The sequence below is a fragment of the Microchirus variegatus genome (assembly GCF_963457635.1).
Source record: "Microchirus variegatus genome assembly, chromosome: 8".
NCBI classification, from domain to species: Eukaryota; Metazoa; Chordata; class Actinopteri; order Pleuronectiformes; family Soleidae; genus Microchirus; species Microchirus variegatus.
The window spans coordinates 21,151,773-21,295,951 of record NC_139809.1 but is presented as its reverse complement, the minus strand read 5'-3'; the positions used below and the strand labels follow the sequence as shown (position 1 = coordinate 21,295,951).

The 144,179-nt window shown below is 40.7% G+C and overlaps 3 protein-coding genes across 3 annotated transcripts in view; 1 reads left to right on the top strand and 2 right to left on the bottom strand.

The window, feature by feature from the left end:
* fam107b (family with sequence similarity 107 member B) overlaps nt 1-7,994 on the bottom strand; it is a 26,298-nt gene extending 18,304 nt beyond the window's left edge. The window contains exon 1 of the mRNA XM_083893547.1: nt 7,879-7,994. The gene's annotated coding sequence lies outside the window, so the exon portion shown is untranslated. The remainder of the gene's footprint in view (nt 1-7,878) is intronic.
* A 26,357-nt stretch (nt 7,995-34,351) lies between these two features.
* On the top strand, nt 34,352-65,078 carry elapor2a (endosome-lysosome associated apoptosis and autophagy regulator family member 2a; the record flags this gene model as incomplete). Its single annotated transcript, XM_083893536.1, has 22 exons — nt 34,352-34,453; nt 40,345-40,465; nt 44,898-45,087; nt 45,185-45,332; nt 47,779-47,868; nt 48,357-48,462; nt 48,538-48,690; nt 50,237-50,325; nt 50,514-50,694; nt 50,787-50,915; nt 53,336-53,426; nt 53,522-53,624; nt 53,716-53,853; nt 58,911-59,174; nt 59,260-59,433; nt 61,232-61,418; nt 61,500-61,596; nt 61,685-61,786; nt 61,908-62,034; nt 62,925-63,103; nt 63,494-63,662; nt 64,988-65,078. 22 exons carry the CDS (start codon nt 34,352-34,354, stop codon nt 65,054-65,056), a joined length of 3,009 nt encoding a protein of 1,002 aa, XP_083749662.1. The 3' UTR covers nt 65,057-65,078.
* Nucleotides 65,079-74,192: 9,114 nt separating this feature from the next.
* On the bottom strand, nt 74,193-115,550 carry grm3 (glutamate receptor, metabotropic 3; the record flags this gene model as incomplete). The annotated part of the gene is made up of 11 exons (XM_083894048.1): nt 115,320-115,550; nt 107,525-107,668; nt 100,762-101,031; nt 98,644-99,271; nt 85,705-85,947; nt 85,389-85,578; nt 84,189-84,498; nt 82,426-82,619; nt 82,043-82,175; nt 77,008-77,189; nt 74,193-74,259 (listed from the first exon to the last, which is right to left on the bottom strand). Exons 1-11 carry the CDS (start codon nt 115,482-115,484, stop codon nt 74,193-74,195), a joined length of 2,526 nt encoding a protein of 841 aa, XP_083750174.1. The 5' UTR covers nt 115,485-115,550.
* Between the last annotated feature and the right edge of the window lie 28,629 nt (nt 115,551-144,179).

Below are 144,179 nucleotides of genomic sequence, written 5' to 3'. Positions count from 1 at the left end.
TCTGGGTGAGGGCCTTGGCCATTTTGCAAACTTTTATGTGTCCTCAGTACTCTGACATTTGTGAAGCTCTGGTTCATGCTATAGCACGGCTTTGAGTGACACAAACATTTGGATTACAGAGACGTCTCTTTAATAAAAGTTACAATCAAAGTGCAGAAGCAAACTATATTCTGAACACCGGTTCAGGGTGATTGGTGGTGGGGGCAGTGTGGGGTCACACCTGTTAGTCAAACACAAAAGGCTGGTGTATACGGTCTCACAGCTGACACTGACACATGGTCCTGTATGTATATGTGTAGATCTTAAGAGAACAGTTGGCACTGACTGAGAGAGTTGAACTGCACGCACACACGTACAGCATCTCTAGACAGTCCTGCAAAGCAGACATTAAGCAAGAAGACAAATTACAGACAGACCGCGAACATGCATGTTTCATGTGGCTCCTCCCCAGTGACATGTAAACACAGGAGTACAGTATATACTGTACTCTCCACACACACACCATCCTTTTAAATGCAGCAATATCAGTCTCTTTGGTGGTGTAAAATCCAGATATCGTAAAAAAAGCCACAGTCTCTTAGTCTGCAAGTGTCAAGAGCTGTTCGGTCATGGGGTGTGGGGGGGGGTCTTTGTTATGGCTCTGCTGTCTGTTCCAGTTCCAGATACAAAGCCTTGTGCTTCACTGATGTTTGTCCCTGCATGGGGCTTGAGTCCCACCCTCCTTACTGTCTACTGGCTAAGCCCAGCTGGGAGCTCAAATCTCATTGGCTATAAAGGATTAATAAAGGATTTCCGGGGAGGACTGGGGAGGTTCTCCTTTGTTTACATGGTAGCAGAGAAAACCCCCAATAACAAATGCTACCTAGGCTAAAGAGACATTCGAGAGTTAGTGAGAGAGACACACACACAGGAGTGGAAGCTGATTGCAAGCACACGCACGCACACACAGATAATGAGGTAACCAGGGGCATCATGTACAAAGACTTGCGTTGATTTCCTACAGAAACTTGGCGTACGGCAAAACACAGAAACAGTCGTACGCACAAATACATTCAGATGTATCAAAGTGTGCGCACATGCAGAGGTGCCAAACTCCTCCCTGTCCACGCCCCCATTTAAATATGCAAATCAATTTAAATAGGACCCGCAATTCACCTATTTCATCAAATAACGCAATGAACGAAGGAAAGAAAAGGAGTTTCAGTCTGAGCAAGAGATTCTAGTGAATGAATGAAAACGCGCAGGGAGATTTTGTTTGGTACCACGTCAACAGGGATAAAAAAAAAAAAGACGTGTGGGAGCGTGTGAGTCTGTAAATGCCGTAGGATCCGAGCAGCGCACACACACACACACACACACACACACACACACACACACACACACACACACACACACACACACACACACACACACACACACACACACACACACACACACACACACACACACACACACACACACACACACACACACACACACACACACACACACACACACACACACACAGAGATTAAAAAGAAATGGTCAGATCTCAAGGTGGAGGTGAAGCGGAGGGTTTCTGTCCACCGTCGAAGTGTGACCGCAACAGGTCATACAATAATCTGCTCACAACACACACTTTGACTCATGTTTAATTTTTTTTTTCTCACAATAAATGAATGCAGAAGTGCGCCACGGCTGACATTTCCAACTTTACACCTGCTTTTACTGACATGGATACTGAACACAGGGACACAAACAGGGGCTTGTTAGAAAGCTCTGTAGCTCTAATTTCACCAGCAATTTCACCGAGTCCTGTGCACCTTCTCTTTATAAATCCCATCAAACGTAAAACTGAGCGCAGGTGAATGAGTACCACACCACGCCCTCGTTCCACCCACAAATTAATATACAAATGACTCTAAAACGCCCTCTCTGACGCCTCCTTCCTGAAGAACAATGACAAATGCGGCAGCAAAGAAATAAAATACAATAAAAAGATGGAAAGTGTGCGATCAACGCATCAATTTATGATATATAACTTTGAAAAACTTTACAACTTTAAGTTGTAAAGAGCTTAATATTGCAGCGTCTCCACCTGACAAGAGTTTGCAGAGCGCTCTGCAAATTCTCACGGCAGCTCGAGAGTTTGTGCTGCGGTCCGCACGGTTCCACGCCAAATACATTTTAAAAATGCCATCGTGTGCGTGAAAGCGAGCGTACGCTGTCTTTTTGTGCGTACGCACGGTTTATACATGAGGCCCCTGAAATTGAGCGTGGAAAAGGACGTATGCCACGTTTTTTTGTGCGTACGCAACCTTTGTACATGAGGCCCCAGGTATCCAAAAACAGGCCAAATGGGGATTCTTTATCCTCAATGTTTTATGCTCGACATGACACAAAATATACACTGGGTGCATATTTTTAGTCAGGATAGTAGGCAATCATAATCATGTGGTTTCATTGCACGATGGAAGTTTCCAAAAGCAGTATGGGTACATGGTACATGTTCTGGAAGTACCATCAACTTCAGGCTGGAAGAGAGAGACCAGAAATTCTGTTCTTCTTCAGTGGACAAAGTTATGTTCCTGTTTAGTTCCACTGGTCACGTCACATGTCGTGCATGTTGGTCATGTTGCCTGTACTTCATAGAAGCCAACATCTCTCCACACGTAAACTTTTAATCCAGGTTGTCCAGCCCTACTTTCAACCTAGCAGTGTCTTAAAATGCTTAATTCGGTTTGCATAATATTTTGAGAGAATCGCGTTGAGTCGGAAAATAGATTATTTCTCCCACCTCTATTCCTGTTTGTATCATATATCTTGACAAAGATTTAAAAAGAACTTAATCCAATTCATGCATCTCAGTCTCAGACTCTCTATCTCTGAATCTAACAAGCATGGAGGAAAGCATCTAGAGTCTATGCGTGTCATCCGTCCTACACAATGTGGTCAGCGCCGTAATGGTTCTTTATTGTGATTGAAGCTCCAGCATTACAGCAGGAAAATCGATGGGCTTCATTGAGAGTCCCTTAAGGTGTGTCTGTGTTTGTTTTAGTCTTTTTTGGTAAGCATCCATATATTTATACATCTTATCTCTCTAAATCAACACTAAGCCGTTGGCCTCTGCACGTCTGACTCGATTCTTCATCCCATAAAAACCCCACCACTGCAGCTCTCTCTCTCTCTCTCTCTCTCTCTCTCTCTCTCGCTCTCTCTCTCTCTCTCTCTCTCTCTCAGAATACCTGAAATGTGACATCATAATCTGGAAACCATAGTAACAAAACCACAACAGAATAGAAACAAAATTCTGTGTGCTGTCGTTGGATCCTGTGATTGCATCACTTGTGTTTGCATTGCGTCATAAGATTAAGGTCTGTGAGAAAATGAAAAGACAGATTGTAAAAACAAAGCTATCTAACACATTTTTGTTGAATCATGTAAACAAAAGCCCAGCTTTCCTCTTAAGATGCACTTATCCGTTGTTATGTAACCGGAGGGCTGGGAAAAGATTCAACAGGACGTAATATATAATCAAATGTAAACTATAGGGGTGTCACGATTCTCCAAATCCTTGATTTGATTTTGATTGTAAGGTCATGATTCGATTCTCAATCTTTTCTCTCTCTCTTTGAGTGCTCATGGGTCTGCCATTTTTACTAGACTAGACACAAACTAGACTCGACTTGTCTAGTTTAGTGCCTGTGTTGATGGAGTCGTTTTCATAGTTACGTTCTACGTCTTTATGACGCATGTGGAGATGTCAATGCTACAAATGCATAGTTTACACACCGTTGTTTTTCTTGTCGACAAGGAGAAAGCTATCAAAATGGAACTCGAAGCTAGGAGTTAGCCATTGGTAACAATACCAGCCAAAACCAACCTCTACACACACAAACAGCGTAGCAACATGTCTACGGATAGAAAATTGCATGTATGACTGTGAAACAAATACTAAAGAACGCTATTAATGGTGAAAGAAGCAGTGTTTGTATGGAAGTAGCCATCAAGGAATCCAAAATTGAGCTACATAAGGTTGCTCTCAGTTGGAGTTGGAAAGCTATGTTCAAGAACTCCCTGTGACCTCTGAAATTCAGTTCCCTATTATGACAGGAATAAAGCCCAATTTATACCCCTGCGTAAAATGCTCTACATAGGTCACGTAGAGCTCTCTTTTTTAAGTGTCTGTCACTCCGTCAAGGGACAATGGAGACTGCAAGGGCTGCGATTGGTCCTCAGGACAGGCCGAGCTCACGCTGCTCTGTGCCGGCTCACAGTGCGCACCGAGCGTCCATAGAGGCGGAGCTGATCACCGCCGACAACGTCGCTGCCAAACTATGAATACGTCATATCTTAATACACACAGCACATGTTTAGACTCTAAATGGCCAATTTCTCGCCTCAAAATGAGAAATGGCCATTGTTTCAATGTTATTCAGCTGCAACAACAACAGTCTTTCTCTCTCGGACGCCATTGCTCACTGTAGCCAAACGCACAACAACCTTGTGTAGCAACCCCTACTGATCGGGCGGGTAATTGCAGTGCTTATCCGTCACCACGACAGAGAAGTATGAAGGCTCGAGGGGTCTCCATGCGTTGGATAAGGCATTACACAGTCGGAGAAGTATAATGTGGCCTTAAAGGTAATGCGAACAGAAATGATGTGGCCAATGAAGAAGTTGGCAGCAGAATCACGGTGGACAGCAGTGAAAAGAATGACACGACTCCAAATCTTCAGTTAGAAAGATATTGTTATGAATCATTATGATTATCTTTCAACGTGTCAATAACGACAAAATGATAAAGTAGTTATAGTGGGACAGTGATCACCAGTGATGTTATTGTGATGCTCATCCCTCCCAGAGAAACCTTACTCTTACTGGCTAATTATAGGGGAGAGACTTGAAAAACCTTTGCTGCAAAGACAGTTTTGACCAGGAATGAACAGTATGTGAGTGAAGCACTAATAACAATGACTCACACACATGCAGGCCTTAAGGTTCAGTGCATTTCTGCTGAGTAATAGCAATTGTGTGACCACAGACAGACAGAACAGCAGGGCTGTGGAAGATACTGCACTCAAAACAGTGCGGGCTGCCACTTACACCCTCCTGGACACATACCCAGACCTGACCCAGATACTTTGATTTACTTGAGGTCAGATTGAGTCCTTGAAATGATACAGGTGAAAAAAAAAAAACCAACAACAACAAAAAAAAAAACCACCAGAACCACTAATGGACATGTGCTGTTATAAAATGGAAACTCAAGACATTTCATTCACATATTTAAATTCCTTTGAGTGCGATAATAATGGAGCAGAGAGCATTTCTGTTCAAACACACACTCACGTACACACACACACACACACTTGCACACTCAGTGACAGCATCAGCCCTTACAAGAAACAGAAGACAGCATGAGACTGAGTAAGAGGAACAGAAGGGAGAAAGAGAGAGGAGGGAAGAAGGGGGTTCAAAGATCAGAAAACAGATGTAAATCATTTTGCAAACTCCGCTCCAAATGACTAACACATGTGGAAGAAACTTTCCCCTCCCACCTCACACACTCACACACACACACTCTTGAAAGCTCTGCACCGTACCATAAAACATACTCATTTGGGGCACCTGCTTTAGTCACTTCTCTCATCTGATAACCAAGACTGAGGCTCGGGACGCACAGTCCTGACAGTTGGCTGATGTCAAATGACAATAACCAACTGTGATGGAGCCTCAGACTGACGTGTCGGGGGAATAAAGTTGCACTCATACACACCTAATGGACTACAGCTGAGGAGTAGGGCTGTCGCGAGAATCGCAAGACCCAGAAATTCCCAGATATGCTAGTCAACATGCCTATGTGTCCATAGACAAGACACTTAACACCCATACGGACAAGAAACTAGCACATACATGACTTTGCTTACCAACAGATGGCAGTATTCTGTTTTGCCGCAAGACCTCTTTATTATGAACTTCGGAATTTATCATGAAAGATGGACAATTTAAACAGTGTCTGTGAAGATGATGTTGACATTAAAGTGTAGCATTTAGGAGAGAATGTTGGAAATGAACCCATGAATGTTTGTGTGAACGTATAATTGCTTTAAAAAGATGTTTGCTTTAGGTAAGGGCCCTGCAGCCATCTTGTGCCTACATGTCTCTACAGCTCAAACTGGTTTTTCCTATGTTGAAGTGGAAATGTGTTATGTGTCCTCCCACATTAAAGATCGTGCATAAACCAATGACAAAGACAGAGAAAACAGCCAAGACTGGGAGAATAGAGAGTTGTGAATGTTTACATTCTTTCTGGTATTTGAAGGCCACTGCAGTTCCCATGCACACTTGGGAGAAGTGAGTGCTAAATTTATTGCCATTTGCAGAGCCACCATTGGATGTCACCAATTCTTACACCGTGGATCTTTAACTATGGAAGACGGTTCGTAGGGCCCTTTGGTGTGCACCCTCTAGGTGACTATAGTCCTTTTTGCTTAATCATTTCTGTGTCTCTTCTCATTCTGATTGGCTGGAAATCATCAACTGTCATCGACAGATGGTGACACTGATTCAACACGCTGTCACAAGGGTTGACTAAGCTGCACACATCACCCCGACAAGGGACATGGACCGTCATGCACCACCTGATGACCCACCATTGGGGAGTGGTGCATTCCAGTGTCTACCACAGAAACCCACACACACACACACACCTGACTTCAACCTTCTATAGACACATACAGCCCAGTCTGTTTAATGTCTTGTTAAAGCTTGACAGAAAGAATAAGTCACTACGATAAATACCACAGTGAGTATGGTATCTTAGTTTTGAGAATGATAAACCAGTTGCAACATCATATGGAAAACACACACGCACACACAGTCTGGTTTACATGACTTCAGAGGTCATTACCTTGACTTACATTCATTTCCTGGAGAATTATTCTATCCTTAAACTATAACTACCGTAACCATACAGCATGCCTTCAACTTAAAATTTAATAATTTACATTATAGGTCCCCACAACATGAGTAATACCTGGAACACAGGCGTTATGACAGTTAGTGAAGTACGTGTGCCTGATGACAGCTCTGACTGGAGCCATGTGCTTGGACACAGAGGGCTTAAGTCATTGCTGTGCTATTTCTTTCACACACACACACACACACACACACACACACACACACACACACACACACACACACACACACACACACACACACACACACACACACACACACACACACACTGTAGAAACAGTTCATTCATAACGTATGGTCTTCTCTCATGCCGTTTGCCTCCTCGAGGGTAGAGATGGCATTATTGCTTGTGGACAGTTCCCAAAAACAAAGCAATATTTTGTTTAAATACACGAAAGACAAATGTGCGATTGTGTACAGCTTAAATGCGTGTGATATCACTTAGCCAAAACAACATTATTATTAATTAATTAATTAATTTTAAAGGACACAGATACACTAAAGGGTTAATAAACAGTAGTTTTCTATTATTGTTCACAGAAAAAAAAAAAGTGTAAAGTGTCAGTGAACGCACCACTGGTACAAAGTGAACGCATCCTAACTGTCCCAGCGTTGGCTGCTGCACAACAAGCACAACGTGTTGTGTTCTCTACGGCGCTGTCGCTACGGTCATGCGTACAACAACAAAAGGAGACAATGAAACAAGAGTTTGTGTCCAGCAATCTCATCACCTTTCTCTTCCCCACTCAGTCTTCCCGTCTTTCTCGGCCTTTTCTCTCCCCTGAACCCCGCTGTTTCTTCAGTGGACGGGGTCAGCCTCAGTTCAAAGAAACGTGCTGCCGCTGCTTTTGTTAGTGCGCTCATGAAACACGTACAAAAAGCAGCCCCGCACACGGACACACACGAACACACACCTACCTCAAAGTCGACTTCTCCAGCTGAACTTGCTTAATTCTTCCGTGGACGCCCGGTTTCAGGCCACATCAGCGCGTGTCCGCGTCACTTGTTTCGGTTAAGGTGTGTCTGTCTGAGCGACTCCCCGCTTTTTGGACACACTTCAATACGAGCTCCACAAACACACACGCACTCAGACGGGACCCATAGAAAATGTAAATTTAAGCTGGGTGGGAGGGATGGAGTGACGTCACCCACGGGGCTCCTCCCCCTCCTCTTTCTTCATCCGTGCCCACTGAAGTAGATGTGGGGAGTCCTCGAGCTCAGGGCGGGGCGTGGTTTACATGGGTGGATGGAGAAGCCGCAAACATATTTAAATAGATGTTTTAAAAATGTCATAGTACGAAAAAATGTTTGAATTCACACGGAGAGGGATTGTACAGTAGAGTATATACGTTAATTTACATATATATATGTATACATATATACATATATACACACACACACACATATATATGTATGTATATATATGAATGACTGGAAATAAATTTTAAATAAATAAAAGCATGAATTCTGAGATTAAAGTCAGAATTCTGAGAAAATTTCAGATTTCTGAGCTTAAAGGTGCCATTTGTAAGAATGTGGGCAAAAACTGTTACTACATTCAAATTCAAAATAACAAGGTCTTTTAGGTTTCGTTTTCTGACGTAACTGGTAACCCGCGGTTGCTCGGCAGCTGAGACTCTACTGACTGCAATGATTGGTAGACGGCGGTAGGTGGCGCCACATGACGCCAAAACATGATTTCAAAACATAATCATGATTTGCAGTCTGCAAAAGATCTTTTTTAATGCAAATATTTTGTCTGTACTGTTGTTGTTGGTGAGTTCAGTTTGTTATATGAACATTATTCCTAGTCTCTGGGACATATTAGGAGGATTTTATGGCCAGTTGATTTAGCTTTATTACATAATGCACCTTTAAAGTCAGAATTCTGAGATAAAGAAAAAGTCAAGATTAATTCTGACTTTAATCTCAGAATTTGTCCTGTTTTATTATTATATTCCTTTGTTCGTTTATATTATATATATAATACATTTTTGTTTTTAAAAAGATTTAACATGTCGCCTTACTCCTCTTTGGTAGAAAGAAAGAAAGAAAGAAAGAAAGAGACAAGCTTTTTATCTCAAAACTGGGAAAGTCTCAAGAGAATCAAACATATATCAAACGATCATAAAATAATAATTCCAATACATTTGATGTATACAGCACTTTTACATCAACAAAATCTCAAAGTGATGTTAAAGGTGCATTATGTAATACATCTAAAGCAACTGGCCATAAAATCCTCCTAATATGTCACAGAGACTCATGAATAATTTCATATAACAAACTGAACTCACCAACAACAAATAAACAAAATATTTGCATTAAAAAAACGTTTTGCAGACTGCAAATCATGTTTATGTTTTGAAATCATGTTTTGGCATGTGGCGCCACCTACTGCCGTCTACCAATCATTGCAGTCAGTAGAGTCTCAGCTGCCGAGCAACCATGGGTTGCCAGTTACGTCAGAAAACGAAACCAAAAAGACCTTGGTGTTTTGAATTTGAGTGTAGTAACAGTTTTTGGCCACATTCTTACATATGGCACCTTTAAGGTTAATATTCTAGATACATTAATGCTGTGCATTATTCTACATTAATTTCTTGGATTATGTTCATGAACGTTGAGATCTTGTGAAAGAACCATTTCTCCTCCCTGCAGAACCTACGTTTGCAGCATATTCATGCTCATATCATCTGACCAGTGGTTACCATTGACTGAAATCGACCGACTTGCAGCCCGTTGTCAATGCAGATTGAATTTCCTGAGCATTCTTCATGTTCAAGTGTAATCTGCTTACTGATGAAGTTCTGATCTACTTATCTATCATCCTCCTTCTGTTCAGTCGGCTCACCCAAACTCCTGTAGGGTCATCGCTATCTGTGGGTTCATGTCGTCTTGCTTTGTTCAGGGGTGTACATACAGTATTTTCTTTTTTTTATTATTATTTCTTCATTCTTTGTCACTGGGTTTGACCTCTGTTGCATAAACTGGCTTTACTGGAAGTGACAGCAAAGGCCAGAGAAAGTCCCTCTGGTCTGCTTTTAAATACAAACATGTGTGAACAGGGGGGAAGGAGAAGTAATAAATTCCTGTCAACCTTCTCATAATTTAGCAGAGGGGTGAGTAAGACTGTTGAGCTGAACAATAGGATGAGTCATGACAGGGGTCTCCTCTGACAGAGGAGACAATCAGGGCTCCTGCCAAGCAGGAAACAGATGTGTGCAACACCCAGTGTGTGTGCTGCATGTGATGTTGTAACACGTTTGTCACGTTCAGACCTAACAAACCTACATACCTGACATTTTCTGTCTCATACGCTGTGTTTACAAGTGCAAAATGTCTTCATTCTGAAAAGATGTGTTTGGATTCAAACCAGTAGTCCTCATGGAGACCAAAACCTAGTTCTAATGAGGCAGAACCTATTTCTGAGGAACTGATTACATTTAGGTTTAGTTAAGGTAAGGGTTAGACATTAACTTGTTATGGTTAAGTTAAGGGTTGGGATGGGATAAAAAGTCTTGCACACTCTTGCTCCACATACATATATTTGAACTAAAAGTGCTGATTATGAGTCTTCAGGAGGCCTTTCCTCAAGATCAGAAACACAAGCTCTGTTAACTTTCGGATAAGACTTTTCGGATTGGAATGTTTACATGACCCATTTTTATACCGATCACACTTTTATTCCGATTGCTTTTGTAAACATAGCTATTGTGACTTGTGACTTTCTGTCAAACTTTAACAGGAGGTTAAACAAACCGACTGTAGAGGGTGGAAGTTCAGGTGTGTGCTTTTGTGTGTTTCTTACAGAGCTCCAGGGTAAAGGGTTAGGGTTAGACCAAGGGTTAGGGGTAGGGGTAGGGTTAGGGTTAGGGTCCTATGTTCCCCGGGTCCTTTTGGGTGAAAGCGTCGAACATAGGAGCCTTTTTTAGAGAAAGGGTCCTATGTTCCACGGTCACATACACATCGGGGAACATAGGAACCGGGGAACACAGGTCCCAGGGAACATAGATACGGTCCCCACGGTACTTTTACATGAATGTTATGAAAAGACACATTATTGTTAGGCCGACTTCAGCCAGACTTTTGAGATACATTCTCGTCAGACTGAAACCGTGATCAATTGAATTTCTTAAAGTTAGACTTACTATTGCGTGTATGAGTTCAGTCAGATTCAAGCTAGCCTGCTCTGCACATTCCACAGCTCTCACCCTGAGGCTTTGACCCAGAAATAGTAGAAGATTGTTACATTTATGGACTGACTGATGACACTGAAATTATTCTCTGTCAGCTTAAAGAATAAAACTTTTTTGAAGTGATGCTCATCATGGTACCAATTAGCTACCAGCTAAAGTGTTGGTCTGTGACATGTTAGGACAACTGGAAAACACCTATATCAACAAGGTGTAAGGGGGCATATCACCACCCAGTGGACTGGAGTTGGTCATACGTCATTAAATAAAATGAGACAAGAACAGCGATCCAATAAAAATGCATAGTTTACGGGTGGTGACATGCTAATGACGAGCCACCAGCTGTAGCGGTTGTCGTTTGTGACATATTATATCAACCAGTAAACAACTAAGGCTGAAGGGGCATATAGACACCTAGTGCAGTGGAGACGGACACACTTTATTCAATAAACTAATTCACTGTTATAAGACACTTTTGGAACAGTTAAACAGGGTCGTTGAGCTTCAATCCTAGCTTGACTTAGCTGCTGATAACAAAGAGAGCATCAGCCAATGCAAGAGTTAAAAGGTGTTCTGATGTGAATCCTCCTATGATCACATTACATCAGACCTGGCTTCTCTTTCTTTTTATTCACATGCACACTGAGAGCAAAATTACATGTGTGTTGACGTGATTTTACACTTCTGCATGTGACAGAGAGAGAACAGATCAAAGTTTCACTCAGTCAAAATTATGATTAATTGTTAGGTATTGTTGGTACCTGATTTAATGTGAAACACACGAGAAAGAAGTGCTATTAATGTTTCCATTAAAAATCAGATTTCTTTACACAGGAAATTATGAGTTCCATCTACAAATAGAACACACTATAAAAGTATTGCTATACCCTCATATCTCTCTGCCAGTGGCTTAGTGGTTAGTGTAGCACGAATGCTGGAAACAAAGGGAAACTGTGCTCTTTAAAGTGTAACCAAATCCTGCTATACTTGCATATTTATAGGGCAGCAAGAATTAGGCTCATAACCAGAGGTTTGCTGGTCAAATCCTGGGACTGGCCAAGAGATGTGGTGCCACTGAGCAAGGCACTCAATCCTCTATTGCTCCCTTGGTTCAGACACGTGCTGCCTACAGCTCCTGTGCCTGGTCTGTGTGTGTGTGTGTGTGTGTGTTCATTACTGGTGTGTAATAAGGATGGGTTGAATGCAGAAAACAATTTCACTATCAATCATTTTGTGTATGCAAAAATTACTTATTCATTTTAAGTGAACAATTTAATGTATTCTACACAAAACACTACACAAACATAATGTAGAAATACAATGGAATGAAAATAGTTCGGGACATTAAACCATGTAAAAACATTGAGCTGTTGTAAAGACGAGAGATGAATCCATCACCCCAATACACTTTAGTCAAAAAAGCTAGTGCATATTACAAATAATGTGGAGCTATTTTTCAAATGAAAAATAACAAAAGAACATATACCTCTTTAACTATTCAAATTAAAGGTACATATTTTACTTCTCTAAGGGAAGAAAGTACTTCCTCTCTTGCTATGGCAACAGCCTTGTTCGAGCACACTTCCTCACATCTAACTGTAAGTTGTTTCCGTTCCAGAAGGTTTCAGGGAAGTGACAAACGTCTTCTTCTGAACCACAGCTGAGATGGCAGAGATTCAGGAGCACAGTTCCATCACACATGCCTCTTGGATGAGAGGTCCAAGTCCAGTTGCTACAGACTCAATGTGTTTTGGCTCAAGATGATCTGGATGAATGAGAATCTACATAGACATCACCAAGAAACACCAGACAAAAACACAGTGAATACGAATTCACAAATTCCACTCAAAATCCCTGGGCCCTTCACCCTATGTGTTGTCTATGTACACAAAGTGAGGCCTGTTGACTGACACGCATGTGTCAACATGTGGACACAGTCCATAGTCCAGCATTGTTGCACTGTAAATAAAGCTGACTGGGTGATGCTGGTGGGTTCTTGAACTTTTGAAACTAGTTCAATCAGTATGACATTAGAAAAACTTGAATTATATTGTTAGTTTAACTCAAACCTGTCTTTTAAAATCCATGTTTAACATGTTAGTCCGTCTGAAAATGTACAAAACTGCTGGAGGCACTCTCCAGACTTTGACCTGAAAGAAATAGAAGCTAATAGACAGATGAAGCTAATAGACAGAAGAAGCCAATAGACACAGTTGGCGTAATGGTTAGCGCTCTTGCCTTTGCAGCAAGAAGACCCGGGTTTGAGGCCTTGTTAGAACAAGGGCCTTTCTGCATGGGGTTTGCATGTTCTCCTGGTGTGTGCATGGGTTTCCTCCGGGTTCTCTAGCTTCCTCCCACAGTCCAAAAACATGCAATATGGGGATTAGGTAATTTGGCCATGTGATGGACTGGCGAACTGTCCAGGGTGTACCCCGTCTATTGCCCTATGTCAGTGATAGGCACAGCACCCCCCCGTGACCCTCCAGTGGAGGATAAAGTGGTAGAAAATGGATGGATGGATACACAGAAGAACCTGGTGGTTCATGAAGGTACTGCAGATGGGCTGACTCCAAACAAATAATATATTTATGATCATTTATTTAACTGTAAATGCATTGAAATCTTCACCAGTTCAGATCCCAGTTCGACCAAAGGCCTTTCTGTGTGGAGTTTGGCTACACATTTGGGTATTAGTTTAATTGGATACGAGCGAATGATTGTTGGTGCCTGTATGTTTGCACTGGGATGGACCGGCGACCACCTGCCCAGAATGTAGAATGTGTTGGCTCCACCCTCTTCCCCTGGTGGTGGAGGATCATATTTGACAGAATAGTTCATTATGTTCTGTGTCGACATGATGAAGTAGTGGCTTTCAGGTGGAAACGGGAAACTGTGCTAAGTAAAATTGCAAGAGAAACTTGAGAAACTAAAACGGGTCACAGCATTCTTCAATATGGGAATGACTGAATGACTGATCTTGTTACCCCTTCCTGTGAGTAAATGGGCATTTCCTCACTGGAAGTTTCCACTACTTGGAGCTGGACAGCACCACTTCTATCAGTATACGTGTAATATCTGGGACAGATGTTCTTATCGTTCCCACCATCTTGCCTTCTTGTGTGTGCATGTTTATAAGTGTGCACATATGTGTTTATGACGGTTTGCATGTGAGACTCCATGTGTTTGCATGTTTGTTTTTTTCCCCTTCTCAGGTCTCCCAGGACCTCCACTTTGAACAGGATATGGCAGTTATCTGAAAACCATGGTGACGCAGAGGCTTTCCTGTGAGTGTGTGCAGGAATTACATCTGATAATAGTACATTTCTTGTGAAAAAAAAAATAAGAATGTTTTTTTTCTCAACAAGTATTATACAAAGACACACATCAGTATCTTCTTAACTCATTTCTAAACATATTTTGCTCTTTAGGGAAGAAAAACAACACAGGATGATTTTATAAACACACAAGAAGACTGTAATTTCCTCATTGCTTTGTAGTCAGAGTGAAACCCCCTGCTTTGCTCATATAACAAAAACACAGAGAGGGCAACTAATAGCACATAATTCTAGTGTACATAAACACCGTTCAACCACGTGCATGACCTACTTCTGAATGATTCAGACTCTACACCAGCACGACTTCCACCATATGACCAATCGGTACATGTTCCAAGAGCCCTCGGCTAAATTTGAGATACTCGTTCAAATTATTTTAACATCAAGCCACCATTTTCCTCTCTCTCCCTCATCCCAAACAGACTTAATACATTCTTTCCACTTTCTGTTCTCCCTCATGTCTGACCCCATAGCACCAGTGGAGGAACCACAAGATAAAAATGTGGAGCGAAGGCAGTTTTCCACATTTACCGCATCTGTTTTGTAAGAGAAGGTGACTTTATGTTATAGTTTATGTGTATTTGCATGCATGTGGGCACATTTGCAGGTTGTTTTTGTAGCTTTTAATAAAGCTGGCCAACTTGGTACTCCAGCCTGTCTGTCTGGTATTTGGGTAACATAATACATTCAGGTTTCCCCTCTTATCCCTGTAAGTGTTCAGCTAAAGTTCAGTTAATTCAATCATTGTTGCATGACTCACATCATCGTGTCCCTCTCTGCTATCACACACAGTTTGTGCAGCTATCCTTTCAAGGACACTGCGTTGACTTCCATTCATTTGGACAGCCAAAACAAAGCCTTATCCCCGACCTTATCCACAACCAGTTAATGCCGAATACTAACCTTAACCTAACCACAATGTAAATCTTTAAGAAATGAGGTCCAGGTCCTAAAAAGGATGAGGACTCCTGGTCCTAATAAGGTAAGTTATTATTCCAGAAATTATCCTACAGAGGTAACAAATACACAGATGTGGAAAGTAATGAATTACATTTACTTGCGTTACTGTAATTGAGTAGGTTATTTGTGTACTAAAAACGTGTAATTTAACTTTTACTTAAGTATGTTTCTGTGTAAGTACTGTATTTCAATACATTTTAAATCACATCTGTTCCTGAGTAAAAACAATGTTGGTCTGAATTTAAAATAAAATAAAATAAATAATTTTAAAAAATCATGTACCGGAAACTTTGGCAATGAATGATGAGGGGCATTTTACTTTAACTTGAGTACATTTTTAGAACAGTACTTTTACTTGGGTTAGGGTTACCAAACACACACACACACACACACACACGCACACACGCACACACACACACACACACACACACACACACACACACACACACACACACACACACACACACACACACACACACACACACACACACACACACACACACACACACCAACCAACCAGGTTTTGGTCCTAATGAGAATGAGGACTACTGGTCCTGACAAGTTAAGTTATTCTGCCAGAGGTAACAAGTACATATATACACACAGGTTTGCTTTGTTGGACACTGCATTGACTTCCATTCAAATAAAGCCTTATCACTGACCTTTACACTTTCAGATTTAACTTTTAAATACTCTCCACGTTCACCATGACTTAATGTGTTTCTTATTAAGGGGATTTTTAAATGTATACAGAATGTATATTTGGTTTCAATGTTAGATAAACTGTCAAAACACCCTTGATAGATTGGGCCCTCCCAACAGGTGGAGGCTGTTGAACTGTTGAGAATGCAGGTGTCATAGGAGTGACCTACAGGACATTATAACTGAGTGCCAGTGTCACAGTGTTTCTGATCTTAAAATGTATGCATTTGGAGCAAGAGTGTGCAGTGTTTTTATCTAAACTTAACCAGGTTGTGCGTCATTAGGACCAGCCAGAAAATGTCCTAAACAGGTAACAAACACAAGAACACACACAGAGGGGAGGAGGTTTGTGACATCAGTGAATACTTGTGAAATGACCTATTTTTCTCCAGATTCATCCTAGACGCTCCTTGTAATTTACATTCCATCAGCTGACTCTCCATCATGCCTTGGCTTTCTCTCTGTTATTCAAATTTTTGTCATTGCCTGTTTATTTGCCTGATTTCCCCTTTTGCCTGACGTCTCCTTTTAATGCCAACGCACATGTTTTCCTTGTTATTGATTTAGCAGAGGCAAAAAAGTGTGGAGGACAAAAAGTCCAGTGACAAATCATTTTACAATTTTTTTCTTCTTCTGATTTCTTACTTAGTATTCAACTTCATTTATTTTCCACTTATCTGTCTGCTTCCAGCCATGCGAGGCAAATTTGACCAAAAACACACATTCCATTCAAATGAAATATCTCACTCAAGCGTGAGAAGAGCACTTCATCTTCCCTGCATTTGCATGCCTGGGTTTGCATGTGTTTGCATGTCACGCGTGTGTGAGAGCACAAGCTAAAATCTCAGGACGTAGTAATTTCACTGCACTTCCAGGATGTCGTCGCTGAGGCTGTTATTAAAGGCTGGAGCCTCGCAGATTTATTGAGCATCACTGTACAGAGCCGATCCACTTAGTCTAATGACTGCCAACAGAAAAGAGATCAGATGCCTTACTTACACTCCAGTAAAGGCTGAAGTATCTACACTGTTGGACAAACATGCGTGTTACCCATCATGTCTGTTTAATTACACAGACTTCACACGTGTATGTGGGTGTATATGTCTTTGCCAGACTCTTAAGATCTGATACTCCATCCAGAAATGTGTTCAGACTGTAAAGGGCAGATTTGGTTTTACTTGATGGCTACACATTAACACACTCAGAAACTTCTCGATGAATGGTGTAAATACAGGCCTGAAAGTCTGTTTTTGTACTTTGGTGTGTGCACACATGCAGTGCAAACAAAGGCACATATTTCTCCACAGCGCTGATATTTGCTCACAGATTCGAATCACAATAATAATAGTTAATCATAAACCAAAAAAAAAAAAAAAAAAAAAGAGGGATTCAGCTCAAATGTTGGAAGGTGAGCAAGCCTAGTTATATAATAATAGAAGTTATCATTATTAAAGTTTAAGTGCTGAACCTTTAAATACAAAGACATGTTTGTTTTTAATGTCAAGACAGACAGAGGCAAAAACAAGTTCCACTGAAAACACAAAGACTCACCTAAATTTCGCCTAAACATTTCTGAAGAGAATTGTGTCATTTCGATGATAGGTCTGGTACTACTGTTTCACAGAGCCTGTTTTCAGATAAAGGATGTGTCAGATAAATAATTTGATAGAATTTCTGTTCACAAACACCAAACAGAGAAAGGATAATCTATCAATAGATTGCAGGAATGTCTGTGTGTGTGTCTGTGTGTGTGGGTTGGTGTGTCTGTGTGTGCAGCCCGTTCTCATGAAAGATTCGTACTGAAAGCTACGAAAAGTAATGCTCGGAGTTTTCGTATACTTTCGGGCGTAATTTTCGACACGGAGCCGTGGTCACGTGACAATGCGCTATATGCCCTAACCCTGTGCCTTTCCCTAACTCTACCCATCACCATCACCATAACAGTAACCGTAATGCGAGGTAGAGACCTGAAAAATATCCGTAATAACTGATAAACTGCAATATGCAGCACATGTGCACTGTTGCTCATGTCATTGGATTTTTGTAGGATTAATGCACGAAAAACATACTTTTTTTGTACTTTTTCATACAAACCCTTAATGAGAATACGTTGGTGTGTGTCTGTCCGTTATTCGCATATCTCTCGAACCGATGGTCTGATTGATTTCAAAGTTGACAGGTGTCTTCTTACAGGCACGAGTAAGTGTAGTGCCAAGTTTGACTTTGTTTGGATAAGTAGTACAACATTTATGGTTAAATAGCGCGGTGAAAGAAGCAGACTTACTGTAGCCACTCACAGAGCACTGTGGGCTACCTGAGAGGATATGCAGGCCTTTTGGCAGAACTGAATCTGCGGGTAAGAAGTTAAGCGAGTGTGGGTGATTATGTCTGACCTCAACAATAAAGACTCCCTGAATGCGGTGTGCCTGCATTAGAATGAGTCAGCAGATTTTTGCCAAATGCAGTTTGCTTGCATTACAATGAGTCAGCGGATTTTGCAACAATACACAAACAAACACGGTCATGCAGTGGCTAAGGAATGTCTGTACACACTGCAGTTTTAAATTAAAAGTTCTTGAACTTAACGAGCGCTTAAAGGAAAACTCCCTCTTCTAAGGCTAACTCCACCTAATGCCTGATTTTGAAAAATTCCAAAGAGCTGAGTGAGGGAGATGAGGAGGGAGGGAGAGTGGGGAGCAGTGCAGGGGGTGTGGTTTGGTACTGAAATCTGCTGTGTCAGGCAGGGTCCTGCAATGGGTCAATATACATAATAAATTCACAGGTTCAGACACAGGTGAATACGAACTAAACAATTAAAGAATGGCTCATTGGTAACCAGGTCTGTCAAAAAACTTGAGCATGCTGAATTCTCTCTGCTGCTTGCTGACCTGTTGCTATTTTGTCTTGCATGTTTCTCTTATATTGTTTGTATTTTACTTTGGACCACAAATGAATATGGGTTTAACATATGCTAATAGACACATGTATCTCACTGTCTGACTGTCTCTCTCTGTGAATAAGCAGGATTTCCAACCCACACTGCAGGCACACACAAATTGTCATACTGACCTTGATTTCTGCAGGCCATGGTGTGTGTGTGTGTGTGTGTGTGTGTGTGTGTGTTAGAGACAGAGGAGGTTCTGCACTTACATTACACCCTGGTGCATCATAATCTAAACATTTTAACTCTGGTGAAGATCTTCCTGTATATTGTTAAATTTTTTTCTCATCTCATTGAAATAAAGAGACTTCTGTTGTAAAAGGTTGACACTTTTGATGATGTTTCAACTGAAGAAACCATATGTACCATGAATTTTTTGTGTGAAGACTATATTTTATCACATTATACATCAGTAACTTTAATTTACAGGAAACTGTACTTTACTGCTTCACGTTATGAACCCCAATGATGGTGGATCAGTGGTAGAGCAAAACATCTTTCAACTGGAAGGTTGTGGGTTTGATTCCCTGCTCTGCACGCTGATGTGTGACTAGCACATGTAACCCTACGTTGCTCCAGCTTGTGAATGGGTATTCAAGATAAGTGATGCATTATGGGTGTGAGTGAATGCATGAATGTCAAATCTGTAGTGTAAAAGCATTTGTTGTGGAGATTAAAGCTATACTTACCTTTCTTGCATTTTTACACTTTTCTTATGTAATCTTAAATTGCTCCTAATAAGCGTATGGCACTCTAAAATGTAAGATAAACCCACCAGGTTTTGAAACTCATCATTATTGAATTCTCATATTATTATGGTAAAAGTCTGACCAATTAAAATATTCAGATATATAAAATAATTGGCCGAGCTACCTAATCCGTGTATCATTCGTTCATTGGTTTTTCAAAATAAAACCAAAAATAAAAAAAAATGAAAAAACATCTTGTTTTCTCAATATTTGTTTTTAAAATCAAAATGCAAAAAATAAATAAATCTCATTAAGCAAGTGTGATCCTGCACTTATTTGGGGCCAGCAGCTGAAATAACATGGAAGCTATTGCGCTAAAATGCTAACATTTACATAAAAAAGTACTGAAATGGAATTAAAAGAGGTGTGTCCTGACGAGGCAGTCTAGTACTATGTTTCTGCACTGATTTGGAGTCTTTAGGTCACATTAACTGGAAGCTGTTGAGTTAAACTGCTAATTTTTTACTGTATTTTGTGTATGAAAAATTCATAACAATTAAGAAAAGTTAGAAAAAGTGTAGCTCTACTGAGGTAATGTTGACATGATCATTTATTAGAGGTAATTCATTTGTTTATTTCTAATAGTGTTTTTAGTTTACATGCCTGTATTTGTTGTTTTGTATGATTGGTTTCACAGCGTTTTGTATGACTGTTTTCATTGTTTTGAATGACTGTTTTTGTTGTTTTATGATTGTTGTGACATCTTATGTTTATTTTGTATAACGGTGTTTTATTTTGTGCAGCTGAGTTTTCATTTTCTTTTGTGATGTCTTTGCGGTTATGAACGGCTGCCTGTTGTTCGATGTGACATTTACTTGTTTCGTTTTGTGCGGCTGTTTTAGTTATTTTCATTCATTTCTCCTTTTGTGTGACTGATTGAAAGGAGTCACACAAAAAGTTCTCTTCATAAAAGCATCCCGACCCAATCACACATTTACCCGCGCAGCTATTCACACACCTTGATAGACACGACTAAGACAAAGGATTAATGTTGTTCTTGTTTTTTTTACATTTCATTTTATCTCCCAACTCCCCACCCCAAAAATCTGTCCAATATTTATGAAAGAAAATTCAAGAGCTTCACTGTAGATGGAGCAGCCTTGGTTTGTGGATGCCAAGTCTTTGTTTCTCTCTTTGCCTTGCAGGTCTACTGGCACACACCCTTTACACTACAGACACACACACACACACACACACACACACACACACACACACACACACACACACACACACACACACACACACACACACACACACACACACACACACACACACACACACACACACACACACACACACACACACACTCAGTCACATTATTAATCAGCCACTCAACTCAATCCTTTTTCCCATTTGTGGCCCTCCGCCCCTCCCAATGCTGTGCCCCCAAGACTCATCGCCAAGGAAACGACCGGCTTTCAGACATCCTGGCAAGGTGACACACAACGCACGCACGCACGCACGCACACACGCACGCACGCACGCACACACACACACACACACACACACACACACACACAGATCACTCAGTCCTCAGATGATGTGGAATCTCCCAAATCAGTCATTAGCAGATGAGTTTGAAAACAAAAAAAGTCATTCACAGTGACACATGGAGAGCACACACATGTGACCCTCATCATTTCCTTGCTTTCCACATAAAAAAAAGGAGCAGGAGATGACAGAAGAGAGAGAAGAGAAAGGGGAAGTTTGTGTTGGTCTCCATACCTGATAACCCTCCATCCTCTGTGTCTCGACTGTCCGACCTGTCAAATGCTGTTTCCTGGAATTCTGATTCCTGAAGGAAGGGAACACAAAGGGATACTGTCAGTCACCACAAGGTCATCGCTGAATAACAAACACATTAAATGAATGTGCGCGGCCAGTTACACATCAGCAAAATACATGCCTGCAAGAGGCTAAGTAAAGAATGGGGCAGTGGAACACAGATCTTAGCTCAGTGGCTTTGTTTACACTGAAAAATAAAGAAAACATTTAGCTTTTTTTCATCTCTTTTTAGTTTTACAGAATAGCCAATAGTCAGGCTTTATTTGGCACCTATCACTTTGTTCTATTCCCTGATTGGATGGGATAAGTTTTACATGGAGAGTTACTAATAGACCAGCAGTAAATATATACATAAATATTCCATCACATCCTGTTTACAAGTAATTTTCCACAGATTTTCAAGCATGGAGGCGCTTGGAGAAGCATTCACTTTTGAACTAGGCGTTCAGACAAGTCTGTAACATCCACACACCTTCCTCTCGCTTTGAATGGTATCCAAATGTTGCATTGTTGTCTGTAGCCGTGAGGCTGTATTAGTTGTCCATTGGGGGCCACCTCTCATCTAAGGGCCCTGGGTCATTGCCTAGTTTGCCTACCCCTTTGCTACGGCTCTGAGAACATGATATGATAACCAGGTCTTGATAACTCAAATTTTAGGCCCATTTGCATGCTGCCTTTTCTCTCCAAAATCTTCACAGCACACAATTAGCATTGTTATTCCACTGTTATGCTGATAACAGCAAGATCTATGTCCCCCTAAAGCGGAAGAAGGCCTCCTCTGGTGCAGCTTTTTTAATTTAAGAAAGTTAACTAAGGTAAAACCTTTCCTTTTGACACTGCACTTTGAGGCAGTAATCCATGCCTTTATTACGTCTTGCCTGGATTACTGCAACGCACTTTATTTTGAGGAGTCAGTTAGACGTCCCTCACGTCTCCAGCTCGTTCAAAACGCATAATTCCTATTTTAGCCTCACTCCACCATGCATTTTGGAGGTCATTTTAAAATTATTTCATTTGTTTTTAAAACCTTAAATGGTGTTGCCCCACCTTGCCTCTCTGAGCTGCTTCATCCTTACACTCCTGCCCTTTTTTTATTATCTCGTTATCTCTATATAACAAAGTTTGTTTTCTCGTGATAACAAATTAATTTATTTACGTTATCTCCATAACAAAGATTGTTTTCTCGTGATAACGAATTAATTAATAATGTGCTCGTCTTGATTTCTCTCAGTCATCATCCGGTATCCATGGAGACGCCCGGGACCTCGTAGCTGTTCAGCCATGTAGTTAACGACAACATCAGACTCACTTATATTGCGCCGCGATATAGCTGAAGCCTTGCTAACCGTCTTCTTAGATTACGCCCACTAATGTGTATATTGTCTGTAACAGCAAGGCATAATGCTATTTCAGCCTGTGTCAGGCCTCGATTGAAAAGATACGTGATGCTGTGATCAATATGCTCCTGCTCCTCTATCGATTTGTTTTCTCGAGTTAATGAAATAATTGATTTGTTATCTTTTTTTTTTTTTTAACCTGTCCTGTCCAGTACCTTAGGTATCCCGCCCCCGAGGAGGCAGGAGGCGACAGCACCACGGACACAGTTCAAACCACACCACGCCCAGGTCCCCACACCTGGGGCCCACCCAGGCTCCCAAGGCAGCCCAGCCCACCACCGGAGACAGCAGAGCCCCCCCAGACCGCCCCCAAGGAGCTACCACTGACGCCTACCCCGGAGCCAACCACACGACTTCACCCCCGGAGGGAAGCAGGCAGAGGCTCACGTAGGGATCCCAGCCAAGGGCTCCCAGGAAACAGGAGATGGCAGGATCCCGGACGCGCCCTGGGCAAGGCCCCAAGCATCGGCACCAAGGCGCCCAGAGTTGGCCCCCACCGAGTGACCTGCTCGCTGCCCACCACCACCCCTCCCAGGAGTCATGGCAAGCCACGACCAGGTCCCCCGGGGCTCCCTCCGACAGACCGACAGCCAAACCATCTCCCAGCCGCCTCCATCGTCCCGAGGTGCCACAGGCACCCCGGTCCAAACCGCTGACCCCTGCTCAGATGAGAAGCTGGTGGGACACAGGTACCCGGGAGGCCCCCCCATGCTATCACGAGAAAACAGTGCATAAAAAAAGAAAAATCCATGGCCGTTTAGGGTTTCCGTAAGTATTAGACGTTGGTTATTATCTTTTTTATAGTTTTATTGTATGACCTGTTTATTTGTCTTTATAGTTTCTCCAGTATTTTATTGTTTTATTGTTTGTTTTTAGGTCTATTAGGTCACACATTTGTATGTTTTATTTGTTTATCTCTGATGTAAAGCACTTTCTTTCAGCTGTTGTTATTTTTAAAGGGCTTTATAAATAAAGTTGGATTGGATTGGATATCACTGTGATTGACAGCTGGTATCGTGATTGACATGGTGATGTCACAACCGGTTGCCACTTGTTTGCAACTCACTGTTGCCTGTTAAACTATTGATTGTCATGTGTTTGATATTTTTTGAAAGGGGATCTCAAAGGTCCTCATCAATGCACAAGTCTGAGTCCAATAAGTCACCATTGCTGAAGTCCAACTTGAGTCGAGAGTCCTGGATTCAAGAACAACACTGCTTCTACAACGTAAATGAACGTCTGTGCCAATGCAATAAAACATAATAGTGACTAATGTAAATATATTCTGGAGCTGAGTCGGCAGTTTGAGGCAGGGTTGGGAGAGAAAGTGATTGTTCTTTGATTTATGTCATTCTTCACAAACCTTTCAAATCTCTCCGTTCGCCTAATAACAGTGTTGAGAAATCTGTGCGAGAGACAGTGATATAGTAGCAGTACATTGTGTTTGTACCACCACGTAATCATTGTTCCTGTGTGTGTGTGTTCCATGTGTGTATCAGTTATGTTGTGGGAACCTAAATCTCATCACATTATGGGGACGTGTCTTCCTTATGGTTATAAGTATTATTGCAAAATAATACTAAATGATTCCATTTCAAGGTTGTGTTAAGGCTGTGTTAAGGCTGTGTTAAGGCTGTGTTAAGGCTGGTGTTGTGCTCAGATGTGACAAAGGTTTTCTGCCATAAAATGTTCGCTCTCGAGGGAGCGTTCAGAGATAAATGCTGTATTATATAAACAGCTGTATTATTGTTACACTGATATGGACACACGTGCACACACGCGCACACACACACGCACACACACACACACACACACACACACACACACACACACACACACACACACACACACACACACACACACACACACACACACACACACACACACACACACACACACACACACACACACACACACACACACACACACACACAGAGCTTAGAGTGTAGAGGATCAGAGCTACATCTGTTGTCCTGGTTGACTTAATAAAGTCTCTGATGATTAAGGCCCAGTCCATGTGAAGGCTGGTAGTTTTGAAAATGTAGCTTTTTCTGTCTGTCAGTCAGTGTATGACAGAGTATTAGAAAAAATTAAGCTCATAAAACTCATAATATTACAACCGTTTCAACTTTTTTAGTGGCTTTATACCCCAAAACCATACGGCTTCAGTTTACTATAAGAATCCATTATGCTATGAAGCAGTGGACCCTCTGTTGTTGTACTGACATCGCCACAGTTCCACTCTTTCTGCATCCACAATATAAATGAACATTCAAATTCTTTCTTGAGAAACTATAAAACCTCTTTGAACAGTGCACAGTTGTAACCAGCATCAGCCCTGCAGTCGATCACTACCAGAAATGTCCTTTTCCAAGTCTGTGAGATTCTTTCTTCAGAAGAGACTTTGTTTCTTACACAATCTGTATTTTGTAACATGTGGACTTTTATCTTGTAATGGTAGGACTTTTTCTAACCCCTATGTGGATCAACGTGACCACACCTCCAGTATATGAGTCAACATGGCCTGTATATGCTATATAATATGTATATGTGAAAAAGACCCTTATATATATATACTTTGTTTTCTTTATTTTTAGAAGTGTATGTTTGTTTATCTGGCAAACAAGTCAAGTTTTGGTGTTTTTAGGTGGACGAATGCGACAATATTGTTCAGGAAAACCTCAGTTTAAAAAAAAAAAAAACCCATCTACATGTGGAGTATGTGAAGTCTGAAGAGTCACACGGTGAAATAACACAACCACAGGCAACAGTTATCACACAAGTGTCATTTTGAAATACTGTACATACTGTATTTCCACTAAGCTGTGACAGTGGTCAGCTGATATGAAGCTGGAGAGATACAAAGGTCAGTGCATGTGCTCCAGTGGGTCAATCAGTCTCTATTGTGTGTTTGTTTTAACAAGCTGACAAAGATACAGCAACATGAGTAAGCATGTGAAGTGAGCATTATGAAACCTCTTTCCTGTTTCAAAAGAAAGTGAGAAACTTACTTTTTTTATTTAAAGTTGTTTTGTAAATCACTCTCACACAGAATAATCGTAATAACAATAGCTGTGATGGTTAGATTTCTGTACGTTCTGTACGTTCTGTACGTCTGTACATCCACAGCATGATTACCCAGAGAGGAGTGTTGTGCTGTTGGCCAATGAGGAGGCTCCACTGCACTTTTATTGGAGTGGATGTTACGACGTAGTAAGTGAGAGCATGTTTACATTTGCGTCATAGCTACAAGTTACAAGCCGAAAGCTTTAGTCGTCCAGGAATTTAAAACCTTCTCTCTTCTTCCAGATTGTGTCAGAATAAATCAAGCGTGTGTTTAATAGTGTCACAGCACGTCACTTATCTCTGACAATCCCGTGGCCCAAAAGCCCTCCCAACCCAACAGATGTTCAAACATCTGCTGCTGAGAGAACCCTCTTAGGATGCAGTAATAGCAGCACAAATCCCAGGATTCCTATTAAAACTCGGTACCCCTCCTCCTCCTCCTCCTCCTCCCCCTCCCCCACAGTCTCCTGCAGTTTCCACTGCTGATCAGCAGCTTTATTGATCAGGGGACATGATGTGTCATCCTCTCCTTTGCATAAGCAGGAAAACCTTGTGCACGGTGGATTCTGGTAAATACTGACGTGACAGAATGCTCTCAGCATACAAACACACACACGCACACACACATGTTCGATTTACATGACTTCAGAGGACATAGCATTGGCTTACATTAATTTCCTGGAGGCTACTCTAAACTTAACCATAATTACTACTCGCCTAATCCAAACCCTTACCTCCAACCTAACCTTAAATCATATATTCACCTTAAAATGTAAGGTAAAATGTCATTTATGTTATTGGGAATTGCTTTTTGTCCCCATAAGGAAGACAAGTCCCCATAATGCGACTTTGTGAACAGCTATAGGTCCCCACAACATGAGTAATACCTGTACGCACACACACACACACACACACACACACACACACACACACACACACACACACACACACACACACACACACACACACACACACAGTTGTGTTTACAGAGCTCAGGAAACACAGGTCATGTTAAACAAGGAGCTCAGGACACATTTCACTGACACACTATCTGCCATCACTGAGCAGTGTGTGCGTGTGTGTGTGTGTGTGTGTGTGTGTGTGTGTGTGTGAGAGTGTCTCTACACACGTGTGTCTTACATCTTAGTGAAGAATATCAGTCAAAGTTTAAGATAAGAAATGAATTTAAATCCAGCCAGAGGGTCACAACTGTTTTACATAGAGGATTAATGTTTTTTTGTGTGTGCCGCACTCCCCCTTGTGGTTATATGATGTATCACATAGGAGCCACTCAGTCGAATGCAACATCACATGTATAAGGGAAAAGCATATTTGTCAAATTCATTCATTCATTGCCTTCTGTTTTGTCATACAGATGAGCGTTGTGGGGGAGCATGTTTAAGTGTAACACCGCAGCAAAACAGAGGGAGATCACTGCTGCTCGGGTCAATGTGTACGTTTATATGTGGTCCTTTGCACAATCACAATAATATTACAGGGGGAAACTGAAGATAATCATCTCCTGACGAATATTGAATTCTCTGCGCAGTAATGCTGCAACTTCATCCACGGGATCACTGTCAAAAGGACATGGTAGTGAAAATAGTCGCCACCTAATATAACTTCTAATGTAGACGGCAAAACTATACTACGCCAAAACTCTGCTGACTGAATGAATGAGGAAATCAAATACCGTGTGTGTCTGAAAGAGGGCGGAGACAGAGATAAACTCGAGGTTTGTTGAGAAAAGTTCATAGAGCATGTTACCATGGTAACTGACCGAGAGCTTAAGTTACCTCTCTCTGTGAAACAGGGTAGAGTTACTCCTCTTTCTCTGGTTTGACTTAACCTCCCTTTGTGAAAAGGAAAACTCAGTTTCCCTCATTTCAGGGTTAACAGACTCAGAGTTTTCACTAAACCTGCTTTGTGGGCAGGCAGACTTGTACACTGCGATCTACAAATACAGTGGTATGCAAAGGTTTGAGCACCCCTGTACATTGTCATGATTTTCCTTTATAAATCATTGGTTGTTTGAATAAGACATTTCAGTTAAATATATCATATAGGAGACAAACACAGTGATATTTGAGAAGTGAAATGAAGTTTATATGATTTACAGAAAGTGTGCAAGAATTATTTAAACAAAATTAGGCATGTGCATACATGTATGCACCCTTTTCATTTTATTGATTTCAATACCTTTAGCACTAATTATTGGAATTCAAAATTGGTTTGGTAACCTCAGTGACCCTTGACCTCCATACACAGGTGAATCCAATCATGAGAAAGAGTATTTAAGGAGGTCAATTGTAAGTGTTTCTACTCTTTGCATCTTCTCTGAAGAGTGGCAACATGGGAGCCTCAAAACAACTCTCAAATGACCTGAAAACAATGATTGTTCAACATCATGGTTTAGAGGAAGGATACAGAAAACTATCTCAGAGATTTAAGCTCTCAGTTTTAACTGTGAGGAACATTGTGAGGAATTGGAAGACCACAGGCACAGTTCTAGTTAAGGCCTGAAGTGGCAGACCAAGAAAAATCTCAGATAATCAGAGGCAAAGGATGGTGAGAACAGTCACAGTCAACCCACAGACCAGCTCCAAAGACCTACAACATCATCTTGCTGCAGATGGTGTCACTGTGCATCGTTCAACTATTCAGCGCACTTTACACAAGGAGATGCTGTATGGAAGAGTAATGCAGAAAAAGCCTTTTCTCTGCACCCACCACAAACAGAGTCGCTTGAGTTATGCTAAAGCACATTTGGACAAGCCAGCTTCATTTTGAAATAAAGTGCTGTGGACTGAAACTATAATAGAGTTATTTGGGCAAAACAAGGGGCGTTATGCATGGTGGAAAAAGAACACAGCATTCCAAGAAAAACAAATTTGGTGGTGGTTCCATCATGCTGTGGGGCTGTGTGGTCAGTGCAGGGACTGGGAATCTTGTTAAAGTTGAGGGTCACATGGATTCCACTCAATATCAGCAGATTCTGGAGAAAAATGTCCAGGAATCAGTGACAAAGTTGAAGTTGTGTCGGGGCTGGATCTTTCAACAAGACAACGACCCTAAACACTGCTCAAAATCTACTAAGGCATTCATGCAGAGGAACAAATACAACGTTCTGGAATGGCCATCTCAGTCCCCAGACCTGAATATTATTGAACATTTGTGGTGTGATTTAAAGCGGACTGTCCATGCTCAGAAACCATCAAACCTGACTGAACTGGAGATGTTTTGTAAAGAAGAATGGTCCAAAATACCTTCAGCCAGAATCCAGACTCTATAGGAAGCTACAGGTAGCGTTTAGAGCAAGGGTCTCAAACTCAAATGACCTGGGGGCCAATGCACATCTTTTGTGGTCAAGAGGGGGCCAGCCGACAAAAAGTGAAAATAAAACAACAACTGTTTATGTTTATTATGATGCAAACTGATATTTATTTCAAATTACATAAATAATAGTGTGGACAACTGTAATTAAAATACGTACCACTGCCATTCGTGGCTTTGGCCCTAACAAGCCTATTTCAATTTTTTTTTTTTTTTTTTTAATTGAATGTTGTATATGATACATTTAATAATGGGATGATTATGACCAAATATCTTATTATTAATGTAACATTGCTATCAATTGGGGGGCCACATGTGGCCCCCGAGCCGCCAGTTTGAGACCCCTGTTTTAGAGGCTGTTATTTCTGCAAAAGGAGGATGCACAAACTGTTTCTTTTGTGGTGTCTAAACTAATGCACATGCCTCATTTTGTTTAAATAATTATTGCACACTTTCTGTAAATCATATAAACTTTATTTCACTTCTCAAATATCACTGTGCTTGTCTCCTATATGATATATTCAACTGAAATTTCTTATCCGAACGAGCAATAATTTATAAAGTAAAATCGTCATTTACAGAGGTGCCCAAACTTTTGCATACCACTGTATGTGTGGGATTGATAAAACTTTCCTGCAAAATTATATTTAGTACAATATGAGAGAATTCTTCTGTGAAAAATGACTATATAGTGGCTTTAGTTATGGCTTTTTATGAAGAAAACAAGTGTCCTTTTCGTCATTAAACAGATCAACAATGGAGTCACCAAAAAGAAAAACTGAGTTATGAATTTGCAATGCTGTCATTGTATAATTTCAACTGTGTGTAATTATCTTACTATGTTTCACTTGTGCTCTATTTCATGGTTCGAATCTGAGTATTTATGTAGATCTTTCCACCTTTAAATGTACACTATATGTTACCAACACCTCTGTGACCTCTGACCTTCTGACCATTACTGTCTCATCAGGTCAGTTAGCATGTTGTCAGCATCTGTAGTTAATTTGTTACAATCCAAAAATGCAGGTGATTTGTACCTTAAAAACTAATAATCATGTGGCATTTAGCAAATCATTATGCTAAATATATATTTTTCTTACAATGAGATGGATAAATAAATAAAAATAAAATAACAATAAAAAAATCTAATCTAAGACTTGACAGTATTGTACATATTAGAAAACAGAACTATAGGTTACCAGAGTATTCTTACCTTCGATTGTAAGATAATAATGGAGGGTCTGGGGATTTGAGGATATTTCAGCTCCAGTTCTGGGCCACACTCCAGCTCCAGCTCTTCATCCTCAGAGCTAAGGGACAGACTACGGCCGGGTGTGGATGACTCAAAGCACGGCTCATCCTCCTGGTTCTGCTCAGTGCCGGTTCCATTGACTTCTCTGGGTTTGGTGGAATTTGAGGTGGAGACACAGCTGACCGTCCTGTGAGGCTGCTCGTGCTCCTGCGTGTCGTCTGCTGCCAGAGCTTTAGGCTGGGAAATAACTGCATCTGCTGTCCCTGCTCCATGGGTGTTTCTGCTTTGTCTGGAGTCGTTTGGCTCCTGAGGAGGAGCAGGATCAGGGTTGACATCAGACGGATGACCAAAACAATGACCCAGGGCTGAGCAGGGTAGTCCATGCATGCTGGTGGGTGTACAGGTTAGCAAAAGAGACACTATAACAACTCCTAACTGTGTTGACATAGGTGGATGTGAGGTTTCCTCAGTTAGGAGGCAATCTTATCATATTATACTGAAATCATGAAACAGTCCACATTTTCAGTACATGAGACAGAGCTAACACTTCCACCGAGAGATATAAATATCTGTATCCACAGAAGGGAGTCATAATAACAATAATTATGAGTAGTTGTGCCTCATTTCCGGATATCGTCTCGCAGCATTAATTGTCCACTTGTCCAGCAACAGCTATACCTTAAGACGTGCAGTCATCACATCTTTCTCTGAAAACAGAATCCCATCAGGCTGCTCCTGTAAAGCTCCATGCACTCCAGTTCAGATGAGGGCTCGTCCGTTCTCCCTTTCTTATCATCTCTTCTCTGTGTTTTGTGCTGGGTGTCTGGTTACCTGTGGAGGTAGTCCCTGGTCTGTTGTGGGTTCAGACACTGGCGTTGAGCTCCGGTTACCATCTGATGCGGGGTCAGTTACTTATATACACTTGCTGTACAACCCTATTAGCACTATTAATTAATGCAGTGGTCCTCAGCACACAGCAGCGGGGTCCGACTGTGAAAACAGTCCAGAAGCATCCTACAAAATCATCATGATATTCAACCAGGGGCCACTTTATTACGTACACCTCTTGTTTGTTTTATTTTATTTTGCAAGAAAAGGGTGCTATTCACTCGTGAAAAGACCAGAATATACCACACACAGGTACCACTCCTGCTCTATATGAGGGCTGAACCATTTTCAATTTTGCGATTATTTTCAGGATATGAGAGGATTGGTGATTTTGGATGAATTGTTCAGCCCTATTATATTTTATTGATTTGTTTTTACAAAACGCTTTCGAGTCAAAACATTTTTTTAGCATAGCATTTTGTCATCAAAAATGATTTAGATTACTTGTCAATCAGCTAATTTATTGTCAAATTTTTCATATTATAATTCATATTAATTCAATATGAATTATATATAAATCTGAGGCCTGCAGAAGTACTAAACCAAAAAGAAACAAAAACATGTCTCCCCTGTTGAAGTATGACAAAATAAACAACAGATTTGTCCCCTGAATATGTAGGATATTATTGTAGACAAAAATGAACATAAAAACTGAGAAACTGAACGACTGAATGAACTCATCTGATCACAGCACAGTGGCCACAGTGTGAAAAGGTTACTGGAGTGTTACAGCTGGCTGAACACGAGAGTTCAAGTTACAGGCAAACGCTGTAAGTGATAGGCCTCGACTGAGAAAGAGAAAGGAGGAGACAGAAAGAGAGAGGGACAGAGACGCTAACATTATTTCCTTCATTCATTTCAATTATTCTATTACTATTTTACTTTACTCAATTCCTTGTTTTTCTCCTCCTCTCAATATGATTTACCTCATTTCTATAGATCTAATAAAACATTCATACAATCACATAAAGCAGACTTGCATCTATATTAATTCAGCCTGGTAAATATGTCATTTATATACAATAGATTGTCATTGCACTGGGAAACACTACGACAAAGCCATCCAGTTAGCAGCTTAAAAACACTCACACAATCATTTTAAATCACTGAAATGCAGATTAGAAATAAGAATAAACGAGATGTCCATGATTTGAATGATTTCACACAATATGACAAACAGTTCAGTTCTTTGAGTCTGTATTTGTCTTTCTGTTGTGAAGCTTGGTTTCTCTCTGGCGGCCATCAATGTGTACTGCAGGGACTCAGATGTAATTGAATATTCCTCCCCCGGGGGGGGGGGGGGGGGGACACACACATTTAAGAACGACAAAAAAAGACAGTTACTTTTATAAATTAATTTTACAATGACACCAATAAACACGTGTTAAATAGATTATGTCAGCGATTATATTGTGACGTTTTTGCCACAAAATAATGTATTATCAATACCCGTGAGTGACGTCACAGGAGCGTCAGAGCCGCTGGTAAATTGGAACAATCCCGTCAAGTCAGCAAGAACACACCGGGACTCTTTCTGTTTCACCTGCAAAATAAAGCGTGGCTTCAATCTGATATTACATCGGATATGTTCAGGCAGACTCTACATACTTTAAATGCAGAAAATGGATTTAATCACAGACATAACCAACCCGTCTGCACGGATCTCTTTTGAAACCACACAGACGTACATCTGTGGCACAGACTTTAAACACGGATGGAGGTAAAATGGAGGTGCACACAAAACACTATTTTTGAAAACATTTTCAAAATGTCACCCTTGCCTTTTTTGACTCTGGGAAAGCAATGACGTCATTATCCCACCTCACATTTGCTGTCACATGTCTTCATCATCTTCCTCTTCCTGTCTTTGGTCTGTTTCTGTGATTGTACACATTATAATGTTTACTTTGTCCACAAACTAATGTCATGTTTTTTTTTTTTCAAGTATGTACACAGCATGCACACGTTAAAAAACACATGCTACACATCTCCTTCACTGTTTCTGGTGCTGTTACAGTGCCAGAGTACAAAAGTCTTTAAGGATGAAAAAGAGAAAAAAAAATAGTATAAAGCAGGGGTCTCAAACTCAAATGACCTGGGGGCCAATGCGCATCTATTGTGGTCAACAGGGGGCCGGCCTGGAGAACAAAAAGTTCAACTGTTCACAATATTGCATCATGATATCACACTGGTATTAATAATACTATTTATGATGCAAAAATAATGTATTAATATCAGTGTGCGAAATACCCATTAATAATCGGGGGGGGGGGGGGGGGGGGGGGTCTTATTTTTCAGTTATATTGTAACATGGTTAGACCCCCCTCAAATTTTGCATTTGAGGCTTTCAGGGGGTCTCGAATGTTAATCAGGGGGGTCAAGCCCCCCCCCCCCAGATCCCCCTGTATTTCGCACAGTGATTAATATCAAAATTAGACATGTATTTTATATTATATAAATAATAGTGTGGTCAACTGTAATTAAAATAGTCACATTTCTACTGGCAGTTTCAACGTGGGCTCGGATGCGTTGCTTTATTTTGAAAACGTCAACCGGAAGTGGTTGCAGATCGTGTCCAGTGTGAGCTTGACGGCAGCCTGGATCCGCGCACTGACAGGGAGGATAATCGCAGGTGGTCAGATTGGTTACAATCTGCAGGCTCGAGGCGGCAGAAGCAGGTGTTCGTCTGTGTGTGTTTGAGCTGAGCTTTAATCGGACGCTGTGACATCACACACTCTTCTCTCGTGGATCCACACTGTGCCGTTTTCTTTCTTCTCCTCTTCCGCGATGCGCTCCCGTGTTTGGTTCGTCGCCAGTTGCGCTCTCATCCTGTGCGCGCTGCTGCTGCTGCTGATGGACGGAGCCACAGGACAGAGAGCGTGCAGTGAGGTGAGACACAGATGACCGGTGTGAACATGGAGGATCTGCACACAGCAGGGCTTCACTTTGAAACAAACACTCATTGTGATGCTGCTGGTGCTGCTGCTGCTGATGTGGTCACACACTCGGTGTCCCTAATACATGGGATTTAAAATGATAAAATAACCGACTCATTTCCGGGTTGGGTCACGGTGTCATGATCAGGTTTAGCATCACAGCTGGAAAAGCGTGAACAACATGGAGGCGCATCAATCTCTATTATTGTCTGGTTTCAATTCTCATCTAGATAGCTAGACTGATAAATCAGTCGACTGATTTATCAGGCCGATATTCTTTTTTATCAGATAATTATTTTCTTTTGTTTGTAATGTAAGAACAATGCAGTTTCTACCTAATGGTGCAGTTCAGTATGTTACACAATGTAACCGTGTCATACTCTGTATCACTCTTGGTCAGAATATTGGATAGAAATGGATATTGTGATCAAAACACCTGAAATATCACACTGTCAGGCTAAAAGATATTATCAACATATTATGATGCCAAGGTCCACTGATGACTAATGACTGAAACAACAGGCAGAACAAGCTGCTGTCTTATATATTTTGCATCTGCTGTGACATGAGTATGAACACGTACTGTTAATTTCACCACAGAGAGACCAAATGACCTCTCCAGTTAAGTGCAGCTTAAAAAATATACACATCAGTATCGGTTATTGACCGCATCCCCAATATATCGGAATATCAGCAGAAAGTCCAATATTGGGAATCCCTAGTAAAAGTGTGAATAAAAAGCAGTAATAGCATTTAACTGAGTCATGAGTCAAAGGTGCTGTTAACAGATTAAAGGTGCATTATGTATGTTTTTTGGTTTCTGTAGCACTTTGAGATAACTTTATGAAAAGTGCTTTACAAATAAAATTTATTATTATTATTATTATTATTATAAATCTAAAGCAACTGGCCATAAAAATCCTCCTAATATGTCACAGAGACTCAGGAATAATATTCATATAACAAACTAAACTCACCAACAACAACAGTACAGACAAAATAATTGCATTAAAAAAAATATTTTGCAGACTGAAAATCATGTTTATGTTTTGAAATCATGTTTTGGCGTCATGTGGCGCCACCTACCGCCGTCTACCAATCATTGCAGTCAGTAGAGTCTCAGCTGCCGAGCAACCACGGGTTGCCAGTTACGTCAGAAAACGAAACCTAAAAGACCTCGGTATTTTGAATAGTAACTGTTTTTGGCCACATTCTTACATATGGCACCTTTAAGCTTAAGAAGCTTGCGTACCACTTGTGGTACACGTACCACAGATTGAGAACCACGGATAAAGAACTGGGAACATGTTCACATTTAAAAAGCAGAGAGATCTGAGAGCTTGTTTTAATTATTAAAAATAAATGCTGCTGATACTTGGGTGGAAGTTGCCTGGCTGGAGTTCACAGTGGGATAATGGTGGTTAAGAGATGCTCCATCCACGTTCAGGACATAGACTTTATGCACTTTGTTGTGAATAAATAGAGAAATCCTGCACTTTGAACTCGTCACGCACATTTTTAGTTTTTAGTTTTCTTCAGTTAGACAGATATCGTGACGTATCGTTATATTATTGGTATCGCGGACCATGTGTTGCGTATCGTGAGGTACCCTGTGATTCCCGCCCCTGTATATCATATATTAGCCATTAGCTTAGCTGCCCTCTTAAGATGGTCATTGGCCATGGAATAAGTCTTGTAGCCTCTGTTCTCATCACACTCCTCATGCTCTTAGCTGCTCAGACCGTTATCAGTTTCCGGCATGAAATGGCCTTTTCCTTCCCTCTGCTCTGGCTCAGCTCAGTTCAACACCTCCTCAGCACAGACACACAGTCCCAAGATAGAGGAGCAACATTCCTCTCTTATTATTGGCTCAATCCCTGTTTTCACACAGAGAATGAGATTAACTGCAGCAGCCCCCCCCCCCCCATGCTGCTAAATTACTCTGTGTATGGCTGTAGCAGCTATAATGCTCTTCTCTGAGACGACTGCATATGACATCACAGCTGATGTGTTGGTTTAAAGGTGCATTATGTCATAAATCTAAAGCAACTGGCCATAAAATCCTCCTAATATGTCACAGAGACTCAGGAATAATATTCATATAACAAACTGAACTCACCAACAACAACAGTACAGACAAAATATTTGCATTAAAAAAAATATTTTGCAGACTTCAAATCAAGTTTGTTTTGAAATCATGTTTTGGCTTCATGTGGCGCCACCTACCGCCGTCTACCAATCATTGCAGTCAGTAGAGTCTCAGCTGCCGAGCAACCACGGGTTGCCAGTTAGGTCAGAAAACGAAACCTAAAAGACCTCGGTATTTTGAATTTGAATGTAAGAACCGTTTTTGGCCACATTCTTACATATGGCACCTTTAAATGACAGCCCGATTTAAAGGCATTGTTTACTGTTCAGTGTCATTTTCTGTGGGTGTCACTGAAGAATTGTGAACCTTTTGGTACAAATGTCCTCAGATTACAATCCTATTCTTTGTAGATTTCTTATTTCACTACAGATAATCTTCAAGTCAAAATTGCAAATTGAGACAATCACGAATGCTGCAATTGAATAGTTTAATTTCTGACAGGTCTGTGGCAGTTAAATTGCAAAGACCAATCACACGTGAAACTGTTAACTTGCAGCAAAATAGTTGGCGATTAATTTAGTAATTGAATAATAATGGAATAATAGTTGCAGCCCTAGATGTAAACTCTGTGTTTGAGTTACAGTTATTACATTGCTAATTGTGTCATTTACAATTGTCAGATAATCACATGCTTTGTCAATAGTGTGACCGGGCTTTTATCACTCGACCCGCAGACGCCAGAGAAAATCATTGCACACACACAACATGCCTGCATGTTCTCTGATGTTAAAATCTGGTTTGGCTCAATCGGCAAACAAGGCCACTGTTCTGTTTATGGTGCGGAAGAGACTAATGGTTTTCACTGTGGACCAAAGATAGATTATAGACACGAGAGTGAACCACTGTCCTGTTACATTCAATAATAATCAAGTCTTCTGAGTGTTTCCTGCTGAAATCATGAAGACAACGTGACAACAATGCTGCCATAGCCCCCAGTCACTGTTGCCGTGGAGATGGTATGTTGTGTATCCAGGGTGGAGAAGTGGTTGTGGCTTTAGAGATCACACTGGTCATCGTTAAAGGGATGGTTCAGGGTTTTTCATACAAGGGTGTATGAGGGAGCAAGATTTAAACGTTCATGTGTTTCCTCCTCCCAAATCCAGAAGTCTTTTTGTCTGATGTAGATGTGCAATACATTTTCTCTATAATGCAAAATAAATAATCAGAAAAAGGGTGAGCCTTTTAGCAGTTTATAGCAGCTTATTCAGCCGACTGTTTTTTTTAGTCATAAGTGATATCAGAGGATCTTGGTGTGTTTTAAAGCCAATATTGACTACACACCAATAACATGGTAATAATATCATTCATCCCTACATAGAACCTACTAGGTTATTATGGAGAAGGTCAGCTGATGTTATAAATGGTGCTTTCAAAAACCTGCTTCCCCTGAAATGCTGAATGTAAACCTGCAACTAATGATTGTTTTCATTAGCGATTAATCTGTTGATTTCTTGAACAATCAAGTACTTGTTTGGTCCAGAACATTTCAGAAAATTATTTACCAAAACCCAGAAATGATGATGTTCTCAAATATCTTGTTTTGTCCACAAACCAAAATGATGAATTTTTATTCATTTCTTTGTTACATGGAGCAAAGGAACCAGAAAATATTCACATTTAAGAAGCTGAAAAATCACAAGTTCACTAAAACCGATTAATGGATTATCAAAATAATTTACAATAATTCAGTAATCAATTTATTATCGATTAATCAAATAATAGCTGAACGTATTCCAAATGTAGGGTAATCATTTTATCAATGTTTTTTAGTTTAGTCTTAGCTTTACATACAGTACTGTGCACAATCTGAGGCAGAAGCATGTCATTATTTCCCAAGTTTGTTATTATATTATAACCAGAAAACACAGTAAATATGTATACACTTTTGAAAAACACATCAGAAAAAACAGCTTCTGTAAGCTCTGAAGTGTCAAGTATTCAGTGTCACCTCCATCTGACTCGATCTCACCTTACACCTGTCGCTGTTCTACCAATGTTATGTCTCTACAATGGCTGCTGTAGAAGGTTAATAATGCCAGGTTTTTTCAAGACATGCACATGTTACATGAGATTAACTCGTTGGTAATGTTCCAACACATTATTCCATATGGGCAGCTTATGGCCAAGTGGAAGGGAATTGGGCATGTAATCGGAGGGTTTGCTGGTTCAAATCCCTTGATGGGTTTAGCAAAATTCCACTCAGATAAGTGCTGCCCACTGCTCCTGTCCTGGCTTGTGTGATCACTCCTGATTTGTTAATGACAAAATGTATGGGTTAAATGCAGAGTCAAGGTCATCTGTGTCCAAATAAAAATCGTAACTTTGCACCAGCAAGGCCACTCTTACAAAAAAAAAAACAGTATCAAACTAGATAATCAACACGTTTCAGTTTCATCAAAATAGCTCAAGATGTGCAAGAATGCCAATGCAGGACATATTGGGTGAATTCCAATTCCTTTGCTTAACCCTCAATCTCAAAAATGTGCTCCCTCTAGTGCAAGTGCTGTCCCAATTCTCAGGAAAATTAAGTCGAGGGCCGAGTTTAAAGGCTGTATCGCCCTCAATATTGAGATTTTCCCGAGACCACCCTTGGAACTAAGGGCTACCCAGAATGCATTGCGTGTTTTCACATAAGAAACATGGAGTCGAAAGCAGCAACAAAGTATTTTCTTTGTTAATAGAGATATAAAAATGATGAAAACCATTGTATTATCTTAGTTTAGGCCCATATTATAGATTACTGACGTCATTGTTGCGTAACATTTATTTTTATTTTACGATCTTTTGTCAATAGCCGGCCGGTGCGCACACGCGATCGTTTGCTATGGTTTACTTTTCAATAAGCCGTGGTGTGTGGTAACTGTCAGCTGAACATGTCCGTGGTTGTGGTATTTATATGAGTATCATCTTATAACTAACTGACAACCTAATAACTTGACTGACAAACGGATCGTAATAAATAATCCTGACGTAAATGTGTTCTTCTTCTTCTTTTTTGGAGTTGACAGACTGGACACAGCTATCATGTTATTCTGCCCCCTACAGTCTGAAGACGTATCTGCATTTAAGGGGTGTCCTATTTCTAAGTGACAAAATAACCCTCAACACTTGGTTTTGAGGGCCAGTTAAGATTAAGGGTTGAGCTTGAGGGTTAAGATTGAGGGTTAAGAGGAATTGGAATTGGCCCATTAATTATTCCATATGCTTACATGATTTTGTTAGTCTAACTAAAATGTAATGCATTATTAGCGGAATACTGCAGCATGTCCTTAAAAAAGACAAACCATTCCCAAACAGAACCAGATGTGACCGAGGGAGCTGTAGCGTCGTTCGCTTCTTCTTTGGCAGGAATGCATCCTGTTCCCTGCGGTCAGACTTGTACTGCCAGATATGGGGAAGTCAGATACTACAGGACCCTGATGTACGAGTATACCAGGGTCTGTGATATGCGAGCCGCCCTCCACAAAAACCCAACATTCCCGTTTAATTTCAGACTGTGTTGCTCATACAGTAGCTCTATCTACCTCAATCAGCTTATCATCCACAATGACATGACTCATCAGGGTGGAGGCCTTTTGTTATTTCATTTGACCTTTGATTTTGTTCAAGATTGTTGTGGTTTGTGGTTGATTTCTAACTCACGTTTTCTTTTGTGTGTGTGTGTGTGTGTGTGCGTGTGTGTGTATAATTGGCAGACGGACTACTACTACGAGTACACAGAATGCGACAGTACTGGATCTCGGTGGAGAGTGGCCATCCCACACAGAGCCGGTGCCTGCACTGGACTTCCTGAGCCCGTACACGGCACAGAGTGCAGTGAGTACATGTCCATGTCGATGTGCGTCCCTCACCTTATCGTCAGCCAGGAATTTCCACCACTTCATCGCATACTGACTGACCCTGTTTGGAAAGCCTCAAAACCAAGCACAGTGTAAAAGCCACAGGACAATAACCTCAGAGGGGGAAAAAAAGCCCAAAAATGCTGTCCCTTAATTGCTTTTCTGCTGCTTTTACTGCTTCAGCCGCCTCATTATCTCACCATGTTGTTGCTAAAAATACTTTCTAATAACGTCGAGTGGGAGTTTCAATGAGTGGTCACAGATGGTTTTTAAGACTTGGTTCTTTTATTGCTAATGTTTTGTTCTTGAAATAGATCTGCTAAATGCAAGGTGATTAGGTCAGACCAATTAGTTGTTTGGAAGTCACAGATCAAAATTTGAAATCATTAGCAAAATTTCAAAGGTTAGTGATATTTTTGATCATTGTAATACATGCAAACATCTCAGTGACTTAATATTTTTTATGGGAATCTTGTGTGTTAAAGCGGCCATAGAGTAGACACATATGTGACCCGCCACGGCCAAAGAGGGCGCAAGTCGGCCAAAACGAGTAAAACATGGAAAAAGTTTTTTTTTCAAAATGAGGGATTTTTTGCTTTGTATTTGAATTCAGGTTGTTTGATCACTGTGAATCATTCCTAGTTTGGGTGTGGCGATCTCACATTCCATCTGCGTCATTACCTTGTTTATGAAGCCCTGAAGGTTCAAAACAAAGTTCAGCCACTGCTGAGAATGCTGTGTTTATTGTAATCTCGGGGCTCAACGAGATCTCTGAAAATCCCGCAATAGTTACGTAAACACCGGTTCTCCTGAACAGCCGATCGTCCTGCTCCGGGCACTAGTCCGGGCACATCCGGTTGGCTTAGATGACTATCCTCGGCGACTACTTCTTCTGTTGTCTCAATGTTTTTTCTGCTTGGTGAGCGGGGCTACTGGTGGGGCAGACACTCGGTTCACGCACGCGCACCCAACACGATCTTTGCACACAGTCTCAAATTTTGCACGCAGTTCCAAAATCTGGGGTGCACACACAGAAGATTGATGACGCAAATCACATCAGACAATGTTGGCTGTGCACGGACGTATAGAATAAGAATAAGTGCATTTACAGATTTTCTAGTTTTTGTCTTGTTGTTTTCAGTGACATCTTACTGGCAGTAAAACGTTTGTGGTTACAGAGGGTGACCACAAAGATTTGTTAGATGTCTCTGGAACAGGTTCACCCTGCTCTGTCTGCTTAGCCTATGGTTCAATTCATGTTATCACGGGTGGAATCTGTGTGTGAGGTAATTGTACAGCTGGAAAGGTCACAAAGTCACTCACACTCACATGCACAAGTGTTTTCTTACTGAATGTTAATTGAAACCTATGGAAGAAGTGTTTGAATCTGAACATCAGGCTGATTTAGGGCTGCAACGATTAACCAATCACTAATTAATAAACGAATTGTCAGTTATTTTGATAATCCATTGATAATTAAAACCAGTTCTCAGATTGTTCAGCTTCTTAAATATGATTTGTTTTCTGGTTTCTTTGCTCTCTTTAACAAATAAATCCTTAAAACAAAGTAATTGAAGCATTGAGAACATCATTTTGAGGTTATAAAAACATTGTTTTTATCATTTTCTGATGCTTTGTGGACCAAATGATCAAATGCAGCCCTACTCTAATTATAATAACGGATTATTATGAACTAAGTAGTTTGGATGGATAAATGTTAATATACAGTAAGACCACACTGCTTGTTGCTTTGCGTTGCATTCCAGTTTGACAAGGACAAAACAATCACCTAACACCTTTTGTTATTTTGGCATTTTTCTGTTTCCTTCTTCCTGTTTAAATTAACACAAAAAGCACAAAAGAAGAAAAGCAGGACTCCGTCTCTGAAGCAACCTCCCACTTCACCTAAACGTATTTATAGAATCCCTTTAGTGCAAAATGGCAACAATAATCCACATCATCCAGTTATTATGAAACAAATCAGAACGTTATTACTTATTGACGTTCATACATTTCATGTTTGTTGCCTGCATATTTAGTTTATACATTATTTTTATTTAAAATCTATAAATGCAGGCACAAAATGCAGATTGGAGATACAATCCATACAATTGTTTATTTAAGTTAAACAGTTGTATATACCACAGATTATTAGACTGTTGATTATTTGATATTACCAGATGGAGGAATTAAAATTAATTCGCCAAAATAAAATCAGTGTCATATCCACTATTGGCTACATTTTCCATAGTAAAACTCACATCAATCGACCTCTGTATACAACACAGAAGACATAAACTACACCTTCGAATCCGTACCATGTGCAATATCACCAGTATAATTTAGAAAAGTGCAATATTTCTGTGCAATTTCCTGGTAATCTTGACACCTTAAATACAGTGCTCATAAGTTTACATACCCTGGCAGAATGTACGATTTCTTGGCCATTTTTCAGAGAATATGAATAATAACACAAAAACGTTAGTGGTTGGCATTCATCTTGCAATTATTTCCTGTGCCTTTGTAGCTCACACATCCAAAAACATCAGCGATCCACCACCGTGTTTCACAGGAGGAATGGTGCACCTTTCATCATAGGCCTTGTTGACTCCTCTCCAAATGTAGTGTTTATGGTCGTGGTAAAGAGGTCCAATTTTGGTCTCATCACTCCAAATGACTTTGTGCCAGAAGGTTTGAGGCTCGTCTCTGAGCTGTTTGGTGTATTGTCAGTGGAATACTTTGTGACATTTGTGTAGTAATGGCTTTGTTCTGGCAACTCGACCATGCAGTCCATCTTTGTGCAAGTGCTTCCTTATATCTGGAAACAGCCACACCACATTTTTTCAGAGAGTCCTGTATTTCACCTGAAGTTATTTATGGGTTTTTCTTTGCATCCCGAACAAGAGCAGTGGGTTATTTGTGGCAGTTGTGGCTGAATTTTTAGTTGGTCTACCTGACCGTGGTTTGGTTTCAACAGAACTCCTAATTTTCCACTTCTTAATTAGAGTTTGAACACTGCTGATTGGAATTCTCAATTCCTTTGATAATTTATTATATCCCTTTCCTGTTTTATAGAGTTCAACTAACTTTTCCTGCAGATCCTTTGATCCAATTCTTTTGCTTTCCCCATGACTTAGAATCCAAAAAACGTCAGTGCAGCACTGAATGAAAGATGCCAGGGTCTGTCAGGAGTCCAGAAACTCATTGACCTTTGATTCACACCCACTAATTTATTAATAATAACAATAATAATAATAATAATAGCCATTCAAACCCGTTTGTGTCAAATTGTGTGCATGTTATAAGGCCAAATCACCAGGGTATGTAAACTTTTGATCAGGGTCATTTGGATAGTTAGTGTTGTCATTATGGTTTAAAAACAGTCGTTTGACAATAAATGGATTCAGCCAACCACTAACTATGAGTGAAAGAAAAGTTTTTGTGTTATCATTCATATTCTCTGAAAAATGGCCAAGAAATCATAAATTCTGCCAGGGTATATAAACTTATGAGTACAACTGTAAACTTACAGCTCTAAATATTTGATTATGTACTATATTCTGTTGCGATTCTTTTTTTTTTTTATTTAGTATATTCAATGACATGAAAATGCGTATTAATTATTCATTACCTTTACCTTGACATCAAGGCTTTATATATATATATATATACATATATATACATATATGTGTATATATATATATATATATATATATATATATATATATAAAGCCTTAAAGTTAAAATGCTATATTTGCGGAATAAAAATCAACACATTTTGATGTAATGGCTTGTGAAACCTTACAATATGAGATGTGTAATTGATTGTATCATATCAGCTCTGACAGATTATTCTAAAGATGCGTGCATTCTACATACATCGGATCCATATTGTTGTGGATGTTGTTTTTCTAAGAAAAAATAAATAAAAATACTACCGGCAGAGAGTTTGAGCTCTCTATCAAAAACAAACACACCCAAAAAAGAATGCTGCCTCCAACAAAACTTCTTTGTCCTCCCTCGAGGACGAACAAAAACTCCAGTAGCAGAGGACCTGAGTGATGAGACTGGAGGGATAATACATGAAGCTTCTGTCAACATGAACATGACAACCCTTGAACTACTTGTATGACACAAATAGCTGTGTAGACATTTCTTCTTTTCACTGGTGGCTTTAAAGCACGCTGAGGCATCATAATGGCATTTGAGCAAAGCAGACTGAGTGTGAGGAAAAGCTGGCAGATCCAGAAAAGCACATTAGCTGTGCAGAGACACACACGTTGTGTAACAGGAAAAAAAAGGATTAAATTCCTCAAAGTGAAAGATCACGTCTCTTTAGTCAGATCCACTTTCATATTGTAAGCATGTTTTCCCCCCGCTCTCTCTCTCTCTTTCACTCTGCCTTCCAGCCTTTTCATGTAAGTCTGGGGAGTTTCTGGAGATGTCGGCTCAGCAGTGCATGAGGTGTGCTGCAGGAAGCTACTCCCTCGGCAGCGGCGTGCGCTTCGACCAGTGGGATTCCATGCCCAGTGGATTCAGTAGCCTGGCGACCTTCCTGGAAAATGGCCCCCGTGGAGAAAACAGACTCACCTGCAACAAGTACGTGCTTAAGATTCAAGAAAAGCTAAAATACAGATCTAGATAATGAGCTTTGAATGAATATAATGAATTTTATATATTTTTTTCCCTCTCACAGTTCCTCCTGGGTGCCGCAAGGAAACTACCTGGAGTCCAACAGGGACGAATGCACAGTGTCTCTCATCTACGCTGTCCATCTGAAGAAGCAAGGCTCTGTCAGCTTTGAGTACCAGTATCCAGACAACAACCTGCTCTTTGAGTTCTTTGTGAGTTTATAATCTGTCTTTATTCTGCCTTTGTATTTACTTGAATATTGATGTGGTTAAGTAGATACAGAGTATGCGTGGGAATCTTTAGGTAGGTAATGATTACCATTCTTAAACAATTTTATAATTACATCTTAATGCATAAATTATTTTTAAAAACAGTGTATTTAAAGATCCATCATTAAATCCATGTTTTACCGCTTTATCCATGAAGGATTTCCACATCAACATGAAGGGGGAGCTGTGTTAATCTGATCAGATTTTACACTTTAGCTATAGCTTGACGAGGTGATGCACACATTTACACCATGTGATGTTTAACCAGTTTATTGGTTATAGCGTGTTAAACGTAATGACACAGTGACACATATGTTAAATGTCTGTACATTAATACTGAAGCAGTGGCGGCTCCTGAAGAAAATTTCAGGGGGGGCAATATTTTCTGATAATGATTAAGGTGACCCATTCAATAGGTGCATAAAGAAAGACAGTATCAATGTGTTGTTAGGTGATTAACAATCCTCCTTGTGTCCACTAGATGGCAACTTGATAAACAAATATTATTTACATGAATCTAATGTATGATGTAAAATAGCTAAACAGGACACAAGATGTGTCAGGGGCAGCATATTAAGTCAAATATTTATTAAAGCTCATATAGAGTGGTCCTGTTGCACATATATGTGAGTTATGGAGGTCTACTAACATACATTAACTTGTTTTTATGGTCAAAAACCTCCTAGTTGCTGTAAATGAGCCGATAGAAATCCTCTTTTCTGACGCTGTTCCCCAGCCGCGATATTTCAGACTCAACTCCCCGCCGCAGTACCTTTTATGACTTTGACCCGGAGTCAGACCCAGAGTCATAAGACACTGTTGCTCGTGAAACACCTCCACAACGGACGTTATTCTTCTTCTGCGGTTCAATGTACGCAACCGGATGTGCCCGGACTAGTGCCCGGAGCAGGACGATCTGCTGTTCCGCAGAACCACTGTTTATGTAGCCGGACCAGGTTTTTTCAGAGATCTCGCTGAGCCCGAGATTACAATAAAACACAGCGTTCTCAGTAGTGGCTGAAATGTTTGTTTAGAACCTTCAGGGCTTCGTAAACAAGGTAATGACACAGATACACACTAAAAAACAGCATTAATTGAAACTTCCGGTCTTTGTCCGCTTTAACTGACCAAGGATCAAGAGCTTTCACAACCTTTACCAGATACATACAACAAACATATGACAAGATAGTTAAGACAAATTATTAATTAAGTGTAGCCTAAAGGAAAGTGCAGAATTGGATCTTTAGATATGTTGCTAAATGCATCTTAGAATAATACTGTCTTACACAAAACAGTCCAAGCACGTTTGTGCATGCACATAAATCGTCATTAAAAATGCAAAAATAAACTTTTTTAACATGAGAGTCAAGGGAAGAAATGACTTGAATCTAACGATTCTGATTGGACAATGACAGATAATGTCTAGAACACTGATAATAACTACCTTTACTGGCAGAGATGGCTGAATTCCAAAGGATCTTTGGAATTGCTGAGGTAAAAAAATTTCCTGAAGAATCCTGGCATTTTGTTATGTACAGAAGACAATTTAGAAGTCTATTACTTTTATCATTTTCAAAGACAATCTCTGAAGGACAGAGGTCTCAAACGTAGAGTCCCCCAATTGGTCTCATGTGTTTCAATGCGTTTTTAATATTTATTTAAATTTTTACTGTACATACAAACACTGTTCTGTATCAAAACATATCAAAACAAACACTTTTATTTTGAAATGATGTAAAATATCATTACTAATGTCATCATTGCTATATCATGATGACATATTGTGGCCCATATCACCCACCCCCTGCTGAACACCTTTTTTCCCCCACTTATTTTGGGCTCTTTCTCACTTGACTGCAGATGCAGATATTTAACCCAAATTTGAACTGAATGGTTTCACTGAGAGCAGCTTTAACTGCCACTCTCAGGTCAACATTCTCCGTCTCAGCTGTTGTTACAATGTCTCACTGTAACAACAGCTCTTCAGTTGTCTGTTGTAAGCTGACACATGCCGTGACGCATTGTTACAGCGGAGAATAGCAACAACATTATCATTGGCCGCATTCCATATCGTTGTATCCTGCTATTGTGCAGACTGGCTCACTGGCAGAGATTAGTGCTGTGACACTAAAATGGAACTGAGCCATCATGAATAACATTATTTGCACTTGTTTTTTCTATATACGATACACTGTAGATACACTCTAAAATCAAATGTCTTTATGAACTGTATTACAGTACTACCTGGTTTATTTCTTTGGCTTTTTAATTAAGGATATTTACATTTGTTAGAAATAATGAAGTTGACAAGAACTATGGTCAGATTCTTAGGTGTTATTAAGTGGCTTTTTAAAACTATAATTTGTAGATTAATATATTGTTTCCTTAGATCCAGAATGACCAGTGTCAGGAGATGGATCAATCCACTGATGCCAAGTGGCTAAAGCTCACCAATCATGGTGAATGGGCGACACACACTGTAAGTGCAGCACTGTTGAGATGAACACTGTGTGACACCTCTTCCTAAATAGATGTGCTGGCAGCAAGAAATGGGTGTAAACAAGCAGGAAGTCCAGCCACAGTAAGAGGCTGCTGTCACTGAAATTTGATAAATGTTCAGATGGCTTGTTTCCACAGTCTGCAATTTATTTAATGATTTATAGATGTACATATATTAGCAGCATATATTAGTCAGATTTTTTTAGTCATATTTTCAGATTTTTTTAAATTATATTTATAAATTTAACAAATTGAATAAACAATTAGAACTAATACGACTTAATTGTTTATATTTCGTATTCAATTGGCTTTTCATGAAAATGCATTAAATTGAAATTAAATGCTTTAAAATTTATTATTGGCTGACGACTAAATCTAAAGCTGCTATACTTCTATGCTGGTGCCCAAAACAACAACATTTATATGTTCATCTGCTGTGACACTGGTGACATATCATGTATGTTCAAGGTGAACCTGAAATCTGGGACCAACATCCTTTACTGGAGGACAGGCGGTGTCCTGATGGGGACAAAAGTGGTGAAACCTGTCTTGCTGAAAAACATCCAAATAGAAGGTCAGTCTTTTTTTCCATTTATTTTTTAAACTCTCACTTTGTTAAATGAAATAACTTTTTGTTTACTTCTACAAGGAGTCGCCTACACGTCGGAGTGTTTTCTGTGTAAACCGGGGACGTTCAGTCGAGTCCCAGGCTCGTCCACGTGTGAACCCTGCTCTCGGGACACCTTCTCAGGCCACGGGGCCAGCTCCTGCACTCCCTGTAACACCAGCATTCAATATGCAGGTGAGTGAGGACGACTGTTTGAGACGCAAAAGAAGTTATGGACATTTTTAGGCTGCATTTGAAAACGGAATCTTCTGGACTAGCTCCGGATCACACACAAGTGATCTACATCCACTCTAACTTTCTTTGGTATTTTTTGTAGAATATTCAAATATTCTAAACATTGTAATGTAGGAATAGCTAACAAGATGCATTCAAAGGTAAATTTCATCTCTTCTGCAAACTCACATGAAGTCCAATAACTGATGTACTTTTTATGAACAAGCGAGGAATCAAATTATTGAGAAAATAATGAAAATGATAATGAAAAAGAATAATGACCATAAGCTATTTTTAATGCCAAGCTATTACCAGAAACCTGATTTGTTCTACACATGTGCATAGTGTGACTGCTTCCTGTTAATGTAGTATGATAGTTGCAGAATGACTACTAACACTAAAAATTACTTTGAAAAAAGGGTATTTTCAGCACACAAAGATGAACGACCATTCGCTCTTGCATTGACACCTATGGTCGATTTGGTGTTTAATTAACTTTGAGAACCAACAGTGGCAACAATGACAGCCACTGCTCTGCCATGTGGCCCAAGCCAAAATCAGTGGCCATTTTGAAAACCAGGTTGAAATTTTAGGAGTTCATTTATGGCCTAAATTAAAAGACAGTAATCTGGATGTAACCTAAGAGCTGAGAGCTTAAAGAGAGCTGGTCCTGTTTTCAGTCACGTTCGTCAAACTTTAGAAGAAGAACCATGTTTTTTAGTTCAGTGTGCTGTGCTTGTTTGTGCTTGATTTTTGTTTTGGGGCATTATGAATGCTGTTGTATTTTTAAATTATTCATTATTTTTAAAGTCCTTCTGCATTTTTAATGTACTTACCCCATAATACTCCCTTGAATTTGGAACAGTATCTGGATCACAAAATTAGATTTTCTTTTTCCTGGGCCATTCATCAACATTCATCCCCGGAAACACGAAGTCTAAATCCATCTGTTACTTTTTGAATTAAGATGGTGATGATGATGATTAAGATTTGCTCCAGTACAATCTTCAATAAGTTATTGATTTACACCATCTTCACTACATCTATGATAGAAAGTGTCATCATATAACACACAATAAAATGCTTTCTCTCCATTTCCTCTTGAGTAAAATCAATGAGAGTGACTGCAGGAAGACAAAAATAGGCTCTGAGTATTGGGAACATATTACATATTTCATTGAGTTCACCTCTTCGTGCATAGTGCATGAGCTGTGCTTCACTGCTGTGCCTTAAGCAGTCTCCAAGCAGGAAGTGGCAAATAATTATTTTCCTTATATCTAATATCACATCATTGTTTACTTCCCTTTACTATTTGCTTCTGTATTTCACTTTGATGCTCGTGATTTGATGATTGTGCATGATGTGTGTATATGTGATGGTTAATATTTGATGTTAAAAGTACAGCAGTATTGAAAATGAATCCTGTAAAATGAAATGTAATCCTGCAGTTGTGTTTTTTTTTTTTTAAATGACGATTGTTTTGTTTTTTCCTCATCACTTATCCAAGCGGAGGGATCAGCTATGTGTAAGAGCAGACCTCCATGTTCATCGAAGGACTATTTCCAGATCCACACAGCGTGTGACAATGAAGGCAAGGTGGGAGATAAAGACCACACGCATGTAGACTGGAACAAGAGAATCGGAGTGATCAACTCCTTTTTCTATATGATACCTTTACTGTCATTGTGGGACAAATAAAGGACTTTCTTATTTTGTTTTGATATCTTATGATAAAGTCATTGATAGATTGACACTGTCACCCTCCCATGTTTGTGTGATTTCAGACGCAGGTCATTTATAAGTGGATTGAGCCTCAGATCTGTCTGGAGGCTGTGACTGGAGCTGTGACGTTACCTGCAAGTGGGAAGCGAGAGCCGTGCCCGCCGTGTAACCCTGGTTTCTATAACAATGACACAGCCACCTGCTCACCCTGCCCACCTGGGACCTTCTCTGACGGCCTCAAATGTACTCAGAAATGTGTTCATCCTGTTTTTCTCTCTGCTCTATTTTCCCATCACTTTCCTTAATTCTGCTTTGAATCCCTGTCCATACACCAGCTTGTAAGCAGTGTCCGGCAGGAACTGAGCCCACCCTTGGTTATGAGTATAAATGGTGGAACATTCTTCCTGCAAACATGAAAACCTCTTGTTTCAATGTGGGCAATTCCAAGTGTGACAGCATGAATGGTGAGTTTTAAGTCTTTTTGTGTTTGTCTTGAATCTTAAAGCTACAGTATGTAAAATTTCATTTATTGATGATGATGCATTTTGTCAGCTGAATATCCCTCAGCTCATCCTTTCTTTCCAATGTATTGGAGCACAGATGTAAACTTCAGTTAGCATCAAAACTCAAAAGATATTTAGTTTGTGTGAACAATATAAAAGCCTCATTCTTGGTTTCTGAAAGAGCAATAAATCTGATCAGGTGATTGTACAATTTAAGTGTAATTATTTTGTCTTCAGTTTCTGCCTATTGGAAAATAATTTCACCCAGATTTTACACACTGGACCTTTTTAAATTAAAAAGTTAAACACGTTAAGAAATGTAAATATTTGCATCTTTGTCAGAGTGGAGTCAAACTTCTCATCCAAAAGACATTACCCCTCCAGTGGCGTTTGGAGGTACTGCATGTGGGCGGTGAGAGATCATAAAAAGAAACAAAGAAAGATTTTTTGAAAGAGTTTTGTAAAAAGTATAGTTATTTGAAAAGCTTCAAATATGATAATGTGCATTGATTTGCTGAGACCTGATGCAGGTTTCAAAAGTTATTTTCTGCCAGTTTTAAATAAATAATGTGTATACAAATACAAGATTCTATAGCTTTACAATACATGTTAATCAGAGTTGTGATTTAAGGTTTCGGTAAACGACTCTGAAGACTTTGCATTTAAAGTGGGCAATGACATTCTTACGTATAGGAATGGCTGCTTTAAAGCTGTGGTACATTTTAAGCCTTCAAAACAGCTTTAATTTATGCTAAACTTGTGTTATATGAAGAATGTTGCCTTTATCACTAAGCTTTGCCCCCCAGATGTTTGTTCTTGCACTATGTAGCTTTGGTTGTTGGGTAAGTCAATCAATCCGCCTCAGACGAATAGTTTCCATATCAGTGTAAAAATAAATCAAACAGACAATGACAAAAGCAAAGACCAGAGACTGTACCTTGTGTCCCTTTTTCAAGGTCAAGTTGACATTGATGACCCATAAGTTTAGAAATAAAATTCTGCTGTGTTTCAGTTTTAGTGAGAGGTTTTAGGCTGTCAGAACTCAGGTCAAGAGATTCATAAACAACAGCTCATCGTCACACGCTGCGACAAAAACGTCATAAAACCATATTTTTAACCACTTCTTTCCTGACCCTCTTTTTGGATTGGATTATTTCTGCTTGTATTTCTTGAAAGTCAGTTGTTGTTTTGCTCTTATTTTGGGGCTGGATCTGTGAATCTTGGTCGTAGAGTGATGAAAATGGAACCACTGGAGTCTGTGGATTCTCCGTTGTCCAGTCGTCACGTTTTCTTTGTTTACATAATCACGCTGATGCTCCGGTGCCGCTTTTCAATGTGAGCACTGTAATGTTTTTTTCCCTCCTGCTGTTTGATCCATTGGTTTTTTAACTGTGTTTTGTGAACATAAGAATTGTTTATATGAGCTTTTAGCTGAGTTTCTGACATTTCTGTGGGTATGCAGCATGTCTGTGTTTGTTAAAGTTAGATATGGTTTTATGACGCTTTTGTTGTCCCCGGTACCGGGGGCAACCGTGAAGAAGAGGTTATCTTACTTTAATAAACACAGACATGCTGCATACCCACAGAAAGGACAGAAACTCAGCTAAAAGCTCATTCTTATGTTCACGAAACACAGTTAAAACACAGATGGATCAAACCAGCAGGAGCAAAAAAATACGTTACAGCACTTCCCAGCATGCTTTGGGGACAAATCCTGGTATAATTGATCATTGTCAATCACCTACAAGTACCAAGGTTTTTTAAAAAAAATGTATACAAGTTCTTTTTAGACCAATAGTGACATGTAAATCAAATTAAATGGGTTTTTATAATTTGGTACCTAAGAAATCTCAAATGGCACGGATGGTGCTAAACTGTGCCAAAAGAGAGAACGTAAAGACATCTCTTTACTAAAACCTCTGTCATTTTACTCTGCTTCACTTCTGCAGCATCAGACTTTGCACAGCTCATGTCCACATGTTGTTACATGACCTTCATTTATGGTGTGTTTGATGTACACCTCTGGAATCTCACAAGTGTTGTCTTTATTTTGATACCAAGATAATCCACATAGAGCTTGTGACTGCAGAGATTTACTCTATTTAGATTGGGCATGTCAATTTTGAACAGGGACTCCAAAAAGAGGGTGGTTTATGATTAAAAAAATGTTTTGATTTTTTTTTCAACTTCTTGTACGTGAATATTTTCAGCTTTCTTTGCTCCATATACCAAAGAATCATTTAAACTGATTCATTTTGGTCCTCATCATCAGCTCTAAATCCTTTACAGATTTGGGAAACTGAATATTTTCTGACATTTTATGTCTAACTGCATATATTTTTTGAAATCAAGGCATTGAACACATTTGCTGTGTCTTCTAGGTTGGGAAGTGGCAGGTGATCACGTTCAGAGTGGAGCCGGGAGCTCGGATAACGATTACCTCATCCTCAACATCCATGTTCCTGGATTCAAGTATAGTCACATTTAGTTTTTTCATTCTCCATCACTCTATTTTCTGTCCTTCTCTCCCCCCGTCTGATTCCTCTCGTCTCCATTTGCTGTGTCAGGCTCCCCACTTCGATGTCGAGCCATTCTGCGACAGAATTCGGTCGCATCACATTTGAATTTGAAACCTCGTGCAAAGCTGATTGTGAGCTCTACTTCATGATGGTGAGGCTGCACCAGACATGTCTGCTGTTACTTTGTACTATTGTATACATGTTTGAATGAGATATTGACTGATGTAAAATTAATCTTGTAGGATGTAAACAGGAAGAGTACAACTGTAGTGGAGTCATGGGAGGGAACTAAAACCAGACAGACATACACACATGTCATGACCAAGAACGCCTCGGTTTCGTACACGTGGGCTTTCCAGAGGACCAACCAACCTTCAGATGTAAGCACAACTACACACTGATGCACCAGAGTTTCCATACGTTCAACAATGCTCACTGTAAATGTATAATATTTATTATTCACCATTATGATGGTGTTTAATGTGGCCACCAGTGGACACAGAAGTAAGAACAGATGTGTCCAGCCATGGCAAAACCGGTCACAAGTCTACCGAGGGATATTTGCAGATTCTGAAAGTGTGATTTCTAAGCTTTCCAACAATATCCAAGCTCCATGTAGGTACTCCTCAAACTGCTTTAAGCCTTGTTCATAGTCGCATGTGTGATGTGGCACGGGGCTCCTCAGACGGCGAGCGCCCTACGCGCACGCACGGAGGTGTTCATACTCACCATGTTGTTTGTTGCAGTATTCGCCGCAACGACAAAGGGCGTACGACCAGAATATTCAACTTCTGCTGCCTGTAAGCGTCCGCTGCCTAGCAGCAGTAGTAAACAACAACATATCGCTTACAATGGTCTCAAAATTACTTTCAGTCTATCTCTGTTTCACGTATTGGGAGAAAGATCCCATAATCTACCAGAATCACCGGGAGGGATTTTCCCCCTGGGTCACCACTTTTTCTATGAGCTCGTCTTTTGCCCTTCACAAAGCGATCCCTCTTTTTTTTTTCACGTCCTACGGCAAAAAACATCGTCTTTTTGTGACGTGGTAAAAATCTCCTTCCATGAATACAAGGTCATGTGACTGTCTCGGTGGTCTTGGACAGAAGAGTCATACAAATGCATGTACAAGCGGACCTGCTCGGCCAGCCTTCCATTGAAAATGAAGAGTTGGCGCTCGCCGCAGCCGACAAAGTTACACAAATTCAGAGGTGTCGCCCTATCGCCGCGCCACCCTTTGGAGATCGCGTGCACATCAGGACACAGGATATGACGTCATTGTTGGAGTGCGCCCGGCACACTGCGGAGAGTAAGAACAAGGCTTTAGGGAGAATTTTACCCGTTCTGAGAGCCAAGAGACAGAATCATCACATTTACATAGAACAACCCCCTCCTGGTCTAAGCTGTCAGTGAAACCACAGCTCTCTGAGCACATATACTATTGTTGTGAGCTACACTGCTACACAGATCAATACATATACAATACATAAAAAACTGGACATAATAACCTCTTAACATTTGAAATGAAAAAACTTCTATAAATATATAAAATATATAGGAAGGGGGCTGGCTTATTCTGTTATCATTTCTTGTCCTTACACTCGTGTAGTCCTATTTCCATCATCTGTTTTTGTTGTTTCATAAAAATTAAAAACACAATATACTATATATACTTAAGAAAAAGAAGGATCAAAGATCAATATATATTTCCAATATCAAATGAAATGAAATACATTGAAGTGGCTCTGTGGTGCAGTGTGGATGGATCAGTCTGTTACTGAAAGAGCTGATGATGTGCTAACGCTCAGCTAGTTGCTAAATCATTAGCATCACAGTCAATACTTCATACACAAAGCTGTGTCATTCACACTTGATTCAACCACATCTGCATTTTAAAACAACAATACTGAGCCAGCTAGAGCCGGCCCGAGAGAAATAAGCAAACTAATCGGCTGCTTGGGGCCCCCTGGTGATCGATTTTCTTTTTTTTTCTATATTGTATCATCATAGATACATTCATATATCTGAATAGGGTTATTCATATATATATATATATATACATACATATATATATATATATATATATACATATATATATATATATATACATATATATATATATATATATATACATATATATATATATATATATATATATATATACATATATATATATATATACATATATATATATATATATATATATATATATATACATATATATATATATATATACATATATGTATATGTATATATATATATATATATATGTATATGTATATGTATATATGTATGTATGTATGTATATATGTATATATATATATATAACGAAAATCCCTCATTTTGAAAAAAACATGCTTGTCACATATGTTGCAACAATGGACTCAGACATTTCTCCCGGCTATCCTTCTACACACGTGTATATTTTTCTGGTTGATTACCTGCAATGCTATGCGTTGTTGTCTGTTTCCTGCATTTGGTTCATTGAAGTTAACCAAGACGACCAAGATGTTCTAGGTGTTTGGGAGTTCACTTCTTTAGTGCAGATCAGAGTTCGGTTGCAAATTCACACCTCCCCAAACAAACCAGACTCAAATTAGAAAGGCTGCTGTGAATACGACTTGAGTGTCTTGGTCTAGCCGCATGTAGAATATGTAATAACAACTCTTGTTATGACTTTGCAGCATGTTCAGCTACGCAGCGCCATAGCTCTGGTTTACCTTGGTCCTAGTGGGTGATTGACGGCTCTTTTTAAACCTCTGTGAAAATGGCAGCATGTTGATAATGTGTCAATACCTCAAAAACACCTGAACTACCCTTTTAAGGTGTCTGTAAATGACTGGTATGTGAGCCATTTGACTTTTTAATTGAATTTGTAGTGACGGTGTTTCACATTATGTCTTTATTCTTATTATCAAAGTTATTTTGAAATAGGAAATGCTGTCAACTCAAGGAAAACAACTAGTCTTTATATCGGTTGGTCAATGTTTTGCGACCTGGGCCTTTGATAAGATCGGTAAACATGGCCTGCTGTCTCATGGGTGCGTGCCCTCATGTTTGATATTATTAGGTCATGAAACACAAGATTTCTGAAAAGCTTCCTGACAGTTTTATCATCCCCAGTCAGTCTTGTAAAACTAGGTAAACCAAACACTCCCTTCTGTTTGGTTTCAGAGATCATTTCTGAGGTGGTGCTGAAACCAAACTCCAAATCAAACAGATGTATTTCGTCACTGAGCTCAGACATTTCACAACATAGAAAAAGGGTGAAAAAACAGTTGAGATGTTTTTTATGGGGGGATATTTAGTCCAGACACTTCCAGCAACCCTGGTCGTAGCAGAGTGGTTTATTGGTTCAGTTGAAAAAAACTGTTTGTTTAAATCAGCATATTCATGCTTTAAAATAAAAAGCATGAATACATGCAATACATGAAACATCTTAGAATAAACCTTTTTTATGCAGTGTTGTTTTCGTCAACGATGACGATGACGAAATATTTTCGTTGACGCCACTTTTTTTCATGACGATAACGAGACGGTGACGAGATAAACATGACTCTTTGATGACGAAAACATGACGAGACGTGTGTGAGTTTTCGTTGACGAGACGACAATGGACGAAAATGTCAGTGAGTGGTCTGTCAGACGTTTAAAACGCATGACATTTCGTTTTTTCGGCCAATCACCTGACGGTCACGGAGAAAGCACATGGCTACTTAATATGCACGTCCCCCGCTACTGCTTCTGCAGTGTGTGTGTGCGTGTGCGCGTGCGCGTGTGCGTGTGTGTGTGTGTGTGTGTTCACCGTTGAATGAGGATGGATAAGGAATCCCACAGAGGGACTTCTTCTAACCCGACACTTATGTAAGTGGAGTCGTAAGCATTTTAAGCTAGCGATCTTTATGCTAACGTGTTAGCAAACAACAGACAGATGGATTATTTAGGGACATGACAATAACTGGACACAGTTGTTAGGAGTAGTGGCTAAAGTTAGCTTTTGTTACGCTAACGTCAATTCATTATGTGTGTGTTTCTTTAGCAGCATGTTTAGCCATGTTTACATTCAGTGACAGTGTGGTGATCTCTGTGTGTAATAATAGCCAATCTGCAAGCTCACAGTGTGTTGAACTTATAGATCTGCTGCTATTTTCACAACTTATGTACGACACTGCCCAACAACAATCTCCAATACATATTGACCTAAATACATTTGTTAAAGACTATACTTTTTTCGACTAAAACTAGACTAAAACCCTTTTGAGTTTTCGTCGACTAAAACTCGACTAAAACTATCACATATAGAAGTGACTAAAATGTGACTAAAACTAATGAGCATTTTCGTCCAAAAGACTAAGACTAAATCTAAGATGGTTGTCAAAAACAACACCTGTTTTTATGTACTCAAGACAAAGGTATGAGAGGCCGTTTGAGAAATAATTCATTCTTGCGCTCACGTTATCATACTCTCTCACAAACACTAGTATAGTCACGAGGGATGCAACGGTATTCGGTATTTTACCAAACCGTTTGGTAGGCCCTGTTCGGTTCAATACACAACGGCAAATGACAGAATTTCGGTACGTTTCGGCCCGTCACAAAACATTATCAAAACTTTGGAGCAGAGACATTAGCGCAGCGCTGCTCTCAGTGCCAAAGTCTGCTCGTGGTCGTGGTCTTTCCAAGCCAATCAGAACGAGTTTCCCTGGAGCCAATCAGCGATCCGCATGCGAATGATGAGCGCTGTCTGAACAGTGTAGAAACAATGGCAGGTGAACGAGACTACCTGAAAAAAGAAAAGTTTGAAGAGGCACCGCCTTCATTTAAGTCCGTTTAAGTGTGGGATTATTTTGGGCCTGTCAACAAACAAACCACGGTGTGCAAGCATTATGTTGCAAGCATCGGTTATGCACCGCAGTGAAGTCGGCTTCAAGTTGGATATTTGACAGACATTCGCTCCGGGTAAATGTCTTCCACGTATCACGCTGATGCATTTATTAAAAGTATTTTATATGTTAATTTATCAACACTGTAGGTAGTGGGAATGAGGCTTAAGCATTTGGCACCACCTGACATTAAACAGTTAAACAAGGAAGTATGCATGTACTTGCATACTTGGGTATTGAGAAAGGGCCAGAGTGTGTGTTTAACACTTAGAAGCAGAAGCTTATTCCGAAACAGAGAAGAATGACATCCTTTCTGGTATATGAAGGCCACCGTAGTTCCCTAATGAACTTGGGAACAATCGAGGCGCTTGTTATAATTGTTACAAACTGCAGTCTCACCATTAGATATCACACACTGGCCCTTTAAATGAACTTGCTTTGCAGGAATATGGGTCACTGAGGGCGGATATATTCATATTCTATAAAATCCAAATATTGCACCTGACACATTGACACTGCAGTTAGTTCACTTCCCGTTTGCTTATGTTTTCCAGTTACGCAATCACGTCAGCGACGTGGCACGGGTCTACTCCATCTCGGTGAGTAATGCCGTGGATGGAGTGTCCTCCGCCTGCAGGGCTTGTGCCCTCAGCACCCAAACGTCCAGCTCCACCTGTGTGCCGTGCCCACCTGGACATTATATCGACGCGTACAGCAACCAATGTACAGAGTGTCCACGGAACACGTACCTGGTCTCTCATGCCACACCGGGCCCTGATGCCTGCAGACCATGTGGACCTGCCAGCAAGAGTGACAAGGTTTGTTGCAGACTCATCCATTGTTTATGAAATGTGATTATTTATATGACATAGAACCTTCTACCTCTGCTTGTGTTTTTCTCAGGACCACAGTTTATGTTACAGTGACTGTCACTTCACCCACACAGAGGGCAACGCCACTCTGACCTTTGACTTCAGCCTCATTGGGTCTGTAGGATCACTGATGAACGGTCCAAGCTTTACCTCAAAAGGCACCAAATACTTCCACAACTTCAACATCAGTCTGTGTGGAGGACAGGTTTGTGCATACATGGACACACTTCACACACACACTGGCATATGCTCACAAAGAAAATACTTTTTTTCTATGTAAAAATGTACAAAAAAATTAGCTTTTTTTATTCGAATGGGTGAAGTGTAAAACATGCAACCCTTCAGCCGTTAGTGTTTAAAGTGGTTACTGCAATCCAAATTCTGCAGATTATTTGGTTTTTATACAATTTTGGATCTGGTTTGTTTTTGTCTGTTTTTGCTATATTTATTTATTAATCTTCATCATATTGTTTGCTGTGTATCAATACAAAACAAAACAAACACACTTTAATTTGTATCTCTTAATCTATCGCAAGTGACATCATCATCATCACAATATTCAGCAATGTTAACACATAGCGCACGATTTCCTAATATCGCGCAGTCCCGCCGATAAGTTTGGAAGTGTTGTGAACAATGTTATTGGGTTTGGCTGTGGGGTGGGTGGTGGTTGGCACAACAGACCAAAACACCAAATTTAAACATACAATAGTATGCAAAAGTTTTCATGATTTTCCTTTATAAATCATTGGTTGTTTGAATAAGAAATTTCAGTTAAATATATCATATAGGAGACAAACACAGTGAAATTTGACAAGTTAAATAAAGTTCATATGACAATTTAGGCACACTTGTCATTTTATCGGTTTCATTAGCTTTAGCACTAACTATTGGAACTCAAAATTGGTTTGGTAACCTCAGTGACCCTTGACCTCCATACACAGGTGAATCCAATCATGATAAAGGGTATTTAAGGAGGACAATTGTAAGTATTTCTCGTCTTTGCATCTTCTCTGAAGAGTGGCAACATGGGAGCCTCAAAACAACTCTTAAATGACCTGAAAACAATGATTGTTTAACATCATGGTTTAGAGGAAGGATACAGAAAGCTATCTCAGAGATTTAAGCTCTCAGTTTCAACTGTGAGGAACATTGTGAGGAATTAGAAGACCACAGGCACAGTTCTAGTTAAGGCCCGAAGTGGCAGAGCAAGAAAAATCTCAGATAAGCAGAGGCGAAGGATGGTGAGAACAGTCACAGTCAACCCACAGACCAGCTCCAAAGACCTACACAAGGAGATGTTACTGTATGTCTCCTATATGATATATTTAACTGAAATTCCTTTTTCAAACAACCAATGATTTATGGTTGAGGAAATCATGAAAATAAACATGGGTGCCCAAACTTTTGCATATCACTGTAAGTTTGTGAGGTGGATTGACCACAGACCATGCAATCCATTTGTATTCCATCTGTTTGAGTTGCTCCTGCGATGAGAGAGAAATAAACACTTAGAATATATATCCAAATATAGATATCCAATATAGAAAATATAGATTTCCAATATCCAGACACCCTTCCAAATTAAAACATGTCCATTTATTGGCTCCTCATAGCTTTCCAAAACAGTGTTGTGGGGGGGCACTCGGGGAAAAATCCAGTTTGTTTAAAAAAGAAGAAAAAATAATAATTGTCACTGTTTATGACAATTGATAACAAGCATATTTTGTATTCTGTCTAATTCTAGACCACTAGGCTGCAGCACCTGCTCTATATACAGGAGCTGGGCCACCAGTTACATAGTGTGTAGACCACACACTATGTAAAAGGAAAATCAATGAAATTATCAATGGAAATATGGATTCAGAGGAATTGGCTCCTACATGGACTGTAAATTAAAATCAAAATTGTGACTGTCTCTACTATGTATGTTGTTGCATGTTTTCCTTAATCTCTGATGACGCATCGTTTTACAACTTAATCCTTCATAATGTTCCTTTCAGGGTCATCTGGCAGTGTGCATGGACAATGTTACAGACTTATCCCTAACCGACCACCAGACAGAGAAAGGTGAAGGAGCCTCTGCCGTCAAGACCTTCATCTGTCAGTCCACAATCATCCCAGCCAGTGGACGGAGTTTCCACACAGCGCTGTCCTCACAGTCCATCAACCTGGCTGACACATTTCTTGGTCGGTATATGATCATAAGGAACATTCAAAACATTTAAAGTGCATTATCACAATTAAGCAACCTTGCTTTACGTCATGCAGGAGCAACAGTAAGTACTACACTTGGTGAAATAAAGGCTGCACCGGAGCTGTTTCCCCAGACCTCGAAGAAAGTCCCTGATGTGAACTTCTACTACAAGTAACTATATAATCATAACAATTCCACACACATTGTTTTTGGAAAGATATCAGTCCACAAAGTTGTTTTTTCTACATTTGTCTGTAAGGTCCTTAGAAACAACCTCTTCATGTGAGTCTGGTCGCAGTGCAGTGGTCACGCTTCGCTGTAACCCAGAGAAGAGCTCTAAAGGAGAGCTCTCAGTTCCCAGGTACAACATCTCTGTCACCGTTTCTCCAGTTATTCTTAACCCATGTTTTCCGACAACCTTTATCTTTGCTGTGAGGTGGTGTAGCAGGGACAGACTGAGACTGGGTTTTTGTCTTCCACAGTCAGTGTCCTGCAGGAACATGTGACGGCTGCACATTCCATTTCTTATGGGAGAGCTCAGGGGCTTGCCCTACATGCACACACAGAGACTACCATCAGATAGAAGGAGCCTGTAAGGGAGGACACCAGGTAGGTGTGTGTGTGTGTGTGTGTGGGGGGGGGGTTAACCATTAATGTCAGATAATTAATCAATGGCCTGTTTTTAAAGTTATAAATCAGTTTCACTCAATGGTCGAGGATGTACTCAAACATTTTACTCAAGTTGTAAGTATGAAAAATAGATGGTGAATTCAGGTAAAAGAAAATACCACATTAAGATATACTTCTGCTTAAAAAAAATAAAAGTATTATCTGAGTGTATTCACACTAGGGATGTGCATTTCTATCAAATATCAAATATTGAGTGGTATCATTCGTTGGATATTCTAAACTCCAGTGCATGAGAGCGAGTTACGGTCATGCAGGGTTGACAGTATGTTGATCGTAGAGGAGCAGCTTCAAGATGCATTCAAGAAACCTCTTAAATCACATTACTTCTGAAAACACACATGAAGAAAATGCTCGTCATCATTGGAGTAGAAAGATTTGTTTTTATAATGCAAGCATTGATAAAACATTAGTTTTGTATCTTTTTAATATATAATAGTATTTTATATAAACAAGTGTTATAATATCAATAATCTAATACTCATACTCATCCCTAATCCACACAATGTTCTATTACATCATTAATTTCATTAGTAGTATTACAAAATGAAACAATCATTTATTCAACTAAACATGCCGTTTTGTTTATTATGTTAATTCACCACTGATGTCACCAGCTCCAGACATTTTCTTTTTGAAGGAGACATGATCAGAGTCAGAGAGTCAATCGATCAATCACATCCTTGTCTGTAGGACTTCAGGTGATCGATATCATATCTGTTGGCACCACTCCCAAGTGTAAAAAGATATATATTTTGGTCCTGCTACATTTTTCCATCATGCTGTATGAATATGCATGTGTTCATCTTCAGGATCTGCTGTATGTGTGGACTGAACCAAAGCTGTGCATGGGGGGTGTGACGTTGCCTGAGAAGAAAAGGTTGCCATGTGAGGGTATGGAGTTCTGGATACATCTTGGTGCAGGTCTGGGAGCCTTCACTGCAGTGCTGCTCATCTCGATCACCTGCTATTTCTGGAAGAAGAATAAACGGTACCAACGGTTCCCCTTCATCCCTCCTTAACCGAGTCTCTCTCTCCTGTCCAGTTCTCATGCCATACACCCCTGTCCTCTACCTCAGGGTCCTTATGACCCTGTTCAGATCTGGCATCAACTGTCTTGAGTGATCCAGTTAAGGGCAGATACCTCTCTCCTCTCCTCCACTCCATTATTCCATCTCTCTTCTTTTGAGTGCTGCATTTTGTTTTGACATGTATCATGTAGAAATGAGAAAGACTCTTGAATCGTTGTACTTTGATTTGCTTTCCTTTCCTTTCATTCCCCCCCCCCATCTTCTCCCCTTCACCGTTTGTGTTTCATAGTCATGTTGGCAACGTTACTCCTCTTCTACGTTATTGACTCTGTGCCTTGTCTCCTTGCCAGGCTGGAGTATAAGTATTCCCGGTTAGTGATGTCTGCCAATAAGGAATGTGACATGCCAGGGGCCGACAGCTGTGCTGTGATGGAGGGAGAGAACGAGGGAGACGTAGAGGATGAAGTCGTCTACACAAAACCTTCTCTGCTTGGCAAACTCAAAGCCATCGCCTCCAAGGTGAGAGTTGAAGTATCACATGACTTAAAATTTGTTATGTTGTCATTAAACCCATTCTTCTGAGGCCAAATCCACCCAATTAGAATTTCTTGGGCTGCGAGCTGAGGGATGGAGTGGAGCAGTGGACAGAGCAACAGCTCCGGCATTTTAAAAAGGGGGAGGAGTCTGTGACACTTGACCTTAAAGAAGAGAGTGCACCAGTGACTCAAGCATGGACCAAAACAGCCAATGTGTGAGATTGACAAGCTCTTGATTTACCGGTCAATCTACGTTCCTACCCTCACCTATGGTCGTGAACTTGGGGTTATGACCGAAAGAACAAGATCCTGGATACAAGCGGCTGAAATGAGTTTTCTCCGCAGGGTGGCGGAGCGCTCCCTTAGAGATAGGGTGAGGAACTCTGTCACCAGGAAGGAGCTCGGAGTAGAGCCGCTGCGCCTCCACATCGAGAGGAGCCAGCTGAGGTGGCTCGGGCATCTGTATCGGATGCCCCCTGGACGCCTCCCTCGGGAGGTGTTCCGGGCATGTCCCACCGGGAGGAGACCCAGAGGAAGACCCAGGACACGTTGGAGTGACTACGTCGCTCGGCTGGCCTGGAAACGCCTTGGGGTCCCCCCGGAAGAGCTGGAGGAAGTGTCCTGCGAGAGGGAGGTCCGGGCGGCCCTTCTCAGACTGCTGCCCCCGCGACCCGGCCCCGGATAAGAGGTAGAAGATGGATGGATGGATGGACCCTCACAAATATCTGTCCATCCATTGTCTACCTCTTAATCCTCACTGTCGTGAAAACTCACATCTCCTGGCATTTCTTTTCAACTGAGCCAGCGAACACAAGCCGCGGAGCCATGTCCATGCCAATGGAAGAACGACCATCCTCGGAATAACAAACACTTACATTTGCTTACATCTCTGCTAAGCAAGCTAACCAGCAACAGACATCGTTCTTGAACATGGTCAGTCGAGCAAATGGCAACATCGAGAAAGAGAGTTATTCCAAAGATACTTTAGAAGTGCAACAACAGGAATGCCAGGTCGGCGTCTGTTTTGTATGCTTCTGTGGTTTTCAACTTCTCGCCATTCCAGTAAAGCCAGTACAATGTTTTATCCGCCTTTGCCATGATGAATGTCTAAAATAACGAGGCCTTCTCATCCTGTGGTCTCGGTTCAGCGGCCCTGACCTTACAAGGCTGGATTTCTGCTAACAAACTGTAGGGGGAGTGGAGACATTAACCATCACAATGATTCAATAGTTGCTGAATTTGGGTCATTTAATTTGGGAAAAGGGTCTTTCAAAAGACTGCGAAATAAACATTTGTTTTTGATTTCAGGGAAACGGTGAGATGTACGAAAACGTGCAGCTGAACTCATCCCATTCCAAAGCACTAGTGTGGAGCTAGGAGATGTGGTGAAGTGAGTGGGTTGCGACTGCCGACCCTGGAGAGACTTCCCACTGATGGATCCTCGAAGTCACCACCCTTCCCCCCCCTTTATGAGCTTCAGTACCTGGAAAAAAAACCAAGTGTGAGTTCACTGACACACATCAGGCTCCCAGAACCAGGTTCAGAGGAGTCACACTAACATACTGCTGCTGGCCTTAAAGCTCGGGTACGACAAAGCCGTCCAACTGGAAGCACACTGTGAATGCAGGTGTGTGAGAGACACTTCCTGGTAATATTCAGATCCAGGTTGATGTCAGAAAGGCTGTTCGAAGAGTTCAGGTTAAGAAAAGGACCTATTTGACACGTGTTCTTATTTATTTCAGTTTGTGTAGCAGATAGTGTTTCTTTATATGGTGCCGTTTTTTTGTTCGTTTTTTTTGCCAACAGGATCACCATGGCCAGTGTGTGTGTGTGTGTGTGTGTGTGTGTGTGTGTGTGTATTTATCTTTCATTGACACAGACTTATATACTTTGGCCAAAAAAAGCCGGTATCGTCTCATTTGTTTTGTCCTTTTTGTTTTGTGGAGGTCACTGCGTTGAGATCTGGAAAATAAATGATGTCGTCATTGTGGATGAGGTTTTGGTGTTTGGTTGTCAGTGTCAAATAAATGATGTATTTGTGTATTATGTTGAAGCGCCTTGATTTATTACCCTGTCATTTCTTCTCCATTGGCAAATTACCAGAAGACTTTGAGACATAGGCTACCATCAACTCGCTTGAAAACAGTCAGAAGAATTGAAAATAAAAGTAACATTATAATTAATTCAATAAGATAATGATAATCATCATTATCTTGTTGAATTGTTCAAATAATTTCTCCAAACTACAAATGTCATCTTTTATTGTTCAAGTGTAAGGAATATTTAATATCCTCAGGGGGAAAGTTCTTGTACAACCTCATATACAAGTCAGTACAATCACAAGTTAGAAACGTTATTTTAGCAATATTTTACACAATTATCAAACTAGACAGGTCATGAATCATCATCCTCCATAATGTGAAAGAACTTAGTCATTTCTAAAATGTCATGTGATCTGCCATCTAATATATATATATATATATATATATTGTGTTGTCATTACTTGTCTATGAATGGAAATAAACGTACAGATATACAGGACATTATAAACTTAGAGTCAACCAATAACCTTACTGGTTATTGACTATACTTCTGATTAGTCACTTGAAAGTTAACGGGATCAACATACGATAACAAAATGATAATTCTTAGTTGATTATCTGTTGATAATATGTTTATTGTCAAGTAAACATCAATATCATAGATTAGATGACATCCTACAGTTGACAGTCAACAGACTATAGGGAAGAAATTAGAAATACAACAATTATATATAAACTAAATACAGTATATAATGTTATATTATAATGTATGTGTATATCTGGGGATCTGCTATATTTCTGTTTTTTATTTTATTCAGATTATAGTTTGCCATGTACCTGTATTGTGCTTCTGTAACACAAACATGGTGTCAGTTTTTGAGCTCTATCATGTAGTTGCAAACGACGGTCGCTCAGTGGTTCAGCGAGTCGTCTTTCAATTCGAAGGTTGTGGTTTGATTCCTGGCTCCGCTAGAACTACATGCAGATTTGTCTTTGAGGAAGACACTTAACCCACACTTAACCCCATGGCAATGTGTGAATGGGTATGAAAGATATTTAATAGATAATGCACTGCTTATGTTCTGTATGAAAGTGTGAGTGAAGAGGTCAAGACAACAGAAGTGTTGTATATATACACCGTTTACCATAATACATTACTTACATCGAAGAACATTATATAAATGACACTAGTGTTAAAAGTTATAATGAATAGACTGCAACAAAACTGGCATTTCTCTCAGTAAACAAGGCAATCAGAGATGACGGACTTCAAGCCTGGCGACCTCTGTTGATCATGTTGGCAAATGCAAGTGTGGAAGCACAAACAAACAAACAAACACACAGAGCCACCTAAAACAATACTTCACTCTCACTCCGTGGGGTGAAGTTACGGAAACCCTAAAGGGACATGGAGGAAAAAAATAAAAAATAAAAAATGTTTCCGTTATCTCGCAAAGGTTTGCGTTCTGCTGTTTCTGCCACCGTCTGCGCTCCGCTCCGCTTCTCTCTCTCCACACATCCATACCCACAATTTTATTAATTCTTTCAATACTATAAATAAACCGGTATGTATACAATATATAATATATGTATTATCTATATATATATGTAGTACTTGTGAGACTGTTACAGTGTTAAGAGATTTTACAGCCATAACCCTTGAGGGCTGCGGTGAGGAGGCATTTTGTGGACGGCAAAACTTTGCAAGATAACGCAAACGTTTGCGAGATAACGCACAACTTTTTTTTTTTTTCTCCATGTCCCTTTAGGGGCTCCATATAAGGTAATAACAGAAATCTCATGTAAAAGGAGTCACACTGGTTTGGTGCAGGGTGGCGATTTGGAGATGAGCAGCAGCAGCAGCAGCACAGATGTGCAGCGCTAACTAATTGGGATGAGCTGTAAGCAGTCAGCTTGATGACACGTCAGCTACACACCTGCAAGAAAACCACAGCAGCACAGTCCACTGCTTACATGACTGCAGGCTCTGAGGCTCATAACATTTATATTTATGGTGCAAAGTCAGTTGGTGAAACTGTATGGAGCAGCAACTGATTCATGCAACTTGACATTTTCAACTGCCAATGTCATTTTGTCTGATTTTTTTTTAAAACTTTCTTTTCCACTTAAATAAATAAAAAAGGTGATTTAATGGGTCACAGAAACTTGTTTTAATCTTGCTCGCCAGTCCATCACAGGGTCAGACATAGAGACAAAAGTCATCCTCACACCTAATGTCAATTTAGAGCAGGGGTTCTCAAAGTTTTGATACCTGAGGGACAGTTTAGAAACCCAACATTGGACTGAGGGCCCTCAAAGGATTGGCTCACGGCCGCACTTTGAGAACCAATGCTCTAAATCATCAGTTCTCAAAGTGCGGCCCAGGGGCCAATGGCGGCCCGCAGAAACATTTCTGGGGGCCCGCACTGAATTACAGTTGATAGTTTTTATCCAGGAGCTACTAAGCTTGTTAAATGTTTATTGGACATTACTGGAAACAGACCAATAAGTGTAAACAAAAATACTGGGTATTTACCTGGTTTCTATATGGTGAATTTTAGTGTATTATTGGGTTATACCAATTGGGTAATTGGGCAATTACCCAATAAATTATAAAACATTATTATATTAATGCTTAAATTACATTATATTAATGCTTATATTACTTAACTGCAATCTGGTCATTTAAATTAGTACAAATGGGATTTCTTTCTGGTTTTTTTTCTGTTGTTTTTCCTTTGGTGGCCCTCAGTCCAATGTTGGGTTCCTAAATTGGCCCTCAGGTATCAAAACTTTGAGAACCCTTGATTTAGAGTGTCCAATTTACCTAATCCCCATATTGCATGTTTTTTGGACTGTGGGAGGACAAACCCACACATGCAAACTCCATGCAGAAATAACTCGAACCTTGGATCTTCTTGCTACAATTATTTTTGTATTGGTATTTGTCAAATTCATTATGACTGCTAAAACTAAAGATAAAATGTCAGTATTGCTTCTAGGTTGCTGTGTAGTTTGGCTGAAAGATGGATCTTGATGAGGTGTGTGCTTTCTCTAGTTGTTGTTCTCTAGCTATTGATTATTTGATTCCACTTTGCATGCCTCTCATACTTTTCCCACTTTCTTCCCCACTCACCAGTAGAGGGCAGTGCATGACATGAAGATGTATTGTTTAATTTCCGTGTCCATTTGAATAAGCTGCTTTGTACGAAATATAAGAAATATATACGTATGTAGACAAGTGTGTCTAAATATACATGTGTTACATATTGTGGACGGTTGTAAGGATTTTCTTCATACTGACATGAGTTTACCACCAGAGGGCAGTCATTACCACACACTTGCCACAAGGCAAGCTTCAACACCCTGCTCTGCAAAGGTAGTAATTGCAAAGATTATGATGTAGCCTAAAAAAGGATTTGAACAGATTGTCCTGTTCTTTACTGCACTGTGTCTGTGGCTGCAAGAAAGAAGACACTGCAGACACTGTTCTTTCTTTCTTTCTTTCTTTCTTTCTTTCTTTCTTTCTTTCTTTCTTTCTTTCTTTCTTTCTTTCTTTCTTTCTTTCTTTCTTTCTTTCTTTCTTTCTTAAGAGACTAAGCTTAGACACTGGAGTGCATTGTCTTAAGGCAGGGAGCACTCCACTGGACACTTTAATTGGAGAGCCATCACTCAGGGAACAGATTAGGCAGGAGCGTTCGACACATCTCCTAACATTTGCCAACATGCTCTGTGAATAGAGCCAGTGTGTGTGTGTGTGTGTGTGTGTGTGTGTGAGTGTGTGGGTGTGTGTGTGTGAGTGGATGAGCCTATGTGTTCCAGGTATTACTCATGTTGTGGGGACCTAAATCTGTTTAAACACTCACATTATTGGGGAGTTTTTCTTCCTCATGGGCACAAAAACAATGTCTACATTTTCAGGTGAAGACGTGGTAATGTTAGGTTAAGGTTAGCAGTTATGGTTAAGGTTATAGTCAGTCTCCCGGAAATGACTGTAAGTCAATGTAATGTCCTCTGAAATCATGGAAAACGAGAGAGTGTGTGTGTGTGCGCGTGTGAAAGTGGTGGTGAGCGGCTGTTAATGTCGCTAAAGAGACAAATCTATCTTGAGATTTATTGACTGTACACTCACGTCTGAAGAGCTGGACACACGAGACAGAAGCAGCAGCCGTTTGCTTGTTGTTATTTATTATGATGTCATCACAGCCTCATTATTGCACATATCATAAACTATTGGAACTATTGCTTTATGTCAAGCCAGTTCCAGAGTTGCAGCTTTGACCCCCTCAGCTTCCTCAGCTTCCTTTCACTCCGCAGTCTTGTTTCTACGCCTCGAGAGCCAAGCACACATTCTGTTGAACAGCACAGAGACTTTTGTCGAGCACATGGCAGTCGGCACAGAGTGAACAGAAGAAACTATGTCTGTTGTTGACGGGTTGTTGTTTGACAGGGTTATTCTTGGGTAAGTCCAATTAATGAAGCTTCCAGATGGAGTCATGATAGGATGGAGTAATCTAGTGGAAAAACAATGAAGTATTTTCCTGGCAGAATTCCCCAGCCTCCTCAAGACTCCCTCAATGGGATGTCCAGATTTGAGGAATTCTGGAAGTTCTGGGTCACACTTCTATAAAGGTCCACCATGGTCAGCGTGACGTTAATGTCGTCACCTGTCCATGTCCGCAGTTTGAACGTGGACCCTGTGCAGGCATACGCAGAACATGTGGTCCAGGTCAAAAGAGGCAACAAAGATGGCGGTTACCAGGAAACTATGCGGAGAAGTCCACTGGTACCTCCACATTTACAATCATCGCTCAAACAAGAAAATGGGGGCAACCCCTGTCAAAGAAAAAATAACTGCTACTGGAATGATGTGAGATTGAGTACGTGAGCATGTCTGGGTGCTCACTTTGTGGCTTATATGTATATGACCGTATGTAAAAATGGACTTTGTCTTCCGGACATCATTCAGTCAGAGCAATACCAGCTGTCAATCACTGGTGTCCACTCATTATGTGCCGTGCTTCATTGTCTATTTTACCTCTAAATGGGAACATAATTAGCGAAACTGAATTCAGGTTCTATTTAAGAGCTGAAACCCTAATGACAGGGACCATTAACTCCTCAGGAAAATGTTTATTGACTTTATAAATCAAGTGAGAAGCAGAAGCTCATTTTCCCATCGACTTCCATTCAAACAGCTACAGTAATTGCTACTTCCTGGGCCTCACTTTTTAAACTGGGAAACTACAAGTGTATTGGCTCATAAAGGTAAATCCTGCCTGAGAGTGACTCAGTGACAAATCTCACACACAGTTTAAGACAAAGTTGGTGAGGGAGAGGTTAAAGGGCTGAGGCGGATTGAGAAGGAGAGGGTCAGAGGAATAGTGTGAGACTGTTCATGACTAGTCCCTGGACTAAGTGAGAAGAAAATCAGGGTTAAGTGCTCTATTTGTGAGACCATTAAAATCTGTGAATATAGCGGTGCAGGCCCTCACTGAGCCAAATCTCATCAGTCACTGCCAATTTGAATCACCACCAGCAAACCCCCGTTTTCCTCTTTATATCCGTCTTCTTTCACGCTCTCCTCTCACCCTCCTATACAAGGAGACAAATACACATTCCAGCAGTGGATGTGGTGGTGGTTGTCCGTAGCAACCTGCCATGCGGGGTGTATCTTGTGGGAGCAGGACCACTGTGTGAATGCTAAGCTTTCTGCTAACAAAAACTGAATCTCTGAGATGCTTTGAGCTTCCATGGCAGCACTGTGACTTCTGGGCTGTGGGAGTGCTTTACATAATCCAGCAGCAGCAGCACAGCAGCAGCAGCAGCAGCAGCAGCAGCCTTCTACGCTCTCTCTTGCACTCATTCTCCCATCTGCGCCAATGTAGGTCGACTTGTCTTGGTGCATCCTTTAAAATTCTCTCAATCAGTCATTCACCAAGATAATCACTGTGCCAAAGTGTGCATGGCTCAAAAAAAAAGCTAACCAGCCTCTATTGATGAAGTATAATCGTCAGACTTTATATTATTTAGACATATTACAGTATGTGCAATAGGGCTGCAATGACCAATCAATTACTTAGCTAACTATTTTGATAATTGATTAATGAGCTTGAGTATTGTTTCTAATTAAAACACATTTTCATTTTTCTGCATCTAAAATGTGAACATTTTCTGGTAAATATATGAATTAAAACAAGTTTTAAAAATGTTTCATCTTCATAAATTTGACTATTTTCTGGTGTCTTTGCACCATGCTACAAAGAAACAGGAATTACAATAGGTTTTTACATTTCAAGTTATTATCTGTTTTTTTTTTGCACTATACAACAAAAGTAGTAAAACTACTAGATTCTTCAGCATCTCCAAGGTGAATATTTCCCAATTTCTTTGCTCTGCGTTTCAAATAAAGTAGAATTAACAACACGTTTTTAGATTTCTCAACTTATTAAATGTTTATTTTCTGGTTTCTTTGCTTCACGTAATAAAGAAATAATAACGGTTTAGGGACAAAAAAAAGACATTGATGTTGCAACTTTGAGGTTTGCGAAACACCAATCGTCATTTTTCACCATTTTACAGAACAGTAACTGACAGATGTATCAGTTAGTATGTCACCATTAGTGTCACAATAATGTGATAATTGAACGCGCTGTAAAATCACTTAGGTTGTAATGCATAATGATCACTAATTTAGACTTAATCCTTCTTTTTTTTGTCATTTATTGCCTCCTTTTCGCTCAGATGTCACTCCACAGAGAGTCTGTCACATTTCCAGCCACAAACAGGGACTCGGATGGGTGTGTATGTTCTGTTAAGTGCTGAGTAGAATATGCAGATGAGTTCTACTCTAACATCCTTTCGTTAGCTGGGATCTGCCAGCAGCTGACACTGTGTGCTCTGCTTCCTCCTGTGAGCCTCTGTGGGACTGCTGGAGCCAGCTGCTCGACTCTGCCTCTCAGCGTCAACACATTTAACACAGGCGTAAACTGCACACTTCAATAAGCTGCCGACCCAATGACTTCATCTTAATGGAATATGAGCTTCTCTTCCCATTCTTTCATTCACTGGAGCTGCTGAGCTGTAAAGATGTAAAGTCAGTGATGTGTGTCTTATTTTTTTTAATCACAGGCTGAGGAAAGAATGGGTGGAAGAGGAGGAGGAAGTTATTTTAGAACTCCCAGAACTCCTCTGTGTCACTCACTGTTCGATGGCAGACACAAACATGTACTCTATACTGAAGTCACATTTACATCTACCAAACATGGATTTTGAGCTGGTAATGTAAACATGATCTCTTACAACTTTTGCTGAAGCACTATCAAAAAACATTAAGGCACATAGCCATATTCAAAACATCAGCAAACACCATATCTGTGGGGCACAAAAAAAACAAACAAACAAACAAAAGCTTCCACCCCACTATAGTTGGAGAAATCCAGGATGTGTTCACCAAAACAGCAACTTTTTCCTCCGTTTCGATCAAAAACTGACAGAGCACTGTCAAAATAAATACATGTGATGTTCTTTCATCCCTGCCATTAATTATTATTATTATTTGCAATCCATGACGACAGCATTACTTCACACTGCACACAGAACTGCTTTGGTGAACACACGACTGGCCACTATGGCCATTTAGATAAAGGGATTCCAGAATAAGACATAGAAAAATGTATCAAAAGCAAAAAATCTACTTTCCTTGGAAAAAAGAAGAAGCCAAAATTCTTTACATAGATCAAAGATATAAATCATATTGACCAGAATGTGAAAAGGCAGATTCTCAAACAAAAAAAATTGGGCTCTGACACATAAGTCAGTGTGTTCAATTATTTTTTTTTGTAAGTCCATTCCAGCCGTTATTTTCTTTCCAGTTTATGCTTTTGTCCACATTCACGAGACCGTTGTGCTGTTGGAACCATCAGTAGTGTAATATACAAATGTACAGATAAACAATAGAAATGCATCGGTTATAACAATGAGACCTACAAAAAAGCATGACAATAAAAAGTTGGTGGAATATTGCAGGTGAGGCGAGCATTTAGCCACAAATGTGCATCCGGACCGAGAGGGACACACACACACACCCTTCTACCATGATTAAGCACATGTCTATTTACACTGCGTCATAACAAAGCTATCAAAATCAAAGGCTCAAAAATTCCTCCCTAAAAACTTTTTTTTGTTCTTTTGTTTCTCTACTTACAACAATGTGGATTCCATGTATGTACAACCCTAGAAAATAATTTAATTATAGTAACACACTTTCTACATTTGTGAAACAATACAGTTCTAGTCCACAAGGACGGTTGTTTGTGTGTGTGTGCGTTTGTGTGCCTGTTTGTATGTGGACAGTGTATACACTGTGTGTATAAGATGAGGAGAGAGGGTTTAAAGGGGGATGGAGATGATGATGTTAATGCATTGGCTAACAGTCGCGGGGGCAGATTTGGAGAGTGGACTGCAGGTGGTCACAGAGAGGACGTGGTGGAGTCAACAATTTCTCTCCCGTTGCACACGGTCGGTACGTAGTGGGCACTGACCGACGCTGGGAAAAGATATGGAACGACAAGAAAAAAAAAGTGAGCACACTTATTGTTTTGAGGTCATGGGAATGTGTGTCATTATCTGTTACATACACTAATCGTTTAATGTAATGTACTTCAGGCTGGTTCATACTCAGGCTACTTATGCGGTGGAAGCTAAAATGCTTCTTATGGCACTTCTCCACTATATAGATCTAGCATGACTTGGTTGGCCCAGCTAGACTCTACTCGTTTTCTTTTTTTTTTTGCTTTTCCATAAGGGACAGTACCTGTTGCATTTTTTGGCCAAGCCTCATACCCACCTGCTGTCAATTTTTAAAATCAGATATTGACTGTCAATAGAGCTCCAGATATCACATGACTCTCTGATTCTCTTAACCGCCATGTTGGCAGCAGGTGCGGCAATTTAAATGTTCACAACCAGTGCTGTATTCAACCTGTCAGAGTTCACCGCGCACTTCCATGGAGATTGACTGATACATCACAAAACTTGACAGACAGAATAAATTTGATCTTTATAATGCCCCGTCATGCTATTTATGACTTTGGAAACAGCCTGATAGGACATTATTCCAAACCTGACATCTTCAACTTCCTGATTAACTTCCCTTTATCTTACTCTGGGGAATCACTGAAAGTTTTCAAGCACTTGAAGGAAAACAAAAGGATCTGGCTTTGTGACACATATTAAACTCTGGAGTCTACCAGCTAAAGATAGTGTTGTTGTCACTGAAAGGGTCAATGTTGCATTAGCGTAATGTAGCATACTGTTAGCTTTAGCAATGCAATGGGCAGTGTAATGTAAATAATTGCTATGCTAACATTGCGGTGCAGACTAGCTCTTGTTAAATCTTGTCTGAATCCATGATTTACAGAGAACTAACCATTGAATCTGTTGCTTGTGGGTTCCCATCACACCATCTTCTCCTCGCTATGAGCACATTTTATAGCAGTGATTCACTATCTTGGCATAACATCTATCCACCACCTTTACGTTTATGATGGAAACTGCCAGCAAAGAGACAAGTTGTCTATTGCCTCATACATGTGTTGTCCAGTACCTTGGTTCTCAAACTGTAGCATGTGTACCACCAGTGTCAATGTGAGCTTCCTTTGGTCGTCATTGGCAGAAAATCAGAAATAATGTTCTCCTGTACCAGGTTATGTGATCGGAGTGGAGCTGAGGAATTTTGACCAGAGTAGCTTATCACTCAAAAGTTTGGGCACCCCTGTAAATTTTCATGATTTTCCTATATAAATCATTGGTTGTTTGAATAAGAAATTTCAGTTAAATATATCATATAGGAGACAAACACAGTGAAATTTGAGAAGTGAAATAAAGTTTATATGATTTACAGAAAGTGTGCAAGAATTATTTAAACAAAATTAGGCATGTGCATAAATGTAGGCACCCTTTTCATTTTATTGATTTCAATACCTTTAGCACTAATTATTGGAACTTAAAATTAGTTTGGTAACCTCAGTGACCCTTGACCTCCATACACAGGTGAATCCAATCATGAGAAAGAGTATTTAAGGAGGTCAATTGTAAGTGTTTCTCCTCTTTGCATCTTCTCTGAAGAGTGGCAACATGGGAGCCTCAAAACAACTCTCAAATGACCTGAAAACAATGATTGTTCAACATCATGGTTTAGAGGAAGGATACAGAAAGCTATCTCAGAGATTTAAGCTCTCAGTTTCAATTGTGAGGAACATTGTGAGGAATTCCAAGAAAAACACTTGCTACCTACACTAACATTTGGTGGTGGTTCCATCATGCTGTGGGGCTGTGTGGTCAGTGCAGGGACTGGGAATCTTGTTAAAGTTTAAGTGTAAACTTATGCACATATCTGATTTTGTTTAAATAATTATTGCACACTTTCAGTAAATCATATCAACTTCATTTCACTTCTCAAATATCACTGCGTTTGTCTCCTATATGATAGATTTAACTGGAATGTCTTATTCAAACAACCAATGATTTATAAAGGAAAATCATGAACATTTACAGGGGTGCCCAAACCTTTGCATACCACTGTATATGAACCCAAAATTAATTCAAACATTTAATTGTTTTAAAAGCTTTTAATTATGTTTTAATCAATTACAATATTCCATACTGTTCACCAATATGATAGCATGAAAAGCAATATAATATTTATTAATATACGGTCTAATTAGATTTTTTGGCTGATCTCTCTTTTTTTTAAATAGAAAATTGTGTATGGTCTTACATTTATACAGTATGTCTATATATTGTAAGTCCATGCACCTAATCATTCTCCAAGGATATCTCTGTAACTCTGTTGACAGGTGCACATCGCTGCATAGAAGAAGAGCAGGTAACAGGTGCACGTCGCTCGTAGAACATCCCCACAGACAGTTTTTTCGGGTGTACCATTCCGTTTGAAAAGATCAGGTAACATTCAAGTAATCCTCCCAGCTCCGGCGTTGGTCTTCCTTTAATTATTACCTCTTGTTTTGATTGAAAGTCCAGATTTGCAATTTTTTTGATAAGACGGATTGTAAATGCAATATAAAAAAGAACGAAGAAGACGATTGTACTGGCTCCAGCTCATTGCGGTGGTGACCCAACTCAGTGATAAAAAAATAATAATCTCTGTAATAGTAATAATAATGATGATAATAATGCCTGTAGTGTAGTGGAGTGAAGCTGGAAACAACAATAGTGCTGCTCTAAACCCTTGTCTCTTTAAAAAATCATGTAACTGTGTGTAACTTACCATGAGATGCGTATGTGGTGGCAGCCCCGCTGACACTGAAGCGATTGAGGTTAAGCCTGTGACTGGCCACATTCTTCTGGGGCTGAAACATGATGATATGGACCTTCGGTGCAAACATACAGCCCAGCACCACAAAGCCACTCAGGCTAACTGAGATGCACATCGTGGTGGTCTGAACCTGCAGACGACAGGAGGAGACAGTAATTACTTATGATGCTCATGCTAATGTAGAGCAAAGTAATTGCCATTAAGTGCTAATTTGGTGATACTAATCTGTAATATTTAACATTTTCTCAAAGGCACTTTGAGAAAATATAATAAAGCCCGTTTTAAAAGCTCCCATAGAGTGGTCCTATCGCACACATATGTGAGTTATGGAGGTCTACTTACATACATGAACTTGTTTTTATGGTCAAAAAGTTGCCGAGTTGCTGTAAATGAGCCGATAGAAATCTCTCCTCACTGAAGCGCTCGTCAGCGGCGCTGTTTAAGACTGAAATCTCACACCCAGAAGACAGACTGTGTTGTGATTGGCCAGCCAGGGACGGCTTTCCCAACCGTCTTGTGATTGGCCAATACCTGGAAGTGACGTAATCAGCACACCAGCTCTCAGAAGCGCAGCTCCCCCCTCTGGAGCGGAGGATGCACTGCTACTCATTATCATTATTTTAACAGTGTTTAACAGTCCCTTTTACGTCTTTGACCCGGAGTCAGACCCAGAGTCAGAAGACACTGTCGCTCGTGAAACACCTACACAGCGGACTTTCTTCTTCTTCTGCGGTTCAATGTACGCAACCGGATGTACCCGGACTAGTGCCCAGAGCAGGAGGATCTGCTGTTCAGGAGAATCGCTGTTTATGTAACAGGACCGGGTTTTTTCAGAGATCTCACTGAGCCTGAGATTACAATACAACACAGCGTTCTCAGCAGTGGCCGAACTGTTTGTTTCGAACGTTCAGGGCTTCATAAATGAGGTAATGGCGCACGTTAATTGGTACTTCCATTCTATGGGAGCTTTAATATATAAATACTTATAACCAACCAATTTCTCTACATACACAGAGAAAATGAGGCCTGTAAAGTCACAATATAACTCTTTGTTGCTGAACTACTACAGGATAGATCAAAAAGAACTTGTCAAACACTATCTTTGTGGTAGTCAGAGCTGAATGCATTTATTTTTTACTATCTCTCTTAGTAGAAATTTGTCTTGGGTATTCCAAGCCTGGACAAGTGGGGAGAGCTGAATCAGGAAGGCCTTCCGGTGTAAAACCTTTGCCAAATCAAATAAGCAGATCGCTAAAAACAATAATGGAGGCAGAGGATCTGCTGCCGCAATCCTAAAGGGAGAAGCTGAAAGAAGCAGAAGATCTGCGAGAAACTTGTATGATTTATGTCCCTTTCAGTTTGCCAGAACCATTACTGTTTAAGGATGTCATGATATGATGCATTTCATTATGATATTGCAAGGTTCTTGATACCATTGTGGAAGCTGCACACATTATAGTTCTTCTGACATGTGAGTACTTAAGAGACATTTTTGTACCCATCATCCTTTCCACTGCGTAACACTATTCATTCTGTGCCATTTCCTGTGTTATTTTGAAATCGAACATTCTTCTCTCATTGCAGATCTGTTTACTTCCTGTGATGATCACCAGTTTGATTACATGTCCCACCCTCATTACTTTCACCTTTGTTCAATTAGCCACGACCGCACTATACAGTATACTTCCCTCATCAATCAGTCCTCCAGCATTTTCCCGTTTAGGCTCTGTTAAGTTTACCCCAACCTTAGTGATTTTAGTAGCTTTGCTTATTTTGACTGCCTGCCCATGTACCAAACCTTTTTTGTATCAGTAAACAACTCTTGCTTTCTACAACCTGTGTCTGAATGTCCTGATTGTGAGTCCATGTCCTGCTCCAGCAATCATAGTGCATTTCACTCACCACACAGCAGCTACTCACAGCTACGCTAATATCAAAATATTGCAGTAAATACAGTATCATACTGTGGATATAATTAGAATATCACAATAAATATTGTATTGTGAATATGTTAGAGCAATATTCAGTGTCAAACCTTTAGTAGGTGCGTAAGAAATATGGCGTAAAGCAGATATGACAATCCAAATAAAAAAAATATGAGGTTGCCACGTAGTTTGTTGAACCAATCATGCACCAAGGTAATTATAGTTAACGAAAACTAACAAAAAATTGAAAAACTGTTTTCGATCACCAAAATAAAAAACAATACATGATAACTAACTAAACGTGAGGTGTGTTTAAGTGTGTGCAGTCGAGGGAGCGAGATTTGAACATTTATCTCAGTTGAGTGTGTTTTAAGTTGAATGACTTAATACAATCAATTTCTCACAAGCAGCTCCATTAAGTTTCAAATATGTATGTATAATAGCAACTCATAAAAATCACAGTGCTGTAAATTAAACTGCCAACAGTAGGAAACTATTTAACGTAATATCTCCTACTCTACACAGTATACTTGTGTGTGAGTTGGCTTTTGTCATGCTGTTGATATACTTTCACCTTACTCATCTTAAAGCCAGATTAGCCAGCCCCCTGTCTTTAACTCCCTTTGATACACTGCTGTCTGTGTGTGGAAGTGCGTGCCTAAGATAAAATGTGTGTATGCTCCAGATTTGTATGGATCAGGTGAACACTGAAGCTAAACCATCAACATTGAACATATGTCAGCAGTCTGACATCCTGTATGTTTGCTACTCTGCTACTGTGCAGAGAGAGTAGTTAAGTAGCTTCAAACTTACACAACACCTGTGTACCTACCTCACTGTTCTGTGTGTGCACTTGGATTAATCAACATTGAGGAGACACATAGACCTCCCGGGGGACAAAAACTGATCCCAGAAGGTCAGTGATGATTAATAATAGAGTTGTTTGGCATACAAACATTCATTAATTCATTGTCTACCACTTTATCCTCCATATGAGTTCCGCTGGTGGCAATCCCAGCTTACATGTTGAAAGGCGGGGGTACACCAGTCCATCACGGGGCCAACAGACATAGATGAACAAGCATTCACTTTCACACTCACACCTACGGTTAATTTAGAACCCCTTTTGGACTGTGGGAGGAAACTTGAGAACCTAGAGAAAACCCACATGCACACAGGGAGAACATGCAAACTCAATACAGAAAGGTCAAACCGGGGCTGACCGAGGCAACTGAAAGATATATAGTACATAGCTATGATAAATATAAATATTAAAATAATAATAATAGTTTTAGTTTTTATGCTAAGACAAGTTAGCCAGCTGTCGTCAGAAGCTTTACATTCAGTGAACACTGCAAATACATTTTAGAATCTATTTTACTCATCAAAATGAATGCAAACAAGAGCACTGACAGCGCAGACCTCCACCAAGAATTAAAAAAACTTTGTCACCCACATTTTACATACGGGCACCTGAAATGCTGACATTTTGATCCACTGCATCCCGAACTTTACCTACTTAACCCTGTAAGACCCACTGTTGTTAAATGACACCAAATATTATATGATATTTTCTTATATCCCTTTCCTGAAGATGGTTACCTTTAATCGCCATTCAAAACCGTTTGCATAACAGCCAACTCTCACGGCACAGCTCCGATTTCTCACGCTGAAGTACACATCACGATTAAAAACGGTATGCATATGGTGCGAATATCATCCATCCTCTGAAACATTTGAAACTGCTCGCACCCGCGACACCTAGACAGTTCGGTTAGGATCAGTTGCATCATACTGAGCGGCAAGAGAGGTGTCCGAGCATCAATGGTTCTAGGAATTCAGCCAATCACATACGCAGAATGGATCAAGTTTTCCGGTACAGGTTGGGTAATGACACGCACCACACCGACGTTCCAACCGCCAACCGGCATTACAGCATACGTCCTAACAGTGGTAGTCCAGTGGTAAAGTAATTGGACATATAGGACAAGGGTATCTATATTATTCCATTATCTATGGCTTTAATTTATTATTGTATAAAACATAATTAGTATTCACTATTAATAATCCATAAATCATATTGTATAAAGCATTAATAAACTTGGGATGCATAAAATATTACTATAAATAAATATATTGGGTGTGTGGTGGTAACTTCATACATTTTCTCCGCATGCCACGATGTCTCACTCCAAGGTTTTCTCAAAAGTTGGCAGCCCTGCGTTTGAGTGAAGTTGTGTGCATGTTATCAGGCCAAATCACCAGGGTATGGAAACTTTGATCAGGGTCATTTGGATAGTTTGTTGTAATTATGATCATAAATTCTGCTAGGGTATGTAAACTTTTGAGCACAAATGTATATATGTTCTACGAACAAAGCTGCCTATGAAAGCTGTACACAATCTTCAGGCCAGCAGAACCAGCAGCGCTTCGGAATCATTTTAACTGGGGTGGAGTGGCTCAGAGGTTTAGACCGGTACTGTAGAGACATCATGCTCACAAGTTCAACTCCACCCCATGTCGGTTGTACTCAATTGTAAGTCGCTTTGGATAAAAGCGTCTGCTAAATGACATGTAATGTAATAACTAACATGCTGCATAAGATACATCAGACAATGTTCCTGCGTCATTGCAGCTTAAGTATCATGGACAAGTCACGAATAACAAAAGCAGCTGTTATTCATTAGCTGTCAGATGGTATTGAAGTTGCGATGACTAATAAAAGCACAATAGATATCAGACGTGTAAATGGTTGTGGTGTTAACACTGAAAAACCAACTACTAGTGTGTTTGTGAAGTTACCAGTTACCAGTTTCCCCCCCGGTGTGTGGTGACCACTCGTTTCAGTGGTTGAGTTTTCATTCAACCGTTCGACCGTTTTGAATAAACAATAACATAATATGTTAATATAAAATGATTATACAATAATATAATAATTTTGAGATCACCTATCCAGCACAGGAAAATCTGTGATCCTTCTCTTTTTTCAGGATTGTAGGAACACAGAAACCAACATTTGTTCTTGAGTGTGTGTGTGTGTGTGTGTGTGTGTCTGTACCCTGTAGTCGCTTGATGTAACATAAAAGATGGGGAGAAAGGCCAGCCAAATGATACAGGTGGTATACATGGTGAATCCAATGAACTTGGCCTCGTTGAAGTTCTCTGGACACTTCCTGGTCTTGAAGGCATACCTAGAGGAAGAGAGCCATGGTTCTGATTAGGCATACACCATGGGGAATAGCATCAGCACCTACCACCTCTGAAATATGATAAAATAGATACATCATTTGAAGGGTTTTTTCACCTCTAAGACATGGGGCATACATGGTGGGGTCATTGGTGCCTCAAACACCACCTTGATAGGGCCCAGGTTTAAAACACAATGGAGCCAATATTGACAGACACAAATCACTTGAAAGCAGCTTTTCATAACTCACTTACACAGTACACAGGATGACCAGGAGTACGTCATATCCCAGTGACAGCAACATACTGGAGTCGCGTACATTGCACTTGAGGATGACAGTCTGCCGTCGCTCTGGCAACGTGAAGCGCCGTGTACCTGGAACCTCCAGCAGCAGCCACACTGACACCATCACTAATTGAACGGAAATTAGGCTTAGACAGATAAACACCTAGAAAAAAAAGGGACAAGCGAATGTTAAAGGGTAACTAAACCCCCTCTTCTGACTCTAAGGGTGAATTCCAATTCCTTGCTTAACCCTCAATCTCAAAAATGTGCGCTCCCTCTAGTGCAAGTGATGTCCCGATTCTCAGAAAAATTAAGTTGAGGGGCAAGTTTAAGGGCTGTATCGCCCTCAATATTGAGATTTTCCAAGACCACCCTTGGGAGCAAGGGCTACCCAGAATGCTTTGCGTGTTTCGACATAACAAAGATGGCGCCGAAAGCACAAAACGAGTACGCTACAAATTAAGTATTTTCTTTGTTAATAGAGATATAAAAATTATGAAAACCATTGTATTATCTTAGTTTAGGCCCATATTATGGATTAGTGATGTTATTGTTACGTAACATTTATTTTTATTTTACGATCGTTTGTCAATAGCCGGCCAGTGTGGACAAGCGATTGTTTGCTATGGTTTACTTTTCAATAAGCCGTGGTGTGTGGTAACTGTCAGCTGAATATGTCCGTTGTGGTATTTGTATGAGTATCATCTTATAACTAACTGACAACCTAATAACTTGACTGAAATAAAATAATAAATAAATAATCGTGAATCGTATGTTCTTCCTCTTCTTTTTCGGAGTTGACAGACTGGACGCAGCTTTCGCGTTATTCTGCCCCCCACAGTCTGAAGACGTATCTGCATTTAAGGGGTGTCCCATTTCTAAGTGACAAAATAACCCTCAACACTTGGTTTTGAGGGCCAGTTAAGATTAAGGGTTGAGCTTGAGGGTTAAGATTGAGGGTTAAGATTGAGGGTTGAGATAGGAATTGGAAATGGCCCTAACTCTAACTCTGCCCAATGACTCTATTTCTTTCAGCTTCTCCCTTTAGGGGTCCCCACCATGGATCAGCCCTATCCCTTGTTTCCTCTTCTGTTCACCAATGTAGAGCCGATAGAACTGTATTCATTTTAGTAATCGATTCATAATTAATTGCTAAAATAATAAACTATTTTGATAATCGATTGTTTGAAGCTATTTTTCAAGATTAAAACCAAATCTCTGATTCTCTAATCGAGAATATTTTCTTATTTTCTTTGCTCCATGTAACAGAGAAAACATTAAATGTGAATCATTTTGGTTTGTGGACAAAACAACATAATTTCTGATGGAAAAAAACGAGGTGCTCTGTCATCAAGCTTCTCAATGGCTTAAACCATGCTTCAAGAGGTGAAGAGAGAAAGGAAATGACAATTCCAGTGTTAATAAATGTGGGAGGAGTCTGGAACAAAAAGCCTCTTGCTGATTGGACAATAATTGATGAAAGTACCAATGACACAATCGTGGACTAAGAAACCAATAGGTGGCAATAAATAGGCAAAGTTTTTTATTTCATCATTACTTTACACTAAACTGTAAACATTTACGCCTGAATCAAAAAATAATGACTAATTACTAGAAACCCATACACTGGTTACAACTGAAAAAGTGGCTTGGGATTTAGTTAAACATTAAAGTTAAGATCTGTCCATAACACTAACTGATGTATGTAGGATATAATGCTGCATGCGCTGACCTGAGAGGATGGGCTAATGAAGCGCGGCCTCGTTGCACCCGCTCCGTCTTTCACACCACTGAATATCCGGGCAATTCTGTTGGTTTTGGTGAGGAGGGCAGAGTAGCAGACAGCAAATGATGTGCCCAGGCCAAGGCGACGCAGAGCACAGATGGCGGGAGATGGTTTGGCTAAGAAGAGGAAAGTCATGGCGTAGGACATGAAGACCCCAGAGAGAAGAATGTAACACAGCTCCCTGCCTGAGGCTTTCACCAGCGGTGTGTTATTGTGCCGGACAAACACCCAGAACACCAGGCCGGTGCACATGAACCTAGAGACAGGAAGGTTCCATAGGTTATACGGATAGGAATTTTATGAAATCAAACTTTGCAAGACATGTTTATAAACTGGTAAACACATGTTTGATGCTGTAATAACCACAGTCACTACTGGGCATGATGTCACTATGTTAATGATGTCACCAAATTCAGATGAATCTCTAACTGATTATTAATCTCTTACAGTTCTGCTGCCACCAGCAAACCGGATGAGGCCAGGACAGGAAAGAGGACTCTGTCATCCCCAAGTCTCTGACCACAGCAAGCTTCACTACAGGCTGTGACAAATGGATGGGAGGGAGGTGGAGTCTGTCAGGGCACGAGAGTTCATGCAGTCACTCACCCGTGAACGTACTGACACACTGAACTGTGAGACTGGGGAGGTGACTCTCACGGACGTGGTAAATATTGTTCGCGCTCGGTCTTGACAGGGCTCCTTCTAAGCACTGAATGATTCAGTGAACTAATCTTTTGAACAAATTGCCGTTCCCATCACTACATGGTTCTTCCTCATGTCCTATGGTCATCTCCCTTGAACTATTTGCTGTATTGCTGCCTTAAATTGTACAGTAATACTGATTTGTTTCATCTGTTTGGTACATATTCATAAGCTTTAAAAACACCTCTACAAATAAGGAGAAATGGACACAGAGTAGCGTTCATTGATATGACATGCTAACAATTGCAATTTGGGTTTGAAGTTAACACAATCCATAATTGAGACTTTTGCCCCTGTGGTTTTGAAAAGCTCGAAAATATCACAATTTTTTGCTCTTTAACTGTGTGATACTTTGGAGTCTCCGTAGTGGATGCCTGGTAAATCCAGTGTCTGACAAACAGTTTCCTTGAAACATCTCAGCCTTCACAGCCCTTTATCACTCACCCTACACAGGCAACAGTAATTGGACCAATGGCCCAAGCATCTTCCCACATTATATAGTCCTCAGGTAGGTCATAACAGGATGTCAGGTCATCAGTGGGCCACTGGCCAGGAGCACAGGGCGAGCAGGTGAACTCATCAGCTAGGAATTCATGAGGCTCACAGGCTGTGCAGATCCAGCAGCAGTACTCACCTGGAAAACAGGAATATGAGCAGCAGAGTGTGACAGTCTGAGTTTTTTTTTTTTTTTTTCAAAAGGCACTGCTGCTTGATATGTTGCAGTGACGAAAAGGAACATTGTTGAAATTCAGTCTCCTACCTGCCTGCATTTTCTTCATCTCATTACGCTCACAGGGGTCGCTGCACTGCGAGGTGGGCACTGCTTCTCTTGGCCAATGAATCAGATCACTGCTCAGACTCAGAGTCTCAGCCCATTCGCCTACTGGCACGTAACCATAACGATCACCAGAGTGCTGGTAGCTGAAGATATTGTATCGTCCTATGCCGTCCCCCTGGGAATCAAACTTGACTGTTGTCTCACTGCCTGGTGGAGCGAAAGGGGCTGGAGAAAGAAAGTGATAAGACAAACGGAAAAGAGATTAAACCTCAACAACCAAAAACAATCATCCCATTGATGTCTCCTTGATGCCAGTGAGGACGGAGACACTAAGCCGTGGTCAGTTAAGCCCTAGGAGTTCAGAACAGACAGTAATCCTGGACTTCCACTGGACGTGTTACAGGTCGCCGTTGCAAATAGCGTCCATTCTAATCAACCTGCTGAACCGCATAAATTTCAACAGAGCAGATCGCACCAGACAGGAAGTCCAACACAGACTCAAAGTAAAACACTTACGCCCCCCTTTCAAAATAAAACACAATACGCAGGTCATATAGCCTGTCACAACTTCACATCAACATTGCGTCATGACCGGTGCTACCAGCACAGTCAATTAATCAGAGCGTCTTGGAGAGTCATAATGTACGACGAGAGACTGTATGTTGAAGTGGAGAAACATCAAATCATTTATGACACCAGATCAACAGTTCTTCCATGTCGGAGAATGAAAGAAGCTGTGTTGTTGTTGTTTTCTTTATACACACAGTCTATCGCGGGATCTCGAGAACTCGTGTCCGTTCGAGATTATCGCGGGATCTTCCGTGAATACCGCTGGCTCCCAAGGCACCGCACCGCTGCTGTAACGCGCCCGGTGGAAATCCGGGGTTAAGGACATCACAATAGTGTTTTCATTAGTGAGGACCAGTCTGTTAAAAAGTATTGGCTAAGAGGCTATAAATGCCTGGTATGCTTAGTGATACCTGTGGGTATCAATGGCCCCCCCCATCCTTCCCTTGGGCCACATGGGGACAAAAACTGCTCTAAAATCTAGTCTCAGAAAGTTTATTATCAAATGCATCATTAACAAACTGCCCATAAAGTCATAGGCATGAGAGCAGAAGACTGAATCCCTGGACAGCGCTATAGCTACCCACACATTGATAGAATTAGCCTCTGGGTCTCTTATGTGAGGGAGGTATGCTGTAGAAACTTCCAAATTGGTTTGTATACAAGTTGTTATGAAAGGATTACCATCTACCCTGAGGATGCAGGAATAGAAGAGATTGTAAAATTGGCAGGATGCAGAAAACCATAAAAAGGCAACAACCAAAAGACAAGGACAAAGGCATCTGGACTGAGGAAAGAAAAAAAAACAACAGCCCATTTTGATTTGATACATGCAGCGTTGGACTTGCCAGGGCTGACACTGGGTTGTTCTGACTTAGACAAAGTGTGTGTCACTGCTCCAGTGCCACTTCTGTCCCCACAGCAAGGCAATCAACTCTGAGTTGTTGACAGAGCGGCGTGTTATATGCTGCTGTCAAATGATGATGTGGCTGGGGAGAGTGCAGCATATGCTCGCTTTACAAAGCATCACTCTTCAGTGTATAACAAGGCTCTTGGTCATCATTGCCCAGCTGCATAGACTCTAATGTGCCTCAGGGCTGTTGCAGTTATTGCAATACCAAGCCTTGGCACAGTATAAATAACTGTTAATTTACACCTTTTCCTGCTTTTACGGATAATTGTACATAAAAATCCCTGGTTTATAAAGTCAGGTTTTATCCCCCTTTCGTTAACTGTTGACGACGATGGGTTGGTTCACAAAATAATGTATTATAATGTGTTATGACTTGGTGCTATACCAATACAAGTGATTGACCTGGTAGCATCTAAAGGCAGTTCTGTTTCTGTGATATCAGTTGAACCTGACATGTCAGATGTGTTTCTGCACTGTAATCTTCATGATTCTTAACTTTCACGACTTAATCCAGCCTGGGTGAACACAGCTGAATCCAGAGATTTGATGAAACAACATCACCCTTGCACTCTAGAGGTGGGCAATGACGATAGAGCAGCAATGTCTAGCAGCTTTTGTAAACATCCAACATGCAGCATCCAGCATCTGTCTTTTGATTCAGCTGTTTAAGCAACTTGCCATGGAGGTCTTCCGGGCAAAATGTTGTTAGACGCCATAGATAGCCATAGCTCCTAGAAAATGACCACATTTGTTGACATGTTCTCTGTGGCTCTGCATACGTCATCTGGGTCGTTGGTCTGACTGACAAAAAAGCATTTTGACCTGCGTTCGTTGGTCACGCCTCTTGAAAGTCTGACTACACCGGAGGCGATTGCTCTAAGACAAGGGAAACTCTGCCTCCTCCGGCCATGTAATAAATGGTCAAATATGTACTGTTGTATTGACATTTCATTACTGAAATTACAGTAGAACGCGAACAACTATATTATGTCTAGTTTAGACAGAGTGGAAGGCAGAATTTATGTATCAATAATTGGGTCTCAAAGAACAGCAGCCGCCACTGGACTAAACCCTTGACAACCCATACTCAATCGCAAATTTAGATTGAAATGGAGTTGGGAGTTAGCTGGGCTAATTTAATTCTACTCAGCTTTTAACATTTTATGAGTGGGATTATGTCATGTGGTCTGGGCTTTTTATTTTATATCTGGCAGTTATTGTAGCAGTATCAATGGTTTGACAATTTTCAAGAAAAAGACAAGAAAAACAGCCTTAATGTATCTTTCAGCTTGTTGGGGTCAGTGGAATTAATATACAGATTGCAGATAAAAGCTTGAAAGGAAAAGTGTGTAGGTTTTGCTGGACAGTGTGATGGTTAAGGCATCGCTGTGAGCACTGTGGTAGGCCATGTTGATGGAACTCTGACCCGGCTGTTAGCTGTATTGTTTAGTGCTAAAGCTGTGCTATTGTTGTGAAAGCGTGGCACGTTCAGAGAAGAATGGTGTGTCAGATGACAGCAGAGGGTGGTTTATGGTTTATGAAATCCATAAATCACAGAGACAACCCAACCGTCTATCTCTCTGATTCTCCCCATGTTGCAGGAAATTCTAAGTGTCAAGTCTTTGGAATTTGGGGATAAATGTTTTTTCGGTGACAGCTAAATGAATATGATTCCAATAAGACAGTGCTGATAATATCTTTGGCAAAGATGAGATATGAATCCATTATACTGCAAGTTGACAGATAATAAAGTCTGTTAATAACAGGGAACAGTCAGACAAGGGGGTCCTCCTCCTTTTAGAAACCCATACACACTCACAGAAACACTTTGCCACTCGCTGATTATCAGAACTGCATCTTATTAAGACCTTAGATGTTTGCTGAAGTCTAATTAGCTGTATGTGGTAATTATGTGTTATACTGACTAAAGATATAACAACATTAACCCACAGACGTATTTAAAGTCGCTGTGATGTCCTCGACTTTCCTCACACATTTAAAGCTATACTTACCTTTCTTGCATTTTTACACTTTTCTTTGGTAAATTGCTCCTAATAAGCGTATGACACTCTAAAACGTAAGATAAACCCACCAGGTTTTGAAACTCATCATTATTTAATTCTCATATTATTATGGTAAAAGTATGACCAATTAAAAAGCACATATCACTCTGCAGTTACTGAGCTCAACAAGCAGCATGTGTTGCCGGGATCACCTCCCAAAGCACGGTAACCTCTGCAGTCTGCCTCCAGGCTGCTAAATGAATCACGCATGCGCATAGCCGCTGCCGTTCCGCCCTGGAGGGTGGACTTTGAGGGAGGTGGAGGTGTTCATGTTCACATTTTTACTAAGTGCTGTGAGACATGAAAGAAAGGTAAGTATCGCTTTAACGGTAGACCGTGCATTGACAATTCCTTCCTTTGGCCAACAACAACAGCCTTGCTGAAATGACAGAGTGCCTAATCAGGAAAGTGTATGAGGGTGTAAGTTAGAGCAGGTGAAGGCCACCAAGACTCCTCTAGTGTCTGCAGAGAGCTGATACATTTCCTCAACACTGTTTCTGTTTGCCAGAAAGGATTTTAACTTAGGTGGAGCTGTATGTTAACAACATTATCATTAGGTCAGTTTCAGTCTTATCCACACAGAAACAGAACTTTCCCAGTGTTGTGTGTTTTAAAAAAGATTTCTGTAAACATGGCATCTTCTCAAGAAATAACTTAATTCACACAAACTCCCCAAAATGACTAAATGCCGTAGTGCATGTGCAAGGCCTGTACATGGCGCTATAAGAAGTCATGGCATATACACACAAGGCATGCACACTTTGTACAAACCTTTAAGCTTGACAGACATATTGATGTGATTTATATCATGATATGCAAAATATTGATATTGAATTATGTGAAAAGTATATAGTTATGAGATCTTTTTTCCATATCGCCCAGCCCTATAGCATTTGATAACTAGCTCAGCAGGTTTCTGTGCCCATCTCATTGGGCTTAATTGAACCCTGAATCATTGTTTAGCCAAAAAGACATAGTGTGCCAGCCCAGCAAGAGCGGCATGAGCTAAGAGGTGTAAAAATAGCACCACAGCCCAGAGCAGCTATTGTGGTGGAAAAGTCGAAATGAAAATGCAGACTCTAAATTGCCGAATATGTTTGTGTCCTGTGATAGACTGTGACCTGTCCAGAGTGCACCCCACCTCTTACATTATGTCAGCTACATAATACATAATACCATGGTCATTCAGTTGGAGGTGGATAAAAACAATCATCACACAATAATTACAGTTTATCCTCTTGGATTCATGAGCATAGATGCACAATTTGGTGATGGGCCTTTGGGCTGATGTTGAGACAATTACCTGGATGAATGAAATGTTTGAGCCACCAGTTTTTTTTTCCTTTTCTTTCAGCTGCCCCCACAGGAGTCATCACTGCAGATTTTTCCTGTCCACAGGACAACAGGAAGTTGCTATGACATACTCCATTCTCCACGTATAGCATCAGCATGTAGACTACCAGAGCCAGGATATTCATCTGGAACATGACTTGCTCTATCACTGAACCTCAGCTGGCTCAGTGAAAAGAAAATGAAAAGTAAGATGTATGATTCATCCTCTGCAAACGAGGAATATCTGTTCCAAAACTGTTTTCAGGTGTAAACCAGTATGGGTATGTAATAATACTATTTGTTATCCAGGTGCGAATATTCACAGTTTAGTGTAAAATATTTAAATTATGACCTACACTCTTAGAAATAAAAGTGCTATGTAGAACCATATAAGGTTCTACGGCTTGTCCTCATCGGAGAACCCTTGTTGGTTCTCCGGTAATACATCTAAAGCAACTGGCCATAAACTCCTCCTATGTCACAGAGACTCAGTGAACAAGTGACAAGTGAATTCAGCGTGCCTTTTGTTTTGTTTCCGGTCAAGATAGATCCAGTGTGGTGCAGTAGTTTTTCTAACGTTACTTGTTGTTGCAATAGCATATGAAAAAAAACTACCAAGTTTGCATGGCCAAAAAGAGCATTAATCTTGCAATAAACAAATTGACGCCGTTAAAATTGGTTTGCGTTAACGCCATCAATAACGCGTTAATCTGACATAACTACAATTAAGCTTAATTTAAAAAGGTTTGTACACAGCGTCCATGCTGTGTGTGCATGGAGTAGCAGCACTACAGCACCATGAACAGGCCTGGCATATGCACTACAGCATTTAGAGTCATTTTGGAAGGGTGTGTGTGGATGAAGACATTTGCAGAAACGGTGCCTCGTCTATAGAAAACTTTTTTCAAAAGGATAAAGAAAAAGATTGTTTACGTCTTCATGTAGATGTGCCTTGAATCTTTGCTAGATTACCAACAAACAGCTGAGGTCGGAGGATATAAAACGAATAACAGGTGAGACAAACTGCGATATAATGGAGCCTAACCACATCCCTAATTTTTGAGAGACATTTAGTGTCCTTGCTAACGTGAGAAACACCTTATTATTCTAGCTTAATTAGATGTACTGTGAAAACAGGCTTTTCATTCAGAAGCTGAAATTAATTATGTTCTCGGCCATGTCGGGCTAAAGTGAAGCCCAAGGGGGATTGTGGGTATTAAAAGCAGAGAAAGACATAGGGAATGCAAAAGGGGCTTGGGTAGAATAAGTAATCTAAAAATAGGGAGAAAGGGGGCATACAGATTTATTAAGGGGGCTCTTTTCTTGGTGTTAAAGTGTAGCTAAAATCCAAAAGCTGGCTGGTTAAGTTGTGTGCTAAGACATGGAGAATTGTGTTTGATTTAGATTCAAACTCAACAAAGTAAATAGTGCATTAAGACTAATGCCTTTTTCTTGTGATGTGTAGTTGGTAAGAGATATGGACATCATTTTCACTGTAAATATAGCCATATTTATTAACCAGCTGAGGACCTATACACTTGCTCTCATTGGTAACATGCCTGCTAGGGTTAGGGGACAGGAGAAAAAAAAAGAAAAACTGAACTGAAAAAAAAGAACTACGTCTACTTGGAAACTGAAGTTTGTAAATTGCTCACTCCTACGACAAAATCTGCTCTACTGTTGCCTCATTGGGTAATGCTGGGATCAGACGACACAAATTCAGGCTGATTTTCAAGCAATTTGGTCGTGACCGATTTTTACATTTCCCATGTCTGAACGTCGAGGACAATGAGCGGATGTGTAGTGTAACATAACTGAAGGACAGAGATTTGGCATCTTGGACGATCTGCGACACCCTGACTAGAAGTCTAGCATGTCAGACATGTTTTTCTATTTTTCTGCCTAGTCTGACTTCTCCTACGTCGTGCTCCTGGACGTTTATCCAAAGGATAACAAAGTGTTCTAACGCGGTATAACATGCAGACATAAACATGGCAAGAAGGAAGAGGGATGCTGCTGCTGCTGCTGCTGCTGCTGCTGCTGCTGCTGCTGTTACCTCAAGTTCTCCCCGAAGGACAGACAGTTTACACTGTCCTCTTTGTGAAACCCAGGAACAGGTCCATCTTTTTTCTTTCTTTTTCTTTTTTTGTGTTTGAGCACAAGCAAGCGAGCGATCACCCACAACGCATCCATTGCCGTGATTGACAACTCCTTGCCCCGCCTCCCGCTGACCTATGAACTTGCACAGTGTTGTGAACGATAATTGGTTGGGCTCATACTTGCAGTGTTTCCAGTCCTCCAAACAAGACACGGCAATAATCCATGACACTGTAATTGATAATCTGACATGTTGACTATTGTGTGAGAGAGAAATATTGTGTAGTCTGATGCCAGCATTAGTCACTTTGGTCAATCCAAACAAAGGATTTCAAACACCAAGATAACACATTTTTAAATTACAGATCGAGGCAGCCATGTAAAATTGCTGATTTTGGCTACATGGACTTTTTTTCTGGGACAGAACAGATTACAAAGTCCAGTTTCCAGGCTTTATAGTTGCAAGAAATAGCAGTGAACATCAGTCTTAAGCATGTTACGACTTAAACGGGTGTAGATGTAATTGGTGAGCCTTTTGTTTAGCGGCTAAAACTTGTTTCACCTTCTACCTGCGATGGCGAGTGTCGCCATGAACCAGGCTGTTTCAGGGAAACAGCGACACACTAAACGGCAGGTTGAGTGAAGTCACTGTTGACAGGGGTGGATTGGCCATTGGGAGTACCGGGATTTTTCCCGGTGGGCCGGTGACGGCTGTTTTTTGTTTTTTTTACTTTTTTTTGCCATGCCCCGCCTTGCCTTGGTAACTACTGTAAGGGTGAATTCCAATTCCTTGCTTAACCCTCAATCTAAAAAATGTGCGCTCCCTCTAGTGCAAGTGCTGTCTCGATTGAGTTGAGGGGCAAGTTTAAGGGCTGTATCGCCCTCAATATTGAGATTTTCCGAGACCACCCTTAGGAGCAAGGGCTACCCAGAATGCTTTGCGTGTTTTGATATAGCCATCATTTGCTATCGTTTACTTTTCAATAAGCCGTGGAGTGTGGTAACTGTCAGCTGAATATGTCCGTGGTTGTGGTATTTGTATGAGTATCATCTTATAACTAACTGACAACCTAATAACTTGACTGACAAGCGGATCGTAATAAATAATCGTGAGGTAAATGTGTTCTTCTTCTTTTTTGGAGTTGACAGACTGGACGCAGCTTTCGCGTTATTCTGCCCCCCACTAGTAGACGTCTGAAGACATATCTGCATTTAAGGGGTGTCCCATTTCTAAGTGACAAAATAACCCCTAACACTTGGTTTTGAGGCAAATTAAGATTAAGGGTTGAGCTTGAGGGTTAAGATTGAGGGTTAAGATAGGAATTGGAATTGGCCCTAACTCTCCCGGCACAGTGCTCAGCTGCAGACACAGCACAGAGTTGATGATTGGCCCAGTGGCTTGTCTGTCTAAAAAATACCTGGCCCAATGGTCCTATGAGAGGCTACAGAGGCCCAGGAGTCTCACCCATGCATGTTCTAGACCCCCCCCCCCCCTCGTCCAATCACTTTTAATGATGAGAGAGAGAGCGAGAGAAAAAACAACACACGAAAAACGAAAATGGAGCTTACAACTTATGTGTTTTGAGTATGTAGATCTGCTATTTTCACAGTTTTTGATCCTTTTTACCAATAATGACGTTGCCCAAAATATAGAATATAAAGGGATATTGTTTAGTATGGTAGTGTCATTAAGAGCTTGTGTGTTTGTACATCAACGACCAAAAAGGCCAAATTTTTGTCCCAGTCCACCCCTGACTGTTGATAATGTTCATTCATTTTCTCTCACTTTATGCTCCACATGGAGGGTCACAGGGAGCTGGAGCCAATCCCAGCTGATATAGGGCGAAAGGCGGGGTAGACCCTGGACCGGTCACCAGTCCATCACAGGGCAAACATACAGAAACAAACAACCATTCACTCACACATTTACACATACGGTCAATTTAGAGCATCCAATTAACCTAATCTGCATGTTTGTGGATTGTGGGAAGAAACCTGAGTACCCACAGAAAACCCATGTGCACACAGGGAGAACAGAAAGGCCCTTGTTCGAACTGGGATGCAAACTGACAACCTCCATTTGTGAGGCAACAGTGCAAGCCACTATGCCGCATTGATAATGTGTCAGTACCTAATACAAATACAACTACACTTCAAAAAAAGGACTTTGAACTCTATATTTAATGATATGGCCAACATTTTTTTTGCTCCCCTTTGTTTCCACTGAGTGCATGTTCTCCCTGTTTGTGTGTGTGGGTTTTCTCAGGGTTCCTCCCACAGTCCAAAAACATGCAGATTTGGGGATTAGGTGAACTCTCTAAATCCCTCTAAATTGACTGTAGGTGTGAGTGAATGGTTGTTTGTCTCTGTATGGGCCCTGCGATGGAATGGCGAGCTGTCCAGGGTGTACGCACAATGTCAGCTGAGATAGGCACAGCACCCCCCTCCCCCCATGACCGTATACATCTGTGGCTCACAGTGACAGTGTGAAGGGACACAAATTATTATTATGTAGACACACTCCTGAGCATATACAGTTATGTGTGAATGAATGAACGCTCAAACACACATGCAGAGACAGGGCACATTAGCTTTATTTGTTCTCCCTGCAGATTCAGTCCATTGAGACAGCTGCAGAGCAACAGGCCATGGGGGAATAGAGAAAGTCAACAACATCGGAACGAATATAGGAGGAAAGGTGCGGCAGTAGAGGACTGAGGCTTGACTTGAAAGAAAGGTGCTGAGATAGAGGAGACAAAAGAAGGTAACAGTGGTCCAAAAGCGGGAGGGAGGATGAGCTGCAAGACAAGATAAGGGCAAAGAAAGGAGGGAAGTGACAGGGGAAAGAAAGCAAGGGAGGAGGAAAAAAAAGGGAGACAGCTGAAAAGCAAGAAACTGATGTGACTGCAGCTGAGATATAGGTGGATGGAGAAAAGCCTTTAGATGTGGAATCAATAGAGAAAAGGTGAAGGATGGATGGAGTGATAGAGTGTGGTACAGTGCAGAAACAATGAACCACAGAGAGGCGGTGGAGGCAGGAGAGAGAAACCTTGTGAAGTCTGAGTGGGATGTGCTGCGTTTGAATGTAGAAAGAGTATAGGACACATTCTGGGTGACAAAGGGGAAATGGACATGGAGGGAGAGAGGGAAAGGTAGAGTGACAGAGAGTGATAGAAAAGATGGAGGGTGACAGAGTGAGAGAGAGAGAAAGGTAGAGAAGTGAAGGTTGTTTGCTCGCATCTAAACGTTGCAGTGAGCTCTCTGCTCAATATGGCCCTGAAGGCACACCGCCTCTGCTAACACAGACATATCACACACACACACACACACACACACACACACACACACACACACACACACACACACACACACACACACACACACACACACACACACATACAGACAGGAGGGGGATATCACATCCATCACACCACTATTTCAACACAAGACTGTGTGCATGTATTCTGATCTGTTTGCTGCAGATTGGGGTGGTGGGCGGGTGGGAGTTGAATAATGGCTTTGAGAAGCGTGTGGGTTGGGGTGTCTGCAGTTTCATGCTCATAAAAAAACAAGCTTTTCAAGCTTTGTAAAAAAAAAATAAAAAAAAATTGCAGACTGTTTTGCACATGTGTTTGTGTATGCGTCTCCTGTGCGTACCAAAAGTGTGTTTTATGTTTTTCCAAAGTACGTAGCGAAGCACTCAAATGCGCAAATGTGCCCCTGTGTCTGTTGGGAGCAGTTCCCATGATCTGCCAGATCACTCCAACAATGGGCAATAGTGTCGGCTTCATTACCATAGCAACTAGCTGAGATGAGAAGGGGCATATGAAAACACACACTTTCTCTCTCTCTCTCTCTCTCTCTAACCACATGACATACTGCCTCAGTGCACCACATACGCTGTCAGAAACACATAACAGAACACAGTAAAAGACGGCACAGTGTGGTGTGATGTACGTTTAAAACGAGGGGGGATAGTAATTCACTTTATCGGTAGGCATGAGGATGTGAGTGAGATCAAACTTTGACGCGACGTAATATGTTTTTAATGACCATGCATGTGTGTAAAGAGAAGGAGACGGGAGCGAGATTGAGAGAGAGTTCAACAGTGATAGTTTTTCTATCAGCTAACAGATCAGACTCAGAGCACTGCAGAGATGCAGTGATGCTGCAGTATTTATACACCACATTCAACCTCAGCTCACCTCTTCTTGCTAAAGATGTACTGTATACAGTATGAAGAGCAGTGACAGCCAGTCAGTGAGTTAGGGCTAACAATCATCTCACAGCTACCTTCAACCTCCCTGTTGTCTCATTCAGACTGATTCTTTGAATGCGTTTTTATTTTTATTTTTATTTTTAACACTGAAGCTGTATAAAAATCAATACCCTGGTAACCTCAAACATGTTATATGCACCTCATACAGATACGTCATTGGAGTGAGTGGGAGAGAGGGATGTGAGGAAGGAAACATACAGATTTAGAGATGGGTTTTATAATGGCGCTGCTCAGTTATGGCGAAATAATTGAAATTGCAAAGTGACCAAGTGCAACACATACACTATATGGACAAAAGTATTTGAATGCCTGACCATTACACCAACAGGGACTGTAATGACTGAGTCAAGTCTTTATAGTCCATGCTTTGTGCACTGCGACACAGTCATGTTGGAATAGAAACGGATCTTCCTCAAACTGTTACCACAAAGTTGGAAGCATAGAATTGTCTATAATGTCTTGTACTGGAGCTGGAGCATTAAGATACAAATACATTTGTCCATATGGTGTAGAGTTATTGTCATAGCAATGCAACGAGATTTCGTTGGCAAGAACTTGTTAGCAGCACAGGCCTCTCCCTGCATATTAAATAAACTGTTCTGCAAATGTGACCCAGGGCTTTACCATTCCGAACAGCACTGTACCAAACCGAACCGTGCCACGATGGATCCACAGCATAACTTTTTAGAATTGTTAATCAGCATAACTATATGGGAGTGGTTATCAACACTCAAGACTCTCCCTCTCGATCTCACTTTATACTCTCCCTCTCGTCGTTCCTCCTGTCTGTCTGCCTCCTCTCAGACAGAAAAGCTCAACACCCTTTGATTTGTAGCAGAAATGAAGATGAGGGAATTTCAAAGAGAATCCTCCTCTTCTGCTGATGCATGCTGTCCTGATCCATCATTGCCTCACTGCTCTCTTGTATCCTTCCTCGTTATCACTTCTTCTACTCTACACAAACTCTTTCTCTACACCACCCCAGTCCTGTCAGTCTTATATGAGCTTCCTTCCCTCCTCTCTCCACATGCGGTGCCACTCTTCCGTCCTCTCTGTCTCTGGTTCCCTGGTGTCTCGTGGCAAAGCTGCCGTGTTAGTGCTGCTTGTCTGGCTGCTGTGATGTCTGCTCCTGGTCATGGTCGGTGGAGGAATAAGCACCTCTAAACCTGTCAGTCCCTGAGACACTGCAGTTTATTTATACCACTTCCTTTGTACGCCACCTGTCAGTCAAGCCAATCCTCTCTCTCTTCTCTCCCAGTTCTACCGAGACCTGCTGACAGGCAGTGCGCTATAGGAGCTATTATAACACACACAATCTCATTAGTGCCAGAAAGGAAGAATATGGCTGACGGATTAACTGATGCTCTCTTTCCTCAAAGCAACTCTGCAGTGTCATGTCAATTACGCATGGGTAATAGGTGTCAATGGCAGTCTGGCTCTGACAATACACAGCAATTAAGTGGATTTGTCTCAGTTTTTATTTTCTGTTTTGGCTGAGGAGGACAACATTCCTGTGTTGTTCCTGAGACGACAGTTAATGCGGCACAGTGCTCCCATTCCTGTCTATGTCTTGCTCACAAAATCCCCTTTTCATCATTCACATTGTTTCTATCTTCGTCCACCTTGAACAACTTACTCTTCACTCCCCTTCCCCATACGCTCTGTCTTACCTGTGAAGCTGACATTGAGGATGTAATCCCTATAGAGCCTGCGCCCGTCCAAGGCCTTCATGCTGTCACACAGCTTGGTGGTGTTGGAGCACAGACTCTGTTGCATGCGATGAAGAGCGTGAGCCATAGCATACACCGCATTCACCACGAACATGATCTTTGACTCTGGTTCAAAGTTATTCTTGTCCATCGACAAGCTCTTGCCACACGGAGGAAGGTGAGCCGTCTCCCCAAGTCCAATACCTCCTCCTCCTCCTCCTTCTTTTCCTCCGCCACCTAAAGAGCACTGGAACCGCTGCTCCCAGAATTCCCTGTACCAGGGGTTACGGAGGTTCTTGACAGGGTTCAAGCTGAGGAAGTAGCGGTTGAACTCTGGCAAAGGATTGGCTGCCAGCTCGAGTGTAATGGCTCCCTCTGCGGTGACCTCGTTTCCCTTGACGATGCTTTCCTGTGCGCCCCAGCCATCGCTGGCCACCCAGATGAAGGAGGTGTTGAGCCTGGCAGCAGCTGCCAGCAGCTCTCTGGCATCATCGCTGCGCAGGAAGAGGACGGCCACACGGGCGTTTGGCTTCTGCAGGAGCTGACGGATCACAGCTTCATAGGACTTCTTAGCGTTTGAGCGTCCCACCTGCAGACAAAGACAACAGATCGTCTGTAAATGCTTCCTTTACTTTAAAACAAGCTCACATTGAAGCCTCTTTCACACTAAAATTAGTGGGTATACCCGGGATTACTGATTGACACCATTCCAGTAGCTAGACTGCCCCCTACTTCACTCGTGGGTGAGTTATGACATCACGAATGTGCCGTACTCCAGTCCCTCCTTTAATCAATCTTTCTAATGTTTTCTAGACCACTCAAAATCTGATTTACACTACAAAGTTTGCTATTCACCCTTTCACACCCATTCACTCATTGACATCTATATGCAGTGCATTTTCTATCGCACATCTTTCATACCCATTCACAGCCATTAAGGAGGAACATGGAGTTAATCTTCAGTTCTGAGAAGATGAACTGTACTGAAGACTCTTGGATGAGAGGTGAAATGTCTTGACCTTCACTCAAGTCCAGTCCAGTCGCCTAAAGCTAATCACAGAAGATGACTATGACCTGGATGACTGAGAACCCTCACAGACAATGTGAGGTTAAGTGTCTTGCCCATGGACACATCAGCATGTAGAGTAGCAGAGCCCAGGACTCAAATGAATAGTTGTGAAATGACGTAGTGATTTGCATCACTGCTAAGACAAAGACAAAATGAGCATGTCCACCTGGGTCTTTTATTCCCACTGATACCAAACAGAGCCAAAGCTGATTAAAACCTACATCTATTGTGGCCATTTGACCTCAGAGTTACTGTCAATTAAACACATTCCCACTGATCAAAAACCCATTTAAAAGGGTTTAAACTGGGCCTTTGGCCAGTGGAAATGGAGTATAACATGCACATCTGTAGCAAATGAGATGTAAAATGTGACTCTAAAGTGCCTTGTATGGGTTCCTCTGAGATGAGCTTTCATTTTATGGTTCATAACTGATAACATCAGTGTAATATAAACTCCATTTGTGGGCTAGAGCAGATAAGACATGAAGACAAACTTTTATAAGATCACAAATCGGTCTAGTTTAAGGTGCAGCTTCCTGCCATTCATCATTATGACATTACAGATTAAAATTGTGGCTTTATAGCATTTTTGAGGTTTCTATTAATCATGGAGATTACATCATAGAGAGAGAGAGATCTCTTTTATTTAAAATGTAACTGAACCCATAAACCACTTTGTTTTCAGGTGAGAACCAGTCTATGTGTATCTAGTAATGTTTTTTGTTGATCCCAGTGCAAAAGAACAGAATTTATACACATCAGCATATCTACTTCCTCTCTAACCAAACACAAGCTACTGCATTTTCGTTTTTTGCCACTGGCTATCTTAGTCTACTCTTGCTTCACTGGTATGTGCTGTGGCACCCTTTCTCTCGCCACAGTTTTCATCCCAGGGTGCTTCTTGTCCTCCTCTTCTTTCTCACTCAGCTCTCCGCCCACGTCTTGGCATTATTCAAAATCAGGCACTGGGCAGAGTTAGCCCCAGAAGAGGGGATATATTTGTACCTTACCTTTTCAGAAGTGGCAATGCAGATGTTCCTCATGCGAGCCTCTTGCTCGAAGGCCTCAATTCCAGTTTCACCGTAATCGCCCTCCGATGCAACGGTGGACACGTATGTCCAGTTGAAGAACCGGAGGATTTCAGCCATGGCTTTGGCCTGGTAGAAGTCCGGGGGGACAGTGCGGGCGAAATAATCATAGCGGGTTTTATCACTGAGCTTGGCACTTGTTGACGCGTAGCTTATCTGAGGGATCTGGAATAGCCGGAGAAGATTGGCAACCTGAGGGAAGAGAAGGGGCACAACTTAATAAATGATATCACATTTTCTCATGGATTACAAGAACATATTGACATTGACACATTGCAAAACCTAATGATCATGTAATAAACAACACTTTTGGTCGGTCAAGTAGCAAGGAAACACACTGTCTAACATATTACTGAATAAAAATTGCTGTATAATTTTAGCAAAGTTTCAGTACTAGACCTTCATGAAGCAAACACATTTTGAAAATGAGAAGTCTTTTTTCATGCTTGCAAAGTAGAGTTACTCACCTCCTTATTATTATCAGTATTAATAATAATACTGATAATAATAAGCACGTAAAAATTCAATACATAAAAAAAAAAAATAATCTGTATTGTCAACAAACTTCAACTACAACTATTCCGTGTAATAGGATTCATTTATTTTGTCATGAAATATGCAGATCTCCAATCTGCATTTTCTGTCTCCTCTGAAGTACACTTAAAATGATGTCTTAAAATGAAAGAATGAAAATGAAACCCATTAAACCGGTAATCAACAAACATCGAGAAATTGGTACTGGACTCAAACAACTTGAACAACTTGAAAACTGACATATATTGGCAGCAGATCACAATTATTAAACTTTTTTCAAGTGAATAATCAAAGTCGGATCAAATATTATTGGTACACTGACAAAACCAACCCTACAGAATTATTAAAATGGTCTTTTAATAACTGCACTTTTTTTCATTACAGGAAAAAAATTCAACATATTTATATGGTTGTTGCAAAACTGGAATAGCTTCATGCATAATGTGATTATTTAAAGATAAGACAATTCACACACACACACACACACACACAGGTTCAAGGAATGCCTGACTCATGCATTAGTTACGTAATCTGGGCTCTACTAAATTCCCTTTTACTGTTGACTGGGGTTTATTCATGTTCATTACAATTTTAGTCATAGACACAGACAGAAACACAAACACACACGCACGCACACACACAAATAAACAAAAACTACACAGCATAGCCATTCTGTTCTCGCCTCAGTTTAATCCTGTTAGAACGCATCACTCTGGGCTTTTTTCTATATATTTCATTTGCAGCTCAGTTGATGGACTGTTTTGAAAAAAAATTCAGAATCTCATTTCACTAATAATGTGGAAAATTAGAGCACACCCTCACGCACACAAGGACAAATCGGTACACGTACACAGACCTGCAGTGACACACGCACACACACACTCACAGGCAGTTGCTTATAGTTTTATTAGACGCAGTTAACTGAAATGTTGGGGAAGTTCGCACTAATGTAATCACATTGCTCCATTACCTTCCAATGACCACAGGTATCTACAAGGCCCATCTGTGGGGACACATGCGCTCAAGTCTCACTGGTCAAATCTGTTTAATATCAGGTTTAAAGTCTAACTAAACCCATAAACCACTTCTTTCAGGTGTAATGTCATTTGCTGATGAAATGGTGTATCTGCTGCCTCTCTGGTCAAACACCATCGACCATTGGCTTTTTTGAGCACTCTTATATTATATTTACACCAACTGCAAGGGAGTGACATAAGCTGAGTAAGCTGGCTGCTGTGGGCCCTGGTCTAGCTCCACACTCTCCCTCCATCTCCCTCTCACTCAGCTCTCAGCCCACTTCTTGGCATTTTTCCAAATCAGGCATTGGGCGGAGTTAACCTCATAAGAGGAGGTTTAGTTACCCTAGGACATACCCTGGGAATGTGTTTGATCTGATTTAACTGCTTTGTGTGTCTTTATCGTTATAATTAGCCTTTTGTGTTTCTCCTGGGCCACACAGAGGCGTAGTCGCTAGCACTGGTGCCTTAGAGCAAAAAGACCTGGGTTTGCAACCCAATCCAATCAAGAGCCTTTCTCTATGGCGTTTGCATGTGCTCGTAGGTTTTCTCATTTCAGTTCAAAAACATGCAGAGGTTAATTGGACATGTGTGTGTGAATGTGAGAGTCCCGGTTCTTCTCTGTGTATTGGCCCTAAGATGGACTGGCAACCTTCTCAAGGTATACCCTGCCTTTTGCCCTATAGCTGCTGGGATTGGCTCCAGTGACCCTGTGACACTCTTTTTCTTCTTCAGTGGGAATGGTGTTCAACTTTTTTGAGCAGGTTCCCCCGGGTTATACCTGCTGATATAAGTGTGAAAGGGACTTCTATTTGATAAAGCTGCTCTCCTCTTTTGACAGAGGAAAAAGAGATGCACTGAAGGTGAGAACTGACTATCAGAGAAGAGCAAAAAGAAAAGAAAAGTAAAAGAAACGGAGGGAAAAAATGCTGCAGTGGACGGACACTGTTTTCTGCTTGGAATGCAAGTCACACAGACACATACACACATACACAAACATGTAGGAATGGAAAGCCGAACGGTGCTGACTACATAAATGGCCTTAAGACAGTTTTTTGTTATTCTTGTTATTATTTTGCCTCTGTTTGGTCTTCATGAACATAAAAAATTCAACATTATTTGCATGCTGCGTCCTTTATCTGTCAAACAGTACTAACAGACCTGACTGACGACTGGGAGTGTTTCTGTGTAGCTGCAGCGCAGCCCCTCAAACCGCTGAAACTTTGTGTTTTCAGTCATACTCCAACCTGTTTGAGACATCTCCCTTTGCTAGCACAACATTGCTTTTGCTGTCTGTCTTCGGGGTTCACATGCCCTTGTTGACATCAAATTTGAGGACTTTCCAGGTCCATTTTCCTCAAATTCTAGGACTGAATGTGCTGACACAGTTTAACATGGGAGGGTGACTTGTAAGAGCGTCTTCGCCCATGGCATTCACTTTTATGGATTTGCAGCACGCTCTGCATCTGGTCAAGTGATTGTCCTTGGGATCTTGGTCAAAGTCAGTCTTTGTAATTTTCTTTGGTGAGCCAGAGTTCTTGGAATTTGGAAAGGGCACGAAACAGTAGGTGGTGTCAACAATGGAGACATTACCTAAATTCAAGCACTTTCAATGACTCATGTCTGTTTAAAACTTTGATGGCCTTGAATGTTTCCAAGGACCTGTTAGAACCCTGTGTCTTGAAAGCAACTGTGCTTGACATAAGTCATATATTTTTCAAATTTATTTAATTTTTCCTTTTAGTTATTTGTTTCAAGAAGAATTTAAGTTTGTTTTTGACTATCTAGCCATAGTGCTAAGCTTTATGTTATTTCCTTCTAAGAGGACAAAGTGTTCCTGTATAGAATAAAGACTCTTACATATTCCATCGTGCCTCCGGTCTTGTGCATTTGGGTCCAGCTGTGTTCTGCCTTCCTAACAGACTTTAACATAAAACAATCCCTGATGATTTAATTAAGGAGCAAAGACATCAACAGTGTTGGAGGTAACGAGTTACAAAGTAACAGATTACAGTAACGATATTACTTTTTTGGTAAAGAAGTAACGCATTACACTTTCAAACATGCCTTTAAACTGAAAATTCTTTGGGTAGAAGCACTTGTGTATTGTATGTTTTGGGTAACATCTACTGCACGTCTGTCCGTCCAGGGAGTGGATCCCTCACCTGTGGTTCTCCCTAAGGTTTCTACCTTTTTTCCCTGTTATAAGGTTTTTTTCCCTGGTAGTTTTTCCTTACCCTGGTCGAGGGTACTGTGGGCTATACAAATAAAGATTGATTGATTGATTACACTAAAAATATAGGTAACTACACAACTTTACTTGACTATAGTAACAAGCTTTTCTGCGTTACCCCTGCCATGTTTGCCTGTGTGTAAATTTCTGATCCGTTTAAGTGATGTGAAGTGAAGGGTTGCATGCGTGTTGCTTGTATGTGTGCTTGCCTGGGCACTGTTGTCATGGAGATCTATTTGAGTGACGTAGCTGCTGGTGCGAAGGAGGGAAATGGAGATAGATATGGAGACACCGGAGAACAGGCTTTTAGCCAGCAGGGCGCCCTGTACTGAAAATAATAAGAAATTTTAGGCAGATCGCCCTAAAGACGCCCTATTTTTTCCTCCTATTTCACCTGGTAACCAGCGAAACGATGTTGTGATGCCGCATGCAAAAACTGCGGCCAGCACGGGCCTGTCTATACCCGCTTAGACTCTGTCCAAGATCAGTTTGAATAAAACCATTTCAAGAAGAGTACACTGTGGAACAGCACTTATTAAAGTTTCTTTGTGCAAAAGTGAAACTTGGCTGCAAACACCGCAGATTATGAACTCCCCCGCGACAGAACTCTCTTCTCTCTCTCTTTGAGCAGTTAACTAAAGAGATCATCTGATGCATCTGTTATTCCCTTAATTACAGTGCTAGAGCGTCTTCTACACAAAGGTTGAGACCACGGAGTGAAAACAAAGAAAAGAACGCTCTTGAGAATCTGTCAACGCGTTTTACTAAGAGCTACTCAGATCCCCTGTATTTCATTGCGACTGTACTCGATCTTTGTCATAAAAAGCATTATGTATGTGTCATATGAATCAAATTAAAACACTTCCGCCCCTCTTTCAAAATAAAACACAATACGCAGGTCATATAGCTTGTCACAAGTTATTATACTAATATGAAGATCTTATTCATCAATAATATAAATGTTGTGGGTCCATATCAGTGTATTTGCCCATTTAAGCTACACTGCAATCACATATATATTTAGGTCTAAAATAATAGAAACACAGGAGTGTGTTATTTAATCAATTTACTTATCAACCACATGGCTTCTCCAATTTTCTTCATGGCTGTTCTCCATCTCTTATCTATGTCTGTCTTTGATGTGTGAATGGTAGGTGCCAGTCAGTTACCTTGTGCATCAGCCTGTATGCTACCTGAGGACTGCCCCCCTGTAGACCTCCCTTGGGCCACATGCAAGTGAACAAACATAAGTTGTCTGGATAGTTGAAAGGCCAATAAAATGATTTTCTTTTTAAAAATCAGCATTGCGTTCTAGTATATATGAATATATTATAACTTAATGATCTGCTGGAACCGATCGCCCACGACACTAATTTACCTGACAACAGTTGTATGAGGGGAGTACCGGCAATTATTTGTTTCCACTTAAAGCACTGGAAATGATCCAGTCTGCGTTGGATCATATGGTTTTACATGCCATTATGTATACATTATACAATAAACACTATGTGGGCAGGCTAAGTGATGTTTGTCCATATATCTACACAGAAAAGTAAGAAACGCGAAAGTAGAGTAATAAGTAGCGAAGCTACATTTCAAATCCAGTAACTAGTAAAGTAATCCCATTACAATTTACGGAACTAATGAGTAACTAGTAACTAATTACTTTTTTTGAGTAACTACCCCAACACTTAAATCAGATCAATTAGAAAAGTAAAACAAGTAATAGTTAGATTAGCTTCTCTGGAAAAGATATTAGCAAAAACTGCGCTTTCTGTCTGAAAAGAAAAATTAGAAAAACAACAGCAGCAAAAGGGCAACAAGAATGAGCCGCAAGAAAACTAAGGATAATTATGTTTGATGAAGGACGAGAAACAGATCTGTTAACAATGGCTGCCCCAGGAAGCAGGAAGAGGAGAGGAAGGTGGCTGAGGTCAGCATACACTGAGTACTTCTTCCAAATAGCCATGAGGGACGTCCCAGAATGCATATAAAGAAGGTTGGGGGTGGTGGGGGGGAGGGGGGGCAGCAATGATGAGAAGGAAGAGCGCAAAGATTTAAGGGATTGTAAACAAAAGAGAGAGAAATATATAAAATGTGGGAGAGCGAAGAAGAGAGTGTGGGAAACAGGCGACAGAGAGACAGAGTTGCAGAGATTAGGGATTTAAGGACTGATAGGAGGAGGCTTTTGTGCAGTCACAGAGGAGGAAAGGAAGAAGGAGGTTTTATACTAAGCTATGCAAATCACTGAGCTCTGTCACAAGAGCTGGAGAAACACAATAACACACCACTGCAACTTCTAAGAAACAAAGTACACACACGTTTGAACGCTGCAAAAATTGATTTTCAGGGAAGTCAAATAAGCCTTGGTTCTGGGAATCATTTTCTTATTTTTTGTCTTTAAAAAAGAATCTTGGAGTGTTGCACTTGAATAAAAAAAATAATTTAGGAAGAAATATTGAACTGTCTTAATGAGATTTGAATTACCAATAACAAGGTAAAACAATGGTTTGAAATCCAGATCCACTTCCCAGATTAGTGTGTGTGCAAATATAGGAATTTCTATGAGTTGTGATAAATTACATTGACTTGCTTGCAATAAGTGCCACTTGACTTCACTTCAGTGCACAATTCTTTTCCTCGAAATACATTTATTTGAATCAAATTTACAAATATTTGGCTTATCTCTAGCTGGGCTGTTTTTGCAGTGATACACATACATTTATACAAACACAGACTGGCACGGTCACACCAAGGCAAGGAAGTCAGCCTTTGCATTTTCCATCATGCAGCTTGTGCAAGGAAATAAGCTATTTTTTCAAACAAAAGTATGAAGAATGATGCATATGTTGAATTAATTAGTGTTTCTTGACTTTATCGGCTTTCTGTGTGTGTGTGTTACCTGTATGGACACACTGCTGAAGGATCCTCCAATGACTCCAGCGATTGCAAGCGGACTGTCGTCCTGCAGAGCATAAGATCCGTCTGGACAGATGAATTCTGTGTCGTCCACCTTGGTGAGGGAGGCTCTCACAAACTCCAGAGCCTAAAAGCAACAGGTACATACATTTATCTATATTGACATTGTGCACCATAGTCTGTGGTGCATATGATGCGTGTCATCAATTTGTTCTTAAAAATACTTTATTCGTTTTGTTCTTAGAAATAACTATATTCTGTATATTTGAAATAGTTTAAAATCATTTGAACATTTCCTATATTTCTGATGTCAACTGTAAAATACTGTATGTACAAGTATTTCCCACACAATGATAATGTGTTTTTCCGACGCAACAAACAACAATGGATGGCTGCAGTTACTGATACTCATTTTTATTTGTATTTTTTTTCTTCTTAATGGTAATAGTGAAAAAAAATAGTGGTGCTATTTAAAATTGAGTTGACTTCCATTGGATATTTACATCGGTCGTAAGGTAGTGACGCGTTTCCGTCACCCCATCAGCTGACTGTTATGGCAAGGGAAGGTTGCCAAATAATGGAACAGTAGGGGTTGGTTATTCTGGTACTGTTCCAAATGGTAACTCAAACAAATACAAACCACATTGTACCAAACTGTTGCATGAAAACACGGCTATAAATAAGCTGAATGTTTGAGTACATGGGTGTGAATTGGTGAATGGCAAAACTGTAAAGCAGCTCAGAGTGGTCATAAAGACTAGTAAAGTGCTATATAAATACATAATACCTAAACTGCAGCAGAAAACTGTAAGGGCTTATTTGACACCTACAACCAGAAAAAAAAGACATGAAGTAAAATTATACACCACAATCACTAAGAAACTATTAAATGTTGACAAAATTAAAGAGTTATAAAAGTATAAAAAACAGGAGAAAAATGTCTTATTAAAATACGAGCCATTATCCCCCAGGTAGTGAACAATATTGTGTAAAATGAAACGTTTTCCCCACCAGAGCATGTCTTAGTTTGCTTTAGTACACTACAGACTCAATGACTCTATCTATTAAATGTATGTTTTGATTCCACTCCATGATATTTGATAGGTGATTGACTTCTGGATGTTATACAAATTGCAAGATTAAGATTCCTGGCCTGTCTAGTTGAATAATCATTGACATGTGATTTAGTGCTAAAAGAATGTGTACAAAGTCCTGTGGCAATGGAGAAATGGCGACGGGAACAAGCAGAGGATGCTGCTGGGAGTTCTCAGCCCCGACTCTGCACGCAGGCGGCTGTGGGGTGACGGTCGTCCACTGTAGACAGTGGTAGATGCAGTGCTCGTATCCTCCCACAGTGACAGAACAGCCGTTTCCAGGGACAGCACTGCTCTCCCCACATGGGGAAAGGGAGATAAAAGGATCCTACCACCAAGAAAGCCTACCATACAAGCGCCCCTGGCAGGAGACCATGCCTGCATGGGCATCCAACCCAGCGGTCGAGAAAACAGGAAACACAAGAGAAGGAAGCCCCTGATCTTAGAGGCATGGAAGGACTGCTAGACAGAGGAGACAGACCAGAGCGACCCACCACGCTCATTGCCAGGTTGTTGGCCAGTACCAGATTGACATAGCAGCCCTGAGTGAGACCAGACTTGCTGGAGAAACTCAACTTGAGGAGATAGGTGGAGGCTACACCTTTTACTGCATTGGGAAGCCTCAAGGTGCCCGAGGACGTCTGGCGTCGGATTTGCTATTCGCACGGAGCTTGTGAGAAAGCTCGATAGCCTACCTTGTGGGATCAACGATCGATTGATGACCTTGCGTCTCAAGCTTAAGCTAAGCTAAAGAGCAGTGTTTAAGCTAAGCTAAAGAGCTACACATACATGGCTGCCTCCACTGTGGTTTTACTTACCCCTCCACATGGTTGCGATGGCTGTCACTTTCAAGCGGTATCATCCTTGGAGAAACCGGCCTCCATCTGACCGAAGCGAGGCTAAAGCGGCACCCCCCTCCACCTTAATTGTGGGGGACTCCATCATCAGGCAAGTCCGCTTCTTCAATGCAGTCACTCATTGCCTCCCCAGATCTACTGTGTCTGTTATCTTAAATAAACTCCCAGAACTTTTGCGCTCCCTGACCTCCACAGTCACTAAAATCATTGTCCACATCGGATGTAAAGCAGTCCGAGCTTTGGTGAGCTCGGACTGCTCGTAAGCAGTCCGAGCTCACCAAAGCCGATTTTAGAGACCTCTTCAGCTTCCTGCGAACCACAGGTAACTCGGTGTCCAACATTGGCTCGTGGAGCTGAGCGGTTCAGCCTAGTCCTCAGCCTCCACACCTGGCTGTATTCTACCTGCAGGGACTTTGGCTTGGCTTATATTGACAATTTTAATCTTTTCTGGAATCGCCATTCTTTCTACAAAGACGACAGAGTACACCCAAACCAGCTGGGCAGTAAGATGTTAGCCGCTAATCTGTAACATACTGTACAGCATGCTGTGCAGACTGCCGCTGCACGTGACTGACTGACACCACACACCCCCTTCCGGATTTATTCTTCCCCGCCCCCTGTGGCTGCTCTGGCTTCTCTTTTACTCACCACTGCCCCCTCATGGGCCCCAAATGCCAATTTGTTATCTCCTATTTTAACCAACTGCACCCCTCATTCTAACCCCATCAGCACACTAAAACAAATTGGCCTTTTGAATGCATGGTCACTTTACTACAATTCTTTTAGATCCCGCCAAATATGCAGGAGATCTGACACTCGCTATCGAGTGAAAATTAAAACTCAATCAATCCCTGTTTGCCCAAATCCTGAACGAATAAAGTTAGCACCTCTTAATATGAGATCCCTCTCTAGTAAGAGCTTTTATGTTAACGATTTCCCAACATAATCTCAGTTTTTTATTCTTAACTGAATGTTGGCTCTCTTCAACTGCTTCTGCCATATTATTGGAATCATCTCCCCCAAATTATGGCTTTCTATACTCCAGTCGACAAGATAAAAGAGGAGGAGTGGCCTGTATCTTCTCTGACAGTTTCACTTGTTCAAGAAGTAACTTTGGTGAATTTTCAAGTTTTGAATACTAAGCCTCAGTTATTAAGACCCACCGGTCTATACTATGACTATTTATCGACCTCCTAAATACAACTCTAAGTTCTTATCTGAGTTTTCAGATTTTATGTCCATTGCTCTTACCAGTTATGACAGGATTATTTTACTTGGGGATTTTAACTGTCATATTAATAATTCCGTTGATTTATATGTCATGAAATGTTTAGATCTTTTAGCTAGTTTTGGTCTTGTACAACATGTCAAAGGAGCCACCCATAATCATGGAAATACACTAGACTTGATTTTCACAAAAGGTATCGAAATAGACATTTCTGATATCACTCGTGTTCCTGTTTCTGACCATTTCTTTGTGTTGTTCAATGTCATCACGTCTGTATCAACTCAGTTTAATGAGACTGTTGTGAAAAGACGACTTGATGACAGGTCCAGGACAAGATTTTTTGATAGTATTAATAATTTTCCTTCATCCAATGCCCATTCTGTTGATGATTTAGTGTTTGATTTTAACAAGAAATGAAGATCCTCTCTAGATATTGCTGCTCCTCGACAGGAAAAGCAGGAACGGGGAAATGGAAAGGGAATGGTGTTTATAATTTCTAGCAGCTGTAGCAGCAGTTTATCCTTCCAGTGAAATACTCCACGTTTAAGCTAAGCTAAAGAGCAGCGTTTAAGCTAAGCTAAAGAGCTACACACAGGTCCAGTATTTTAGTCACAGATTCAACGACCATCTGCGATCTACCTGTTAGCAAGCCTGCATCTATGACATCTTTTAATTTAGTTACAGATAGTGAAATCAGTGCCACTGTAACCAAAATGAAGTCATCCACATGCTCACTAGACCCTATTCCAACCAAACTTTTAAAATCTAGTCTCTTGTACCTCTAATCAGACTGCCAGAATCGTCAACACTTCTCTGCAGTCTGGCATTTTCCCTGCTGCTTTGAAAACAGCCATCGTGAAACCTTTGATCAAGAAACCTTAGCCAATTACAGGCCTATTTCAAATCTTCCTTATAATATAAGGAAGATTTGAAATAGTTGATTTAAAACTATTTTCTCTAATAGTAAACTGTTAGAGAAAATAGTTTTAAATCAACTATTTAATCATCTAAACACTAATTTATTGGATACATTTCAATCTGGCTATCGCACTAACCACAGTACAGAAACTGCCTTCTTAAAAGTAGTAAATTACCTCAGAGTTGCGGCTGACTCGAATAACGTTGCTGTCCTCTTTTTACTTGACTTAGGTGCTGCGTTTGAAACTGTTGATCATTCCATTGAGAAATGGATGGGTCTTTCTGGTCTTGTGCTTGACTGGTTTCGTTCTTACTTGTCTGACAGGAAATTCTTTGTTAGTCTAGGTGATTCTGTTTCACAGACTTTTGATGTTGAGTATGGTGTACCTCAGTCCATACGCATCCTTGGTCCGATCCTCTTTTCTTTATATATGCTCCCTCTGGTTAAATTAATCAGTTATCATAATGTGAATTATCATTGTTATGCAGATGATATGCAGTTATATATCTCCGTTTCATCAGAGGACCCTAATGCGTTAAACAATCTTTTTTCCTGTCTCACAGATATTAATACATGGATGAAAAATTCTGTCTTTTAGTGATTCCTAAGATGACCCACAAGAAAACTGGTGAAGCTGCTTATTGTTTTTATGGCCCTAAACTCTGGAACACTCTCCCTTTGCTGCTGTTTGGTGGAATTTTGACATTTCAGTGAGCATTGGCCACCCAGAACCATCCACAATCTTTGGTTCTTTCTCTTCGTTTTGAGTCTGAGCAAAAGACCACAACCATCACCCAGAAGACTTTGGTAGTCATGCTTGACAACTCCTTGCCCCAACTCCCTGATGAATGTTTGAGCCTTAATGGAGGTCTCTGCTGTTATTTTCTGCTGAGGCTGAAGCAAACAACACCTGGAAAGGCACCAGGTGCAGATGGGATTCCTGCTGACATCTACAAGACAAGCTCACAGCACTGATCGCCTCCTACCATGAAGGCATGCAAGCCAGAGTCCAAGAGAATGGCGATACCTTGGACCCCTTCAAAGTGCGTAACGGAGTGAAACAGGGCTGCGTCCATGCGCCTACTTTGTTCTCCATCTTGTTTGCAGCAATGCTTCTTGATCCCTTAAGAAGCTGTGACAGAAGGGTGTACATCCAGCTTCGCACAGATAGGAAATTCTTCAACCTGCGGAGACTCCAAGCCAAGACCAAAGTGTTGGAGGCCATCCTACGCAAGTTCCTCTTTACAGACGACTGTGCACTGGCTGCACACTCCCATGAGGACCTGCAGCACATAATGTATCACTTACAACTGCCTGCGGGCGTTTCGGACTCACATTCAGCCTTGGTAAAACTGAAGGCATGTTCCAGCCTTCACCATCACCGGCTGCCAACGTGCTGCCACCTCCTCCCATTGTCATCAACAACACAGAAATGAAGACAAGTTCTGCTACCTGGGTAGCAGTATCACGAGCAGTGGATCTCTGGACGAGGAGGTGATACAGCGCATTGGAAAGGCAAGTGTAGCCTTTGGCCGACTGGCAAAGAGACTCTGGCATGACCACGGCATCCGCCTCTCCACCAAGATTGCTGAGTGCACTTCTCTACTGCTGCGAGACCTGGACAAGTTACCGCCATCACATCCAGCTACTGGAGCAGTTCCATCAGCAAAAATCTGCAGCATCAAGTGGCAGGACAGAGTATCCAACTTGCAGGTCCAGAAGAAGTGGGACCTCCCCAGCGTTGAGTGCCAGCTAAGATGGACAGGACACGTTGTTTGCATGGAAGACAACAGAATCCCCAAGATGCTACTGTATGGGCAACTGAGACACAGGCATCGCAACCAGGGCAGACCCGTCAAAAGATACAGAGACAATCTGAAGGCAGGCCTTAGGAGCTGCAACCTCGACGTCAACTCCTGGGAAGCGATTGCCCACAACAGAGCGCTTTGGAGAAACCAGTGCGTGTTAGGAACCAGGGCCTTTGAGGCCAACAGAGCAGCTGCCATTCAGCAGAAGAAGGAGAGGAGGAAACAGCGCTCCACCCCTGTCTGTTCCTTCCCGTGCAGCATCTGTGGCCGTTCATGTGCGTCAAAAATTTGTCTTCATTCTCACATGAGGACCCACCTTGGCAAATGACTTGTATGTCTACTCATCTGTCGATGAGTACCTGCAATTTAGACAAGAATGACATACTAATAACAACAGCTGTGAACAAAAACTGGCGTGGATTGAAAATCAACTTTGAAACTGAGGCACAATATAACAAGCCGTTTTTCTCCAATGTCAGGAACCCAGGGTTTATACAATCAGTCAAAGAGCTCACTATATAACATTACTGGATGCATCATCTCCAAATGCACAACAATAAAATACACTCATCTTTTTGACGATAACGAGCTCTGAGGGAAAAGGGCTTTTTGTTTGCTCTGTATCTGGCTCATTTCCCTAATCCCAAATAGCTTCAGTTTCTATTTTTATTTATCTTATCATTTTAAGGCTAAATCTTTTCCCTGCAGTAGATAAATAGATTTACATGTTTCATTTACTTTACCTTTACCGCCAGGAGCTATATGTTTTTGCCACAGTTTGTCTGTCTGTCTCTGTCTGTTTGTCTGTTAACTCGAAAAGTAGTGGCCAGTAACAAGTGATTAAATTTTGGGCGTGATCCGTAGATGTTATCACTATTTTGAGGGGGGCTGTGCTGCCTTGGCGGAGGTCTGCGCTCTCCGAGTGCTTTTCTAGTCTTTTAATGTGACATTGCACTTGGCTGGATTTAGATGGAAACATTCCACGTTTTACTTGCCACAACTTACTAACTCTGCAGCCAGAGAAAGGCTTTAAATGTAAAATGCAGCAAAAGCTGATGTTGCCAGTCAGCACGAAAGAACGAAAAAAAAGCAAATTAAACAAAGTGTATCACTGAATTGTGTTGTATAGTTGAAACGCTGCATCAGCATTTACTGGTAAATGCAGTTACAACCATACAAAAATGACAATCTTGGAGAACAGAAGCTTTTACTAAGCTAAAACTATCAATTATACTGTTTAAATTACTAGGTTTGTGCAAGTGGTCTGTTGCAATTTGTTATGTATTGGACATCTTCGAACAAGTCAAATAAACAGTGTGTTGTGCAAATGGAAGCCGGCAGTGATTTTGATTTACATATCTAAGATAATACCCAGTGTGAGTAGCATTTTAAGTGGCTGGTGGATAAAGTATGATTAAACACTGTCATCATCTCTGACTGAGAAACAATCAGCATTTGTGTACATATTCTGATAATGCAGTGCTATAAACGGTCTGTGGGGAAATTTAATCCAACAAATGATCAACATTTTTCACATCTCCACTGATACATTTTAGGGATGATATGAGAGGAAATTAAAATAGAAAGATAATCATCTGTTTTTTAAGACATTTTTTGGATAAGACAGTGAAGCATGAAGGGGGGGAGAAGGAGGGGTGAAGACACGCAACACATGACCACGGGTGAAATTGAAACCCACGTCATGGCATAGGGCTCTTTGACCTATGGGGCCCAAGCTCTAGACTGTAGTGCTTTATTTATTTTATTTGTTTGTTTTTTTAGCTTTTTTTGTAGGTTTTAGATTAGATTTGTAATTGTGTATGTAACTAATTAAAAAAAAAGAGTTGGTGCACATTAACCATACTCACACACCTGCTCCAGTGCATAGGTATCTCTTGAGCAGGTGTCCAGGATGTGGACTCCCAGGGAGACGCCAGGCAATAAATTGTTGTCCATGTTGATTCTGTCGATAGCGAACAACATGGCCTCCAGCCTCTGGATTCCTCTGTCCTCGTTCACACGGCCGCACTCCTCCATCCCAGCCCCTTTCTCGTGCACAGGGAACAGGCCGCCGAGAACCAGGTCACCCTCGATGCGGATCTCTCGACGGGATTGAGGTGGGTCCCCGATGGAGAGCAGGACCCCCCGACACATCATCACCAAGAGTAAAGTGGGAATGAAGGCCACCATGTTGTGTACAGGGAGGGATAGGATTGATGAAATGTGAGAAGACTCGAGTGGCTAAGGGTGAAAGTGAGGGGTAAGGGGTTTAGGGTGAGGTGTGCAGTGCAGGGGTGCTGGGGTTGAGTCAAGAGGCCGTGGATGCTTGGGTCTGTTTGTGGCCCATGAACGATTCAGGGAGAGCTGAACTGGATGGCACATGGAGGGGCACACCATCTGGACATCAGTCCTGTTTTGGAGAGAAGAAGAGAGAATAGAATGGGATGGGTTTGGTTTTCAAAATACCTAGATTGAACTATGTCAAGGGTACAAAATTACTATAAGATCAAAAATTAATAATCAGCACCTTCCAAAAGGCTTTCAGCAGGCCTTGTAAAACTGCACCCTAAACCTGATTTTTCAGTGTCAACCTCATTGCCAATCAAAGCAGTTCCACAGAGAAAACAACAGCAGAGATCTCCATTAAGGCTCAAACATTCATCAAGGAGGTGGGGCAGGGAGTTGTCAAGCATGACTACCAAAGTCTTCTGGGTGATGGTTGCGGTCTTTTGCTCAGACTCAAAACAGAAAATAAGAAACAAAGATTGTGGATGGTTCTGGGTGGCCAAAGCTCACTGAAATGTCAAAATTCCACCAAACAGCAGCAGCATCCCTCATCCTCTTCACCATGTTTATGTCTGGATGTTATGGCAGGTCAGAGCACTCTGTTATCCTATTGGTCTCAGACTAGGCAGGACAGTAGAAAAAACATGCAAGACTTCTTGACGGGATGTCAAGGAGCACCCCAGACTGCAGCTCTCTGTTCTATAATTATGAATTAGACTTTTTGGAAACTCTACATGTCCATTCATTATTCCTGATCAGGATGTTCGTCAGGGTCTGACACTGAGAATGTGTCGGCCACAACCAAATCACTTGAAAATTGGTCTGAATTCACGCATTCTGATCCTAGAATTGGTCTGAGGGTAGGATGTCAGATTATGCAAACACATACTGTACCTAATTCTGTTCAAATCCAAGTATTTTTTTTCTTCCAATTTTTAGATAATTAGATCCATTGGATATAGGGATTGTAGGGATACAGAGACTAGAATATAGGGAGTAGATTCTTACCAACATTTAATGGGAGCAGTTACTGTACAAATTACATAAACATTCCGATAAACATTCCGATAATATGTAGACAGGAAGTTGGTAACAGAATTCCACAAATTTACAGATAAACCCATGCCAATGAAAACATATAACCTCCTTGGCAGAGGAAAATAAACAAACACTGTGCCCTTTTTTTCTTTGGACAGTAGTTTGAAACAAAAAATGACAAAAAAAAAATCTGTGACTATACACAAAAAGGTGATCTACAGTCAATCAGTTGGTAGACCTTGGATTTGTGAACCCAGGTTACGTTGATTACTATTACAAATCTTTAAATTCTTTCAGTATATCTGACTGATGAAAAAATATATTAATGGTTACCAAATAAACCAAATTAGTTAAACCAAATATTAATGGTTAACAGCTCTGGTAACAATTGAAAAATAAATAAAGACAAAGAAGAAATGGTCTTGTCTGGTCTGGTCTGGGCTGGTTCTGGTCAGAGCTGAGAGCTGAAGCCAATAAAAACCCTTGTGCATCAAATTGTCATTTGAAATGGAAGCAAGCAACCCAAGAAATTCATTGAAATCTGTGTTTAAATGGGTTTTTGAGAAGTGGGAATGGTGTCAGTCAAACATTTCACTTGATAAATGAAAGCTGTCCAAAGCTACACAATGAAATACTCTTATTATAAAGAAACAAGACAGCAAAGTAGACCTTTATTAGAGTTTGGGAACAATGTTAACAAGGGCTCAAAGTTGTTTCCACTTCACAGCCAAACCCAGACCATGACTAAAAGGGATAAAGAAATTGGTTTGGAGATTGTACCATTCTTTTCCCCAACCTACCCCTCCTTTAAATCACTCTGAACAGTTTTTGACAGTGTGTGTGTGTGTGTGTGTGTATTTGCCCCTGGCTGTATCAGGATTAACTAGCTTAGATTGCTGGTTGATACATGAGCTGAGCCCTCTCATGCCACACATCAGAAAAGCTTCTCTAATCTGATATCTGTTCCAACAATTCTCAACTGTACCATGAATATTATAACTGTGTGTGTGTGTGTGAGAGAGAGAGTGTGTTTGTTTCTGTTTTCAGATTTATTGCTCCCTCTCTCGCCTGCATAATTCCACCATGAAAGAAGCTACAGTAGCTGACAACAAAAGCTCACGCTGCTTATCATAGCTTTCAACTCAATTAAAGCCCTCACTTTGTGTTTTGACTGTTGCATTTGCTAACAGTCCCCACCCACTCTTTTATCAGAAGATAAGATATTTCAGTGGAGAACTCTGTCAACAGACTTTACACATTTCAGATCAAGGGAGACAATCCTTTAGATGAGGAGGAAGGAGGATCTTTTCTGGGGTACTGGTAAGAGTTGGAGTTAAAGCTCACATAGAGTGGTCCTGTTGCACATATATGTTAGTTATGGAGGTCTACTTACATATATTAACTTGTTTTTATGGTCAAAAACCTCCTAGTTGCTGTAAACGAGCCGATATAAATCTCTCCCTACTGGCGCTGTCCTCGAAGACAGAGTGTGTTGTGATTGGCCAGCCAGTGTAGAGGCTTCCCAACTGTCTTGTGATTGGCCAATACCTGGAAGTGACATTATCAGCACACCAGCTCTCAGAAGCACAGCTCCCCCCTCTGGAACGGTGGATGCCCTGCTACTCATTATCAAAACATTGTTTTAACAATGTTTAAAAATAGCTTCTTCACAACTCCCTGCTGCAGTCCCTTTTATGACTTTGACCCGGAGTCAGAAGACACTGTCGCTCATGAAACACCTCCACAACGGACGTTATTATTCTTCTTCTGCGGTTCAATGTACGCAACCCGATGTGCCCGGACTAGTGCCCGGAGCAGGGGGATCTGCTGTTCAGGAGGACAGGTGTTTACATAACCGGAACGGGTTTTTTCAGCGATCTCGCTGAGCCCGAGATTACAATAAAACACAGTGTTCTCAGCAGTGGCTGAACTGTTTGTTTAGAACCTTCAGGGCTTCATAAACAAGGTAATGACGCAGATACACACCAAAAAACAGCGTTAATTGGAACTTCCGGTCTAGGTCCGCTTTAAAAATAGTTTTGTCATGACTTTGTCGGAGACGTGGAGCTTGGAGACAGTGGCACTGCCTAAAAAACATGAGGCAGAGCTGAAGATGCTGGGATTAGAAATGAATATATTCGAGGGACAGCTCAGCCTGAAAGAAGGAGATGTATGCAACATGGAGATGAGTCTTAAAGAGGTCATTCAGATCACCTGACCTTTACCACATCACCATTTATTAAATTATTCCTTCATTGTCTACTGCTTTATCCTTCACATGAGGGTCATAGGAGTAAACAACCATTCACTCAACTAATTAACCTCTGCATTTGGACTTGTGGAAGGAAACTGTGGAACCCCCCCCCCCCCCCAAAAAAACCCACATGTACATGGGGAGAACATCCAAAATCACCATTTATGGTTTCTAGTGAAATGCCACATATGACATGAATATCCATGCAATTTGGCACCGATACTGTAGTTATTAACGTGTTCTTCTGACCTTTCATTTAGCAGCACCATCAGTTATCAGAAATGGTGCCGCTATCATTTATTCTCACTTTGCTAAAAATGGCAGTGAATCAGGAAATGGTAGCATAACTCATTAGCATTTTCCACTTCCAACCCATCCTCTAACTCTAAATACTCATAATGATGAACCTAACACAGTCAGGAATCATGTGTGACCTTCATGTTTTTCCCTCAGCTGTCATGGCCGACATTTTAGTTTGGGTTCACTTTGCTAGTTATAGCTAAAACATAGTGACTTGTGTCATATCTGACAATTAAGGAAGTAGTGAGTAAAATTAGGGAAAACAGCTCCACAGAACAGAAACACAACAGTCTTTAAATGTGAAGCAGTGCAGTGTGTGTGTGTGTGTGTGAGAGAGAGATATTGTTTTTGTATTGAGAGATTGTTTTGTTTTTAATGTGAACATTTTGACCTGACAGTGTGAACGTTTGTATAATATTGTATATATATTAAAGTCGCCCTGTCATTGTATATGTATTTAAATATAATGAACACTATAATATTTAAATACATATATACTTATATACCACTTTTTAGGGGACCAAAAGTAATTGGACAATTGACTGAAAAGCTATTTCATGGTCAATTGTGGGCTATTCCCTCATTATTTCATCTTCAATGACACAGGTAAAAGTTCTGGAGTTGATTCCAGGAGTGACATTTGCATTTTGAATCTGTTGCTGTTAACTTTCTATATGAGATCCAAGGAGCTGTCACTGTCAGTGAAGCAAGCCATCATTAGGCTGAAAAATCAAAACAAACCCATCAGAGAAATAGCAAAAACATCAGGTGTGGTCAAATCAACTGTTTGGAACATTCTTAAAAAGAAATAAGATTTGGATGTAAATGCCCTCAAATTAAAGCTGAAAGTGTGCAGTTAAAGCACATCTTGTTCGTTTCATTTCAAATCTATTGTAGTGGTGTATAGAGCCAAAATAAAGAGAACTGTGTCGATGTCCAATATTTATTTAACTGTATATATGTTCCACTTGAAGAGATCATACTTCCTGTACTCCCGTACTTGGCGAGTATGTACTCCAGTTGTACTTCTCAGGTATGTACTTGCCAAGTATGCCAGTTCGTACTGGCATACGTATTGAGAAAGGGCCAGAGACTGCTGCTGCTAACAGAACAGCAGCATACTAAATGCAGCATCCAGATAAAAACTTGACTGGTTACACACTAGAGATGCTGAGTCCATTTTATGTCCAACTCCTTCTCTATTGCTAAATGAGAAACAAAAAGTCATAGATTGTTGCCAAGTTTATTGTAAAAGATTTACAGTACTTTACTACAGCGGTAAAGGTCTAAACAGCCTAACATCTGATGGTTAGGTACGGAGGTCAATTTACAGTTAAAACAACTCAATTTCTCTGTGAGATGAATAAAGTTTCTATCTATCTATCTATCTATCTATCTATCTATCTATCTATCTATCTATCTATCTATCTATCTATCTATCTATCTATCTATCTATCTATCTATCTATCTATCTATTTAACACCAGTTCAGATTGAGACCAAATCCACTATGGGATTGTGTTATGCTATATTACAATTTTTCTCAATTGTTTACACACAAATACTGGTACTTAAGACACAATGACCACAACATGTAACTCATGCACCGACCCCCCGAACCAACTCTGCTAAACTACAAACACAATTCCTGCTTTACACTCAAATTGCAGTTCTAAAACACACTTTTTTCAAAACACTACACACAATTATCTGCATTTGGCACAATTTTCATGAATAAAATCTCTTGTTTTCACAAGGAACACACTGTCATTCAAAACGCTAAAGTTAATTTCCCTACTATGAAAACTGACTCATCACATGGGAAAACACCTGTCACACAGGTTTACAATTTGCAATCAGTGCGTTTGCATAATTTGCATAATAACGCAAAATTAAAGGGCAACATGTGAGCTCTTCTGTTGTATGTATGTAGACCACTGTATGTGCAACTTTGTGTTGGTTGGGATGTACACTGTGTACATTGCTTTTGTGGGAAAGACGTGTGTTGTTTACACACATTTTCTGAAAGCATGCCTCATGCTCTCAGAACTCTACACACAAATCCAGAACACACACACAATGGGCAAAACCCCTCAATTCTCCTGCAAAATGAAACTTTACATTCAACACAATGTTATTTCTTCTCAAAATGGTATTTTGTTTTCAAATGACACACACAACACATCATATGAACAGACATTTATAAGAACCAGTTGAACACTGATGTGTTCAATGTAAAACACTATGATGAATGGAAAACACTTCTTCTCCATTGATCATAATGACATAGGCCTTTTTTAGTGTTTAGTGTTACACTTACTACAGACAGTACATACATCCATCCATCCATTATCTACCGCTTTATCCTCCACCAGAGGGTCGCAGGGGGTGCTGTGCCTATCTCAGCTGACATTCGGCGATAGGCGGGGTCCATCACAGGGCCACATATAGAGACAAACAACCATTCACTCACACACTCACACCTACGGTCAATTTAGAGTGACCAATTCACCTAATCCCCATATCGCATGTTTTTGGACTGTGGGAGGAAGTCGGAGAACCCGGAGAACCCAGAGAAAACCCACGCACACACGGGGAGAACATGCAAACTCCTTGCAGAAAGGCCCTTGTTCCGAAGTTGTTCCAAACGGGCCTCGAACCCAGAAACCCGGGTCTTCTTGCTGCAAAGGCAAGAGTGCTAACCACTACACCAACCGTGGGCCCAGTACATACTTAAGTGTTTAAAATAGTATTGTTTTTATAGACCCTGTGATGGACGATAAGCGGATGAAGCATTAGATAATGGATGGATTGTTTTTATATTTAAAACACACAAATACACAGTAACAAATATATTTTATTCCTATTTATTTCCCACAAAAACAATGTACACAGTGTCCATCCCAACCAACACAAAGTTGCACATACAGTGGTCTACATACAAAACAGAACCCTTTTATGCAAACGCACTGATTGCAAATTGTAAACCTGTGTGACAGGTGTTTTCCCATGTGATGAGTCAGTTTGCATAGTAGGGAAATTAACTTTAGGATTTTGAATAACAGTGTGTTCTTCGTGAAAATTGTGCCAAATGCAGAATTGTGTGAGAATTGTGTGTAGTGTTTTGAAAAAAGTGTGTTTTAGAACCGCAGTTTGAGTGTAAAGCAGGAATTGTGCTTGCAGTTTAGCAGAGTTGGTTCAGGGGGTTGGTGCATGAGTTACCTGTTGTGGTCATTGTGTCTCAAGTACCAGTATTTGTGTGTAAACAATTGAGGAAAAACTGTAATATAGCACACCTGTTGCACTCTAAGTATGTTGGATCATGTATTAGTATGTGACGCTTTCTAAACACTCTGATTAAGCTGCAGCCTTCCTTATTCAGATGAGATATTCAGCAGTATTTTAATAACCAGCATATCCCAGCCCCTGCTTCAGTGCATTGCTTAAATTCCACAACGTTATACTATACCAATGATTCCAAGACTAAACTGTTTGAGAATATATATAACATATCATCTAGTCATACTTGAGTCACTTTTTTTGTATATATACTTCTTTTTAAATACTTTTTTTTACTAAAGAAAATGCAGTAAAACTTTAAAGAAAAAAATACTTTCTTATAAATTCTCTCAAGTCTTCCTTGCAATTTCGTGTGTACTCAGGGGAGATAAGACACAAGCTGGAGGTTGACATTTTGATCATGAAGATCAATCTCGACCAAGGAGCAGGACAATGGTGAAGTTTGTGTTGTTTGCTGGCATCACTGGCCTAAACCCTGATTTGTGTGTGTGTGTGTGTGTGTGTGTGTGTGTGTGGGAGAGAGAGAGGGAGGGAGAGGGAGAGAGAGGGAGGGAGGGAGAGACTCCTCTTTGGTGGGTTTGGTAGGAGGATGAAAGCTTGCCTTAGATGCTGGAAGCTCAGATTTTTCTGCAGGCAGCTGCCATACCTTAACCCTCTACTCTATAATATGGCACATGTGTACACATACACATACACATACACACACACCACAGTTTCCCTAAGGGGTTGACCTGAAAGCAGACTATTTCTATGTCTTAGCTTCCATCTCTTTCCCTTTCTCTCTCTCTCTTCCTCCCTCAACCAAAAAAATCTGAATTATAAAACACAAAGAATTAGGATGTGCGTTAAATGCATATTAGAAACAGAAAATAATTGGAGTGCTAACACTGCTCTGTAAATGCTTTAAAGTCATTTCCTGCTGACTTTGCTTTAAAGTTCTAGTGTTTAAAATTCAGCTGACATTTTTTTTCAAATTTTTGGTATCAATATCGTTATCAGACAAGAAAAAGAGATCTTGGGCCATCCCTAATTTTGGATCACCATGTTTTTACAATTTGCGTCCACAAAAGTAGAGAATATATATATATATATATATATTGTCTGAATTAGATGGAGTTTTTAGGAACAAGCTTTCATAATGATTACATGCCAATATGCTGTTGAGAAGCAATCAGGACAACAACAACGACAACAAGGCTGTGGCTGTCTCTGCGTGTGTGTGTGTAAGTGAAAGTAATCCGTGTGTGTGTGTGTGTGTTTATGGAGCTGAGACTCGAAAAACTCTTCAGCTCGAGGACTTACTTGAACAGTATGCTTTTATATAATTGGCAGCTCTTGAAGTCAATTTCCTAAATAATATCTCCCAGCATTTTCACACTGTTCTCAGGGAGATTGCTGGCTTCATTATAACCTCTTGGAAAGTGCCCAAACTCTGCTTCCTGACGCAAGAGTGGCTGTGCAAGCAAAACAGTCTCTGTTAAAAAATGAAAAAGCTTGTTGTAGCTTCAATATGCTCACAATATACTATTTGCAACATATTGCAAATAGATTAAAGGTGATTTATATAAGATATACCCACAAAATGACCAAAACTGTGGCCTTACAGCACAAAGGCCCAGGTTTGTTACCCAGTCCGGTCCTTCTGTGTGTGGGTTCCCATTTGAGTTTTCCAGTTTCCTCCCACAGTCCAAAAACATGCAGAGATTAATAGAACACTCAGACAGTAGGTGTGAATGGGAGCGTGGGTGGGAGGCTCATCTGGTCTTGAGGACCAGGTTGCCCTGCCACCTATAACACAAAGCTCTACATTAAATACACTACCACTGCTGTGACAGCAGAGAACTCGGGCAACATTTTCTTAGATGCCATTACGAGATAGCACTTACGAACTACAACAAGCACGTTTTTTGTAGGGCTGTAAAGTCAAAGTAGACTGGTCGACTTATTGGTCGACACGTTCTGGCTCGACCAAAATTGTGATTGGTCACAATTGTGATTTTTCCATTGATGTTGAATTTCATTAGGAGGAAAGTACCAAGTGCTAATGGGGGTGTTTTAGAGCGCCCGTGTTTCACAGGTAACAGCCTGTCTTCAGAGAACATCCCCCTTGTTTTCCACAATTTTGGTTTAGTCCAGTCCAGTGGGTTGTTGTCGCTCCGTGGCTAACAAGAGACAGACCGATTAGCGTTACCATTAATTAGACGTGAATTTTGAGTTTGAGTTTTTGAGTCAAAAGTAGATGACGGTAAAAAAGTGGAACGCAAACTTTGCAAGCAGCAGTTTGCTTTTCACAGCTCTACTACAAACATGACATATCATTTAAAAACTTGATAAGCTTGCAATAAGGTTGCTCCATCTGTTTTGAGTATGAACATATCAGAATTATTAGAATATTTCACTGTTTTAGTCTTATAATCGCTGATCGCAACAGTGGCAGCGTCCTGCGGTCTATTTGTGTCTCAGCCGCGAAGCTGAGCTCCATATGTTCAGTCTCGCTCTGTGTGAGGACAAGCTAAAGAAGACAAATAATCTAAATATTCCTCAACATTTATTGTGCTGATATTACTAGTTGACGTAGTAAAATATTTTCGGATATCACGGGCTATGGTATTGTGCAGATGAACGCAATGCAAAACGCTGTCAGAGCCGTCAGAGTAAAGCACCCCAGATTAGTCGATTTTTAGTCGAAATTTCAGGGCTTTAGTCGACCAAGAGTTTCTTTGGTTGATTACAGCCCTAGTTTTTCTGACACGTTTTCCGCCAGTATTCGTATCATTGGTCTGATTGGTTTTTGGCCAATCAATTGCGTACAGAAGCATTTTGATGTACCTCTGTTGGTCATGCCTCTTGGCTCTTTCCAGACTCTGAAATGAGATGCATTAGGTATTATAATAAATGTTGGCAAAATAATCAATGGCAAATAATCCCTCCTATGTTACGTGACAGACATTTAACCCTTTACAGGGCCCTCAATGATGAAATACTTGGACATTTAACATTTGGAGGATTGGATTATAGACTTTTCATGTAGAAAATCAAAGTTCATGAAGGTACCATATATGGTTCCTCTCTATGTTAAAAAAAAACAAACAAAAAACAACATTCTAAATCTAACACTAGATTAGGGAACACATATTCTCCATTAACTAGGTGCTTACTAACGTGCATATAAGTTGCATACTAGCTCTTTATTAGTAAATCTTAAGTACTTGTAACACATTATGTAGGAAAAATCTTTATTCATGTCGTAACAGAGGTAGAATAAGGTGTTAAAAATGCTTAATATTTACTAATAAAGGGCTAGTATGCTACTTATGTTAGTAAGCACAGACTTAAAGTGAATATGTGTTCCCTAATCTTAAGTGTAAAAAGAAAAACACAAATAAAGTGAGAGGAACATTATTTTAGAACATTTTAAGTCTGTGTTTAGGTTCTGCTCCAACACACCTGACTGCTTTCATCACCTTACCATAGCTAGATATCTCAGAGATAACCGTATATGCAGGAGAAGACTGTTTTGGATGTCTGCTCAAAGTTACCAAAAATAGTTATTTGTCCGATAAAAGGTTAAGGTATGCAAAGAGGAGAACACAGTAAAGCAACATAGATGCCAACTATCGTAAAAGACTGAAGAGGTTTAAATAACTTTAAAGATCCTGGTAGGTGGATTGTGTTACTTTCAGATGTTATTTCTAGTCAACTGTGCTAAACTAATTAGTGGTAAGAAATCCTCCCCAGTTCTTGGCAGGAAAGTAAATGAGTGTTTCTCCAAAAATCAGTCAAATTATTATCCGATAATGTACATAAGTCCCTCAGCATTACATTTACATATATACAGAATATTCCCTTAACAGATACACAGTATACATCATGACTAATCTGAATAAATTAGTGTTGAAGCAGATGGCAGCCGGCACATGGCAACATCACCACAGACACCTAATAAAAATAAATGGAGAACATACAGTTCATGAGCTGACTGTCAATAGAAAGACTAAAAGGAGGTCTGATAGAATCTGACCACTGACCCTTCTCACTGGAGGCTATGATGCACTGCCACATCTGACAGACATCCCTGTTTCACCTCTGACCTCTGCACAAATCTGAAGTCAACATACGCAACGGCACACTCTCCTGTTTCGTCTTCTTTTTCCTCCATGCATGGCATCACCTCTGCATCCTTTGCCTCTCCCTCTCCTCACTGGTCTTCCAACCTCCCTATTTACTTCCTCCTCCCCTACACCCTCCACAGCCCTCGCTCTACCCTCTAACAGGCAGGGCTGCTGTGGATGACACGTATCCAGCTGAGAGCAGCCGTGCAGGGTCGATGGACCGCGTACAATGAGAGACATACACTTTGTGTGTGTGTGTGTGTGTGTGTGTGTGTGTGTCGGTGTGCGTGTGCTTGTTTATCTGTGCACCTCACTGAGGCACAGCTGCATCACTGGCTCTCACTGTATGAAGGTACAGTGTGTGTGAATGTGTGAGTTATTTTGCATTGTTTTATTAAGGAAAGAGCAATGGGAGCATGCGAGCTGTCAGTTGCTTACGTTCAGAGCCCTTAATTAGAAATGCACACTGTCTGCGGTTTATCAGTTAATTCAGCCAATAGCTGTGTGGTGAACATCTCTCTCGCCCTCTTCTCTCTATTCTGGGGATATATGTCAATAAGTACAGTGTAACTCATTAATACACAACTGCTTCCACGTGTTTTTGGCTAAAGTCAAACCAATTCATTATCATTTAAAGCTCACATAGAGTGGTCCTGTTGCACATATATGTTAGTTATGGAGGTCTACTTACATACATTAACTTGTTGTTATGGTCAAAAACCTCCTGGTTGCTGTAAACGAGCCGAGAGAAATCCTCTTTTCTGACGCGAGATTTGAGGCTCAACTCTCTCACCCAGAAGACAGAGTCTTGTGATTGGCCAATACCTGGAAGTGACATATTCAGCACACCTGCTCTCAGAAGCACAGCTCCCCCCTCTGGAACGGTGGATGCACTGCTACTCATTATCAAAACATTGTTTTAACAATGTTTAAAAATAGCTTATTCACGACTCCCCGCCGCAGTCCCTTTTATGACTCTGACCCGGAGTCTGACTCCGGGTCAGAAGACACTGTCGCTCGTGAAACACCTCCACAACGGACATTATTCTTCTTCTGCGGTTCAATGTACACAACCGGATGTGCCCGGACTAGTGCCCGGAGCAGGAGGATCTGCTGCTCCGGAGAACCACTGTTTACGTAACCGGACCGGGTTTTTTCAGAGATCTTGCTGAGCCCGAGATTACAATAAAACACAGCGTTCTCAGCAGTGGCTGAACTGTTTGTTTTGAACTTTCAGGGCTTTTTAAACAAGGTAATGACGCTGATACACACCAAAAAACAGCGTTAATTTGAACTTCTGGTCTACGTCCGCTTTAAAAGTGGTATTTTCAGTTAAAACGATCTCCTGACGAGCCTTTCAGCTGATTGGTCAAAACTAGAAGAAGAGCTCGAGAAAGAATAATTGTGAAAAAGTAAGAACAAGGAATGCTGTTATATGTATTTGGTCCACATTAATAAAGTACTTTTCTAGTCTTGATGACCACTCAAATCTGCTTTACACCAGTTTTCCCATTCACACTCATTATCTCTCACATTTATACAGCATACATGTGCAGCACATTTTCAAACCCACAAACTTCCAGTTCAAAGATGACCCGCTCTTCCACTTTCGCCACTAAGCTATGAGACTGATCACAAAAAGAATATAACTGAAAAGAACCAATCAGAAAGCACATGTGAGTACTGCGTCATCTTTTCCAAAGGTCTCCCTTGTTGCCTGTACAGACTGAAATTACTGTAAGTGGCAACCTGTCGTGACATCACCCATAAGAATCTGAACTCCCATTGTGAAGCCTTCAAATCCCAGATTTGACCAGGTTGACGTTTTTGCAATCGATAAAGGTTTTCTCTAAGCAGAAGCTTTGTGCTACCAGTTGATGGGCATTCATGCTACTCTTACTTCCTGGATAGCTTCAACCGGCAAACCAGGAGGCTAAATCCATTTTATACAATTTATGGAGTAAAACACAGCCTGAAAGTTTTCAAATGAAAACTAGAGCTATCAATGTTTTTATAGTTTTGCAGTTGTTTTGGGCTCTCTAACACAATGAGTATTCTGTTTTTTGTTTTTTTTTCAAATGAGCAGTTATATGGATGAAGTTGTTTGTGTGTGTACAGACACAGTGTCCCAAACAGTCTGACAAGTGCGATGGGTTGTGACCATTAATTATTGACAAAATGCATTTTAGGCAGGAAAGAGAGAGGACCCATAAGTAGGACAAAAATATACTACATATAAAAAATACAACAGCCAAACAAACAACACAAAATGATGCACACTCCTCTCTGTTTTTATGAAAGCATCTAGTATAATACAAACCCTTTTTCCTTGTCAGTTAAAACAGAAACTAATTTGATTAAATCGTGTCCCTGAAATAATGCACCTCATCAAGTGAAAACAAACTGCGCACTCTTTAGAAACAGGTTTCTATGTGAGGTGGCAGTGGATGACATGGGTCAAACCACAGTTTATCACCACTAACCAATCAAAAATCAGTAAGCAGCTACCCTGGTCTTGGATGACTATTGACATTTCATTCACACAGTCAGATAGAAACCAGGCCTTTGCCGTATCGATTAATCAGTCCATTTCATGACCTGCATTAGGTTCAAAGGTTAAAAGCTGCATGTTGGAAACATATACATTGATTTCCTGAATCTAAAACACAGCTGAGATTGAAAAAGATTCAACTGTACAGCTATTGATATTTGCTTAACAAGAGAAGTGCCGTTCCAGAGTGTTGCCCTCATGCTGCAGTGGAGGAGACAATCAATACATTCGAATAGTTATACAGCAAAATTGGATTAATCCTTTCAAAAGGAGGTGGCTTTCTGTTGTTAGTGCTCTCGTGTTCAGTAGCTACCCCAAAGCTTACTCCATTAAAGGAGCTTTTAACCTTTGAGCCCCACAGTGGGAGTGCTCAGCATTGACAAGGAATTTACACGGTACCATACTTTTTTACAACAGTGAGAACACAGAGCATGATGACGATCAATGCATGTGTAACTGTACTTCAAATGACCAAAAAAAATGTTTCATAGATTTTGATTTATTTTCAACTTTACTGCTAATTTCAAGCTAAATCATCAATAAATGGTTTGTGTTAGCATCCGGAGTATGCTATTTATTTGAGCTTATTCTGTTTTATAACACATTATGACCTGAATTTGGGTTTTGGACCTGGATCTGTTTGCACAACAAACAAGTGATCAGAAGGTTTCACTTTGAGCTCTGAGGAACTAGATGGAAATAGAAAATATCTGAGCATACCTGGAAGTTAGGCTAAAGCAGCCATTCCCACTCTTCAGATAGAATCATATCTTAAATCGTACTTCATAAAGATGGAGAAAATATAATTTGAACTTTAAATCAGGTCTCCACATATAATCCTATATATATATAAATCCACTTTATTAATAAAGTGGATTTTACTTTGAATAAAATTATTAATCTTATGGTTTGTTTATGTCTCCTTGTTGAGTTTACCGAAGATTAAGGCAAATTAATTAATTCATTAATTAATTAATTAATTCATTCATTATCCACTGCTTTATCCTCCACATGAGGATCATGAGGGGCTGGAACCTGCCAATGGAATAGGCACATTTTGCTTGGCGAGTTTTCTGTGGCCCGCACTTGGGGACGCACTAAGCTAAAGATTATTCAAACAATTGTTTGATGCAGCTGTAGAATGTACACTTACCAGTCTATTGGTGGTCCAGAGCACACAGTGTGATTAAAAATGACTCTTCAGTCTAAAAACAGAGTGGAGTAGAGGGGAAATGTATGAATTAATCAATCTGCATTTTATTACTGGTGAAGGCGTCGGGCCTGTCAGAAGCAGAATTACCCCTCTGTGGATGACATCTATCAACTTAACTGTCATGTAATGGCCCTGGGAGTCATCGAGGAACATGAGTCAACCTTTTACCACGCTGCTGCATCCTACTTAATCCATGTGTTCATACATCAGTCTGTCTTCACTGCGGTCAATGCGTGAGAACGTTATAATGAACGGGTGGAGAATAAAAGAGTGTAATGACCACATAATCAGACAGCCAGGGGAAAACAACTATTCGATCTGGACATGTGTGTGTCTACATCTGTGTGTGTGTGCACGCATGTATGTACATGTATGTGCAGAGTTTGTCACTAGGTATGGTCGGGAATCTGTGACCCAGCTCCCCAGGAGAAGGCCACCAGTAACCCAGGCACCCTGAGGGGGCAGGAGGTAACAACACCACGGGCACAGACCAAACCACCACACGCCCAGGCGGGGCCCCGGATCCCCACACCTGAGGCCCGCTGGAGCAAGAGATAAGATGAATAATTATAATTATTTAATTTATTATTATCTATCTATATTTTTTATTTGTTTAGTTTTCTACGCATTCCGGTCAGAATTCCTGTGCTGCACTCCAATCACCTACACTGGTATAAAGAACCACTGGTGATACAGTTTAAGATCCATGACATTATATTAGAAAAGTTTAGATTTTATGTCTCATGTGGTAATGCTCCATCCTGTTTCAAGCATACAGTTCTGAGCATGTACTGATTCATAATGATTCATACAATGGGCAGCCCATGGCCAAGCGAAAAGGGAACTTGGGTTGCTGGTTTGAGTCCCATCAGGGCAAGGGCTGGGGTACCCTGCCCTAGAGAAACCAATCATAGCACACTACGTGCAGTGTCATGGATTTCTCACTCCCCAGCCTGTTTTTCCCAAGTGTATTGGGAAGCCATGGCTGTTATAGTAAAAATAAAAACTCTACCCACATTACATGGGGTATATATGGAAGTGGTTGGTTTGGCTTTTCACCAAATTACAAGGTGTACAATAGCTGAGAGTGAAAAAGCCACACAGCAGCCAGCAGAGGCAACTTTAGACCGAAACAAACCACTTTAATACAGGCATTTGATAAACTCTGCCAGAATGAGAAAACAAGCAAGTGGTGGAAATAAGTAACAGATGCAGTTACCTTTTACTACACAATAGAAAACTGTTAAAACAACTGCTCAAAGAAGTAGATCCATGGTACGAGCTGCCCTGTCAGTACTCTGAATGCTGTGAAAAGATTAGATGCATAGTTCGGAAAGTCCAGTTTTTTTGTTTTTTTTTAACATGTCCTGTCCAGTACCTTGGGCATGCACTATGGTTGACTGCAGGGGCAGGGGGCGACAGCACCACGGGCACAGACCAGCCCACCACACGCCGAGGCAGGCCCTGAGGCCCCACCCAGGCCAGCCCAGCCCACCACCAGGGACAGCAGAGCCTCACCCAGACCGCCCCCCAGAAAGCAGGCCGGAGCCCGCCACAGCTATCCCCGACGCCTACCCCGGAGCCAACCGACCACACGACTTCTCCCCAAGTAACAGGAGACAGCAGGGCAAGCCCCCCCGCACAGGCATGGGTCAGAGGCCAAAAGATCCGTCACGGCGGACCCCGCGCCCACCCGGTACAGGGACCCACCGTCCACCCAGGGCAAGGCGCCCAAAGTCAGCCCCCGCCGAGCGACCAGCTCTCCGCCCACCATCACCCCTCCCAGGAGTCATGGCAAGCCACGGCCAGGTCCTCCGGGGCTCCCCCCGACAGACCGACAGCCGACCCAACCACCCCCTGCAGCCGCCAGCGCCCCGGAGCTCCACAGACGCCCCCCAGCCCAAACCGCCGATCCCAGCCCAGCCGGGAGGCGGGCGAGACACAGGTACCCGGGAGGTCCCCCCACACCCATCCCCCCCACCAGGATGTGCTGTGGGATGTGTGTATGGGGGATGTTGGTATCTAGTATGCATTAAAAATGTTGGGGGAGGATGAGGCGACAACACCCTGTTGTCAACCCCTGCTTGCTGGCAGCGGGGTTGTCGATATTCCCCACCCCACCCCCAAGCCCTAGTGTCTAATATGCCATAAAATATTGGGGGAGAGCGGAGACCCCCGGAGGAGAAGATGGGGGATGGGTCCAGCCACACTTCAGAGCCTTATTTGAATCTGACTATTCATTATACAACTGGAAGCTCTGCAGTGTGAGTCTGCAAACAACATACTTCCCAGAAAGATCACACAAGTGAGATCATAGAACAAGGGCTGAGGGATGCTCTTGAATGCTGGGGAAGAGGATCTGCATGTACGCAGAGAGTGGGACTAACATGTGCCTGCAGTGCTTTGGGCAAAGAATGCACCTAGCCATTGGTGAGTAAGTGTAGTGGATGCACAGTCAGTGTTTTTAACACAAAGGAAAGGCACCAGATGCCTATCAACCCTGCTCTCATGCTTGTCTGCTATTCACCAAAAGCGATTATGTTACACATCCATAGGTGTATGCTTGGTGCATGTTATTTTGCATAACGGGTTGTAGTACTTCCAGTTCAGGGTCACTGTTGAATTTGGGGCTCCAAATCCAGCGGCACTCTCTTCCATCTCTCCCCAGAGATAGGTGCACGATCATGGCTTGTTCAAAGTCCTACACATCGCTCTTGACTACCGTGGTCTCATTTAGGGACCATCAACAAATTAAAAGCCAATATTTAAATACAAGACAAAACTTTAAAAAAAACTGTAAGTGAACTGTGCCGCTTAGACTCCCTCATACAAACGCATAGATACACACATACACACGTGCTTGCAACCATAAGAGCCCTGATCTTCCTAGTTCATAAATGGAGGAGGGGTAAGTTTACTGGTTAGATGTTAAGTTGTGCCTTATGTGTTTTTATATTGGACTGTAAGAGATTACTTGCCCTAGTAATTCGGAATTTGGCACTTTGCCTTTTTGCATGTTTGTGTAATTTGTTCCAGGATGTTCCTCTTCCCGAGGAAGACGGTACAGTGCTCAGCGTACATGAGTACACCCCCTTTGAAAAGTACCATTTTAAACAATATCTCAATGAACACAAAAACAATTTCCAAAAAGTTGAATATATGTTAAATATAACATCTGTTGAACTTATAATATGAACATAAGGTCAATAACATAACTCGGATTACACATTTTTCAGTTTTACTTAAATAATGGCGATGCAAAAATGAGTACATCCCACTAAAAAAAAAAAACTAAATCTAGTACTTTGTATTTTTAATGACAGCACCAAGTCTTCTAGGCATGGAATGAAGTAGTTGGAAACATTTTTTTTACATCAATCTTTTTCCATTCTTCAAGAATTATCTCTTTTAGAGAATGGATGCTGGATGGAGAGTGATCCTCAACTTCCCCATGGGTGTTCAATTTGGTTCAGTTCAGGAGACATACTTGGCCACTGAATCACTTTCACCCTTGCCATCAATAAAACGCAGCTCCCCGACTCCAGCAGCCCCACATTAGGTCACTGCCACCACCATGTTTCACTGTAGGCATTATGCATTTTCTTTGTATTTCTTACCGTTGGAACGCCATACTGTTTTGAAGCCATCAGTTCCAAAAACATTTATCTTGGTCTCATCACTCCAAAGTCCCAGTAATCTTCATCTTTCACAGCAAGGGCCCTGACAAACTCTAGAGGGCTTTTTTGTGTCTGGGCTTTAGAGGCTTCCGTCGGGGACGGCACCCATGCATGCCATTCCTCTGCAATGTACGCCATATTGTGTCACGGGAACTAGTCTCCCCAGTTTGGCTTTCTACTTCCTTGGATAACTGCAGTGAAACTGCATGACGATTTTCTTCGAACCTTCTCATCAGAAGACGCTCCTGTCGAGGTGTTAACTTCCGTGGACGACCTGGACTTCTCTGTGAGATGGTTGCAGTTCCATCTTTTTAAAGTTTTTGTACCACTTTTGCTTCAGTACTCTGACTTACTTGTAGCCTTCACCTTGGTGGTTTAAAGCAATTATTTGCTTTCTCAGGTCTTGAGACATTTCTCTTCCATGTGGTGCGATTGCTAAAAACATGAAATGGGAAGGGCTTTTCCACTCCCTTTTATTGTCAACTGTCTGCTGGACACCTGTGCAATGAATAATTAGACTAACCTGTGGTTGATGATTGTTAAATCAGACATTTGTAGTCTAAAATTTAGCCTTGCCCCAGAGACTTTCAGTGGGGTGTACTCATTTTTGCATCACCCTAATTTGAGTATAACTGAACATTTTGTTCTGAACCCGCTGCTCTATCGGTGGCTCCTAGCACCGTCTCCTGCATGCCTTTTGGAACCACCACCTGCCATCTTTTGTCTCCTGTGGCTGGCTCTGTCCAGACTCTCTGCATAACCCCCTGACTCAAGCATAGCGCCACGAACATTGACCACAACCCTTTGGTGGTGAGCGAACCTCTTGTGACCCACTGTCGCACTGGCTACAGGTCCAGATCTTGTTCCTGTCCTCATCTCCAATCCTTCAGGCTCACTTCCATCAAGCCTCGACAGACTTCCACTTCCCCCTGCTCCTGCAACTCACCCTCCCGGGACCCCCTCCTCTTGCAGTGCTTGCACTCCTCTCCTGCGTGAGGGCGGCCAGTAAGGGCATCTGCAGCTTCTCTATCCACCTGGCTACCTGCCCCTCTGGTTCCCTGAAGTTCATCAGCCACTGCAAAGCCTGGTGGTCTGTCCGCAGCCCAAAGGCCTAGCCAGCAACGTAGTACCTGCCTGATTGAAAGCACCACAGCCAGAAGCTCCTTGCGTGGCACCCAGTAATGCTTTGCAGCCTTGTTGAAAGACCTGCTGTCGTTGGCCACCACTCTCTCTCTTTCCAGTCCCCTCTGGGAAAGCAACCCGCCTTCCCCAGCGTTACTGGCATCCCTGTCTATGATGAAAGGCGGGCGGGCTTTTGACATAGTTGGGTGGAAGAATATAAGAATATAGACTCCGCCCCTGTCCATCTGTACTTACTGTATTCACTGGTTTACTGATGTGTATTGAGCCTGAAGCAATGTAACTGAATATACAAATGCAACAAATGCAAGTGAAAACACACCAAAGAAACAGGACAACTGTTACCCATATTCACTGTATGTTACAACTTGTTTTGTTCTTTTCTTTTTCTCACCTGACATTCAGAAAGTGGTGCCCTATTTGCAACTAATGTGTGAGGCAGTCACCTTTTGTTACAAATGGCCACTGCTATGATCACTAAGCTAGCTCTCTCTCTCTTTCACTGCTTCCTTCCACAAGCTCATAATTTATTGAAGGGTCTGATCTTTCTCTGAGTCAAACCATCACAGCTGTACATTCCACTGCCCTTTCACCAACTCATCACCCAAGTGTACATATGTGTCAGTGTCTGTGCATGTAACGGTTTTGGTCTCCCCCATCCCCCTCATGGAGACCAAAACCTGGTCCTAATGACGTAGAACCTAATTTCTGAGGAACTGGTTAAGTTTAGTGCTAAGATTTATATTGTGGTTATGTTAAGGTTTGGCATAAACTGGTTATGGTTAAGGTTAAGGAAAATACTTTGTTTAGGCTGTCCAAATGATGCAGTATTCTGAGGAATGGCTAGGCAAAGGTTAAGGTTCGGGTAAAGGACGAGGGAATGCATTAAGTCAATAAAACGACAATTTTAGACACATTTTTTTTTAATTATTTGTTTTAGGTCTTGTTTTAGGTATGTTTTTACATTTTATTTATCCCTGATGTACAACAGTTTGTTTCAGCTGTTGCGTTTTTAAGTGCTTTATAAATAAAGTTGGATTGTATTAAATGATACTGTAGAGTTTGTGTGTGTGTGTCTGTAAGAAGCAGCAGTGATTTGGCTTTTGTGAGTTTCTTCACTAAAGCAAATGAGTATGAGAAACTTGAAGAGTGGAGAATCTAAAATATTATATTTGTTATATTTCATAATTTTAGTCCGTTACGGGCCGGGTTCTTGATCTGCTCCCACTGATGGCCTTTCTGTGGGGAGTTTGCATGTTTTCCATGTGTGATTGTGGTTTTTTATCTGGGTTATCCAGTTTCCCCCCACAGTCCAAAAACATGCAGAGGTTAATTGGACACTTGTTTTTTGGTTGGCACCAGTAGCCTGTGACCCTCATGTGTAGGATGAATAAGTGGAAAATGAATGAATGAAAATATAATTCCATACATTCCAAATAGTGTCCAAAGTTCACAATTAAGACAATTAAATCAGTGACTTTCCCACACTGCACACAGATTATTTTATCAAGACAGATGGAGAAAACGGTTAAACTGAGCTAGTAAAGTGAGACGACTGCAAAAAGGTTGGAATTTAAGTTTCAGATATGAATTCAACGGGTCAAAAAAACCTGGTAATTCCTCTCCCTCAGTCACCCCACAAAAGTTTGGCTTTACAGAGTCCATTTTGCTGCATACAAATAAACATATAATACAACAAGACAATCAGAAATGGCAGACTCTACCCCATTGACGCAACCAGCCTCTGGCAGCCTTAGTGTCAATGGCATATCCCTGTTGTATTTCACAAGGTTATTCATTCATCCATCTGTTAATCTATTGATGTAAAACATAAAATGATGAACACAACTAAAACCAAACATCCACAAAAGAAGAATACATGATATATCAACAGTGTTGGGAAGATTACTTTGGAAATGTAGTTGTTTACAATTTCAAGTTACCCTGTTGAAAATGTAATAGTAGTGTAACTATTTCAATTACTTTCTCAAAGTAATGTAACTAATTACATTTGATTACATTTTGATTACTTTTCTTAATTTTGAATGTAATCTCTCAACTGTTAACCATTTTCACATTTTAAGACCTATAGTGTGATAAACCTTTCAGCAGTACTTAAGACTATATAAAAACAACATAATAAAAGACCCTTTTTTTAACCATATGTTAGGAGTCTGACATTAGGCCTGTACTGTGAAGGAGGCTCACTTCCTCACTAAATGGAGCGACAATGGGCTGATTAAATTATCTGTCCTGCTGCGAGCGCACAACTTCTTTCAGTGGTGACTGACTGTATATAAAGGTAAACAGGCTATAGCCTAATAAATGACCTCCTGACGCTGAGCAGCTGAACATCTGTAGGCGGACACGCTCAGAGAGAAAGTAAACAGCAGCGGATCAGCGCGATCTCTCCCTCCGTACAAATGCTCCATTCTGATCCAGCTCCACTGGACTTTGGTGACGCCAGCTGTAAATGAGTTAAATAGTGAATCAGCGGTGCTTTTATAGCCGATGTTATGATTAAACTGGTCGGGACCAGGTTCTGCTCTGTCTGTATGAAGTGTTTTTTGTATTTCCTGCCCAGGAACATCTTGTGCGCTGCCGACATTATCGCTGCTGAGTCTGACTGCCGCCATACGGTTTGTCGGTTGAGTCGAATGGCACATGACCAGAGAGAGCCAATCACAAGCGTCAGTTTTGGAAGGAGGATGTTGATTTGAAAAAAACTAAAAACAAACATGAAGCCATTGGGAAGAAAAAACTGATAAATCTGAGCTTTTGTGGCAATTTTTTTTCTTTCAAATGTAACTTAAGTTGGAATCATTGAAATTTCCAAAAGCAACTGTAATTTAATTACATATTTTCTCACAGTAATGTAACTGATTACAATCACGTAAATTTTGTAATTAAATTACGTAACGTCGTTACATGTAATTCGTTACTCCCCAACACTGTGTATCAATCACAAGATTCCTCTTGAGTTAGTGTTAAAACAATGTGCATTTACAATGGACAATGAATAATGACAAATAAATTATATAAACAAATATAATAAATATATTTATTTAGACTTAAAATCAATAAAAGTTAGTCATCACAGTGTAGCATTTCCTCAGCAGTAGCAACTGTAACTCTTGTGGCAGCTACTAGATGAACCATGTCTGTGAAAGTGTTCCTCAGCATATGAGGAGGTATAGCGTTATTAAAATTACTCCATAAATAAATGATGGCCCACAACAAGCACTGGTGACTAATTTAATTGCAGAAAGACACTTGACTATGCTGTCTTCAACTGTTGTCCTTAGAAACTCACACATTCACATTAGTCATGATAAGGAGGGAGAAAGAGCGAGAGTGTCAGTCACGCAGGGTAGTTGTTCAAATAGAAGTTGCCTGGCAGCTGCCAGCATATTACGGGCACAATCCGTGCCTAGAGTGGTTTGTTTGCCACTTACTTTCCACTTGTTGCTGAAGTTGAGGAATTCCTCTGCGCAGGTCTCTGCAATTAGTCGCGCTTTGTGTTTTTTGACAGTCAAAGCAAAGGATCGCAACTTCCAGTCACTGTCAATAAATTGTGCCGTGACACCCAGGTAACTTTTGTTCGATCGATGGGTCCATCGCTCAGCTTCTTAAAATGAAACCCTCTGCCTTTATTTCAGTAATTCAACTCAACTAGTCCACAGACTGATCTTCTTGCAGTGTGTGCAGGTGCCAAATCCTACTGGAAAATGAAATCAGCATCTTCAAAAAGCTCGTCAGCAGAAGGAAGCATGAAGTGCTCTAAAATGTCTTGGTAAACAGGTGCAGTGATATTGGTTTTCAAAAAACACAGTGGACCAACACCAGCAGATGACATTGTACCCCAAACCATCACTAGCTGCGGTTCTCTCGGTTGGTTGTGCATCCTTTCCTTTTAACATACTTGGATAAAGCACTCTGTGAACAGCCAGCTTCTTTGGCGATACATTTTTTTGCTTACCCTCCTTTGTGAAGGGTGTCAATGATTGTCTTCTGGACAACTGTCAGACCAGCAGTCTTCCCCATTATTGTGTAGTCTTGTGAATCAAACTGAGAGACAATTTTTGGAGGTGTTTTGAGTTGATTAGCTGATTGGAATGTGACACTATAAAGTTTGTGAACTTTTTCACCACATTATAGTAGCTTTTGGAGGAGATACTAGATTTTGGGTTATGGTAAATGTGATCCAAAATCATCACAAATAAAAGAACGAAAGAATATAGAAGTATAGAATATACCGTAGCTGATATATTATACCACCAGAACCTTCAGAATTTTTATCGTTCAGATGATGATTATTATCTAAGTATCCTCAATTTAGAACATATATTTTGTCTTTCCACACTGAATGGGCAATTTCATGTTTAAAAATGTTAAAAGAGAAAAGGGATATTGAGTTATAACTAAGAATTGTGTCATCTGCATATTGAGGAAACATACACTTTTAAAACAAACATGTTAAAATACTTATATTAATCAAATGAGATTTGAACCTTGGAGAACTATATTTACACGCTATAACCAGTCTGTCAGATAATTCTGAAAGGCAGTGAGAATTGTTGAGACCGCCTCAAAAAGTTGTTGTAAAATCAGAGACGTTAGTGAGTTAATTATGTACATATTCCATAGCTGGTATGATTGCCACCAAAACTAAGCTTAATGTAATTTACATTGCTATGCTATGCTAATGTTGGTGCTAATACTGATTAATATTATTGAACTAACTATAATTATGATTATTTGCACCTGAGTAATGCTGATAGAGAACATTTATTTTGTGTTTGCACGCTGTAGAGCCAATTTAAAGTTATAAAGGTAAAGCAGATATTACAGTGAATAATTGTGTCATCTGCATATAGAGGAAACGTAAGTTTTATAACAAACATGTTACATTGTTGAGATAAATAATAAATAAGATATGGCCAAGGACAGATTGATGAAAAAAATGCTGTCAACAATAGTTTTAATTAAAATAATAACACGTTTTTTTGTTCTGTTTTGTTCATTTTGTTTAAAACATGGGGAACATCTGAATATAGATTTGTAGAGACACTGATACACTTCACATTTAAGTAAATGGGTTGTACTTTTCCACATCCTCTGGCCACGTCTTTGTTTATTATAATTGTCACGCTAAAACGTAAGATAAACCCACCAGGTTTTGAAACTCATCATTATTTAGTTCTCATATTATTATGATAAAGGTATGACCAATTAAAATATTCGGACCGAATAAAATAATTGGCCAAGCTTCCTGTCTGTCTTCTGTTGTGCCTCGCTGATCGCTGCATTGCGTGCATCCCTGACAAAGCAGTGCTACCAACATGGCGACTTTGTCGCTAAATCTGCTGACTTTTTTGGTGTTTGGAGACTCTCACGTGCAGTTACTGAGTGCAGAGTGTGTTGCCGGGATCACCTCCCAAAGCACAGTAACCTCCGCAGTCCCAGCCTACAGTCAGAGCAGCAACAACCTTCAACAGTCCAGGCTGCTAATGAATCGCACATGCTCATGTGTTCATGTTCAAATTATTACTAAGTGCTGTGAGACACGCAAGAAAGTTAAGTAGAGCTTTAACAATAGATTTCAAGTTACCTACCTGTTCTACTGATGGGTTAGATGCCTCTTGACTTCAGTGAGATTAGATGTTTCCATGCCATTGTCTTCAGCATTGATGAGCACATGAAACCAGGGAAAAGAAGCTGAAAGAAAAATAGAAAAGAAAAGAATAATTCATTATTCACTTTTATGTCATCAATGTTACTTTTCACAGCATTGTGTTTCAAATGATGTTTATTCCCTTTTGCCTGTGTATTTCATAAATCAGTGTTTCACTAACTCTCCAGATGGGGACACACATTTTTAAAGATGGAAAAAAATCATGACTCAAATCACAATATAAATTGTGACAAGATAGTGACATATTTTTAGAACACCACCATAAAGATCCATCCAATCGTTGACTGCTCCCCCCTCCCTCCCCCTCTTCTGGCCATGTGCATCTATTTTCAATGGAGCCAGTGAACACACACTGTGGAGCAGGTCTGCATCTGTTTTGCATGCTTCTGTGTTTTTCATTTCATGCCATTCAAAAAAAACAACAAAAAACGGGTCTGATGTTTACTCGTGTGTGTGGCCGACAGTCGTTTCCTCTTCCTCGCTTACTCCAACAATGGTTTTGTCTGCTTCTTATTGCCGGCTCTGCCATGAAAAAATATCTAAAATAACGCTATCGATTAATCTTTCTCAGAAGACCCGAGAACTCCTGATTCTGAGGACCCCGGGTCAGCGGTCCGGATCTTGCAAGGCTGGTTTTCCGCTAACAGACACTAGTGGGATTGGAGACAGCCCTCATCCTCCCTGCAACAACATACTTAACCGTCACAGTGTCTCTGAAGCTGTTAAATTAGGGTAAACATCATGCATAGTTCTGCTTTAAAGACAGAGTTTGTTGAGTTTATACATTTCTCACTTCAGTCACCCCAGTGGCAGACAGCCCTGCACAGCATGACCAGTATGACTGCACTGATGACAGCACATTAAACTGACTGTTATCACTTAATTAATGTACAACGCTGCTTAACTGTTATATCAAAGATTCTACACCCGCCACTTGAAGGGGTTACAGTCCCACCAGATGGCATTTCCCCCTCTCCTGGTGTGGTACAAATGCCTGGATGTTGTAAACCAACAGTGTGCAGAATGGGACAGATGACAGCTTGTAAAAATCAGCATGTTCAATAAGCGCTGTAAAACCACATTCAGCACAGGTATGTAAGCCTGAGCCTGCAAGGGAAAAGAAAGCTGCTGATGCTAGCAGTGCTTATTTTAGCCCCACTCTGCCAACTATCTGTTGGCTCCTCTGTCCCCACAGTTTTATCATGAACTTTGAATGCATTGTTTTCATTGTAACATAAAAACCATGCCTGACATCACTGCTCTCATTTCCTATTTCTCAGTAACACAATAACTTCAAAGAAATCCATGAACGCTCCCATAGACCGGAAGTTCCTGTTAACGCTGTTTTTTGGTGTGAATCTGCACCTTTACCTCGTTTATGAAGCCCTAAAGTTTCGAAAGAAACAGTTCAGCCACTGCTGAGAACGCTGGTATTCTGGGGCTCTGTAAGCGGTCTGAAAAAGCCTGGGATCATTACATAAGGATCACTTTTCCTGAGCAGCAGATCCTCGTGCTCCGGGCACTAGTTCGGGCACTAGTCCGGGCACATCCGGTTGCGTACATTGAACCGCAGAAGAATAATGTCCGTTGTGGACTCTGAGTCTGACTCCAGGTCAAAGGCATAAAAGGGACTATGGCGGGGAATCACGACGAAGCCATTTTTAAACATTGTTAAAACAAAGCAAAAATTGATAATGAGTAACAGTGCATCCACCGTTCCAGAGGGGGGAGCTGCACTTCTGAGAGCTGACGTGCTAAATACGTCACTTCCAGGTACCTGGCCACTCACAAGACAGTTGGGGGAAAGCTCTCGTTGGCTGGCCAATCACAACACAGTCTGTCTTCTGGGGGTGAGATTTCAGTCTGAAACATCACGGCTGTTCTTCGGCTTGTCCTCATTGGAGAACCCTTTTTGGCTCCAGGTATAACCTTTTTATAAAGGTTCCACCTGGAACCCTTTTGGAGGGTTCCACCAAGAACCATTTTCAAGCCCTTTATTCAGGAAAGGGGTTTTAAAGAGTTCTCTGTATCAACATGGTTCTTACTGGAACCATTAGTGTTACCAAGAACCCTTGAAAAACCCTTTCATTAGGAAAGGGTTTTTCAGAAGCAAATTGTTGTAGAAGAACACTTTTGGAACACTTATTTCGAAGAGTGCAGCATCTAGGAGGTTTTTGACCTTTAAAACAAGTTAATGCATGTAAGCAGACCTCCATAACTTACGTACGATAGTACCACTCTATTGGAGCTTTAAGTATTTTATATGTAACATACAAGTTATTATTATACTTACAAATTATCAGTCGATTCATTCTCAATCCATTTAAAAGTTCCTACAGTTTTAATTGGCAAATTGTGAGACTATGTTTGAAGAATAAATTGTATTTTTTGGGGATGAGTTATTATGATACACACTGTAAAAAATATCCGTAGATTTTACAGTTAAAAACTGTCAAACCATGACAGAAAAAGACCGTAAACTTAAAAAGACTATAATACAGTTTTTCTAACAGTGAATTACCGTAAATATATGTATTTCCCAAAACAGTAATTTTTGCATATTTTTTCCTTATATAACAGTATTATTCTACTGTTAAATAATCTTGCACTGTAGTAATTATGGAAATATCCCGTAATATTTTTAAGAGCCAAAACTGTATCTTTTGCAGGTTTTTTTTTTGTAAAAAATACATTTAATTAGTGTTAAACTTATTAACCATTGTGTTAATTACGCAAAACCTTTACTTATACAGTACTTTTACATTAAATATATGGCAAGGCATAGTTATTTATATGGTAGAATATTGAAAAAATCAACAACCTTTACCGTAACATCAGCAGTAGTTCTATCCTTTTACCGTAATGTAAGAAAAGGTTCTACCGTATTTATTACGGTAGAATTCTGGCAACCACAGCTTTTTTTTTACAGTGCACAGTATCGTATGGGGCCAAGCCTAGTCAAAAGGTAACATAGCTTGAAATTTCTAGCACAGATGTGCTGTTAACAGCTTCAAAGTGTAAAATGTCTCAAACAACTGTATCGGACTGATATGAGTATCGGCAGATACTTGTGGTATCGTGCCATCTCTCTGTTATTAATGACAATGATTGAAAAACTAAAAAAAAAAACATCTCTATTCAGTTCATTTCGTGACACCTAAAATGAA